Here is a 140641-nt window from a genome sequence, read left to right as displayed (position 1 = left end):
CTCCCGGAGTGGTTTGCCAGCACAGCAGAAACCATTTTGGCCAGGCTGTTGGCACGGCGTGCTGCTGGGGCTGGCTAGCACTGGTGGCACAGGGAGCTGTGCTGGCCGGCCCCGCGTGAGCAGAGAGCTTGGTACATGAGCCAGGGAGTGTCCCACACATGGTTAATGCTCCACTGCTCTTCAGTCTCCTCACATCCTCCATAAAGCCAGTGGCTGCATTTGCCAGCTGCTGTAGCTCTGTTTGGATTTGTAATCAGGATTTGGAAGGAAGTGGACATCATGTCATCACCCACACCTGTGCAGCATTCTTCACAGCCATAGCCTGTGTCCCTTTGTGCCATTCCTGCTTTCCTGTTCTCCTGTCCCTGTGACCTCCCATTTCCAGGTGCAGGCCTCCACAAGGAGGGTTCCAGTTTGCAGAATTGTTTTTGTCCCCTCCTTGTTAAGCTGTGTTTGTACCTGGAAGTCTGTTTGTCTCTGCTGCTGGTTACACCATCCACGGGGAAGGCTGCACACTGTGCTGGGTGTGAGATCTCAGTTGTCTGAATGCAAGTCAAGTTATTGCCGTGCCCAGAAATGGTGAATGTAGCTGCTCAAAGTCTCACACATTTTTTCTGTTGGATCAACTGGTTTTGGGGAATGAGCCAGCTGGCTTTTCTGTTTGTTTTCTGAGTAAACTGCCCTTTAGTTCAAAGGGCCACACGAACCACAGTCTGCACTGCACGTGCCTGCAAGGCTGAGCTATAGGAGCCCAGCAGGCTTTACTTTCCATCTTTCCAACCTGCAGAAATCCTCAGAAAGGGCCACACGAACCACAGTCTGCACTGCAAGTGCCTGCAAGGCTGAGCTATAGGAGCCCAGCAGGCTGGTGCCTTTACTTTCCATCTTTCCAACCTGGAGGAAATCCTCAATATCAGTGATGAAAAGGCACATTTGCCCTCAGACCCTCTCCCTCTCCGTGCTGACGCGTGCAGGGATATTTGTCTTCTTACCTGATGTTTTATTGGTAAATTTGTTGAGAAGGGCCTGTTGCATGCCAGTGAGCAAAGCCAACGACAGCAGCTCTCTCCTGGCCCTAGCAGTGCTTGCATGCCTGGTGCCTGAGCAGCAGTGCCTGACAACCTGCCCTGCTGCAGCTGCCAGGGTGCTGAGCCCCAGGAGGTGTTTATGTTGTACCACTTCCTTCCTCTAACTGCAGCTTTACCACGCTGCCCAGCTGGGCTGCTCTGCACCCCTGCAATGCAAGAGGTGCCTCTGCTGCCTTACCGAGGCTGCCCAGCCTCGCTGCACTCTGCTGTTGGCACCTTTGCACCTCCCGTGACTTTCAGCTTTTCCCTTTCTTGGAGAGAGCAAACTTCTACCAGCATCATAAATATTTCCCACACTTTCTGTTCAAGTATAGGCAGAGCAGAGAAACAATCAAAACCAAGAGTCTATTTTGTGGGGTGCTAATCTTGACAGATCTCAAAATGGACTTAAGAGCAGAGCCTTTTGTGACACACATGTCCCTGCAGAATCTCCAGACAGGGCTGCTCTGCATGCAAACCATTTCACAAGCCAAGGCAAATAAAGTGTCTTTTTAAAACTTTTTTATTTACTATACTTGTAGCACAAAAGCTCCACATAAGAGTCTTGAGCCAATTTTCTGCTTGTTGAAATGAGGCACAAGTTCCTTAAACGTCACCCAGTGTGCACTCCTGCAAGGACAGCTGCCTTCAAATCCAAGCTGGAACTATGTTCAGAGCTGGCTCTCTGGTGCTCCTCCACTGCTGTTTCACAAAGGACAAACACACTTGCCTCACTCCAGGCTGGTCATGATGACAGGAAGGGATTTTGTTTTCCACACAGTTTCTGCCTGGTGTGTATGCAGTGACCAGTGGCATTTTGAGCCCTTCCATTCCCACAGGGCAAAGCACCTCCCTAGAGTAACTCCTTGGATGGCCACAGAGTTATAAAACAGATATATCTGCCTTGTTTTTTGCTCTAAATCATGGAGATAAGGCTGGTCATCCTTGTACTTTGCCTTCTGGTATCCCTCCACCTCTGTGTTTTGTTTCTTTGTGTCATTGGATCTTGTCTGGTTCCAGTTCCTAGATTGAAAGCCCTGGGAGCTGCCTCCCAAAACCCAACAGGTTGTGCAAGAGTTTTGCTTGCCTTGGTACAAGGTCTGTTGAGTGTCTACTCCCCTTTCACCCTGAAAAGGGAGAGGGATTACACCTCCATTGTCAGCTTAATCGATCGTGTTCGATTCAACTTCCTCAGCTCTTGCCAGGGCTATTTGGAAATAAGTGAGAACCTGTGATTTCTGGAATAAAATGAAGCTGTAACACACAAAATAGGAGGAATGTTTAAAAAACAGAAAGACATCCTGAGACTTCTTCTAAATGATGAAGAACCAAACTGCGAAACTTAATGCTTTTTTTTCTGTCTTGTTCCTATTTCCAAAATGCTGGCAAGAAAATAAGGACAGGAAAAATGGTCTTTGAGGTGATTGAGTCAAATGAAAATACGGTGCTAGAATCACTAGCCTGGAGCCAGGAATAATAAATCAAATGCCCTATAACACAACCAGATAAAAATACCTCTTTGGTTACGTGGGCTGTGCAGTGCAGTCAGCAAATTGGAGAAAAACTTAAGGAAGGAACAGTTCCAGGAGGCATATGAAAAGATCTTTGAAGTTCAGATAGGACTAATGGATCAGCTGAACCATGAATAAAGGAGCAAAGTGAACCCACACTGCTAATGTTGCTGCACACTGCTGAGATCAACACTCTTCTCAGTGATCTCTCAGTGTATGGGCATGGGAGCACTTGGAAGCACAAAGACTTCTCTGACTATTACCTGTGCAGAGCCACTTTCATCTCATTTTCCCCAGTCCCTTAACATTTCAGATTCCTTTGCACCGAAGGAGTTTGAACTCAAGCAGCTGGCACAAGACTCTTTGAGCTGTGATCTCCAGCCTGTCAGTGCTGGGTGCAGGTGCTCAAGAGGCTGAGCTGTGCTGCAGGGGAAGTGAAGGGGGTGCACGGCCCCTCTCCCTGGTCTGGCTGAGAAACTGAAAAATTCTTACAGTGCTCTTCTAAATCTGAAAGTTCTGAACCCCTAGAAATGTTCCAGTTTGTAATTTGTCTAGTCCACAAGCTCCCAGCTCAGTACCCAAGCCTTTTCACATGAAAAAGAGCAACTGATCCTCCAGTTTCCCCTCCCTGAGATTCCCATGGCTCTTTCCAAAGATCTGTGTATGACGTACAAGCTCTCTGGCACAGCACTGATAGCGAGGTGTCAGCACAGCTGAGGTGGGTTTGACTGGGGGTGACTTTGCCCCGAGTGGTTCAGCTGCTCTATCTCGCAGGTCCCAGAAGTCCCTGTACCCAGCCAGCAGTCACCTTCCCGAATCACACAGCTGTGAAACGCTCTGGGCTCAGTGCAAGTGACAAATACCAGGGACAGGAAAGTCACTTTGAGGGAGTATGCAGATGTAATGTCCACAGAGAAGTCCTCCACACTTCACTGCCATTCAGATGTCACCTTGCAGCAGAGACTATGTGACCAAAGAATTATGTTCTGAACGGAAAGCCCTACTGAGATCTGGCGGTGTGTGATTAACACTGCCTTAGAGGACACTGTGCAAAGGCCCTGTCTGCAGCGTGGCACAACCCTGCAGAAGTGTGTTACAAAACTCAGCATTTACCTTGTGAACGTCGTAGTGGGATGCTGTGGGTGAGAGCAGCTCCCGAGCCCCTGCGGTGCCAGCCAAAGCTGGGGTGGGGAGTGCCAGTCCCCTCTCTCTTACTGCTTACTACCAACCTTTGAGGGTGGTAATTGACCGCTACTCGTGTCACTACTCACGTTCCCTTCCCTTCCCTTCCCTTCCCTTCCCTTCCCTTCCCTTCCCTTCCCTTCCCGAAGGAAAATTAATGAACACGATGCCAGCCGCAGCGGGCCGGGGCCGCCTGACGCTGTGGGAAGGGAGCTCTGCAAGCCCCGTCCCAGCTCCGGCCGTGCCTCCCGGCCCCGGCTGAGGTGGGCTCTCCTGGGGTCCTCCGGAGGAGAGCGGCGTCCGCGGTGCCCCCAGGGCACAGACCCCGCTCCCGGTGCCCCCAGGGCACAGACCCCGCTCCCGGCGCCCCCGCCCCGCACGGCGGCCGGCGCGGCCCGGGGGAGGGAAGGAGGGAGGGACGGAGGGCACCTCCCGCCCGGCGCGGCTCGGCCCCCGCGGGCCCAGGCGGAGCGGCTCCGGGCGGCCGGCGGCAGAGCCGCGGCAGCTCCCCGCAGGGTCGGGATGGGGCTGGAGCTGTACCTGGACCTGCTCTCGCAGCCCTGCCGCTCCATCTACATCTTCGCCCGGAGCAACAACATCCCCTTCGAGTTCAAGCACGTGGAGCTGTTCAAAGGTGGGACGGGCGCGGCCGCCGCCGCGCTGCCCTGAGGCGTTGGGGCCGGGGCGGGCGCGGCCCCGCGGGCCGCGGGCTCAGCCCCTTTCTTGGCTCTTGGCAGACTCGGTGCTGGGGAAGAAGCCGGCGGCCGGGAGCGGAGCGGAGCAGCCCCTTGCAGGTGAGGCCAGGGCAGGGCAGGGCACGGGAGGGTCCCCAGGGGCCGAGCGGGTCCCCGGGCGGGGAGGGGAGGGACGGACGGGCCGCAGGCGCCCGGCGCTGTAACGCGATCCCCGGCGGGGCCGGGCTGAGCCCGCCGCTGCGGCCCCGGACCGGCCGGGGTTTGCTCTCACGGACCCCGGGGGAGCCCTTTCGCCTCCCGGCACAGGAGCTGCAGCGTGTCCCTCGGCCCGGTGAGAGGGAAGGACGAGCTGCCCGGGTCAGCCGGGTGATGCTGAATCCCTGCGCTCCCAGGCGCCTTGAACGCCGTGGTTTGGCCGTGCGGCTCCAGTGCCCAGGGCAGTCTCGTAGCTCTGCTGCATCTATTTTTGTGGCTCTCCAAGGAATGTTCCTCTAGCCATTTCTTGCAAATTAGTCACACTGACAGCCGAGGAGTGCTCTGGGAATGCTGTAGTTTGCGGCAGCACTGTTCAGGCTCCTCCAGCTGTATGACTGTTGCCCAGTTAAATGTTGAGTTTTCCTGTAAATTGTTACTTTTGTGCCCAAGGCAAAGCACGTTACTTCGAAACCCTTGGTTGAGGATTAAATGATTAGGCAGGTATGTGACTGGCAAATAGAGTGGGATTTCCCCCCTTCTATTTCCATAAAAACTTCTCCACTGCTCTTTTCACCCACCAATAAACCTCCTCCTCTGCACTATGACTTAGGCTTAAGATTTCCTCATGTGTGCAGCCTGCCCTGCTTCTTGACTGTGGATACTCTGCTGTTAAAGTTAGACCTCAAAGCCCAACAATACACACTGTGTGTGTATCTATATATATATCTATATATCTATACCTCCATCCATCCTTGGGAGCCATCAAGAACTGATTACTCCACGTACAACTGATTTTAAAGACCTGCAAGTCAAGCCAACATCACAGGAATGATAAAGATGGACCACCCAATACCACTAAACAAAAAGGCTGCCTCTGCTGGCTGGAAGAGAGGCACAAGCTTAAATTCTGCTAAACTGCAAAACAAATATTGGTCTCTATTTTCATACAATAAGCAGTGGGTCCCAATGAAGCAGCCTGGAGCCAGTGTTCACACCAATGTATGTACCAATTCACAGCTCAGTCAGAGTTCTCAGCACTGGTCTTTTATGTCTATCTGAAAACCAAAGTAACTGATTCCATCCCCAGACTGGTGCAGGCTGTGTCACAGACACTGACCTACTGTCCAACCTGCTGTAATGACAAGGTAGCCCCGTCAGGGAAAAAATATGCTCAGTATTCCTGCTAGAATTGCTGTATGATGAAAGCTCTCTGAAATCTGATTCAGGCTGCCCTCACCCACTGCTTACTTCTCATGTCCTTGTTTCTTAGTTCCCTGCTGCCCTGGATAATAAACACAGACAGCAGGACAACCAAACATCTGGGTCTGACGAGGGACTGCTCGTTAGCTGTAAGCATTACCGACTGGCAACTTTCTACTGCATTTTTCCAAAGACCAGGTGAACACTAGAGATCTCACCAGAGCTGAGTGTGTGGTGACCACTGGCCTTTGGGGCCATCCTAAAAGCACAAAACAAAGCACCTTCCCTGAGCAACTGCTTGCATTACAGTAGATTTACAAATATGTACCTCGCTGTTTCTGTGATACAAATCATGGGGGTGAGACATCCTGTACTTTGCCCACTTTTGGACATTTTTATTTTTATAGTCAATTTTCTCAGTTATTAGGCTTACCTTGCACTTTCTGTCAGACTATTATTTTCAAGAAGCCCTGCCTAGGGTTTCCTACCACTCTTGACAGTGTTGCCTGGTTCTGGTGTGCAGAAGCCATATTCACAGCAGGCAGCCAGAGACTTTTCCTAATGAAAGGGAAAATGTGGATTTGAATCCCTTCAAATAGCAGATGAGTGTAAACCTTAGTCTCTGATGAAGCCACATTGGAATTAAAAAAAACCAAAAGAAACAAGGTAGAGGCTAGTCAGCTGGAGGGGAGAACAAGTGGTAATGTATGCTGTGCTTGATTTAACTCATTATGTGAAATCGATATAAGGGAACACAGTCTGTAATTGTAATGCAGCAACCTGCCTTCTCCCACCCTTCCCAAACCACCTGCAAATAAACTTGTTTGTCCAGAGGCTGGTTTTATTTCCCAGAGACTATTTCCTACTGCACATTTGTCTAGTAATGTAGACACTGACACTGCTTCCTCAATGGGTACAAATAGTTCTTAGAGATGGAGGTCACTATAAGTTAATGATCCTTTTTCTTGTCTTTTTTTGAACAAAGGGAGTTTTGTACACGACCTCCAGCTGGTCACGCTGATTTGATCAGGATTAGCACTTTAATTGTCATGTCTCCTCAGGAGAACTTAAAACAAGCAAAGCAAACAAATTCCTCACAGTTTTTCTTGCTCAGGTGTTCCTGGGCTGTTGTGCAATTCCCTGGCATTTAACTGCAGACTGGCAAGTCTGGTGCCAGCAGTGGGAAACTGAAAGCCTGATTAGATAGTCAGCTGTTAATTCCTCCAAGGGACTGTGGAGTTTAAATTCTTACAGAAAGGTGTCTTCCTCCTGTGTTTTCCTGTTAGAGCCAGGAGTAACACAGTCAGGTGTAGTGCAGGGTTGAGGTGTGTGAGCTTCCCTGCCCCTAGCCAATGTCCACTCTGTCAGTAAGTTCTGCAAGTATCCTGGTACCCTAGTCAAGCAAAAGAACCCCGTTAGAAATATCAGAATATAAACTGCTCCATGCCACGTGGCCAGCCTGAGCCTGCTGCCTCTGCAGACAGCTCTTACGCTGACTCTGCCATTTCAATGCCTTTCACTTGTGAGCTGTGACCCTATTGGGAAAACCTCACACAGTTCACTGATCATCCAGCTGGCTGCAGGTATTTCATTTATCATGCACTGGCAGATACACTTCTAACCTCAGACTTGTCTGTTCTTAGGGCCATCAAACAGTGAAGGTGCAAGCAAAGTCAGCCTCTTGAAGAAAGTACCAGCACTGAAGGACGGAGACTTCACCCTTGCAGAATGGTAAGAACTCAGTCCTTTGACTTCCTTGGGTACCAGCAATCTGTGCTGCATTCAGAAGATGTCATTCCCATGGAATAATTAAGGATCACAGAATATATGATCACGCCGGTTATTTTTAATAGTATAACCTCATTTGATCTCTTTCCACTTTCTGTTTGAATTATCTTTCAGAATGTAAACAACTCAGCTGACTTAGCTTCTTCATCTCACCCTGAATGCACTTACCTCAAAATGGGATTATAAACATTTCTGGGAGATGTTTAAAGCTTATAAAAATCCCTTTCACCCTAGGAAAAGAAATCCCATTTACTCTAGGAAAGAATTCTGTTTATCTGAGTTAGTCATAAAGGCTGAGAGAACATCTACACAGATAAAATTTAGGCTTTACATTAAAAGATTATTATGGAGACTGGTTAATGATGTCATAATACTGAAACAATTGAACTATAGCAGTATCAGCATGGCAGGGGTGTCTGCATTTTCTTCCATTTTGTCAGCACATTTTCTGTGGCTTTTTTTGGTAGTAATAACCTTAGTGTTGTTGCAGATGACTTAAGATATTTTTCCATCTGACTTCTGCCAGTTAGTGAAAGTATGAACATCTGGACACAAAACACAAAAAGATTCTGTAGGGTTTCCTTGCTGAGACTTCCACTGACTTCAGTGGAAGCTGCATGCTGGAGATAGACCTGATGAAAAGGCAGCAATAACCCATCAGAGAGTTTAATTTCATACACAGGCACAGAAACAGCGCAGGTCTCAGAGAGATGGGTCAGAACAGACAGGGAGCAAGTGGAGTCACCATCACTGACAGATGATCAGGAAGGTTTATTGTTTGTTTACCCCAGTGTATTTACCCCCAGTACTGTCCAGCAGCACTACAAAACAGTGCTGTGATTTTCCAGCAGGTTAAAGTTTTCATGGAAGCTGAGGTGATTAAGGACCACTGATGTCAACATTGAATTAGATGATTGAATTGATTAGATGTCAACATGAATTAGATGCCTTTATATGGTCCCTAGACTCCACTGGAAATGCTGATCTGAATGTTTTTTAGTGGAAGCACTAGGTTGAGAAGGAGCAGGAGTGGGAGCTTAGACAAGCGTTCTGCCTGACTCTTTCTTGTCTCCTGCTGGTGCGTGAGCAGCACTGCCATCCTGCTGTACCTGAGCCGCAAGTACAACACTCCTGACCACTGGTACCCCTCGGACATTCAGCAGCGGGCCCGTGTGGATGAGTACCTGTCCTGGCACCACGCCAACATCCGGGCCAATGCCCCTAAGACCATGTGGATCAAGGTAAGGAGACTGAATGTAAAAACACGAGTGAAGTGATGTTGTCCTGGGAGAGTACTGAGCATCTTAACAGCCCCAATTCAGAGACTGTTGTGATGAAACAACAAACCTGGGCTGTTCCTAGCTGAAAACTGTGGGAATCTATAAAATCAGAGGGTTTTGGGAAAGCTGCAAAAGGTAGGCTTCAGAGATAGCAGAACTGTGATTAGACCTAAGCAGTAGCCATAAGATAAGTCAGCAGAAAAATTATGTAAGAAGTAGAAAAGTAAGGACAAATAGAAAAATGGTCTGTGTATTAATGCTTGGCTAGAGTAACTCCCTAAGCTGCAGAAAAATCTATCTAGCAAGATATTAGGAAGTTCTAAGCTTAATAATGGAGCTCTGTGCATTGTGTTTTAAGGCTTACAAACAGGTATTGTATTCGAAATAAGCAAGCATTGTTTAACCGAAGGTACGTGTGCTCATAGTGGTCGGATAGAACTACTGTCAACGTGCTTTTGGGTTGTGTGATTAGTCAAAAAACTTTTAAAGTAAGTTGTAACATTAAGTTCTTGGTCTGCTGCCTGGGATGTGAACTGCTGGCATCTTCCCATTGTCATAACCACGTAATGAGACTGATGCTGGAAAATAAAATAGCTCAAGATGCATTCCTCAGCAGTCCCATCCTGTTCGTGATTTGTACATAGCCCCCAGCCAGTGATAAAAGGAGCTCTTGGGGAGAGAGCTGTTCCAAACTGATCAACATCTGGCAAAAGCAGATTTGGCCATTTCGGTTTTTCCCTTAGAGAAGGTCTGGTACAGAAGGTCTCAAACCCAACAGACTTTCATTGCATGGATTTGTGAGTGAATATGTAACAGACTTAGTATTGCTTCCAAGGGCCTCCCCCGCCCGGCACAGCTGTGCAGAGTGTGCACATAGGCAGAGTTTGGCTTTGGTGAACATGCGTTTTGTTCCTGGAAGCAGAAAGACTTGCATTCTTCATACAAGTTCCTGCAGCCTCCTAAGGGTGGAAATCCAGAGGGAGTCTTCTGCTTCCAGCACACTTCTGTGATTCTCTGAAATAGGCGTAGGGACAGAGAGCAGAGAGACACTGAGAGGCAGATTTTCTTTACTCAGTGTAGTCAGGCCAATTCACCTGATTCATCCTGAGCCAGAAAATCATTTAGTATCAGATGATTTTGCTGGACACCTATTTACAGCTGACTCACCAGACAGTTAATGCAACCATCCCTAGAGAGACCTAGGTGCAAGTATATTTCTGTGAGGTCAGCTGGTATGGAATTTCAAATGAAATCAGGATTGCTAGTAAACAGGTAACTTCACTCCTCTCTTGTAAAGTTGCCCTTGTTTGTGCCTAACAAAGCATATCAGGACTCATTTATCTTCTTGAATGTATTGGTATTTGATTTTTTGGCTATAGAGTACAGAGAAGCAACTCAAATATTAGGCAGATTCATACAAGAAGCAGTTTCTTCCAGTCTGTGCAGGCTGTCACTGCAGTGCTCCAAGGGAAAGAAATCCAACTAATTGCTGCTGATAGTGATTAGATAGCCCAGATACAGAAAGGGTCCTCGAAATAACTGTAAATATGGAAAAAAATAAAGCCACCATGTAAAAGAAGCATATTAGCTAGAAATGGGAGAAGATAGACAGCCCTGAGATAAGGAGAAGGAAGAAGATGCTGTTGCAAGCGATTTTGCCCAAAGAGATCCCATCATGCATAATTGGAACCACTTAGGAAGAGAATTGGCCACAAATTTTCGGATGAAATGGATTCCACATGTATTTGGCCAAAATCCTGGCTTGGATTAAGCAATCTGAATTTGAATTGTTGAATATACTAGCAGTAAGCAGAAATTCAGTTCACTCGCACCGACAGAAATTTGTGTTTATAATTTTGATTCTCTAAACAAACTGCACTTTAGCTGCAGAAGGTGAAGGCAGCACAGCTGTGAAACACTGGGGGCTTCAGTGGTGCATATACCTCTGTGACTGGTGAAAAATATTGTGGAAAGGCAACTACCCCCTGTGTGGTATTCACTTTCTCTGAATAGAGACATAATTCTGTCTCCCAGGATTTTTCCTGGAGAAGGCAGTGAGAAGCTCAGACAAGAGAAAACAATTCTTATCTTTATTTGCTGCTCCTGTTGTTTGGCACACGTGGAATATGTTATGGAGATTGTTTACCGAGAGTGATTTGTTAATTGGACACCTGTGAGGGTTGTTTGATTGATTGGCCAGTTGGGTGGAAGCTGTGTCCTGACTGTCTCCAGACAGGCATGGGTTTTTGTTTAGTATCTTTGTAGTATAGTATCTTTTTAGTATAGTATCTCTTTAGTATGTAATTTAGTATAGTATTAGTGTAATATAGTATAGTTTAATAAAGCAGTTGTTCAGCCTTGCAAATCATGGAGTCAGAGCACATTATTCCCTGGCTGGGGGATCGTCTGTTTCTACTACACCCCCTGTGCCAGCAGGTCTGTGCAGACACAGGGACTGCACTTCCGTGACTGCTCCAGAAAAATTTCTAGTGGTATAAAGAATGATGCTTTAAGCTACTGAAAGGTTTGTGTAAAAATGGTGTTGACCACTTCCAGCCTTGCTAGCTGCTGTCACACAGAGGAAGCCATTTCTGTCTCTTCAGCCGGTGTTGATGAATCCTAGTCCTTCCAATGCTCCTGCCATAGGCACTGCCATTCCCTCCTCTCCATCACCCTGCAGGACAGGCAGCTGCCTCTGCACCCCATTCCACAGCAGGGTGGGTGGCTGCTGGGCAGCTGCTGGTGGCACAGAGCATGTAGCAGGGGTGACTGTGGCAGAGCTTTGTCTTCCCTGGAGCTGTTGTCCATTTTTCTTTTGTAGCCTAGCAGAGTGGAATGGGCGGGCACAGCTGCCAGGCACAAAATGAGGTGAGGATCCTTGATTTTGTTCCTCACATTGCTGCTGGTAAGCTGGAGGTCATTGCCGTGGCAGGTCACACTTAGGACTGCTGGTGTGCTCTCTGTCCAGGAGCTCCGTGGAGCTGCCACAGCCCGTGAAGCTCTGCCATCCCCTCCTGTGGCTTTATTGCAAGGCACTGATGGTCACGGGGTGTAACTTCAATGACTACTACCAGAGAAGATGGTCATGTGTGCTGTTATGTCCCTTCTCTCCTCAGGTGTTGATTCCCCTCTTCACAGGGCAGCCACTGCCCTCGGAGAAGCTCCAGGAGGTTATGGAGGGGCTGTCCACTTCCCTGAAGCAATTTGAGGAGAGGTTTCTGCAGGACAAGGCTTTTATCATTGGGAGTGAGATCTCCCTGGCAGATCTTGTGGCCATTGTGGAACTGATGCAAGTGAGTGCCTGGAGCATGGTGAGGAAGCACAAGGGAAAGCAGATGCTGCTGAGCAGGGAGGGGGCAGCACGTGGTAATTCTTCACTAGCAGGAGAAGTGAGGGCATATTTTGGCAGAACTGGCCTAACACAATGGGGAGAATGTGGGAGTGGGTTCAGAACAGCAATGAAAATTGGAAAAAAAAGCTGGCTGCAACAGATCTCTTTTGTTTCTCATCTGTAGCAATGACCTTTTCTTCATTTTTTTATCACGACTTTCTTTTTAACCTCCAAAGAAGGAGGTAATATATATAAATGAGAAGCAATAACATACAGGTCTGATGCAATGAGACAACCATATAGGAATATTTCTATCACTGAAGAATACTTGCCCATGCTATGCCATGTCTAGAAGATGAAATAATTAATCTCAGAGGCAATCAATTAAGTTTGTTACAAACTGATTTTTCCCTGCCAGGCCACCAGGGCCTAGATCCTGCAGCCCAGCAGTGATTTCCTTCTCCCAGTTCAGTGTCCAAGGGACTGAAAACCAGCACTTCTTCTTCTCTACAATGTGTTCCAGAGAGTGGCACAGGCAGAAAGCAGAAGTGGGGTAGATTATATTAATTAGGACACTGGTTCAGTTAAACACTTCACATTTTGTGCTGGATGTTGCTGTATAATCCAGCACTCTCTACTGCAAACTGGGCAGTGATCCCTGGAACTGCCAGCCCACCACATCTTCAGTGTTGTGGCTGAAAATCACTCACAGAATGTGGTCATCTCTGCTGCCCTAAACAGCTATTCCAGCACCCAGGAACTGATGCCCTTTAAAATACAGGCTAGCTTTTGTGTTCCCCAGACAGGTACACTGACCAGAGATTTCCCTCCTTCCTACTGCTCCTCCATAAGCTCTTCCTTTTTTTCCCCCTTTACCTGCAAGTATCCTTTTAGTGCCTGTTGTCTCAGCTGAGAAGTGACTGCCCCAAGCCTCACTGTTGCTCTCTCCTTTCTGCAGCCTGTTGGAGTTGGCTGTGACATCTTTGAAGACAGACCCAGGCTGAGGGAGTGGCGCAGGCGGGTGGAGGATGCTGTGGGGAAAGAGCTTTTTTTCCAAGCCCATGAGATGATCCTCAATATCAAAGAACTGAGCAATATTCAAATTGATCCACAGCTGAAAGAGCAACTGGCACCTGTGCTGATGAAGATGTTGAAATGAATTAACCTATCTTAGCATTTGTCCTGCCTTTTTTTTTCTTTTTAACTTCTTCTCTGACATCCAGTTCTCCATGTAACTGGAAAGAGCACTGTAATTCTAACACAGAAATTGCAGAGTGGGCCAGATATTTCTTGTATCTTTGGGGGTGGAAGTGGGGAATGTTTATAACCTAAAACATTAAATTTATACAGAAGGCTGAGGCCCTACAGGTCACTTAACATGCATCTGGATTTTATTTCAGTGTCTGTCTTCTCAGAGATGGTAGAGACAAGAATGGTATTTCCTGACAATTCAAGCCAGCCTACAAACTGGGAATGTTAAAGAACTGAGTAGGATGAGGATCACTGTTTCCACTTTTAACATTTGTACTGCAAAGTGTGTCTGATCCTCCTCTTCCCAGCATGTGTCTGCACAGACAAGTAGAGCACAAAGCTACTTCACAAAAGTGAAAAAAAATAATTTAAAGGTTTCTTATTGTTGAGGCATCTTGCTTGACTGTCCATGTACATGCCACACTTCTTTTTCCCTTGAAGTTCCTTTGAGAAATTTTTTTGTATTTCTACAATGGTGAATCTTCATAATTCTTCACTTCAGCTGCTTCTTTGGATTTCTGAAAGCCTGGCTTCTGTTGGTGCTCTGTCTACCAGTACATGTGTGGCAGCAGCTGTTCTTGGAGATTCATGCTGCTGGTGGCCACAGCCTTGGAATAACTGCCTACCTAAAACCCATGTTGATATTATATAGGGAGTACCCTGAAAGAATGCATTCACAGTGTTTTTGTGAAAGAGAACATGACAGTACACAAATTGGGTTTTTTCCATGGTAATACTGTAATAGCACATTTCTCCTAGGAAATGCAGAGAGGGAATAAATGCAGACATGCTCTTCTGAGACTGTTTTGGATGGAAGTTCACCAAGTAAGTCACCCAGTGCAGCTGAAGTAATAAGAGAAATTTTGTGGCATTGAGCAACACATGCATCACAATAAAAGGGCAAAAAGTTGTTTTGGAGCTTTTGGGCTCTTTTTCTTGGCTGTTTGTTTCTGCTCAGTTATAGCTCAAACACAAAATCTTTTTGAATTGCAGCACAATTTATGAGATAAAACTGAGCAAATACAACCATTTCCAGTTTCTTCAGTTGAAAATAACAAATTGTAAAGGATGCAGAAAATGGTGGAATATACATCTGTATATTTCCATTCATAAGTAGTTGTTGTCCTTACCCTAAAATCCTTGCCAAAAAATTCTTCCTGTAAAGACTAAAACAAAATGAGTAATGGAATTCAGGAATTGCCTCTTTCACTAATCAAATAATTGTTTGGGTTTTTTTCCTCTAGTGCTACCATGTCTTGGCTAGTGACATTTTTTGCTGGAAAATTCTAAAAAAAGTGTTGTTTTCTCATGGTGTTTTTTACCAAGGTTTCACTTCTAGATACTACTCTGTCCTAGAAATCTTTGCCCAGCCTTCTTCCTGGCTGTTTTCTGCACATAACTCTTTGTGCCAATATTGTCTTCACTAGCAGCAGTGAAGGCCAAGCAATTCCCTAAGGAAAAAAAAAAAAAAAAAAAAAAAAAAAATTAGCAGTTTCATCAGTTTTCATTAGCGTTGTCTAGAATTGTAGAAAACCAAGATGTCAATTACACAAGGCAAATTTTCCCAACAGTTTTGTGCCTTAAATGACGACCTTTTAGTACAGCTGGTTCATAACCCTTTGTTGTAAACGAGCTCATGGAACCTCACTGGACATAGCTCAGCTTCTGAGAAGCCTCTGATCTCTAGTTTAGACACCTGTGATCTGTAGATTAGACCGTCCCTGTGAGCCAGCATGCCGAGGTCACTTACCAGCCTGAGAGTTCAAAGTCCTGATTGCTCAAAGGCCTTGTAATTAATACACGTTGGATAAAGCAGTAAACCTCTCTACTTGCTTTTTAATTTCTTGTAGTGTTTGTTGTTAAGAGAAATTACTGCACTTCCATTCTCAGCCCTCCCTGCACAGAGGTGTCTGTTGTAGAGACCTGAAATGTTTTTTTCCACTGGCAGTAAGGGCCATCACAAAACTCATTCTACCCATCCATTAATGAGATGTGATAGCTTTGGTTGTAGTAAAGCAAGGCAACCCTGACGCTCAGGGAGAAAGGAGGCATCTGACTCCATCTTATCAGAAGGCTAATTTATTACTTTATTATACTATATTATTCTGTTCTATATTACACTGTATTACATGACATCTAAACTGAATCTGCCAAGCGCTCAACTGCACTCATCTCAGGACTGTCACCGACAGTCCCGACACACACACGCACACACTTGGCCCTGACAAGCCAAGGAAACAAAAAACCATCACTTTGGGTAAACCATCTCCATACTGCATTCTACTTTTGCACAAACACAGGCACAGCAAATGAGGTAAGAATTGTTTTTCCTTTCTCTGAGGCTCAGAGAATGTGAATCCCAGAAATACTCTTGGGAAGTTGTGCCTTGCTTTTCTCTGTGAAGAGAAATGTGGCTACATTTGGTCTCACAGCCTTCAATGCACACGCCAGCAATGCCCACGGAGAGTCCCAAAGGCGCGGCAGCCGGCTGCTGCAGCTGTGCTGAAGCGGAGTAAGGCGGCGGGGCTGGCACGGAGCGAGGGGCAGCGGCAGGCCCGGACGCGCTCCGCTGCTGCGGGCGGTCCCGGCGCTGAGCCCGCCCCCGCCGCGGCTCGGCCGCCGGGGCAGGGCCGGGCCGGGCCGCGGGGCAGCAGCGCCATGCCGTTCGTGGAGCTGGACACCAACCTGCCGGCCGAGCGGCTGCCGCCGGGGCTGGCCCAGACTCTGTGCGCCGCGACCGCCGACATCCTGGGCAAACCGGCGGAGGTGAGCGGGGCTGGGCCGGCGGGGCAGGGACGGGGGGCGGCGGGGCTGCCGCGGGCTGACCGTGGCTAACCGTGGCTGTCCCGGCAGCGCGTGAACGTGACGGTGCGCAGCGGGCTGCCCATGGTGCTGTCGGGCTCGGCCGAGCCCTGCGCCCAGCTGGTGGTCTCGTCCATCGGCGTGGTGGGCACGGCGGAGCAGAACAAGGGGCACAGCGCCCGCTTCTTCGAGGTCCTGACGGCGCAGCTGGGCCTCGGCCCCGATCGGTGAGTGCGGCCTGGCGGGGGCTCAGCCCGGGGCGGGCACCGTGCTCTGCCCAAGGGCAGCGAGAGCGTCCTCCCATCGGGCCTGCAGGTCTGTGTGGTCCGTGGACGTGGAACGCGACAAACAAGTGCCAAGGGGAGGTTCAGAGCAGGGGAAATAGTGGCAGTTCCCGTGTCCTCCGGGAGACTAAGCTGTAATACAGATCCAAACGAGACTGCAAACACTAAGTGCTCGAGGATGCTGAATCCCAGACATGTGGTTTGGAGCCAGATAAAACCGTAGACTGGTATGCACTTGTTGAGCAGTGTGGCATTACTGTTCTCTGAAGATCAGTAGTTAGAGTTGGTGAAACTGGTGTGAAAGCCCACTGGAATTGGTAGAGCTTCGCCCTGACGGGGTGTCACCCTGCCAGATGCTGGAACAAGGCTGTTCCTGAAGGTCAGCCATGCCCATCTCTGCTTGTCTTACCCATCTCCCCAAAGGAGACTGATAATAGTACTTCCCTGGTTCTTGGGTGCTGTCAGGATAAATCCCTGACAAGATTATGTACTATGTGGCTCCTTCTAAAACGGACAAGTATTTCATTTAAAGCGTTGAAATACAGACTGCTTTTGTTTGTGTGGGTGAAGTCTGTTTGTACCCTGACCCATGCACAGTTTACGTTTCTTTCTGTTAAATGAACAACCTGAAGTGTAAGACAGTGAGACCCTAGTGAAGATTTTCTTCTATGTTGCAAACTGGGCAACAATAATGTTTAATTATAAAATAATGTTTCCTGTCCACATTTTTGCTCTTATACCCAAAAGGATTGTCATCCGCTTTTACCCACTGGAGCCCTGGCAGATCGGCAAGAACAGGACAGTCATGACATTCCTGTGATCCTTGGAGCAGCTGCTGGAACCAAGTCATGATGAAGGCAACCCAGAGATGATCAGCTCTGTCTGCTTGTTTCCCCTTGTGATCAAATCTGTGTAGCTCGATTCACTTTTGTCTTTGCGTCCTGTACACACAAAGCTCAACAGTGAGGCAATCAACTGATTTTACTGTAATAGTTCAAAGTCTTTGTCTCAAGCTCAGGCCTAGACAAAGCTGCTTGTAGCAGTAAAAAAATTAATTCTAGCACATTGGCTTTACTGAGGACCAGAGAGGTTCTGAGGTTTATCTAGTTTTTCTCATAGTTTGCAAGGCAGAAAAAAATCCTTTTTTCTGTTTCTCTGTGGCAACAGAAGGGTCTCAGGCCAGCAAAGATGACCTGGAAGTCAAATTCTTTTATTTTTCAGACTCCCCTGAAAGCACTTTCTGGAAAGAGAGGTGATTATTGAGAGAGAAGTTTAGGGATTGAAGGCTCATGTCAGATCTTGTGCTCTGTGCTCTGCCCTTGCCACCTCCTGTGACTGCTCCTGCAAAGTGTTCCTTGTTCACAAGGTTTCCAGGGCTCAGTGTCTGTCTGCTGGTGGCAGTGGCTGGAGGAGAGAGTCACTTCTAAAGACCTGCACTGTGTCACCAGAAAATATTTTGAAGTTTCTCTACTGCCAGCTTTAATTCCTGTTATTCACTGTTTGTTCAGAGTCCTTTTCCTTGTTCTTATGGGGAGTTTTGGGATGATACAGCATCTCACTGTGATCTGTGGCTGATGTTTCTGGCTCAGTGTCCCTGCAGAGAAGTGTTTTGGGTTTTTAGGACCCATATACTCCCTCACTTTATAACTAGAATACACAGGGCATTTTATTAAAACAAAAGGAGGGTACTTTTTAAGTACAATGTTGCCTCTGACTTCTGCTGCTAATAAAATAATTTATCATTTCTCTTTCACTTTTTGACTTGGTCAGGGGGGAGGTCAGAGAGCTCAGCAGAGCTCAGGGCACATCCCTGGGACATGGGGGTCCATGAGAACACAAGGCTGAAGGGGGCTTCTATGCTCCTTCATCATTCTAAATGGAGTTTTCTTTGTTTATGGCTTGAAGTATCTACTAATTACCATTTTAAAATTGTTTGTTCCCTACACGCCATAAATAACTTCTGTGTTTGACAAATCTGACAGGAATACAATACCAAACACAAATTTGTGTATCAGGCTGGGGGGCTACACCTTATCTGGTTATTAAACTGTCACAAAGCTTCTTTTGATAAGTGACAGTTTACTGGCTCACAGCACTGGGGGTTTGTAGGTCTTAGTGCTTGGAGACTGACATTGTGGCTGCCCAGGTCTCTCCACTTTCTCAGGAGGTCTTTTCAATCAAAAGTTGTTGAAACTCAGGCAAAAACCAGGTAGGTGACCCGAGTCTGAGAACACTGACTCAGCAGTACTGTGTTGCAGAGAAGGGGCCCTAGCATTGCACCAGCTTGAGGTGAATATTCCAAAATGCAGAAAATATTCTCACTTTAATTCTGGCCTGCAGATGGTTCATTTCCTGGAGGTCCTTCTGCCTCCTGAAGTAACAACCAGAGACCCTTGCCAAAGCCTTTGTTTCCTTCAGAGAAAACTTGCTCAGCCCTGGGCCCCAGCTCTCTTGGTTTTGGGCCATGTTTGCCACCCTGGGGACTTCTGCAGGCTCTGCTTTCCTCACCCTTGGCTGTTCCCAGTGTTGGCTTGTGCCTGGGAGCAACTTCCCCAGGACTGCAGAGGTGAGCAAGAAGATATAAGAAAGTTCATGATCTGAAGAAATGGCCTATTTTTTACTTCATGAGCTAATGTTGGGGTAGGTTTGACAGTATTTTGGGACTCAAGAAGGATAACCCCCCTGCAAAGGGGTTATGCAGGTCCCTGGAACACCCACCAAGGCACAAACACAACCAACAAAAGCAGGAAACATTTTTCACTCCTCAGGTTGGAGAAAATCAGATACACCACCCTTATCTATGGCTGAGCAAGGACATTATAAAATCCCTTTCCCTTGCATGCAGATGGTCCCTGTTCCTTGGGCTGGAGCCTGCCTGACATCTGGAGTTAGTAGCTCCCAGCTATGGCTGATCTTTTACTGTTGTAACTTCCCAGGCTCAGCCTCCTAAGGTTAACAAATATTGCTGCTCCCCGAAGTGGCCTCTGTTGTTTGAGAACACTGTAGAGGCATATGTTCAAACTGAAAGGCAATGCCCTGATTTTGAACACTGAGTAACCATTTCCTAGCCCCAAACCTTTGGACTTTGGACAATCTTTCTGTGTATTTACACTAGAGAGGATGATGCAGGGCACCACTGGCAGGAAAGTACTGCAGGGTTCTGAGAGCTTTGTAAGCCACTCTCCAAACACAGCAGTGGGATGCTGCTGCTCACAGCAGCCCTGTGCTTGCTGTGTCATGGTGGAAAGATGGGCAGTAACACAGCTGGTACATTTGGGGTGAAGAAGGCTCTTCCTCATAGTGCTCAGGGGTGATTCAGCACAAGCTCACCTTCATCAGTGCGTGTGATACGTTGTAGCAACAGGAGCATTTAAATGTGTGAGGTTCTGTCCCACAGATGGGCCCTGCCAGCCTGTCTGGGCTGTGCTGAGGCCTCTGTGGGGCTGCAGATGGCACATCTGCTCTTTGACACTCGCTGCTGACCACATTACCCTTTATAAATAAAGTCATTTCCACACTCAGTGCTGCTGGGCTCCACTTCCCCAGATCCCAGGGGCAGCAAGTGTGTTGCCATCTCCAGCTGGCTCCATGGCAAGCTTTAGGGAAACTCGGTGGCCTTGGGCTGATTTCCAGCCCCCTGGGCAGGGGATCCACACACATTCAGGGTTTTGCCCACACACCCCACACAAGCTGCATCTGAAGCTCCTGGGGCAGAGTAACATCTGACATTCCTGTCACCTGTTGAGCAGGAGCAGTCTTTAGACCTCTTAACTTCTGAAGCTGGAATCCAAATTTTGCAGATGGGCTGCAAAAAGAGGGTGATAGGGCCGTACTTTGTGTTGGGAAGCAGCTCTGCCCAGCATTGTTTGTGCAGGTGTTAGGGTGATGGAGGGCTGAAAAGGTAATCCTTTCTGCCCTTGAACCATTTTTCTGTGAGAAATCCCCAGAGCTGCAAAAAGAGGGTGATAGGGCCTTACTTTGTGAAGGGAAGCAGCTCTGCCCAGCATTGTGCAGGTGTTAGGGTGATGGAGGGCTGGAAAGGCAATCCTTTCTGCCCTTGCACCATTTTTCTGTGAGAAATCCCATATTCAATTTGGAAGATCAGCTTCACATTTTGGAGTTGGGCTGCTGAAAGACAGTGACAATAAGCATTCCCTGGCAAGGAACCCTTGTGGTCCCAGTGTCAATGGGTCAGACAAGGCTGTCCAGGGGCACAGGAAACACCTTTCTGTCCCAGCAGCTTTTGAGTGGCATCAATCCTTGGACATATTAATTCTTGGAGGTGCTATCCAAATTTCGGTGGTGGATCCCTGAAAGGGAATGGTGATGCTTTTCCATAGGAAAGAGAACAGCTGGACCCCGTGTTTCAGGGGCAGATACCAGGCTGCCCAGGGCAGGTAAAGGCCAGCAGGACTTTGCTGTCCTGGTACTTTTGGTGTTGATGCAATCAGCCTTAAGCTGTGTCAGGGGAGGTTTAGACTGGATATTGGGAGCAATTTCTCCAAAGAAAAATTGACTCAGACATTAGACCGTGCTGCCCGTTAAAAACGGGACCAGACTCCCGGTGCTAAAGCGATTTCAGCATTTATGATAATAAAAAGAAAGGCCTAAAGCTGGGGGCCCGCGGGCCGAGCAGGAGCGCTCCCCGCTGAGGACGCTGCAGTGCTGGCACTGGGGCTGCTTCAGCAGCGATGTCCCCGATGCTCCAGGTGGAGCGGCACAAATTCAGTGGGTCAGAAGCCCCTTTTTATCCTGGTTTTGTCCCTTTGGATTGGTTTCTTTTTGGATCCTTCATTTTCATGAAGGTTTAAGGCGCTTGACTGGCCATTACAGCGCTGTCCGGGCGGGCTCGTTTCGCTGGGGGCGGTGCGCTTTACTCAGGTGTAATACGGTACATTGAGTACCGTATTTCTTATAACTACCCTTTGAACCCCTTTTACAATAACCACACTACAGTACGTGCTTAACAATTACCAACTATTTTACAACACTCTCTAACCTGTTTTTAACACTGCCCAGAGAGGTGGTGGAGTCGCCGTCCCTGGAAGTGTCTAAAGACAGACTGGCTGTGGTGTTGTGTCCCAGCCGGGACCCCGAGCCCGGAGCGCTCCCAGCCGCCGCTCCCGCCCTCCCGCCTCCCAGTGCGCGGCGCTCCCATTGGCTGGCTGCGGCGGGGCGCCTCGGCCAATGAGGCGTTGCGTTGTTGGCGCCGCGGCTCCGGAGGCGGTTGCGGTGGAAACCGCCGGTGCGCGGCTCCCGGGGGAGCGGCGGGAGCCTGAGGGACCCGCGCCGGGAAACCGCGGGAGCGCCCCGGGAACCCCCTGGGGACGCCCCGGGAACCCCCCGGGAGCAGCGCCGGCATGCCGGGGGCGGCCCCGCGAGGTGAGTGTCCCGTCCGCCCGGCCCCGCGGAGGGGCAGCCGGCGTTCGGGCCCTGCCCGGTGAGGGCAGCGAGAGCCCGGCCTGGGCGGCCTCGCCCGCGCCCCTCCCTCCGCGGAGCCGCGGTCGGAGGCGAACATGGGCTCCCGCCCCCTCCCGGCCCTGTGTGCCGCCCTCCGGGCCAGCGGCGTGAGCAGCGTCCCTGCCCTCCGTGCGCAAAGTGAGGCTGTTTCGGGCAGAACGGCTTGTGCTCGAGTGAGGCGGATCTTTGCAATGTTAAAAAAAGAAATCCGGAACAAAAATCAAGTGTATTTGAAATACGTGGATCCCAAGTGAAATAGGAGCAGCAAAAGCTGGGAAAGCCCAAGTCACTCCCTTTGTTTCTTACTTGGAAGTTGAGGACACAAGCGCTGGGAGCAAGAGCTGACATTGGAAATATTTACTTAAATTTTAAACTACTCAGGTTAAAGGAGAGAAAGCTTTGAAGGTAAAAGGCTTGTTGCCTTTCAGTATGTGCACACCTGTGGTAGCTGCAGATTTATAGCCGAGACACTCTTGTATCCGAAAAGATTCAAACTGGTTTGTAGTACTTCGTGTGAAAGAGGAATTACGTTTTGCCTGCTTGTGTAGCTGTGTTCCTCTGGAGTGCCGGTAGTGACACACTCAGTTCCTAAGTGCTGTGGCACTGCTGTAACTCACTCTGGAGTCAGGGTAGTTTTGCAGCCGTGTACAGTGCCTGCATTAAACCAAAATGCAACAACACCCTGCAGAAGCTGTGTGGGGCAACACCTGCCCCTGTTTTCCAGCAGCACCTCAGTCCTGTTCGGTTCTGCTCTTTCAGCCTGTGAACACCAGGCAGGAGAGATGCTAAATGTTTGCTACTAAGTTCCTGTGTGTTACAAGCTTCCAGTATAAATAATAAGTGGAACTGAAATTCTTTTCCCACGTTTTCTGCAGTTGCAGTTTCCCCAAGAGTCCAGCCTGGGATGTAAAGTCTTGGCCATAGTCTCTGCTGTTGATGTCCTCTGCCACCTTGAGCAAGATTATTTGGATTCAGCAAAAGACTTGGACATATTACTGAATATAGGCATTTTTGTAAGTGGATTTAAACCCCATCAACTTAAATATGTAATTGTTTTGGGATCATACATACTGACTTACTTAAATGTCCTAAGCATCTACACCCTGTCCAAATGTGTAGCATTCAGTCTGTCTGAAAGAGGTAACCATTAGTATCTGTGCATGTCTTTTCTTCATGTGAAAAGTAGACAAGGAGTCTGTCCTGATGAAGGTTTGAGGTTTTATTAATGTTTATCTGGTGACTTTAAAGAGGTAAATGCTTTATTGCTGTGCAGTTGTCAGTCTGATTTAACTACAAGCAGGGAGAGCCAGTGGTGCACGGGCCAGCAAATGCTCATTGCTGAATGAGTGAAATTCCTGTCAAGGCATTATTTTCTCTACATGCAGAACTAATCATGATGATGTATGAGTTAATTCAGCTTTTAGTTCAAAACTCCCACTGCTTCCTGCTGTGGTTAATTCTGGATTTACTCTTCTATTAGTGTAGTCTCCCATATTAAAACTGTTTTTAGGCTGTCTTGCATATGTCATCTTGTTTGAGTTGATGGGAAGGTTTTCTCATGCAGCAGTGAAGGTTTTCTATAAAAGCAGCACAGAGCTCTTTCATATATTTTTGCCTTTACTAACACGATGTTTCAAGCAGTTAATTGAATATAAATTATGAGGAAAAATGACTTACAGGTTATAAAGGTGTATTTACTCCTTCAAACTTTTTATCAGTGGTTAAAAGGACTGGAACTATGAGTATCCTTTTTCAGAATGAAGAAATGCTAGTTGGTAAAAGTTCAGTTTCTTTAGTTTGCACCCATCTAGTAGATCTAAGTGTGTCTGCAGTAGCTGTAACTTGTTTTTGCATGGGGGCTGGTCTGTAGAGGTTGGTCAGTAGACTCAGAACAACTGTGGGACAAACACTGGCTCTGTTCTAGCAGGGATGGCAGGAATGAAAATTGTTCCTCAGTGGAATCATTGTTCCTCAGTTGCTGGGCTCTCTATCTCTTGGCATGGTGGTTAATTGCTTATTAAAGTGTGCTTGTAAAGTATTGTCTTTTGTTTCTGAAGGTTTTCTTTGTGAACAGAATTGATATTCTAATCCTGTTTTCTTTCCAGGCCTGTTTGTGATAAACCTTTCCTTCTGTTCCTGGAGAAAGACATTGTGAATAGTTGTGAGCATGGTAAGGGTTTTTTGAGGTGGCTTTTGAGGTGTTTTGCTAGCAATAAAATTGAGAATTTTCCTCTTTCCCTGGAAGTAAGAATAAATTGCCATAATGAGAACATTGTTTTTGAAGTGATTGTAGTTATTGGTAAATTTAAGAATTTGGAAAAAAGTCACTGTAATGCATATGTCTATTTAGGAAAGCTGTTGCTTGCAAGACACTTGAAAATTGGGTTTTTTTCAGCTAATTTTAGATAGGAAATGGTTTTGATATTTATTTATTTGCAATTAGGGATGATTAAATTAATTACAGCTCTTGTAACTTTATGTAGGGATCTCTCAGTATTGTTCATGTACCAGTTGATTACAAACAAGAGAAAAGTGCAGTTTTCTGAGGACACTGGGACGTCTGCAGGTGTCCCAGGTGTTGTCACGTCTCTGTTGCCATTCCAGATTCGCATTGCAGCGCTGAACGCGAGCTCCACGGTGGAGGATGACTACGAAGGCACCTTCAAAAGCCATAAAACACAGACCAAGGAAGCTCAGGTGAGTGATTCTGCAGTTGTCTTAATGAAGTTGTCTTGATGGGAGTTTTGTCCTCTAGTTGCAGGGATTTGTTCAACCATGAGATTTTGTTCCTATAAAAGTTTGGTTTCTCTATCTCTTGAACCCTCCTTTAGCAAACTAAAACTTCACTCAGGTGAGTTATTTTAGGACAGTAACACAAATGTTCTGCTGTGCAGCAGGAAGTACTAAAAGTGTGAAACTACTGAAATACATAATAAATATAAATATATTTAATGAAGTTGTTTAAATAAATACATTCTAATTTAAATCACAGGAAGCAGAAGCTTTTGCTTTGTACCACAAAGCTCTGGACCTTCAGAAACATGACAGATTTGAAGAGTCTGCTAAAGCTTATCATGAGCTACTTGAGATTCGTCTTCTACGTGAGGTCAGTGACCTTGGGAGAATGACACTCTAGAAACTGTTTGCTGTATTTTGTCTTACTTCAGTTCTAACTGGCTAACTAGAAATGTCAGTACTTGTTACTTGTCTGATTCCTAATGCCCACATTGCATTTATTTTATAATTTCTAGGCAGTTCTTTCTGGTGATGAGAAAGAAGGGCTGAAACACCCGGGTTTGATGTTAAAATACTCCACCTATAAAAACCTAGCACAACTGGCAGCACAGCGGGATGACTTAGAGACAGCCATGGAGTTCTATCTGGAGGTACAGTGCAGCTGAAATTAGACACTGTAGCCTTAATGTTTGTCAAAACTTTATAAAACACAGACAGACACACCCAGCATGCATCATGTCAGTGTACAGTTGAATACTAGATTCTTTCTGATGCTATATGGGATAAAATTGGCCCGCCATTCAGCCCCCAAAGCAGTTGTGGTCCTGCTGAAAATTAAAGCAGTGCCAGTCCCTGCAGCAAGGTGGGTTTGCATGTCTGAAATGTGGATGATACTGTTTGTTGTGCTTTCCAGGCTGTAATGCTGGACTCCACTGATGTCAACCTCTGGTATAAAATTGGTCGTGTGGCAATAAAGCTGATCCGCCTGCCCTTGGCTCGTCATGCTTTTGAAGAGGGGCTCAGGTGTAATCCTGATCACTGGCCTTGCTTGGATAACCTCATCACGATTTTGTATACGCTCAGTGACTACACGAGTGAGTACAATGCATGAAAAGCATCTCAGTATGTGTGTCATTTTACATACCAAGAAAAATGGTGACAATGAAATCTATAGGTTGAAGTGTATTTTGCATAAGCAATGCAGCAGGGTTTGATAGAGACTGCTACTTCATGATAGAGATTTTACTGAATCATGAGGCGTGATGGTTTAGATAAGTTTTGGTTACCCTAAAAATAAATGTCTGTGGTCTCACAGATCAGAGCCTCTGCAGGAAGTTTCCCTGTACACTGTTCCTCTGCCTTTCCACGTATGTTGGTTTTGGCTTTCTAGTAATTTCCTGCTGCATATCTAGGATTTGAGTATAATCTACAGTGTCATTCATAGCCTGGAAAGATTAATTGTAGTTACAGCAGTGGATACACTTCTGGCTTCACTAATGGCATCTGCAGTTAAGACATTTGATAACATAAAAATGCTGAATAATTGTGTTTCTGTTTTATGGTTCTAATTTCTTTTGTGCCAGAACAGGCTTGAAAGTAAGTGAAAGATGTACTGCAAAGATTGTTTAAACAAAATTAATTGCATTCTTTTTCTGGATACAGTACCTAGGAGGACACAATAGTCTATTTTAACTGTATGCATGTAATTATTTGACACCTTACAAAGCAATTGGACTAATTAATTTATGTAATTGTCACATTTGGGTGCAATTCAGTGGTGCATGTGAGGCCCAGAAATGGGAGCTTTGAATGAACCAAAGCAGCCATTGACCATTCAATTTCTATTTCTCTGTCAGCATGTTTGTACTTCATCTGCAAAGCTCTGGAAAAAGACTGTCTGTATAGCAAAGGATTGGTTCTGAAGGAGAAGATCTTTGAGGAGCAGCCTTGCCTCCAGAAAGATTCCTTACGGATGTTCCTCAAATGGTGAATATTGTCTTAGAGTATATACTGCCTTTGGAGTTTAAATTTTGGGTGTGGGGTTGCTCAAAAAACCTGCTGAGATCTTGTGCTTTAAGTGGTAGGAATACCTTGCTGACCTTTCTTCTGAATAACAATGTGTTGGTGCTGCTGACAGATTGTTCTTCAGGAATTCCTTTTGGAGAGAGGTAGAAAGAGGAAAAGAATGCATTTGTTGATGCTCATACCTAGATCTCTTGAAGTCATCTGCCTTTGTTTTACTAATTATTTCCTGATCCCTGCAGCATTCACTTTAGTTTTCCTAATTAAAACAAACCAACAACAACCAAAACTAAAACAACTCTCACCCCCCCAAGAAAACCTCACCAAAAACTCCCCACATGTTACTGCTTTTCTTCCTGTATGGATTTTATAGTAGGAGTGGGTAGGAGGAAAATGGGAAAATAGAGGCCCATAAAATTTACAGGATCTGTCTAAGTTAACTGATCATTCAGAACAAAGATTTCTGATGGTTGACACATCTTTATGTGTGCCATAAAGTTGGTAACATGTTATGTGAATGCTTCTTTTAACGCTGTTTTTGTTACATTATATGATGATATTAAATGAATCCCCTCTAGGCTTTAATAAAAATAACACCCAGCAAACAAAAGCTTTCACTTATCTCCATTTTTTATTATTTCTTAGTGACATGTCTATCCATAATGTGAATGTGAGTGCAGCTGAAACAGGAAGGATCCTAAATGAAGCACTGGAGCTACGTAAGAAGAGACAAGCGTTGCTGGTGCGTGACAGAGAGCCAGACCTCAGACTCGTGCAGCCAATTCCCTTTTTCACGTACGTCTTCGTGTTTCCTCCTTTCACAAAGGTCCTCTGAAGCATGTGTTCTGACAACTGGGTTGTGCTTCAGATTTCTTCAAAACACCTTTTTTTTCTTGTAAAAACAAACCAACTCCCCCCGGTGTTTTCTTATTGGCTTATAGGTTGGTTTGGTGTGCTTAAGGCTTTAGCATAAACCCCATAGCTATTAGTTTTCAACTTTTGATTTTAACCCAGTGATGTAAAAAACAAATATGGTATCTGAAAATGATTTGGCAGCTATTCCAATGTACTACTGGATTTTTCATATATTACTAGTTTGTATGTGACTTTCAAGGCAAGATTAGCTTTTTAAAATAGTTTTTACTGTTGGAATAATGAAAACTCAGAAAAAAATTTGCATTTCTTTATTTATTTGTAGTAAGTTGTTATGTGGTAAGTTGTTATATATGTCTTTATTAAGGCATAAAGGATTGGAGTTTGATTTTTGTATTGCACATATTTTTCTGGAATATTAATGGACTCTGCATGTAGTTCATATTGCAGAGAAGTTGTTTTTGCTTGTGAATAGGGATGAGTTCTTTTAGTGTTGCTGATTGAATGCAGAATCTGAAAATTTTCTTTGACGCTACTTTTTTTAGCTTTTGGTATAGAGTAATTTCCTCAGCAACTACTGCATGGGCCTTGTGTTTTTTAGAGACATTTTTTGAGTGATGGGACAGGTTTTTGACACCCAGGTGTGTATTGCTGTCCCACTGAGAAGCTGCTTTTGCTATCTCTAAGCTGTTAGAGAAAACAATGTTGAATGCTGTTAGGTTTGTAAACATAATATAGAAAATAATGTGACAAGAACTGAAGACATTGTGATGCTCTTGTGTTTCCACTTGCAGGTGGAAGTGTTTAGGAGAAGCCTTGCTTGCCATGTATCAGCACCTCACAACATGTGATCCTCCTCGACCCAGTCTGGGAAAGAGAATTGATCTCTCAGAGTACAGAGACCCCGTTCAACATTTGATGCTTTCTCCCACCTCTACTCCTGTCAGTGTTATTCAGCCAACTCCTGTGAGCACTAATCCAGTGGTGACAGTGCCAGATCCTGTATTACCTTACACTCCAACCACACCCAGCTTCCCAAGTCACAGTCAGTGTTCATTGGAACCAGGAGCTACTGTAGGTGAGCAAGGTACTTCATTCTAAGATTCAAGATACCTTTTCTACTTACCTGGGTATAAAAAACACTTCAGAATTCTTTGGGACATGCTGTCTTTCAACTGCATCTTGGTGGAGTCAGAACCTTTTCAGCATACTTGTAACATCTGATAGAGAAAGTGAAGGAGTATCTGACCTTCTCTAGTTTTGTGCTGTTACCCCACAATTGAGTTTTTCAGTTTTAAGATGAGAAAAATTATGACTCCATTCCAGCAGAGATGCATACCAAACTTTTAATGCTGAGAGGGGCCTTGAGCTCCTTAGAATGAATGAGCTGTTTTACGAAAGGATGACTGTGTTATTTTTCTGCTCATGTGTCACTTTAAGAAGCTGAGAAGACCAAGCTGTCAGCTATATTTATTTGAAATCTGTACAAGATTTTTTTGGCATTGTCTTCAGAAGGAAACCTCAAGAATGAATCTCAAGTGTTGCTGTGTAATTATGTTTTTAAAAATAAAAAAGTTACTTTTTATTTGTCAGTTTAACCTGTGTGTCAGGTTTGGTGTCTTTTTCGTTATGTTTTTAGGTGACATATCTGCAGGTGATAAATCTAAGAAAGGAGTGAAGCGAAGAAGAATTACAGAAGATAGTGGTGAAACAGCCAAGAGGAGATCTGCTAGAGTTCGGAACACCAAGTGTAAGAAAGAGGAGAAGGTTGACTTTCAAGAGCTCTTGGTGAAGTTCCTTCCTTCCAGGTACTGTACAACTTCCATTATGAGATGATCACAGAGAGGAAGCTGTTTGGGATTTTGTTGATGCCCCCCAGCCTTAAAACTACCAGTCCCATGGATTTTTTTTGAGGCAGATGTGGTGCATTATCTTCTGATAAATGTAATAAAATTGCTTTTAGTAAAAATTGCTGAATAGAAATTAAAAAATAAAACAGCTTTTACTACAGTTAAAGTGAATTAGTGGACAATGTACATATCAAAATGGATAATATAAAGTAATCTCAATTTGGACAAAAGGAACTGGATGCAAATCTCTGAATTTGTTTCAGTAATATATTCTCACTGTTAAAATTTGCAGTGTTTCATATTTAGATGTCATCTACTAATGAAAGAAAGAATGAGGATTTGTTGATATTGTGATTCTTGCCCCCCTGTCACACAGATTAAGGAAATTAGACCCTGAGGAGGAGGAGGACCCTTTCAATAACTATGAGGTGCAGTCAGAGATCAAAGAGGAGAATTTTCAGCATGTTGGACCACATAGAATGTCATTTGATTCTACAACATTTATGGAGTCTGGTAGGGACTGCATTATAAACCCTTTTCATTCATTGTTGTTTTTGCCACATTGTATGCTTTATTTTCTATATTTTCCTGTCATCCCTAGAAAATATGGAAGTATATGCTTTTTTTAAAAGTATAATTTTATGCTATAGAAGTATCTCAGGTGGTACTAATTTTTTAAGTCTTGGGGAATTGCTCAGTCACTGTGTGCAGGAGCTCTGTTGTGTGGAATTTCCATTTAAACAGATTGGAATACAGTAACTGAATTCTGCACATGTGCAGTGCAGAACTGCTGTGATACCAGTGCACAAAACACTGTTAAAATGTAATTGTTTCAATTTATGATCTCAACCTCAACCTTACACATGTAGGCCTTTGTGTTTATCTGCTTTCTAGAAAAACAGGATGTTCATGAATTCCTGCTGGATAACCTGAACAATGGTGGGATCTTGGAGCTGATGATGAGATATCTGAAAGTCATCAGCCAGAAGTTCCTGGTGAAGTGGCCTCCAGGCTTGTGTGAGGTGGTCCTCAGTATCTATAACAGCTGGAGAAAGCACAGCAGTAGCCTTCCCAACCCACTGCTGAGGGACTCAAGTAACCAACACATCAGGGTAATGCAGCACCTTTCCTTATTCCACATTTGCTGTTGTCCTGGTGTCAGTGTGCCCAATGTACCCGGCTGAAATGCAGCAGACACAGGTTTGGCTCACCTCTGCTAGTCCCAGCTGTGGTAACTGTCCTAAACTTGGGAGCACTGCAGCTCCTGGAGCTGTTCCTGAGCTGAACAGACCTGGGTGATGCTCATGCAGCTCTGACCTGTATAGAATATGTGTTTATGCACACACACACCCATAGAGATGTAATAGACACAGATATATTTCACCCCTTTATTCTGTTGTTGCTCTTTCTTTCCCCCCCCCTCCCTTTTCTTCTGAAATGACACAGTTTTGGTTTGTCATCAGGCCAGTACAGAGGCTCCTCTGTTCTCACTGGCTGATTGAGGGTCAGCATTGCTGCTTTAAATAGAGTAAATACTCTGTAGTTTTAAGATAACCTGAAATTTACAGCAAAAAAAACCAAACAACAACAAAAACAAACCAAAACCACCTCCTCAGCGTCACCATTTTATTACCTTTATAAATCTGTAATTTCCTGAAAGCAAATAGAAAAAATAATAAGTCCTTTACATTACTGTTAAACCAGCTTAATGATAGAAGATGATATTTCTTGAATTATAAAACCAGTTCTGATACTTCTTGGCCACTGAGCCAGCCTGTGTTATCTTTTTAATGTTAGCAGTCTGTATTCATTTGGAAAGTTATTTGCCTTTGGTATGACTTCAGTTGGAAATATTCTTTCAGATCAATGTTTTTACTTCTTTGCAAATGAAATATTAATTATGGAAATTGCTGTGTTCCATTGATGTCATTTGCAAAACAAACAGAAGTGCCTCTATGTAGCAGATGTTAAATTTTTATACATCCTGTGACTTATTTATGTATATATTTCACATATACATGCCCTTTTTTAAACAAATGTAAATATATTTATAAATGTATTCCCTTGGTTCTCATTATTACTGCATAACTGCTTACTTTTCTTAAATTTTGTCTTATTTTTCAAATGTCAGTGCTACTGCTATATTCTGGAATCGTGCTTTTGGCATGATTTGGCAATTTAATGTAGTTTTATTTCAGCCAAATTAAAAAGTAAGGATGACAGTTTTTTCTAACATCAGGCAGTGCTGTTCTGACCTTCTTCCACGAACAGAGATTTTTCTTTTTTAATTGTTCTAAGTATTGTTGGGGTTTGTACCTGTTGATTTGGCATTGGTATTATACACCTTTCAGGCAGAAGAAGTAGTTATAGCTTGGGAATAGAAATCCCAAGAGGACAAGATGAAGGCTTTCTTTGAAGTAAATTGCAAATTTAGTGATTTTTTATTTAAATTTATCCTTCTTTTAATGTATTTCTTTCTGTGAATACTCTTTTGATATCTCCTTACTTTTTCTGAAGGATATGATGTTAATGAGCCTTTCTTGCATGGAGCTGCAATTAGATCAGTGGCTACTGACAAAAGGGAAGAGTTCTACAGGTGAGAACTTCATGTCATTTTCTCCAGACTCTAAACTGGGGGTGTATGAAGAAATGTTTCTAGGAATTCACTGGATTTTTGAGCTGGTTTTCCTTAATATCTTTCAGATCTCTGTTTTATTGCTCTATCACTTGTTTGCCTTCAGGTAGATCAGTACCTTTGAAGTTCTGGTATGTGGGACTCTTTCACATGGGATGCTAATAACTTTATGATAAAATGTAATTTATTGACTTGCAGTTTCTCCACGAAATTGTCCTGCTGCCTCTGTGAATGGCAAGTTTGGTCCTGACTTCCCAGGAACTCATTTTCTGGGAGACCTGCTGCAGCTGTCGTTCGCGTCCTCGCAGCGAGATTTGTTTGAGGAGGGCTGGATGGAGTTTGTCACTCGGGTCTATTGGCTGAAGGCTCGCTTTCTGGCACTGCAGGTTGGGTTCACTTTTGCTTTTACAAACACAGCTTCTCCCAAATTCAAGTCAGAATTGTTCAGATGCAGCTGATTTGGGAATCTCAGCTCTTTTAAGCGTGTGGATAAAATCAGCTTAAAGCATAGTGATTTCATTTTGCTTCTAAATATAATTAACTTCCCCTGAGGGTTGAGGTGGAAATGAAGTGGGAGGGCTCATGCTCAGCAAATATTCAGATATGTTTAATATGTGTCTTTGTTTAAACAAGCTTGTACTCAGCTTAAAAAAAAAAAAGAATATTTGTACTAAAGTTACTTGGAATAGTGTTGTGGAGCTGCAGAACATAAGATTTTTGGGGGCCTGGATTCGTGGACTATCAAAGTCTCAGGAAGTCCAAAATTCAGATTTGAACTGAAGCAGACTCTGTATTATTACTGTTCCCTTTGCCTTTTCAAGGTGGCATGGTTCTGCTTTTGAAGATTTTTAATTTAATATGCAAATTTTGAAGCAGAGGGTTTTAAACCTATCACTAAGGGAGTAATTTGAAAGAAATGTTATTTGATCCCAGTTTTTTTCTTCCCTTCTAAGTGTTGCTTCCCCACGACATCAAAGAAGTTTTCTTAATGCAATAATTATGTTTAAATTAATTGTCAACTAGTTATGTGAGTCAGTTTCATAAGTGTGAACTAACTTGTTCCTTGCCCTTTTTTCCCTGCATCTAAGAATTCCTTTCCAATAAAGTTATTTAGGAAAAATGAGAGCTCCTATACAACTACTGGCATTTTTTCCTTGTGATATGCAGAGTTGTATTTTGCCTGTGCATTCCTTCCTGACATCTCAGTTTCAGTAACTACTTTGCACAGAGCAAGCAGAATTCACTCACTTTGCAGAATACATGAATGTTTCTTTACTCAGTGTTTTAATTTGCACAAATGGAGGAGTTATTTCTGCTGGTTTACTCTTCTGCCTTTTTAAAGGAAAGGGATTTTAGCACTTCAGGCCAATCTTACAAATTTATGCAGGCTGAATTCTATTTTTCTGATTTGTTTTATCTGTTATTGAAATAATTGGTAAGCTATTTTAAAATATTTTTGCTTTAATTTGAGCTATTCCGTTGAATTTGTAATTTTTGAGGACGTGCAGTAATCACACTGGCAATGCCTGCACTAAATGTAAACATTTTCTACAAGTTTTGGAGACCCTTTCTCTAGTGAGAATCATAGGATTTTTTGATTGATTGTTTTCCTCTGTACTGTTTCTGTAGGGAGACATGGAACAGGCACTTGAAAACTATGATATCTGCACTGAGATGCTGCAGAGCTCCAGCAGCACACAGGCCAAAGCTGGCAGTGAGGGTGGCATCGTGATACGCTTGCCTAATCTGCACGTTGATTCTGTAGTCTCTTTAGAAGAGGTAAGAGCTCATTTGCAGGTCTGTGTTCCCTGGTCCATCTCTCACACTCCATCTCTCCCAGTTTCAAATGTCACCTAGGAATTAGTTCTTTTGTGATGGAAGTTTACTGTAATTCAGAGTGAAGATTTTCTAGTTTGAAGATTATGTCAAGACTAACCTCTCTTTTTCAAAAACTGCAGTTTTTGTATCTCTTGGTCCTTTGCATCTTTAGATTGCTTTTATGCAAAATAAAAACATTAAAGCAGCTGCATGCATTAAAGTAGCAGTAGATTATTGAGTCAGTGTTTTTCTTTTCTTAAACATTAAGAGCTGGGAGGAGTGTCAGTAGTCAAATATATGTGAAAACAAAAGTTAAGATTATATCATCTGTGATGTTTGCAGATTGAAAAGAACCTAAAATCTCTGGAGAGATGCCAGTCTTTGGAAGAGATCCAGCGACTGTATGAGGCAGGGGATTATAATGCAGTGGTGCATCTGCTCAGGCCAACCTTGTGCTTCAATGGCTATGGCAGAGCCAAACACCTGGAGTTTGTCACATCCATACCAGAGAGACCAGCTCAGCTGCTTCTCCTCCAGGTTTGCTTTGTTTCTTACAGAATCTGTTTCAGTAAGGAATTAAGACTTATTCCTGAAAACAGGGTGGAAGATTTTTTGGAGTGGGTGTTAACAGTTGTGAGTCTTATTTACAAAGCAAAACGTGGAACCAAATCTGTAAATGCTCTGAAGATCACAGCTTTATTGACATCATCAGCAATGTGCCAGCTTTTGCTGACTGAGAGTGTGGCTAAAGATACAAGATGTTGAGGCCTCCATGGAATGAACAGAAACTTGAATAATTTCCTGAGTTATTTTATGGATGAATTCGTGCTGCTGTTGACTATATGGTCACTTACTTAGAACCATTCTGAAATTGGTTATCTAGCATATGAATGATTTTTATGCTGTCAAGTGTCTCTCGTGCATGAATGAGAAACTGTTGATACATGCAGTATAATTGCTGTAGAGTTAGTCCATTTGACACTGTAAAAATAAGTGTATAGTAAGTGTATTACTGAGCTCAGCTGAGTATGTTAGGTTATTTGGGGGAAAAAAAGTTTGCACAAAAAGAAACTGATGGTTTTTTAACTGGACTTAACCAAGTCCTACATTTTGCATGCTGTCTGGTGACCCAACCTCTTCAGAGTAGAAAGAAGCAGGAGAAGTTGCTATTATACTGGCCTTAGAGTTGCTACTTTTTTATTTATGAAGTAATAAAATGGTAGCACGAGATCATAAAGAGCCAGACCCTGTTTCTTGTAAGGGCTTTATTCAGCTGTAGATTATTAGAATTACAGACCTACAGCCATCCCTTTCCTATTTTCTTTCCTTGCATCTCTTATTAAAGCAGAAAGATGTGATGATTTTTTTGTATTTAGATTCTACTTGTGTATTTGTCATCCAGGATCCATGCACCTCCTGTTGTCCTTTTAATGTTGCATTTAAAGGTGTTGCTTCATTTCATTGAAGTAATCACATTAACTGAGTATAGTGTTTTGCTTTGCCCTGCTGTGCATTCATGTTTAAAATAAACTCTTCATTGTTATGATAGATCTTTTTCATATTTACATTCTCTAGGACTCCCTGCTCAAACTGAAAGACTACAAGCAATGCTTTGAATGCTCAGATGTTGCCTTGAATGAAGCAATTCAGCAGATGATTAATATGACAGCAGCCTCTGCTAAAGAGGAGTGGGTTGCTACGGTAACACAGCTGCTCACAGGAATAGATACTTCATTATCATCAGTTACCAGCATCCTGAAGGACTCCTCTGTCACACCGAGCCTGGTCCGCCTGACCAACAACCTGATCCAGGTAACCCATGGCCTGGCACCAGGGGAGGTGTGCTGTGTGCTACAGAATTCAAGGCATGCTGCAGTTGCTGTGTGATGGCTTTGGTTACATTGCTGTTACATTTTTTGGGAAGATGGGTATTACCATATTGTGTGAGCATTGTCACAGTCTGCAGTGTGATAGACCTGCACACACCTGTGTAGATCCAGTACCAGCAGGTACCTTTAGACACCAAGCTGCCTAAAACAATCAAAATGTGGTGGTAAGATAGCCCAACACTGGAGTTTTAGGCTATTTGAAATGGTGCTAATGTGAAGATTGATTGAGCTACCTGGGTGCAGCTTGTAAGTTTTGGCTCTGATCTTGCCTGTATGTGCTTCAGGCTGGAGGACAAGGTCCCACCAGCCTTACAGGCATGGTAGAATTGCTTGCAAGTGCTGGCCAAATAAGTGTTTTTCTAGTAAAAACAGAGAGGGTGATCTGAACAGGGCAGGGGAAAAGTGAAATGTGAACTGCTACTAGAATTATGAATACAGCTGATTTTAGTCTTTTACAGAAGGTACTTTCAAACCTCAAAACTGAACGAGCATTTTCAGTCCAGATAACAAATGGCAGACTTACAAATGGCAGTTCTGTTAAGAAGTAGGTCTAGCTAATGTCAAAATTCAATGCTTGCAATTCTCAAATCTCCATTTACTTCTGTAAAAGCCAAGGACCCTTCACTACTTACAAAATCATACTCTCATTCTGTAAAGTTGTGTGTTTTATGGAATGTAATGGAATTCTGGAGAGCAGAGTGTTCAGGCATATCATTTATATAGCATCTTTAATGATCTAGCTGGTGTTTAACAGTTGTTGTAACACCTGTTCTAGAATTCAGGAATTTTTAAAGTTCCTCTTCATCTGGGTTGTAGGGAAATTTCTTGTACAATAATGAGGCCTAGTAATGCTAAGAATTGATGCTGTGTATTTGCTTACTATGAATTGCTCATATAGCATATTAACAGAGACACATCCAGGTGGAAAATGGGGGTGCAAGAGGAATGTCAGATTAGGGCAAATAATCTACTACCCTTCCCCTACTGATTGATTTACCTCTAGCGTTTTTACAGCCACTTGTGAGAAACTGAGGCTCAACTTTAGATTGTTTCCTTGGGGTAAAATGTGTTGCCAGCTTTGGGTTGTTTGGAACGATTCACACCCGACCTGTGTTCACATCGCTTTGTCTGTATGATGTCTGTTTCTTTATTAGATCATAGACTGCAGCATGGCTGTCCAGGAAGAACCAAAAGAGCCCTATGTGTCCTCAGTGCTTCCATGGATTATCCTGCACAGGATCATCCAGCATGAGGAAGATGCCTTTCGATCCCTTTGCTGCCAGCAGCAGCAGAACCAGGGAGAAGAAGGTGGATTATTTCTTCACTTTTACCTATTGAGCTCTTTACCATCTAGCTCAGGAATATAAGTAATAAAATACTTGTTTGTTGTCTTACCTTGGTGGCTGAAGGGAGGAGAGGGCTGTGCAAGCATCACTTCCCACCAGAGAGGAAGCTGTTTGCCAGTTGAAGAATTGACTCAGATTTAACTCAGTTCTGTGCCACTTTAATATTTAAAATTTCTCTCTTCCAGTGAGTCCTGATACCCCTATGTTGCCTTCTTCACTTATGCTGTTGAACACAGCTCATGAGTATTTGGGAAGAAGATCCTGGTGTTGCAATTCAGATGGTGCTCTGCTCAAGTTCTATGTGAGTATTGGCATTGTGGAATAACTGAGAGTGATTCTGATTGATCTCTAAAAGTCATCTGGCCAAGCCACCTCCCAAAGCAGGAAACAAAGTTCAAAGTTAGATCGTTTCTTGCCTTATCTTCATGTTAAATATGTACTTTTAAATCCACTTTCCATCTTCTCCCAAACAAACATATGAAAGTTTCAGTCAGTTTAATCTAAATAGTAAAGGCTTGGTTATTCCAGACCCTTTTCTATTGGTCTGCTTCTGTCATACTCCCCATTGTTCTCTGGACTTGCCTCACTGAGAAGAATTCTCTTTTGTCTCCTTTGTTTTGCTTCTTGCACTAGTATTTTATTTTGTTCATGGGATTTAAAAGGGAAGTAGGAATAACCAAGCAGTTGGATAGTACTGTACATCATTCAGAAGCTAAAAAAGCCTGTCGTGTTACGTTTTAAAATTGCTGCTAAAATAACACAGTGGGATTCCATATTCATCTTGTCTCAGTGATTCTAAATACGTTGCTCACTTCACAGAACTGGATTTGTCAAGTGTTAGGTAGGGTTTGCACATTTTCAGTGTACATAAATACTGTTTATCATGTAAAAAGAACGTATTTAAACTTTCAGCCAAGAAAATTCAGTTTTGAACATCTTGGTTGTTTGTTTCTTCCAAATCATAAGAGTAAAGATTTGCAGCCCATCATCTATCCACAGTTACACAACTGGAATGCTCCTGATTGCTCCCACATCCTGTGGTGTTACTCAGATTTGCTCCGAAGCTATGATGCATTTAATTGTTCTGTGATTGATACATTTGTCTTGTTTGATTATACCTACCTTGATTTTATACCACAGTCTGAAAAAATAGCAATTCCATTGTTTTCATGTTATTAACCAAATGTTATTTAAAATATACATCCAGAATTCATCTGTTGAACAAAGATGAGAATGAAGAATTACTTTGGCCCTCCATTTTCCTGTGTCTTAAGGCTGTTCTTTGCTCTGTTGTTCAGATGGGTATGTTACATCTCATCTCGTGCTCCAGGAATGAGTGTCTGGGCACTAATACTGTAGCATTATTAGATGAAAGGACTTAGCCAGTCGTGGTTGACCTTTTTAAGATTATTCCTTGAGGTCTCATTGTTACACCAGAAAAGAAATTTCCCTTGGTTAAGTAGAATATTTCTATGTGTTTGCTCATTTTCTCTTAGCTCAGAAAGCCAAGTGTTTCCCTGAGCAGAGCATTGACAGCCTGGGACAGCCTGGCTGCTGGCAAATCCCAGATAATGTGATGCCATGGCATCCACTGGGCTGTGCTCTTCAGGGACATTTCAGTGGCACTTTGCAGATTCAGCTTGACTTCACTGAGGTTTATTACCTTCAGCCAAGAGAAAATCATGATTAGTTCTGCATAGAGCTACTCAGGAATCTCCTAATTTCTCTTCTCAGCACTCCCTGGAGCTTATTAGCCACAGCTCAGTGCCAGACCCCATCTACCTCTGCATTTGAGCAGTGGCATGTCCAGGACAGTAATTTAGACAGCTGGGAAGGATAGCACAGAGAGCCTGAGGGGTTCTGCAGGAGTCAGCTCACCCTGGCAGGGCTGGAGTGAATGAGCAGTGTTTGAACTGAGGCTGATTCAGGCTAGAACTATCAGATTATGTCCTGCTCTCCTCAGCCTCCCTGGTGTTAGGAGCATAATGCAGATACACCTGAGCTGCCCCTGCAGGGACTCCAGAGGGTTTATTAGCTCAGGCCCTGTGCTTCATGAAAATAGATGGGCTGTTGCCAGGCTCGAGCTTGCCCACAGATGTCATGCCCTGAAGTGATGAGTCTGAATTGTGCCTGAAAAATGTGCCTGTACTCACAGCCTGGGGAGCCACAGAGTATGGGCTGGGAACCTGGGCAAAGTGCAGATGACTGAGAGCTGGCAGTGCATTTGCAGTGAGATCTTTGCAAATGTCATCGGGTACTTTAAACAAAATGTTCCATTTTCACTGACAGAATTGCCAGCTTCTTAAACTAAAATATATTATAGTATTATTAAACACAAGAATTTGGTTTTCAGAGACTAGAGGGTGTTGGAAGGATGGGGAAAGACAAAGGTAAAATGGGATGAATTATTTGAATAGAAGGCAGCTTCAGAAATGTGAACAGTGTGTTTCATAGATTAGTGTTAAATGGTCACCTTCTCTAGGCGAACTCTCTGCTCGAGGACCTTTCATTGCTTGTGGATGAATGTGCTGTGCAAGAGAAGGTGTTAATATTAATTAAGGCCTTTAGCAGTAGTCTGAATTATTAGGAACGATTCTGGATTTCTGCCAAGAACTTGAAAGTTGAGTAATAACACAGGAGACTATTTTGAATGCTGTTAAAGTGAGAATTCTGTTACTGCTGTTAGATGTGCCTTTGTTTGTAGCAGTAGGAATATAAGGCTTTTGTTACAGTATCCTCTGATGCTCACTGTTTTTCTTCAGCTTATTTAGCTACCCTTTCTGTAAATTTCAAATGTTGATCACAAATTCATGCAGGGAAAGTGCTGGCAATAAGGTGTCTGCTGGGACTCAGTATGAATGAGTCTGCTGTGACTCCAGATGTCATTGAAATGCTTTCTAAGAATTGTCTTAGCTTTTCTTTTTCAGGGGTTTGGCTCATAATAAACAGTACCTTGATCTTAGCAGAGATATTTTAATCAGAAGAGAATCAGCATCTTCTACTTAATTCCAGCTCTTTCAAATGAGCATCTTACGTGTAGAAAGTCAGACTTTTGCCTTGTCATGCAGTGTTTGTATTGACAGGAAAGCTCATCATGATGAGAAGCTTTGTGTAGGATCATGCATAAATAATTGAGTTTGCAATCCTAGGCTTTGAAAAATGATAAATGGTCACAAATAAACATTTCTTTTTTTATTGAAATTCTACAGTGGAACACATTGAATTTGAATCTTAAACTACAGTGGATGTGGGGTCTTGATTTGGTTACAAAATAAATATGCAGAATGCCCCTACACAGGTTACTCTTGGTATATATATTTTTATTGACCTTGAAATGTCTTTTTGGAATGTGTTTCTCTTGGGTTTGTTTTTTGTGGAAGCTTAGTGAGAATTTTCAAAGAGTTACCTTTCTTCTTTTGGCATTCAACTGCAGTTTTTATAAAGATGTCTCAAAGTATCAGCATCTTCCAAAATATTCTACTGATGGGTGCTTTCTCTTGTACTGTTGAAGGTAAAGATAGCAACTTGCTACAGTGTTTAGTAATTTGGGACCAATCCAGCCACTTTCCTTGGTGTGTAGCCATCTGTGTAATACTGTTCATACTGTTCAAATCTATCAAGTCCTTTTAGCCAGATTTTCATTAACTCTCTCTCTTCTTTTGCTGCCAAGTCCGCTCCATCCTGCTTTTTTCATGCAGAGGAAATTGCTGGTTGTGAGTTAGGGCAGAAATTCTTCTGTACCTTTTCCTTATTCACAGCATTGATGAACTGTAGTTCACAGTTGTATTCACAAAAGCAGCTTGGTGTATAGGGGGGAAGTTTGAATGCTTTTAAGTCTGAAACATGAAGCGGATATTTAACCTCATTGATTAAAGATAAATGTTTATGAATTAATGCAGGAAGAAAAATAAAAGCACTTCAATGCTGCTGCAGTGCCATTGGAATGACTTGTGTGAGGCCAGTTTACAGAAATACAAGTAATATTTGGTTGTTATTGGGGAAAAATTCATATAAAAATCCCTTAAAATCCCCTAAAGTTGTTTTCATCTTCTGCCTTCAGCCAGCTGGGCAGCTTGCTGTGATCTGCAGGTGACCTTGTCCTTGATGCTTGACTTGTAGGTCCAGGTACTACAGAAAGAACTTGCAGCTTCCACTTCTGAAGATACCCATCCATACAAAGAAGAGCTGGAAACAGCCTTGGAACAATGTTTTTATTGTTTATATGGTTTCCCTAGCAAAAAAAGCAAAGCAAGGTACCTAGAAGAACATTCAGTACAGCAGGTAAGTTATGTGTTATGCAATGTCAGTGGAATATCCTGAGCTGATGAAAGATGCACTCTTGTTCTAATGCACTTTGATATATTTTGGATAAAGACTACTTTTATTTCCTTGTAAATTTTATGTATTTTTACACATTGTAGAGAATAAAATAAAAGTTTTAGTATTTTTAAAAATAATAAATATAACAAGTCAAATAGTTAAATTGCTAGTCTTATCCATAGTAGTCTGCCGTTCTGAAAGTATTGAGACATTGATTTTATTAAACTATCACTTTCCTATTTTCAGCTGAGAAGAAGTTCAAGGTTGAGGAAAATTTAGAGAGGAAAAGTCAGCTTGAGAGAAGAAAGTTTTAGCGGCCAGGCTTGCAGTTTATGAAAGTGAAAAATGTCACAGTTAAAAGTTTGCAAGTACATTATGTTACCACTTATTTTGACATCTCTAATGGTAAATACCTGATAGCTGTTTGTAAGAAATGTGAAATTCAGTTGAATGTGGGAGAAGGGCAACTACAGATTGCCTGTGGAAGAGGGTTGTAATATTAAGGGACAAAGAGAAAAATACAGGGCAGCAATACAATGTCCTGCCTTGAGAAACATCTCTGGTTTTGTTCAAAAACCCCAGACTATTTTGCACTTACTAAATGCAAGTGATCGTAGAATTATCAATCAAAACCATTTTCAGGCAAGCAAAATTACTGTCTGGCTCTGTTGAACAAACCTTTTAAAATACACAAATACTCTTACATTACTGTTTGTTGAACATTTGGAAGTTTTATATATGTACATCTTAGAGAGTGAAGATAATGAGAGAAAGGGGATAAATAAGAAAAAGGGGAGTATAAGGAGATTGCCCTCTGCAACTTCCCTGCTTTTCAATGCAGAGCAAAATTTACTGTAATGGTAAAGTGAGCAATAAAAGGAGAAAAACTTAGTCTAGCAGAAGAGAACTGTCGATGATTTTGGGTATTTTTACTGCTTTCAAGAAAGAAAAGTGAAGAGAAAATGAGTACATTCTGAAGTAACTTTCTGCAGAGAGTTAAAAGATTTTTGGGGCTCAGAATTTTGTCTGATTCCCATTTCATTAACTCTTCTTACTTGGCTCTGAAATGGAAGGGGCAGAGTTGGTCTCCATATCTTACCCATGATCTCAGTGTCACTCAGAATGTTTACAATTGGTCCTTGCATATAAACAACTTTTCTGAGCAAGTCTTCTAAGCAAGTAGAATGAATTTATTTTTACTTTATTTTGACTTTAGTGGCGTACACTAAGTTACAGCAATATCTTTGTCTGTTAAATCAGTGGGCAGTATATTGTATTTGTGAGCAGCATAAATTAATAGCACCTTTAGCTCTGTTCTTGGGAGGTTCAGTTTGGTTCCTGCTAGAGTAATGTGTGCACTCCTATGAACTAGAAAGTCTGTAGAAAACCATCTTTAGTGGACTTGAATTTTAGAATTTGAAGTATTTTTTCCCCTCTCATCTACCTCCCTCTTCAGGTTGATCTGACATGGGAAGATGCTTTGTTCATGTTTGAGTATTTTAAGCCTAAAACTCTTCCAGAATTTGATAGTTACAAAACCAGTACTGTGTCTGCTGATTTGGCCAACCTTCTGAAGAAAACTGCCACAATTGTTCCTCGAACTGACAAGCCTATGCTGAGCCTGGAGACTGTATCTGCCTATATTGAAGGAACAAGCAGCAAGGTATAATTAATTGTTTTTTGTAAAATTAAATTGAAGGGAGTAAAAATCGGTGTTGTCTGTTTTTATGTTGACTTTGAGATTATTAGTGGGATGATTTATTCCGTGATGTTGGGTTTCCTTGGGTAATTGCATTTAAATAAAATAAGGATGATCCCACCAAAGCTTTTAGTCTTTGAATAGTAAAATATAGCCAGGATGAGATGTTCATTAGTGTTTGTAAGTGCTCTATCTGTGAAATGCTTTCAATGTCTTCATATTCAAAACCTTCATATTGTGTGATGAAAAGGCTACTTCCTCTACAAGGAAGAAGCAAATGCTCATTTAATATGAACATTTGCCTTTTTGATTTTCAGGCACCATCTCTCCCTGAGGGTGCAGACTATTCTCCACCAGTGGTGACTGAGCTGTATTACCTTCTGGCAGATTATCATTTCAAGAACAAAGAGCAGTCCAAGGCCATTAAATTTTACATGCATGACATTTGTATTTGTCCAAACAGGTCAGTATTTTGGAATCCTGCTGCATGTCCTTCATTCTTCTCGCTTCTTTCAGCACTGAAAAGCAGACAGCTGGTTTCAGGAATGAAAAAAAAAAACCCAAACAGCCAAAACTCCCACCTGCAATCCATTATCCCACGTCCATTGTATAATTAAGTGCATCTCTAAAACAACCCAACAGAGAAAACAAAACCCAAAATGTAGGGTTAAATATTTGCTTGCTCTGAAATTAAAACCAAAAAATGAAAGGAGGGGGGGAAGCTAAATTGAAATAAAGAGTAACTGTGAAGGATGAACTGTTTGTACCTTTTGTTTTTTGCTTTGGCATGTTCATGCATGATAGGAGTGAAAAATGTCATAATTTGATAGGTAGTTATAGCACAAATGGCATCCTTTAGTGCATTAAGTGCTTAGACTGACCTCCTCCTAAAAGTGTTGATTTTGCTGCTAGAGAACTACACAGAGAATACAAGTGAAGTATTTAAGTGATACTTAAACAAAACCACCTTGTTTCTTGATCATTTACAACTCACTGAAATACCATCAAGATTAAGCTCTCTGATCTTAAAAATAAAGCAAGTTCTGAATATCAGTCTTCTAAATTAAATTAAATAACCTTTAAATTTGCTGATTAAATATAGAGTTTGCATATTAGGTGTTATCATTTTAGTTCTCCTTGAAGTTGATAGATCAGGGTCAGTGACAAAAACCCTAATTTGATAGATTTGAGACAAGAAAATTGTTTCTAAATCCAGTCACGTAACAGAGACAAAAGGGAAGGTGAAGGCACAGAGCAATTTTAGATGTGAAATCTTCAGAGGAAATAGCTGTAGTTTAATGTTATTGCATCTTCTAGTCTGGGACTTGTGACTAGCAAATGGCAAAAACTTTTGTTTAAAGATAGGTAAAGAAATTACCATTACCACCCCCTACCCATTTTTAGGCAGTCTTGATGTTCTAAAACTTAACTTCAAAAATAAATGAATGGAATGCATTTTTACTTTAATGTATGGCTTTTTTTTTTTTTTTTTTTCTCAGAAGATGCCTTATGTGATAGCATAGGTTTTTTGCCCCAGTCAAAATAGCTGGTACTTGTCTGAACTACAGTTGCTGTTCCATTCCCCTCAGGAATCTGACTGTTGAGGTCACTTGACCTAGAAATGGGTTTTCAGTTGGAATCAGAAGAAATTGCAGGCAAAAATATGAGAATATCATGGTGGTTGCTGTGGTGCTAAAATCATGGTAAAATTGAAAAACCCCAGAGCAGAGGAACCCTGGTGTTAAAGTGAGGTTGTGGCCTATGGAAACCACCCTTCAGACGGTGTTGTCAGCAAACACTGGGCTGGACCCTCAACAGTCCTTCCAGCAGAAATTACAGTTTTGGTTCCATCGGGATTTTCCTACTTGAATGTGATTTTGGCTTTATGATTTTTATGCTGGGAAATTATGATTATTCACAGTTGAGTCCAACAGTACACGGTGTCATCATGGCTGCTGGCCTGCAAGGTAACAACATTTTGACAGGGCTGCATGGTTACTGAGAAAAAAAACAGTGGGAGTGCTGCCATTAGAAATGTAGATACACTGGCTTTGCATGGCAAATAAACCTGGAATTTTCATCTGTTTTCCATGTGTGACAGATACTGGGGACGGTGCTTTGTTAGGAAACCACTTTAAGAAAATCAGTATGATTTAGGCTCTACAGCTTGTGTTCCACTCTGAGGAGAGAAGGAAGTGCAGAAATCTCTTTTGTGTGATGAAAGGAGGAAAAAGTTGTAGATACAAGAAGACAAATCTTGTCAATTTGTAGTGTGATATTCGGGGGGAGTTTGTTCATGGGTTGTAAGAGCCTGAGATGAGAGATGTGGGACTCCAGGTGGCTCTTCTAAATGCTGTTCCTTGCAAAGAAGTTGTTACAGCAGTGGTGGGTGACAGCCACACCTACAGCTGCCAGCTACAGCTCTAGGCAAGCCTGAAGCCCCTTTAGTTATGGTTACAATGCATTATGTATTTTTCTTTGCTGAGCATCTTAATACATAACAACCAATCAGCACCATATGCAATACCATTACTATTACCTATAGCCTATCATAACTACTATCATTACCATATTATGGTAATTTCTATCCAATCACATGAGTTAGTATGTTACAGTTTAAGCTTAAAGTTGTTTTTCAGTTTTCTTGCAGTGGAAAATTCTTAGACCTTTTTTCTACTTGCCATATTGGCATATTGGTTTGCCTATGGTATCTTTCTGTTTTTCCTAAGACCTATTTCTGCTTGGTAAAAACATCTTTTTTGTTTGTGGTCAACATATCCTTTGCTGTAGTCATAAAACCCCCTTCCAACTTGATATAACCTTTGCTTTCTTAGTTGTCCAACAATGACTGCTCAGCAATTCTCAATTTAGACATCTATTGTTCTTTTATATCAAAACTTGCTTCATCTCTATTCCATTCTCAGGCTCTACATTCAGAGATCTTTCTGCCAAGCACACATGTCTGTGAAACTTTCTTGTCAAACTTCCATCTTTTCCAATAATGGGTTGTGTTCCTGCCTGTACAGGTTTGACTCCTGGGCTGGGATGGCTCTGGCTCGAGCGAGCCGCATTCAGGACAAGCTGAACTCCAATGAGCTGAAGAGTGATGGCCCCATCTGGAAGCACTCCACCCCTGTCCTGAACTGCTTCAAACGGGCCCTGGAGATCGACAGCTCCAACCTCTCCCTGTGGATCGAGTACGGCACCATTTCCTATGCCCTGCATTCCTTTGCGTCCCGACAGCTCAAGCAGTGGAAAATGGAGCTTCCCCCTGAAGTTGTGAAGCAGGTGGGATCTAACAGAGAGAGTATAACATTTTAAATATTTTAAATTAGGTTTTTGTCTTGGTTTGGAAAGACAGGTATCTGCAGAGGAAGGCAGGAGCCTCCCCTGAAATGGGAAATGTAAGCCCCCTCCCTCTTAATTACAAATTTGAAATTAAGGGGCTCTCAGACAAAAAATACGGGAGCAGGAATAACGGTTCTTTATTAGGGAAAAAAATAAAAAGATAAAATAAACAATGCAGTAAACCTAAACAACACTGACAGAGTCAGAACATGACCTGACACCCTGTTGGTCAGGGTGCTGGTAGCATCCAATTGGAAATGTGACTGCATTCCTCCTGGGGTGTCAGGGGTGGTTCTGCTGGAGCAGGGATCTTGTAGAGTGGTGTAGTCTTCCTTTGAAGATGGAAGAGGCAGCTGTTCCTCTGGGAAATCCAGTGGAGAAGCTGTCTTGCTGTCCCAGGATCTCAGATTCTATCCAGGTAGGAATGCTTGGCTCCTCCCTCTGGGCTCACATCTCCCAGTGAGTGCTGTAGTTCTTATCAGCCATGCAGGGACATTCCATAGCCTGTTATCACCAGATGTCTCCCCAGAGGGAGGAGTGGTTGTGGAAGAGATAAGGAAAACTGCCCAATTAACAGAAGATAAGTGCCACACCTCTTAACAGATGGCAAATAGAATACATCTTGCCTTGCAATCTGGGACAGTTGTCTAATATAGTAAATTTTTAAATTAAGTATTTACATGCTATATTCTACATATGAGACTGTATGGTTACTTAGTAATGTTGGAAATTCCAATATTCATTCCAAATCTGATGGTTTTTTCCTTTTTCCTGTGTGACATCAGTTTGAGCCTAATCTTTGCATTATCTGTTGAAGGTGACACAAAATTATTGTAACCTTCTGGAAAGGGGAATTATATTTACCTTTCCTTTCTGTAAATGTCATGCGATGTTTCCAGGAAAAGGTGAAATGCATACATATTGAAATAGTGAAGAGATCAGAAATTACTCTGATATCTGTGTCCACATGTCATTTCTTATATCTAAAGAATCCTCCCCTTTTTCTGTGGTTTTGGGTCATTTACCTAAACAAAAGATCAAAGTGAGAAGATTGGTAGAATTTCTATTGAAAACATTGTTATGAATTCATTATCTCTTTCTGCTAAGGGAAGTGAAAAACATTATTAAGAAGTTTATTGCTAAACCAAAATGAACAATTCTAAATACACCCTGACAGTGATAAGAGTTGCTTGGGAAAATGTTTGGTCTTTTTGGACCAGTGAACTCCATTTCTCATTTAGCTATTCTGACTTCCACATGTTACCTAGTCTGCAGCTGAAAGCACAGTGAAAAGGAGGAAGTGCTGCTCCTCTGGTGTAATGTGTCAGACTTCCAGTGTTTGAACTACAGAGATCAGTGCTGGGAGCACCTTTGCTTCTGGGAGAAGTATTTGCAGGAGGTGGTGAGTCTCATGTCTGAGCTGCCTCCAGCACTGCTTTAACACTGCACTTGCCACAGGCACTTCCTTGCCTGAGAACAAAGCTGATGTCAGCCTGTATTAAAAGGGAACAAATAGTTTATTAAAGAGAATGTTTGAAATTACAGTTAACAATAGAGTTTTCTTCTGGAGGGTTATTGCATCCAACAGCTCTGAAATTAACTCCTCAGAAAATGAAGTTACTACATTTTATGTCTTTGCCCTGTCAGAAGTTTGGTCTTACGGTTTTACAGCCTCTTGGCAATGAGGGATTTGCTGAAGAATTCCAGGGACAGTGCTGGAATTACTTCATAATATCAGATAAAAGGAGCAATACAGAGCAGCCATCTGAAGTTGAGGATTAAATGAGAATGTTTATTTAGGACTACTTAAATCTTCATTTTTTTCAAGTGAATATATTAAAAATGCATAATTTAGTAAGAAAAGATCTATTATAGTAAAAGATAAATTGAAACAATTTCATTTCACTTCCACAGATATATCTCTTCAGGAATGTGTTTCTCATACATAAAAAACCTTATTATTCTCTTCTTCTTACAGAATGTTTAGGAAAGGAAAGGTTATGTTTTAGTTCTTGGTTATAGCCACACAGCTTAAATTTATAAACTTCATTTTCAAAGAGAGAAAATTACATTAATGCATCTTTTGACCTAGTTTTTTTTACATGAATTTATTGGCATTTAGCTTTAATTTATGCTGCTGGTTTTAATTTTTTTTTTTGACGGGGTGGGGTGGGGAGAGTGTTCATCTCAAAATTAGATACATTGCAATCAAGATGAAATACTTTTCTTCACAAATGAGAGTGGTCCATAGTGGCTTTAGCAGACTTCAGTTGCAGAACAAAGCAAATAATTTTTTTCTTTGAAGAGTTAAGATAATTACAGCTGTGAAAAAGTGGTAGAATTTCTGTAGACATGAATACTGAGTTATTATTTTTCAGATTTATATAAATATAAATATTTCTTCTGTCTTACTGTTTTGTTCTGGTTGTTTGTGCCAGCAGTCACTGGAATGAACAAAAACCTATCCACAACCACATTTTGTGGGCTCTTGGGGTGTGTTTGACCACTTGGGATGTATTTGAGGTGTCTACATCTTTTAAGTTGAAAGTGTTTAAAAGCTGTGCCGTGCTCACGTGCTTTTGCACGGGCAGCAGTGTGTTTTTGGGGCTTGCCAGGTGAGCTGCTGTGCTGTGTTGTGCCCTGTGCAGATGGAGGAGCGCAGGGACAGCATGCTGGAGACAGCCAAGCTGTGCTTCACCTCTGCGGCGCGCTGCGAGGGCGACGGCGACGAGGAGGAGTGGCTCATCCACTACATGCTGGGCAAGATAGCTGAGAAGCAGAAGCAGCCTCCTGTGGTGTACCTGCTGCACTACAAACAGGCAGGGCACTACCTGCACGAGGAGGCTGCTCGCTACCCGAAGAAGATTCACTACCACAACCCACCAGAACTTGCCATGGAAGCGCTGGAGGTAAAGGGATGTTGAATGTGTAGCTGGAAGCCTTGTTCTTGTAGGAATGTGCCCCCTGTTGATGGAGTGACAAAATTATCCTTTGTCTCCTTAAAAAGGAAAAAAGCCCAGTGGTTTCACTCCTCAATTAGGTAAAAAGAACACCTCATAGGACCTTGGGGACTTCACCTCAAACTTAATGGTAGCCAATTGGACAGAAGCCAAAAAGTCCAGCCTAAGCAATTTACTAGAAAAAGAAGAGAACAAAGGAAATCGCTTTTGTGAGGTGCTTTACCAGGAGCCAGAGTCTCTTGCCCCTGGCTCAGGTTTTTCTCTGTGAAGAGATTTGTTATTTTGCCTTTTATTAAAACTTTTCTGTTTCCAGCATTACCACAGAAGCCATCCTGCTGATTTTACGCCATCTAAGGTAGCTGAGCTATCTTGGGTGTGGTACAGATCTCCAAGAGCTCATAAGATCTGGCTCGAGGAGAGCCCTACATCGGATTCTCTGCAGGTTGTTAGGCACATGTAGATGGTGCTCTGCATTGGGGAGTGTTTGCAAGACTAACTTGGAGAGTGAAATGGAGCCTGTTATTCAGGCTGGTTTCATTTCAAAGGCAGTTTGGACAGGTGGGCAGCAATTCCGCTTCTGAATTTTGCTGCACACAGTTCATTGGATTTTATAAAAATCAAACATTGATAGGATTCACGGGCATCTCATACCTATGGAAGCACAGGTTCATGCATGAGGTGGGACCTTTGCTTTCATTGTGTTGTCTGGTAGAAGCTCTAGAACATACCCAGTGGTCACTTGCTCTCAACAAGGCCAGTTCTGCTTTCTTTGTTGTGTTCCATAGGTTATGGTTACAAAAGTTGCAGTGTTCAGATTTTGTAATTTAAGAGCAACGTTCAAAGGCAGGGAAAGTTCAGTCCAGGTAAGTTTAGGTGACAGGTGGCTGTCTTAAGTCCTGCAGATTCTATAGAGAAAAGACTATTTGTAATAGATTACAGAGCTACAGATCCTTTACTGACCAAATGGACTTTGGTGTTTTTTAGGTATATTTTCGACTTCATGCTTCTATTTTGAAACTTGTGGGGAAACCAGACTCTGGAGTAGATGCAGAGGTACTTGTTAGTTTCATGAAAGAAGCTTCTGAGGGACCCTTTGCCAGGGGTGAGGAGAAGAACACCCCAAAAGTTGCAGAAAAGTGAGTGCTACTTTCCAGCAGTATCCTCTGAATGAGTGCTTATAAACTACTGTACGATAAACTGTTACAATTAAGCTGAATAAAATACAAACAAAGTGAATAAAATTTATGCTAATGTTTGCAGTCTTCAGGTACCTTGAATAAGATTAAATGCTGCTGTTAGATCTCAGTAAATGGCTCAGAGGAAATGGGAAGGGAACAAAACAGAACAATTCTGATTTTGTGATCCATTTTGAAGCCACTGTTTTTATTTATTCATAAATTTGTTTTTTAAAACCAACAGTTAAAAAATGCAAACGCAAATTATGTTCACTTGTAGGACAAGGGATTTTAGTCCTTGCAATTTTTCTCATTAACAACTGCAACATAAATAAGAATTTACTATTGACCAGTGATAAGGGAGTGTCATGGTGGAGAAACTTCATAATTACAAATTTCCCTGGGCAGCTGCTAATCATAAAAATTGAGAACTACAAAAAGCTATTTTTTCCTCTTATTAAAAAAATCTCCATAACATTAACAAAAATACCTTCTCTCCCTCAATGAATTAAAAAAACCCCTATTTTAGAAGTCATAAATTAACTAAAAATTTTAAATTTTCTTTACATTGTCAATAAGAAAAAGAAGTCATTAAAAAAAAGTGTTCTAAAAAAAAGCTATTTGAATTCTTAATTTTTTTTTCTTTTAATTACTGTTAATAAAATTCTCTTTATACCCTTTTAAAGTTTGAAACCTGCTTTACCTTTCTCCTAATCCTGTCTTCCTGTCTTACCTCACAACAAGAAATAAATACACAAGTGATTAACCAACACTAAAACCCACCACAATCTTTCATACATTAGTTAAAAAATCTTAAGTTAACAAACCAAAACCACTACAGAGAGGAAAGAAGTTGTAGTAAAAATCCCTTATTTAGGATTTGTCAGTGAGATTGAATTGCTCTATGGGAAATGCTGTAAGAATGTGTACGTAAACACTTGCCCTTTCTTGTCGCCCTCCCAGAGAAAAGCCTTGCTTGATAGATGAAGACTCTCACTCCTCAGCTGGAACAGTGCCAGGCCCTGGGACTTCCCTGCCCTCCTCCTCGGGTCCAGGTCTGACATCCCCACCTTACACAGCCACTCCAGTTGACCACGATTACGTCAAATGTAAAAAACCCCGCCAGCAGGCAACGCCGGACGGTACAGTCCTGTTCTCAATTCTGCAGGGAGGTGCTGAGCTGAGCATGGGGGGCTTGAGCAGTTTGATCTGCTCAAGGAGGGTGAGGGGTCTGTGGTATCACGGGCAATATTGAAGCTCATTATCTTTTTATATATTCAGTACCTTAAATAGAATCAATGTACAGTCAGAGCTTTAAATACAAAAATCAAAGTTGTCACCTGCCACCGCTGGTACCCGTCACTTAGTCAAAACAGTAGTGTTGGTAGGAGGAGTATGAGCTCTCTGAATTTTCAGTGATTTTTTTTCTTCAGAGCTCTTTAGGAAAGATGTGGGTTCAATCTTTAGAAGACTGGACACTGTTTCGGCCTGTGTGAAATGAATGGTGAAAATTCAAACTGGTTCAAACAAGACAAATTGGTAAAAAGACAACACAGGCCTGTATTACAATTTCTTGAAGGAGGCAGGTGGCAACTATTTTGAATATATTGTGATTCAGCACGAAGTGATTTGCATGACAGTCCAGTAGATTTCATCTTTTAATTTTTCTTTATCATTTACAATGATTGGTTAGCAGCTCATCTTTGTAGAATATAAAGTGATAGAATAAATAATTGGCTTATAAATGTAAGAAGAAGGGGGGTGGTGTCATAGTGTTAATGAAGATTTTGCAATTGCATGTATAATAGAAATTAAGTTACAATTTAAGTAACCTGAGTTTATTATTTGGCTAGGAATTTGATTCTGATTCTACTCTTCCAGCCATTTGTTTATCCATCTGGATCTATGAGTATCAGCACTCAAGGAGTAAAATACCTACAGTGTTTAGCTTGGTGATGGTAGAATGTGCCAGGCCCCACAGAAATGCTCTGCTTGATATGAATTTATTTCTGGAGGGTGGGCTGCTTCCTATTGTCATATATCTGAAGAATAGAAATGGTAAATAACTTTGTTGACACAGTTTTGAAACAAATGTTTGTATGCCTGAACTTTTTTCAGGGTGAATTTATTTCTTTTCCTCAACAATTCTTGGTGCAACTGACAGAAGCTCTTTTATTTCTTTCATTATATTGAACAGAGAAATGTTTGTTTTGTTACTGCTTGCATTTCACTTGGGAGTAATTCATTAGACTGTTTTGAGATCATTTGTAGTGTGGAGGTGTCAATGGGTTATGTAGTGATCAGGCGCTTTTATTGGCTTTTTGATGTCTTTTGATACAACAGCATAGAAGGGAGCAAATATTTAAATATTTCTTAAGTAATATTCCCTGTGGGGGAGCATTTCTGCCTAGGACTACATCTGCTTAGGTCCTGAAGAGTGTCTCAGTGCTCCCAGGAGAGCCATAGGCTGGATACATCTTGCAGTGTGTGTGGTTAGCGCCTGCTCTCCAGAGACATCGTGGGCTGCGGCAGCCGATGGCCCGCTGGGAGCGGAGGCGGCTGCTGAGCCAAGCCTGAAGGTGCAAGTGCAGGAACATCTGCCTCTGCCAGGGCTGCAGGAGCAGTGCCTGGAGCTGCAAGCTGAGCCTAGCTGGGACTGAGCTTTGTGCTGTCAAAGCAATTCCAAATGTCAGCTGCTGGAAGAGGCAGAGTTTGGGTGATCTTCAGGAAGGCGGTGTGTAACCGTGACAAGGAGAATTGCAGAGTACTGCATCATTCATAATGTTTTGTAAGTTGCTGGCACAACTAAACCCTGGATACAGCATATTGAAGAACCCCAGGAAACTGAAATATTTGCCTTGGGGCTGTTACAGATGGAAGAGCTAACAGGCTGAGCTAACAGGCTCAGAAGTCTTCCACTTTTATATTATTACATATACTGTGCTCTTCTGCATGCATTTGCATTTTACTTGTATTAAAATACATACTTTTGAAGTAAAATGCTCTTGACACCTTACACATAATCACATCACTGAAGAAAGCTGGCGCCAGCATTTCCATTGTACCATTCCTAAATATAGCAAGAAAATACTCATCATTTGACTACTCTTTAGATTATTCTTTAACCATTCTGACAGAAATGAAGCAGTCTATATTGTTGTTCAGGAACTAATAAATTGACCAAAATTCAGCCTAGGTATTTATTTTTTCTGAAGCTTGACAATACTCTTATTTACTCCTGCATTGATATTGTTGATCATAGATGGCATAAGTAAAGTAAGGGTATTGTACAGATTTACACACTTTTCATATATTACCACAAGCAAGATGCTATTTGAGATCATTACTGACCTCAGAGACCTTTTTTGACCATTTCTGTGTTCTGTGCTTTGAGAAAACATGACCCATGAGGAAAGAGAGAAGGAATTGGGATGGTTTGTCTCCAGAGGAGAAGACTCAGAGGAGATATGACAGCTGAGTAACCTAGATAGTCTTGGAAGCTGTACAAAGAGTTAGAGGCAAAACCCCAGGATTTCTGTGTTCATGGAAGACAGAACAGATGATATTGCACTTAAATTGCATTTTCATTCTGAGCATTAGAAAACTGTGTTAGAGTAGTCTTAGGAAATTCTGTTTCTGTATTACCCTGCAATATTTTAGCACTGGAAGTCATTAAAAAATGGCAATGCAGCTGTCTGCCAGGCATGGTGGAGATATAATTTAGCATGATGGAAAAAGGAATGGACTAGATGAACACTTGCAGTTCCTTCTGAACTCTATTTATTCTGTTAATTTTGTGGGTTTTGTGCATTTGGGTTTTGGTGAGGTTGTTAGTTTGGTGCCTTCTAGAGCAGTGAATTATCATTACAAGCTGGAGAGAATTGCTGTACAGCCAAAGATTTTTTCTGGAAAATCCTGGGGTTCTGATTTTCAAACATTTATCTGTAAACAGGTGGATCTGTGAGAGTAGTCTTATTTTGAATACATTGTATTTAAATGTGTCATTACAGTTCTGTAGCTCTCTAGGATGTTTTGCTTGTGGAAGATGATGATTGGGATGTGCAGAAATCACTGTTAAAGTTGAGAGCATTGAGAGGCTTCAGATCCAGTGAATGCTGGTGATACTAGTTTTAAGTTGTGTATTTAATGAAAACAGGAGAAAGGAACCAGTAAATACAGCTTGTGAAGTAACTAAACTTCTTTTTCCTCGTGGCAGCTGCTAGCACATATCTCCTTCAAGGAGACAAAAGTATTGCTGAGTGGCAGCTGTTATTTGCTGGCTGACTTGCTGCTGTCATGTGTGTAAAATGGGCAGCTTCCTTTCTCTTTTCTTGTCCTTCCATTTGGCAGCATCTTTTCTTTCCTTCTGTTAATCCCATCTTTCCTGTCATCACCCTGCCTATTGCTATTTTATAACCCTCCAAAGTGAAAACTTGCATTTGAAGTCTGAAGCATAGGTTCAGAGTCTTACTTCCTAAGAGCGAGATAGGGAACAGGAAAACCCAGGAACTTGCCAGCCACACAGACTTTCATTACCTGTGTTGTTACTGTGTTTACACAGCTAAATGGTGACATAGCAAAATAGATATGCTTGCTGTCCTCCTCTATAAAGGCTGGATGTATGTAGTCAGTAAAAACCAATTGCAGTAAAAGCAATAGAGTTAGTTCAGAAAGCAGGAAAAGTAAGTAACATTTTTTAAAAAATCTGAATAAGGTATCTGTTTCCCAAAAAGTAGACTGGGAGATTGTTTAGGAGGTCTTTTTTGCTGTAATGTGCCTTTGTTGTGTTGATACTCAATTCCATATTCCTGTGGTGGTATGCAGATGATGTATCCATGGCTATTGCAGTGTGAAAATGTTGTATTGTTTAAGTCTTCATCCATGTCATGTAGTGTGTCATGTGTAGTTAGACTTAATTGTCCTTTTTGTGTTTGTCTTTGCCTGATTGCTTTTGCAACCAATATTGCCCGTGCTGCCTCTAACCTTTACACAAATCTCTGTTCCCCAGGCATTCTCTTCCTGCTTTTACCTGTCACGGCTTGCTTTTAATAATTGGCAGAACCTGCATGATAAACTCACTGGGAAAGGCTCCTTGCTTCCTGCTGGGGGAGAAGTCTCACTCCATAGTTTGTCGGTCTGTAATTCTGCAAATGTGATGAAGATGCACAGTTTTTGTAAATGGGGGTTCTCAACATCCTGATGAGACAAAGGTGATCTCTGAGCAACTTCTTGCACCAGGTTGTCACTCATGCTAAACTAAATCAGCTTCTGGGATGGAGTGGATGTTTCTGTGCATAAAAAGAACATCCACTTTGCATTTTGGAACATTAAAATCTTGCCCTTAAAATTCTCTCTCTTCAGCAGTTAAAAATGAAATCTTTGGGTCTGCAGTGCATGTGCTGTCCTAGCACGTGGTGCTGGATGTCCATGGGGACTGCACACTGGACTCCATGAATAATGAATCACACCCAGTTTATTGCAGTGTGCTCCATTTTTACCTTTCCCCAATTTAACCTCTCTCTGATTAGTACAAGTGTCACACTGAGATGTAGTGTGAGATTATGTAAAAAGCATTTGTCCAAATAGATGGGACATGGGTGAGTTACTCTGGTGCTCTGCTCTTGAAGACAGAACAGCAATATAGGACTGTAAGTTATGGAAACACATTCTGTGTTCGGTACAGCCAGACAAAACATAGACTCTCATCTTTGACTCATGTTAAAAGAGAACTCCCTTTAAATTGCTGTCCTCAAATTAACCTACTCCCATGCAAATCTTTGCAATTCTTTTGTTGTTTAATAATGTGCAAGTGCCTTTTGATGCAGAGCTAAATGTTGTCTTCCGTTATGGGTGGAGTCTGTTTGCAGAATGAGAATTCTGTGATACATCATGTTTCTGACTGCAGACCAGTAAACAGAAATGCTCATATGTTCAAGTGGAGAGGGGAGAGATGGTGCCAGGCAGGACAGAGAGAGTCTGTACCTTCACAGCCTGTGAACAGCCCACCTTTATTGCATGAGACAAGATTTTTTTTTCTCAGTTATATATAGTTGCTTATTCATAAGCTCTGAACTGTGCAGCAGGATGTTTCTTTTCTGCAAATTGAGTTAGCATATGTATAGAGCTCTGTAGAAAAGCTTTCTGGGCCACTCATTTCTGATTTTTTGACCTGTAACTGATTGTTCATCATGATTCAGATACCTTCTTACAGCAACTGAAAGCACATTTTCCATCAGATGTTTAAGACAAAGATATCATTCAGAAGTGAGTTGTACCCTCTTAGCTCTCTGAGCCTTTTACTTACTCCTGTATGCAGATGTTTCAGAGGTCTTCTCCATCTTCCTTTTAACTTCCAGAAAGTTTCAAAAGAGAATTACTGCATAGTAAATAACTGTCAAAGGCAGAACACCTCATTGCCATTGGCACCATGGAGCTGTGCTTCAGTTCCCCTGAGAATAAATTCTGTTAGTCTGTACCTGGTCATCATGCTTAGCAGTGAGAGCTCTGGCACTGTGACACATCTCTCTCCTTGTCTCTCCTCAGTGCTGAGTGGGCTCAGTTTGGGTCACTCACACTGACACATCACTCTCCTTGTCCCTGGCCCAGTGCTGAGGGGGCTCAGTTTGGTCACTCAGCAGTGACCCATCTCCCTCCTTGTCCCTGGCCAGTGCTGAGGGGGCTCAGTTTGGGTCACTCACACTGACACATCACTCTCCTTGTCCCTGGCCAGTGCTGAGGGGGCTCAGTTTGGTCACTCAGTAGTGACCCATCTCCCTCCTTGTCCCTGGCCAGTGCTGAGGGGGCTCAGTCTGGGTCACTCACACTGACCCATCTCCCTCCTTGTCCCTGTGCCAGTGCTGAGGGGGCTCAGTTTGGTCACTCAGTAGTGACCCATCTCCCTCCTTGTCCCTGGCCAGTGCTGAGGGGGCTCAGTTTGATCACTCAGTAGTGACACATCTCCCTCCTTGTCCCTGTGCCAGTGCTGAGGGGGCTCAGTTTGGGTACCAAGGCTCCTGGAGGGTGCACAGGGCTCCTGTGGGAGGGTGCTGACACAGGGTAGTGCCTGCTGCAGTACTGAGCCCTGTTTCCTGCTGCATTTTCAAATGAAACAGTCATCTGTGCTCTCCAGAGTTTGGCACAGCTGTGTCCTGGTGGTGGGCCGGCCTGCAGGGGCTGTGCCCACAGGCTGAGGGAGCAGTGACAGTGACATGCTGATGGCTGAGTCTGCTTGTGGAGCAATAGTGGGGAACAGGCATTTTTGAAGTCAAGCCAGTAAACCTATTTCGTTCAGGATAAGATTAATGTTAAAATGCTCTTAAGCATGGAATTAAGGCAAGTAAACTTCAGATATTTTTTCTAACATCTGTGACAGACGTGTTCCAGTAACGGCAGTGATTTAATCATCCATGTGACTGACAGGACCTCAGTGTGATGCAATAAAGGTCTTGGCAGTACAGATGAATATACAAGTTCTTTATTCCCAGTGACATCTTTCTGATAATAATTAGGGATTTTTTACTAATGTCTTTGAAAGTTAGCAAGATTCTTCTTTTGACCTTTTTAAATCTCCTGTCCAAAGCTGTTCTTTTTCACCTGTTGACAGAGTAGGGGATGTAATCTGACATAGATTTGAAATGAAATGTCACAAGTTGAGGACATTATGAGAAATGAGGTAAAAAAAACCCAACTTGCTTTCACGTGCCATTTTCTGAAATTTTTAGAGATAAACATAAATATTTAACTTTACATCAAATTGAGATTTCAGCTCATCAGGTTGTTTGAAATCTTCCTAAAACTTAGGAATGATGCAATGAAGTACTGAAACAAAATATAACAATACCAAGGAGAGACATGTACTATCAGATCACAATTTTCACAGCAATATAGTTACGGTTACTTACGCACAATTTAGTAGAACTTTCTCCCTAGGCTCTTCATTTCCGCTACAGATAATAATTTTGGGACATTAATACCCAGCTGTATTTTTATCTTAGCTTTTGAAGTAATAGGAAACTTTACAGGGAGGGACCTCAAAAGAATATTTAGTCCTTGATTTACAAATCTCTTACAACAAGGGACCGCCGCAGCTTTTTGGAAGAGCTTGCCTTATTGCTATTGCTGGGTGGGGAAACTAAGAAAATAGGTAAACAAAATATGAAAAGATAAAAAGATAAAATATTTTTGAATTGAAATATTAAAAATATATTAAAATATTAAAAAATAATTTTAAACTCTTAAGTTACACTGGTTTTCATTAAATTGTCTCTAATTATGGCAGAAATTATGAAAAAGCACTGATGTTCTCCATGGATTTGTGTCATTCAGAAGGGCAGGTGTTGAGAGCAGTTGGGAATTTGGAATTCATTCTCTGCCTCACACACTGCAGTCTTTGGCACATAGGTTAAGCAGCACTAATGAGTGTCTCAACTGCACTCAGCTCTTACCAGAGAAAGGAAAAGCTTCATAGCACAGGAAATGTAAAATATCTGCTGTGTGCCCATCTAGCATATTTCTGTTTATAAAAAAAGCTGTATTTGGCGGCTAGGCTAGAAGAGAATAGTACTTCCATGTGTACAAATATGCTTTTTTTTTTTTTTTTTTTTTTACAAAACCAGAGTTAGGATGTGAATTGGTGCAGTTGCCAGAAGTTCTGCATTGCATACTGCAGTATTTAGGTATTGACAGAACTTTTATTATATTAAGGAACATCTTGGGTAACCTAACAAATGAAGGCATTTGTCTGCCTGTCTTTGAAAGCCCACAGTGACTCTGTGCTATTTTCTAACTGTATGTAGCATTTAAGATAGAGATGAGGGCAAAAAAGAGTCAATTTTTTTGCTGCAATTAAAACCTATTGCCTTTTGAACTGTACCTAATGAATATTAACAGCAATTATTGTATTTTTATTTTGGTTAATCATATGTATTTGGAAATTCTCCCTCATCTTTTTTAAGATAAGTCCAATTCTCCTGGTAATTTTCATATGTCATCTCATTAATCTCTCATTTTTATCCTCTCCTGTGAATTAATTTTTCCCTATTTCAGTGTCTTTTTTAAAATGTGGATCCCAAATTCAGACACCGTAATTAAGTTTAATTTTCATTAGTGCTCAGTAGAACAGGAAGACTCTTACATATTTTTTCTGTGAAGTTACTGATTACACATTCCAGAGTGCTGCTTTGCTGAGGTGAGTTTGGAGTAGCCTGACATTTAGGCCAGTTCTGGTTTGAGAACCACAAGTTCTCCACAAATTCACATGTGTGAATGTGTGTGCTGGGATCCACTCACACATTTTCTGCTCCTGATCCTGTTACCTTTTAGCTGCTTAGAGAGGGATTTATTTATTTATGCTCAAAAATTCTGTGGAAGATGAAGGCTGGCTGGCTCACAGCTTTGACCTTTCATGCTTTGTAAAGATAAGTACTACACTTTGTTTTACATTCCCTGGGACTTTACCCATCCTCTGTGATTTCTGAGAAATTAATACTAATAATTGGTGGCTGCTGCTAATTTCTGGAACACTCCAGGGTTTTCCATCTGGCTCACTTAGTTTGAAAGTATCTGCTGCATTCAAGGAATATCTAACATAATAGAAAGTTGTCTCAATAGTCATCTTCCTCTGGTTTCCAGTGATTAAGGAGCCCAGTGTTAATATAATTTTTTAAACAGGGTTAATGTATTGAAAGAAAAGGAGAATAAATATCCCTGCCTAGACCCACACTTGTTTAAGCAGAAATTTAAAATTAAATTAGCTAGCTAATTGTAAGGAGGTGTTTACATTTGTTCCCATAAGGAAAAGCTCATGCATACATTTGAAATTTAATGTGCTGAATCATTGTCTGTCTTTGCATGATGAAAAACTATTGTAATTTCCCAGTGATCTGCTCTCAGCCAGGCATATTGGTCTGGCACTTCTAGATTTACATTCTAATGCTTCATGTGTCATAACCCACGCATCAGAACTGACCTGCAGGCTTGTGTCAACATCTGGAAATTTGCAATTTTTTTTTCCTAGATGAGTAATTCAGCCTCTTTGCCACAGATATAGAAACTTCTTTTAAAAAATACCAAGGGAGCTACTGTAAATGATTTTCCTGATGTCAACTGGGAGTTCAATAGTATTGATTTGTACCACAGAAAGTTATTAAAGCTTTATAAATGAGTCATTTAAGGCCTGACTGACCTCTCTTCAGAATCCTTCTCTTCCCATTCTTTGTAATTATATTCTTTCTGTATAAAACTTGTCATCATTTACCAGCTTATATAGCTTCCAATTAGGAAGCAAATACTGTTCCCCCATTCTTTTCCAAGATAGAGTTTTGTTAAGATCTGCTCACTGAAAGGGAAGGTTTCCTTTGTGTGGTAGTGAAAAACCTACAGAGTGCATCAAATTTGGTTTAAATTCATTGGAATACTAATAAGCAGAACCTGATCTGCAAGCTGAAGGTTTGCAGAGGGATTTGTCTTGATAAAATAAATTCATGGGAGGCTCTTACCTCTCTCCTGAACAAGTGCAATTCAGATGGAACAGAAGAAATTTAATTAAATTATCCGCTCATCTCAAAGCAAGGGCTTTTGCTTTGTTAATTTTCTTTCTTGATCTTATCAATAAAATTAATGAATCAGAATGCAGTGGAACTACCTCGTCAATGTATGTAACCCCCTCCTGGTTATGCCATTTCCTTACAGACATAAAATGGTTTGGGTTGGAATGGATCTTTAAAGCTCATCTAGTCCCACACCCCTGCAATGAGCAGGGACACCTTTAACTAGATCACAAATCAAGTATCAGTATCTTAAGAAGAAACTGGAAATCATTCTTGTGGACTCCAGATTTAAAGGGAACTGCCTGTATTGGAATGTTACATTAAACACTGAATTGTGTTGGCACAGTATGGAAAAATGCCAGTTTCCCATCTCAGTGGGAATGTGCAGGTCTCTTTGTGTCAGAAAGACTGAGCTGTGTTCTTTAGTCATGCAGGGTTGCCTCTGATAACCCTTGATGTAAAGAACTTGGGTTATATCTGGCAGGTTTCAGACATGAGTGGGAGGTTTTCACTTGCCTGTTCTGAGGTGTTTTATCCCCCCTGATAAAGTCACTGTGCCTGTTCCTGTGCAGATTAACAGCTTAGTTGTGACTGTACTGTAGTCAGCAGCCACTGCTCCACTCTGTCAAGGTAAAGTCTCTTCTCCTTTCCTTCTGCGGCTGCCTTGAAGTCCAGTTTCCCTGTCTGTGTTAGGCCTAGTTCTTTGATGTGTTGTTTATTTGCCATACCAAATCACCTTTCAGAACGTTTGTTGAATAGCATCTTACACCTGCAGGATAGTTGGCATCAGAGACCACTCCTGTAAGTCTTTGCCTTCTAATTGTACCTGTTTTTCTTTCTTTAATGAGTAATTTTTGCCAATATTGTTCTTCATGGTTTTCTCTTGTCAATTGAACTTTGCTTGTGTCAGGTTCAAAATTATACTGGGTGCTTTTCAAGGCAAATGGTCCAGTAAACCTGGGAGATTTTACAGGGCCATTCTACCTGAAATATTGTGTCCCCAGTCTTAACTGCTCTTGAAAGTTGAGCTTTATGGCTTTTGAATCAAATTCCAGGACTATATTTTAGGAAGAAATGTGAGAATGAAATACCTTTTCTTGGTGGTGGTAAGGGATCCTAAGTGGCAGTTGTAAGAGTTTGCAGAGTTTGTGTTGCTGTTACCAAGAGACAAGTAACAGCTTGAGGAGTATGAAGTGGTGCATTCCTTCTTTATCTCTTTTGCAGAGAGGAGTCAGGATAGCACTGGAGCAGTGCTGTCTGACTCCAGTTCCACACAGGATATGTTTAATGAGCCTGCCAGTTCTCAGGACAGCCTGAAGAAGACTTACACAGAGAAGAGGATTTCTGCTACCTGTGCTGATACACTGATGCTCAGCAAAGAGGCCCTGGGACCTGCAGAGGAAAAGGGTATGCCTGATTTAATAGATCTTGTCAGCTGCAGTAGTCTCATGAAATTGTTTCTTCTGGCTTGCAGATGCACTGAAATAAGCTGCACTGTGACTAAGGATTTTAACTAGGTATCATTGCTGCCTGTATGTGTGTAGCTTAAATTTGGAAGTGTGCCTCACTTATGTGGCCACCAACACAATTTGTTCTATCTATTAAATCTTACAAAGGAAAGCTAAACTGCTGTCTGCTGGCCCTTTGACTGACTTGCCTTCTTTTAGGTTATTATTTGTTTTTTCTTCAGTGTTTCATATTTTTAAATAATTTAAAGAGTAGTTATATGAATATAGTCTCAAACAAGACTTTTTTACTTTTCCCAGGAATAGATGCCCTTTTTGTTCTGTCTCAGTAGCAGCTTAATATTCAGTACAGAGAAGAGCTTAAGTAGTAGAATTTAGATGCTTTATTCCATTGTATACTTCATTCCAGTGGAGAACTAGAATTGCTTTCTACCAGATTTTTCCATATATAATAGTACTAAGTGTTCTGTATTCCACTGGAAAAATGGTTTCAAAATCCATTAGCTGGAATTTCCCTTTGTCTGATGTTTGTACAGTTGGATGTGGCAGTAGATAAAGAGGCTGGACTTCAACAGGGAAAGACAAACAAAACCAATGTGTAAATTTTGTCCACCTTTCCAGGCTGTGGCTTTTTGTGGGATGTTAAGTCTTCTTTGCCAGCTCACACTTTCCCAGTTCCAGAGATCCAGAGATCATGCTGTGTGGAGAGTCCTGAATCACTTCCCTGATCTCACTAGGAACAAGTGCCAAGCAGTTATCTCGTTGTTTGCAGGCTTAGATTACCTTGGTTTCTTGTTTTTAAAAATATTTTACTACAGTCTTGCCCAAGCTAGGGAAGCCTGTGGTGGTGCTTGCATTAACATGCTGAAATAGATGCCACTTCCTAGTTTTGTGAAATACTACTTCCATTATCACTAAATCCAGTAGTCTTTTGGCTACTAGACTAAAATTATGGCTCTTTTCAGGCTTGCAGTGAGTTGTGTTATTGTCATCATTTGTCTTTCAACCATCAAAAGCATTCTTAAATTACTGGTGTTTATTAGAACAGATGTTGTATCCCATAAAGCTACCTGTACAGCAAAATTATAATGGTATAGACATCAGGCAAGCAAATTTTGAAAAATGTGTGTTCTGTAAAACATGTTTGACTCAAAAGTTCAACCTTATGAGAGAAAAGGTTATGGAACAGCTTTGTATTGAGGATAAAGTACATTTTAGTTATCTCTACACTCTCTGCTGGGAGATAAGATCTAATGTAAGAGGCTCTTTCTCCTAGCAAAGACAAAGCCATGGTAAACTTCCATGACTAAAGATCAAAGTTAAAGAAATTAATCTGCATGTAGCATGTGTGTTTCCAGCAGCAATGGTTAGCTAACAGGAAATGTGGAAGCTGCCACTGTAACAAGATGATTTCTGAAGTAAGATTTGGTATCCTTCAACAAAAGATGAGTCAATTGAATTATAAACTGCCAAGTTAATCACAAAAATATTTACATGGAATTGTGAGTCCTACATTATGCAGAAGACCAGGTGAGCTGCTGCTGATCCTTCTGTCTGAGTCCATTTTGTATTCTGGGATTGTGTTCTAGGCAGACTATTAAGAATAATACATTCCACTTGGGAGGATGGCATTAATTTTCTGTTCTTTCTTCTTTTCTTTGCAATACAATGTTCCTGAATTTACTCTTTTATTTTGGCTTTTTTCCCTCCTCCTCCTCAATCTTCCAAGGTGTAAAACCCTGCATTGTGTAAGGTGTGCTGAATTCATACTATTGTTCAGGATAAAACCCACATGAAGACAATGGAGATAGCAGGATAAAACCCAAATGAAGACAATGGAGATAGCAGGATAAAACCCAAATGAAGGCAATGGAGATAGCAGGATAAAACCCAAATGAAGGCAATGGAGATAGCACTGTGTGGCTCTGTCAGTGAGTTGCAGATCACTTATTCGATGAACATCACAAATAGTCATAAGCTTTTTCCATATTTCTGTCTATGCTTTAATGAAGAAAAGGATTACCTTTTGTCACACTGAATTTTTGTCATTTTCTCTATGTCATTTGCCATTTGGAAATGGCAATTTCACTGTCACTTTCCTTGTACTGTTCCAGCTGCAGGGAAGTCAGAAGAGCTGCTGGAGATCTCAGTATCTTACGATCCTACTGAACCTACTGCCCAGAAACTGCTGGTGGATGCTCAGTGTGCTTCTGGCAATGCCCTGAAAGCTGCCATGCCCCCAGGCTCGCAGTGGGACTGCAGGAAGAAGGCTGAGCCTTGTGGAGAGGATGCCTGCGAGTTTCCTCAGGGCCTCCCCGCAGACCTGGAGGAGCAGCACAAGTTCCTGACGGAGCAGTGCATCTCCTCCTTCTGCCTGTGCCTCAGCCGCTTCCCCCAGCACTACAAGAGCCTCTACAGGCTGGCCTACCTGTACACCTACAGCAAAACCCACAAGGTGAGCTCTGAGCCCCAGGGGGGATTTGGATCTGGAGAGAGTTCTCAGTGTGCATCTGTATGCAAACCTTGAGTAAGAAATGCTGAGTTAGAAGTGCCGTGGAATAGGACAGACTCTATCAACTCTATTAACTTTCTGTCTCAACTCTTGTTGAGAGAGAAATTGAACTAGTAAAAGGTTTCAAAGGATGGCCTTGCAAATAAGTCTGGATACTTTGGAGAAACAGAACTATGAAAGATGTAGTGGGAGCCACGAGGGGTAGTTTTAGATGATTGGTTTTAAGGCATCTACAGCCTGGTGTGGCAAAAAGCTGATAGGCCAAGAAACTCTTAGAGTGTATTGTAATTAGAAAATAATCAGCTTCTGATTGTGGTGGTGTGAATGATAACATCTGTATTGTCTTACCCTCCTCATGAGACTGAAAATGGAATAAAAGTTCTTCAAACACCTCTCAGTTGCCCCATCTCTGGGTTAGGAAAAGAGTATTGTCCAACACCCCAGCAAAGCAACTGTGCTGCCACTGGCACTGGTGCAGAAGTCTCAGTGCTAAAAAACAGCTTGTTCAGTGCAGTTTGGAATGAAGCTACACTTGGGGAGGTCTTCAGCTCCTAGATTGTCTGACTTGTGTGTGAGGTCAGTTAAGGAGAAAATGTCTTTTTTTATTACTGAACTAAGTAATTTTCTGTCATTCAGCAGAGAATTACATTTTAGATATGTCACATAAATTAAGATGTTCTCATGAAAATGACAGTAATTATTTATTTTACTGAATAAGTGGACTGAAAAGTGACTTGGAAGCAGAAATTAATCAATATTGTGTAAACAGATAAACTTTCTGGGTATCCTGGGTCTTTGCTGGCAAAATGTGTAGGAATAGTACATTGAAATGATCAGAGGTATTTTACTATTTGTCATAATCAAGGTCTGAATTCACAGATTTTATATTTGGAAGTCTTGTATTAGCTCATATGCTACTTTGCATGGCTTCCTGAGTTTTCTTCCCCACCAGCACTAAAGCTTATGTAAACAACAGGGAGGGGAAACAAATTGTACCCCTGGCCTGGGAGCAGCAAACGTCACCAGTGTCACTGCAAAGTGAGCACAGGCAAGTCTTGCCAACCTGCTGGAAGGTGATGAATATTCCATTTGTCTGTAGAGTGATTATCCAGAAAAATATCACCCTTTTTTGTAGAGAGCTTGTTTTGAAAACATTCTTATGCTGTTTGTATGTAACAGTTGTTAATTTTTCCATGGAGCTAATCATGAATAGGAGCCATAGATTCCTGCAATCTGTCATTACTGTTGCTGACATGATTTTGTATCAACATTCAACAAAAAAAGCTGCCTGTTTTCAATTTATTGGTTCAAATAGCATGGCATTGCCTGAGGAACTACTTGAAAAATGTTTTCTTCCGTTATTTTTCCCTGATGAAGCTTTCTCTTTTGCTTTTTGTATCTCTCTCCTTATATAAATATCAACTCAGTGATGGATTTCCATGTGAAATACACATTGTTGTCTAAATCTGTTTCCTCTTGCAACTCAGAAAAACTGAATCCTGCCTGTTTGAGCCTAGTAGTTACCAGGCTGGCTTCAATGAGCATTTTTGTGTTTTACTGTCCTTTCTGTTATTTCTGCAGAATGCATAATGAACAGCCACTTCACACAGCAAAACCCAAAAAATCTTCATATTCACATATGTCCACTACATATTTTCACATGGGTTTTACATTTTCTTTCTTCAGTGACTCATTCAGTTCTTTTGTAGAGCAATGTCCAGTGTTTGTGTTTTAATGGCACATTACTGGGTCTTTAGTGGAAGTTACACTCCTGCAGAAAATTAAAGCACAAAATGGATCTATGCATTGTCTGCAGTAACTGCAGTAACAATTATGCTTACATTTATTCATGATCAGCCTGATTTAAAAAATGAGATAAATCACATCAGGTTGTGTTGTTGGGGGCCAGAATGGTAATTTTTAGAAAACTGAGATTAATTTTTAAATGTGTATAGCCATCTTGGAAAATTCAGCATTTACATTCCAATGCCAGGAATTTGCATGAAGAATTTAGACTGATGGCCAAAATTCATGGTTGGCTGGGAAGAGGAGAGGATTGGCAGGTCTCCATAGTGCTCAGAAAAACAAGTTTTCCATATGCAATCTGTTTTCTCCCATTTCACAGCTTTCCTGGATTTGCTGTTGTGAGATTAGTGAAGATATTTTTTAAATATCTTTTCAAACTCTTTGAATATTTTGTTTGGCTACATGTTCTGTTGGGTGTTTTTGTCCCTGCAAAATCCAGCTTAATATTTGGAGTCTATTTTTCTTTGTTTTAGTCTGTTATCAGAAGAAATTTATATATAGCTGTCTTTAGTTGGAGTAAACGTGCAGGCAAATACAAATGAATTTTCAGAAGTTGCTTCACTGCCAGTTTGGGCAGTAGTTTCAGTTTCCCATTAATACTGTCTTGAAGTAAAGTCTTCATCCTTTGTGACTTTTACCTCCAAAATGAATGTTGGCACAGTTTGGAAGGAGAAGTTAGGACTTGTTAGGACACTGTTTGTCAGTGTAACTTTGTGAAAAGTATTCACCTTATGGAGCAGTATGTGGAGCTGGTCTGATAATCTGTAACCAGCAGGTTGTCAGGAAGGAAAAATATTTACTTACATGCTTTTTTAAAATCTCAAAATAAAAGGCGCTCTGTAAATCCTGGAAGAATCTGCTTTTAAAGACTGGGTCAGTTTTTCAGTTTGTATGTTCTATAATGTCTGTTATTAGCAGAGCCCTTAACGGGGAAATAAATGTTGGGTGTGGCATGAGGTCAGTGATGTGACAGGTTGGTCAAACCAGGCATAATACATGCATGTAAAAATTACCAGGTTATATGTTTGTAGGCTTAATATGTACTGAGAGACAGACATAATCTGGAAGAATAATAGATGTAACCACTTCAAGCAGAAACAGTTTGATAATAACAGTTCATTTGAAAGGCCACCCTTCAGATCAGTAGTCTTTTTATTTTGCTTTAATTTGATGGAGGAGGAGGAGAAGGTTTTTGAGACAAAGCTTCTAATGGACTGTAAATGCAATCAGAGGGAAGGATTAAAGTATAGTGGATTGTTTTGTTCACCTCTCAGAAACACTTCGTGGAGTTTCCAGTTTAGGTAAAGGTGCTTCTGACACCACTGAGTTAAGGGGTGTCCATCCCAGGTGGCTCAGTTCCACTTGGTTGACCCTAAGAGATTTTCTTTTTCTACTTCAGCTTTTTTGCAAGTTACTGTAGCCTGTCAGTCATCTTGTCTTTGAATCTTGGGGTGATAAAGATGTGGGAGGCAACAGCTGAACTGGAAAGAGTATTTCATAATTGCCCTGAGTCAGACAGCCAAATCCAGCATTTGAGGCTGGCAAGCAGTGTGCCAAGAAGAATAAATCCTTTTTGCTGTGTCCTGGATCCCTTCACCCACTCCTAATAACTTCATCAGCTGAAAACCAAGCAGAGCAGACTCTGTGAAATCTAATGAGTTGAGACCTGCTCAGGCATATTTACTGGGAATAAGTGATCATGCTGATTTAAGGAGAAGGGTAGTGGAAAATCTGTAACTATGTCTTTTATTCCTATTAGCTTTGATTGTGTGAAGTTACCGTGTAATTGTCCCATTTGTCTGAATGATCTTTTCTCCTCCTGGCTGGGTTGCTGCCATCATCTTGTTCAATAAAAGCCTGTGAATTATGTGTACCAAACACATGCCTGTGGATGGTCAGTGTAATGTGCATAGCACATCCCAGCACCAGAGCATGATGCTACAATTAATGATACAATTAATGATCTCTTAACCTTCCCCTAGTACCATTTCCATTTGAGAATATATCCACAGCTAACATTTCTTTAGACTGGGATTTTAGATTTAAGCTTTGTGGTGGGATGACAACTTTCTTAAGGATTTTGTTTTCCTTGAATTTTTATGTGATAGTTTTAACTGTAAGATTCAGATTACCACACATTAGGCAAGTCTTACTTCATTTTCACACTTGGAATTAACTTACACTTCTGATGACTATGATTAGCACAAAAATAAAGCACTTTCTCTGCCTGGCTCTTGGATGTTCCAATAGGATTATTTTTGTTGGATTCTGATTTTATTCAAAACAAGATGGCTTTCATGGAAGACCAGATTTTTGTAGGATCTCTTGTGTTGTATTTTCTTCTGTATGTATTTCCAAGCATTTTCCAGGATTAGGTTAACAGGATTACAGAAATACATATTACAAAAGAAGTTATGTAGAAGAAAGTTAGTATGCAGTTGAGTTTACACCTTCTGCTTTCTTCAGTCTTAATTAAATTTGACACTCAGTGATAATAATTAAATTTACTGATATCCATGACCAGCCAGAAAGTACCTTGTGATGTTTATGAGTGAATATGTATTTGTTCCATACCAAAACAAAGCTGTCCAAATCCCCTTGATTATGCTGCACTATAACCATGAATGTCCTGTGTAAGTCCCTCTATGAGCTCTTGGAATGAGGGATTTTTGACACCCATAAATATCTGGTTATTATTGCCAGTGTTCAGCTCTCCTGCACATGAATCCATAATCAGCATTTTGCTAGAGGGGATGCTGCAGTTCTGGTGAGACACTGGAGATTTCTGAATGATTACTGTCATTAGCACAAAGGCACTGATGATTGAGCAGAGCTTTTACTGTTTCACCAGGGTCTTAGAAATAAAAATACTCTGGAACACAGGAAAAGAACTTTTCTTACAACCCCCCCACCCCAACACAAACATACACACAAAAGAAAGGATATTACAGCTGGAATATGCTTCTTGGATGGACATGATTTAATCATATTTATGACTCACAGAAGTGTATTTCCAGTCCACAGAACACAAGCCAGAGTGCAACATTCTTATTTGTTTCTATGCACAAAACATCTTCCTCTTTCTTTCATGTCCTCTCTTGTGAAGTTCTCTGTACAAAAGCTGGTCAAATGCAACTCAAATGCCACTTTTGAACCCTGAAATAAAACATGAAGTAAAGCAAAGCTTCCATCAGTGAAATCTCACAATTAATAATTGTCCCATCTGTTGGTAACATTCTGCCTGGAGCCAACAGCTGTCCCTAGTTCTCAGCTACAAAAGAGAGCTTCATGCATTGAACTCTTAGAGGGATAATGCTTTTATCAATTTTTGGTTGTCATCTGTCATTTGGTCCCCTACTGATAATTTCTTGTTAATTCACTGAGCACTATTATCCAAGTTTGATGGCAGTTGTGGAATTTCCAGGGAGGTGAAGTGAACTTACATGGAGGGCAGTGGCTGGGTAGGGCCAAAAGCTCTGAATTCAACTCCCCACTAAAAGAAAGCTGCAGTTTAAGCCTGAGGGTTGAGGCCTCAGCTCTGGCAGGTTATTCCCTGCAGGTGCTTGGCCTGAGGGAAGAGCTGGGAATGCTTCCAGAGGGCGTGTGGTGAGAATGGAACAGCAAGTGTGACAAAAACGAGAAAAGACACTGCAGGTTAATGAAATGTAAAATATAATATAATAAATGTAATAGAAATATACTTTGTTTTGTACTTTTTTTTTACCTGTGGTGGCTTTGGCATCCCCTGCCTCCATCTGACCTGGCTGTTGTTGTCCACAGAACCTGCAGTGGGCCCGGGACGTGCTGCTGGGCAGCGGGGTGCCCTGGCAGCAGCTGAAGCACATGCCTGCTCAGGGCCTCTTCTGCGAGAGGAACAAGACCAACTTCTTCAATGTAAGTTTACACAGCTGATAAACACAGTGCACTTGTGTTCTCAGCCAGCCCTGAGACACCTGTTTCTCATTGGAAAGGTCTGCAGAGGGATGGGGATGTGAAATTCCACACAGGCACGTTAAACAAGCCATGAGCAAGTAAAGGAAAGGAGAATTACAGAGATATTTACTGGGTGAATATCTCTCTTGAAGGGTTATTTCTGGTGAACTTGAAAACATGGGGAGAGAAGCACCGACATTTTTCAGTTATGCATCATTTATCATACACTTGATGGCTGAGCCCTCTTTAAAAATTCTAATTTTGTTCATCTTAATTATCCTCTTGTTTATTGTTTCTTGACTCAACCTGCACTTCTCATGATGAAAAATAGTGCCATTTTCTCTAAGAACTCTGCTGAGTTGGAAGGAGTGTTCTTGTGCTCTGCTCTGTGTAGCCTGGCTCAGCAGAAGGAGTCTCCCAGCCCACAGAGAGGCAGCAGCACTGTCACAGGGACTGTCCCTGTGCTGTGATCACTTCCACAGGGTGCCTGTGCCCCTCACTGGCATGGGACACAGAATGCTCCTGAGACTCACGTGGGCATTTACCTCTCCCTCAGTTCCCTGCTGGGATTGCCACTTACACTTTGCTGTTGTCTCTGGTATCTTTGGCTTTTCTGTGGTATGTCCCAGGATTTTTGCCTTTTGTTCTTTTGTGGTAGGGTTCTTTAGCAGTTCTGGTTTGCAGTGTGTGGTGAGAGCCTGGAGGTGCTCTGCTTGTCATTCTGGGCTGAGTACAGTCCAGATATGTTATGTGGTTGCCTGTGATGGCAGTGACAGAATTTTGTGTCTCTGCTTTCCCATCCAGTGCTTCTGTTTTAATATTGGAATTGTGAAATTTATTTCAGCTTTATATCTGTTAACACCTATCTTAATTTTTGCTGTATGTTGTGTTAATTAGCACCTCTCTGCAAACCTCTTTTAAGTACAAGGTAAGTGCTCATCTCTGATTATAATCCCTCAGATGGGTTAAACAACTAAGGAATATTGACAATGGTTCAACATTGATTCATGGATCAGTCTGCAAAAAGGGTTTCTATATCATTGCATCTTTCTGGAGAGAAGTTTTGATTAACAAGTGCTGCTAAATACCATGCACACATCTGATCACTCCCCTGCCATACCCTCCATGGGATGGGGAGGAGAATCAGAGAAAAGGTAAAGCCCATGGACTAAGATCAGTTAAAAAACTGAAATAAAAAATATTGTAATAAAATGGATAAAGGAAATAGAGAGGAATAAAACCCACAAAAAGCAAGTGATGCACATTCCAGCTGCTCAGGACCTGCTGACTGATGTAGCAGCTCCCCAGCAGCAATCAGCTCCCCCCAGTTTCTGTACTGGTTTATGTACATACCTCTGTTCCACGCTCTGGCCAGTTGCAGTCAGCCTTCCTGGCCATGCTCCCTCCCAGCTTCTTGTGCACTTCCTCACTGGCAGAGCCTGGGAAAGTGCTTTAGAGTAAGCACTGCTTAGCAACAACTACAACATCAGTGTGTTATCAACATTATTCTCACACTGAATCCAAACCAGTGCTGTACCAGCTGCTAGGAACAGAATTAACTCTATCCCAGCTGAACCCAGGGCACAGCTGATGGGGCACACTAAACACTGGCACCTGATTGATGGCTACACAGCTGATTTCACTGCACTGGCTGCCAGTTTTCCCTACAAAAATCCTGCTGTCATTGCCCCTGACATGGCTGAATTCTTGGACTCAGAGTCACATAGTGCAGAGTATTCTTGTGGAAATTAATGGAATTATTTAACATACTTCAAGCCACGTGTGAACTTTGCATGATCAAGGCTGACTTCTTCATCACTGCAGAGTTAAGTGTCAGAAGTATTCTGTTTTAATGTATGAGGAAGATGAGCAGTAGGGGACTGAGAGGTGTGTATAAGGGAGTGTTTCTACTTGAAAATGTGAATTACCACATTAAGAGAGATCAGTGGTTGACCTAAATAGTTTCTAGTTTTTGAATGCTAATGCCAGCTAATTTAATTTGAAGAGATTCCACTATATTCCTAGGTGGAATTCTCTAGTATTATTTCAGAAAGTAATTATTTCTTACTCTGCATACTGATACTTTTATACTCTGAAGGATGAAAAGTACTAGTATAGATACTTGACAGCAGTATAATAATGTTATTTTGTAAATCAACAAAAAATTCCCATAATTGATTTCTTTAATCAGAAATTAGATACACTATGAAAAACCAGACAACCTTCAACAAAAGGTATATGCTGGCCCAGTGCATATATTGGGAATACTGGTAGAAAAGATAGAAGGCATTTTTAAATCATATCCTCAGTTTGGACTTGGGTCTGTCACCATACAAAATTAGTGTTAGTCTGGAGTCCTCCGTGCAGATCACTGTCTCCAGGCTTTCAGAGTTTTGGTGTAGGGATGAACTCCAGTGTCTCAGCTTTGGGGACATCTTGACTTATTCTGCATGCATGTAGGTTAGTCTTCCTGGTAACAGGCACGAGTTTAGCATGATGAAATATTTTGGTGGTCTCATTTTCTACCCAGCAATATTTTCAAAATCCTCTTCAAGTAACATTGTGTGAAGCATGTGGCATTAATCCAGAACAGATGACACAGACATAGCACAGTGAGAAAATCCAGATCTGAGAGGGAAAGGGCCACAAGTGCCCATGACAAAAAGCTGGTGGTGTCAGCTGACATTCCAGAATTGGACAAACCTAAATCTGTGAACAACTTGGAAAACAACCTCTCAGCTCTGCATTGACCTTGCCTGGGTTAAGCCACAACTATTCAGTTCCCATGCAAGGCTCCCAGGCAGGCAGTGGGGAAGAGGCTGAGCTGCACCATCTGGGTCAGAGCTCTGGTGTGTCATCCCCTGTGCAGATGGTGCTGCAGCCCACTGTCCCAGCTCCTGTCTTCACATACAGACTTGGGTGATAAAACACAAGTTCTAGCACTCTACAAAACTAATCTCATCTAATCTTGGAAATTAAATGGCCAGCTTTAAGATTTTCTAAACCTATTAATGTCCCCCAGGATTATTTCCAATAGAAACCTTTTACCCAAAGTGTTTATTTGCTTCTGTAAAATGTCTTTGGTTTTCCGTTTAGAGAACTCTTCAGCCTTCGTGATACAAAATAGTTAAATGAATGTCTCAGTGGCTTTCTGTAGATACTTTACTACTGGAATACCTTTTTCTTCTGCAGCAAGTAGCACTGGTGTTTTTAATCTCTTGTAGAGAAGATTTAAGGTTGTTGAAATTACAGCTGACTCAATTTTACAAGTACAAACAAGAGAGTGCAAGAGAGAAAGCTAGCAGCTCCTCCCAGACATTTTATAAATCATGCATACTCCTAGTAGAATTATTTATGAAATGTTTATGACAGCACTGTATGAAAAGAAATAAACCTGGGTAAAGCTGTCTCTTGTTAAATTTTACTGCAGAACTGCTGGTCTGGATCTGTGTGTCACGGGCTGTTGTATAATTTGTTAGCTGTCACTTATCTGCAACTTAAATGAGCAAAAAATACATGTTCAGTTAGCCCTCACTTCTTCTCATGTGACATATTAGAATAATGTCAGGATGCTCAGAACTTCCTTGTCTCAGTTCTCAGAAGAAATAGTGTTACTGCATTATTGTACCTATTTGTTTCCTGAGCAGTAAAGAAAGGCCCTGGTTTTCTGTAAAAAGAGGTTTTTGCATGTTCATGGCTTTGTTAGTGATGGCAATCATATGAATGAATATTGCTCTTAGATTTTAAGGAGTTTCAGCTGTGTTCCTATAAATTACTGTCAAATCTGGTTTTTTTGGCCATTTGTCTCTTGCATGTACAGGTACATTCCAGCTTTTTTCCTCTTCTTCTCAGTGTGAGTGTAAATATATACAGAGATTTTTTTTTAGGATGGCTGCAGGATGGTTTCTATAGTAACTAAATTAGAAATTATTTCAGCAGGAGAAAAAAAATCTCAATATATTGCTTTATATAGTAGGGAACCTTCTTAGATATCCAGATTTTGTGGTACTATTAATAAAACAAAGTTCAACTTTGTGCACAGATGATGGGCATTGATCAGCTGTGGGTAGGTGGGGATTGTGGAAGAAGCACTTTGGTGGTTGAGCTCCATGTACCAGCAAGTTCTCCATATGGTTTAATATACACTGTTTGTATTTTCCTGGCACATCTGCTGTGGTAATAATAATCTGTTGGAATAAAGATCTTCATGTCCATCTTTGGTAACTGTTCCCCACAGACAAAAGCTGTTCATGCACACCCTATACTACAGTGTTGACACTGGTGTGCATGAAGCCTTGCTGCAGACTGTTATGGATAATTGTTCTATTTTTAATTCCAAAAGCAATGCAGTGTGTTTATTCTCTGCTGTGTGTGTAAAGCCCTTCATTCTGTGGTCTGGTCAAATCAAGGTGGGGGCATCCACTGAGTGCCTGAAGCTGCAGGCAGCGGCTGGTTCCTTTATTTTGCCTTTTTCATGCCAAGTGTGACTGGGCACTGGCAGGAGGCTCTGCTAAGCAGAAGTTGAAGTCTAAAGCTGGTACTGCAAGTTTCTAAAGGTAGTTCTTATTACACAGCATGGTGTTACCCAGTGGGAGCTTTCTCTGGTACTCTCTGTGTAGCAGCTTCTTCCCTTAGTTGTGTTCCAGGCTGAGAGTTACATCTGCCTGTCTTAAGAGCAAAATTGGTTGTGAAAAGGAAAGCAGGGTGCTGTTTTAGGATTCTGTGTGACCAGAGCCATAGAGGTGAATTTGAGATGCAGAAAAGAAGTCCCCAGTGTAGGGGACAAACAGGCAACATGCCTCAGCTCTCCTGGAAGTTGGGTGGTTCTGTCAAGGAGATTTCATTTTGTGCCTCAATTGTTTTTCTGCATTCCCATAGATAAACATTACTGGTCACTTGCAAAAACGTGGCATTGAGTGAATATATAGGATTTTCTTTTGATCCAATCCAGCTGTTGTTTGTTTCTCTCCCATTTCCTGAAGTGCAATCTCAGCATTAGTGAATCTCATGCCTTTGATTAAAATGAAAGATTTGTTACAGAATTTAATGTCTCTGTTAGAGACAGCTGGCTATCTGACATGCAAGGGAGGAGGGAAATGTGTTAGTGGTGCTCTGAACCTGTTTTAGGTGTGTGTTCTGCCCAGTCTGAGTTTGCTACCATTGTTGGCTTGAAGAACCCCCAAGCAGCACACAGTGCCAAGGGGCAGCTCTTCAAGGCTGCTTGAAACAGCCTCACTGAAACCTAAGGCTCAGTACTTCCTGCCATGTACTCAAAAACTTGAAACTGGAGGAACAGCAGACTAAAACCACTTTTGTAGAAATCTTACCACTCTGCTTTCCTTCCTGTCCTTGGCTGGTGAGAGATCTGAGTTACTCTCCTGCTGCTCATAGTTGATGTGTCTCTTTTTGGTTGGCAAATCTGCCTCCAGCACCTAGACATCTGCTGTGGGAACATGAGCCTTCCAACCAAACTACTGCCATTTAAATCAGACTGGGGGGAAGTGGAAAGAACTTGAAGAAACTTACTGTGCATCCATTGAGTTGAGATTGTGCCCTCAGCATGGTGAGAGATGCAGTTTAACCATCTATGGAGGCTCTGAGAAAATTTGTGATTGTGTTTTAGTTTGATCGTTATTGGTTCTGAAAAAATCTTGGTCTTTTTAGTGGTTCTAATGCCTTATTTGAAAATGAGTACAAGGGGTTGCCAGCTCAAAAAAAAAAAAAAAAAAGAAATCCCAAGGGACATCCCAGTACTCGCAAGGGTTTAGTTATTCCGTTTTGCTGTTCTTACTTCTGAGGGTTTTGGATGCATTTTTATGCAGCCACAAGGGAACAGAAACCATAAAGGAATCATTAAAAAAAACCCCAAAAAACACTTTGATTCCAGCAACTAGATAATGCTTGAAGCAAGTTATTAGACTTAGTACCATTTAATATGCTAAAACAAGTGTCTGGAAAAGGTGACCTCCACCATTCACACTGTGTAGTTGCACTAAACAAAATAGTAACAATACAATAGTAACAATACAATAATGACAACATATAATAATAATCTATTTTTTTTTCTACTAATTTTTCTTTTCTGTGCTTAGGCTAGGTAGATAGGGACATCTGGTTACGAGATGGTTAAATTCATACCTACTTCAGAGGATAGAATTGTCTTTAATCTCTCCAGGACATGGCCATGTTCTAGCCATGAAATGTCAGGGTTTTCCCTGGGCAGGAACAGGCCCAGTGCTCTGCTTTGTGCAAGGGCTGTTCAGTAATGCAGCTCCTCCTGCCAGCTGCCACCAACTGGGAATTGTTCAGATGTTCAGGACGAGACCTCTCTCTGCTGCAGCTTTTGTCCCTGTGCTGGAAGAGGAAGCTGCTCGGTGCAGTGATGTGGCAGTTTGGGAGCTGCTGCTGGCAGCAGGGCTGTGCTCACAGGCTCCTGCAGTGCTGCAGAGGGGCTGGGGGAGCTGAGCCTCTCCCGGGGCACACACAGCACAGACCTTGCTGCTCTGCTCACTGGGCTGGAGCTGCCACACTGCCTGCCTGGCCTGCTGCCCCAGAATTTTAACAAGGATTTCATTGCTTTCCCTGCGTTCCCCAGTAATGACATTGTAGAGCTATTGTTCCTCGTCTGTGTGAGGAAACCATTTCTGGTGTGTTGAAGACATATTTGTGTGGAAAACTGCTGGGAATAAATGAAAAACCCTCCAGGAGTCCCTCCTGAGCCAAATGATTCTATGATCATATGCCTTAATTTGTAAATACAGTCAGCTGTATAAATGGCAGATATTTTATAGTTACAGTACAAGCTAAAGTTTGGAAGACTGAAAAATGCAAACAAATCAGTGTTTTCCCATTCTCTTTTCCTTTTTTCCTTCCTTTTTGGTCTTTGTTAATTTTCTCCATTACCCTTCACTGTATCTTCTGCAGAGCAAAATAATGTTACAGGTGTGATGCTTCCAGCACTCATCCTTGAATGTTCCTTGAACCACAGGATAAAGGAACTCCTACTGAAAAAAATCATTGTCATACCTGCCTGCAGATTCAGGAAAGCATATTTGCATTGGTTACATGTAATTCTTATTTACAGGATTATTTTTTCATCAAATATAGAAACTAGGGATCGGGTTTTTTTTAGTTTTTAATGAGTACTTAAATTTTGGACAAGCTGATTCATTAAAATGCATAATAAGGTGATAGGCCAGCCCTTTTCTCAAACCATGACTGAAAGCCAAGTTTATAAAACTAAATATATGAAGGATGACTGACTCTGACTCTGTTGAATTTACTGAGGGTGACTGTTTCTATGTGGAAAAAGGTAGCTTTTCAGAAATCCACATATTTTAGTGGATTTTTATTAATATGATTGTTATATGTCCATTGTTTTTCTCATCTAGCATGGTAAATGGCCTCCAATGGGGAAAGGGGAAGCAGGAAAGTATGATACAAGTTGTCCCTACAGTCAGAGTTAAAATTAAATGATTTCTCTTCTGACTTTACCCTTGATAGTTGTTCTTTTGTCAGTAAAAAGCCATTTTCCATCTTTGTCCCTTGTTTTTCCATTTGTAAAGTTAATTTCATTCTATTCATCCATTCCCTGCCCACTGATTTTCTAACATTTTAGGTGACAGAATGCTTTTAGCAGGTACAGAGGAGTTGTACCTCTCATTCTCTGTCACTTGCTCTCATGTTTGCTCACTCTCTTCTGCAGCCTTAATACAGCTCTGGGACAAGGTAAGCAAGGAGTTAACTGTGCAAGTGAAACTTTCATAGTGATTGGCTTGAGCCCAGAAACCCAGCAAGCAATGAAGTCTTAAAGTTGCCTATAAAAAGCTAGATAACTTTTTCAACCTCTGCCCAACATGTTATTTACAGTTCTTCACTCCATCCTCTTGGAAAAACAGAACTCATCAGTGAAAAATGTCCGTCGTTCACAGAGTTTTCTGTCTCAGTATATACACACTGTTCTTCCTGGCCAACTTTGCAGGCTTCCAAGACCCAGCTAGTAAAGATGCCAATAAATCTAAATCCCTGGAGATACAAGCATGGGGTTTGGAACTGTCGTTTGTGCCAGTGGATATTAAACAGCTTTTTTTTTTTTTCCATTCTGTTTCCCTAGGAAAAGTTTCTTCTTTTGTTGAGTAGATGAATTTCTAGGCAAAGGTAAGCAAGGGAGCAAATGACCCTGAAATAAATGAAGCTATTGCTTTGTGGAAAAGAGATTGTCATGGAGATTGTAGTGTGTTAGAGGACATAAAACACTTTGTTTTAAACCTGGATCTTAAAAGTCTAACAGCAACCATTCCACCCACTCTAAACAGTATTTGAAAGGTGGAGGCTTGCTGGAATACTGTGTGATCAGTGTCCTTTTACAAATGTGTAATGAATAAATCCATTATTTGATTTTTCCATCTGCTAGCTGTGTATCAGATACAGGTGGGAGAGCTACCTTTAGGCACTTAATGGGATTACTTTTACACTTGGATTGGCTTCTTTCCTCTTAAAAAAATTCAAATAGGATTTTTAAACTAATTTAAGATTTTTACATACAGTAGGAGAACAGAGTTTTAAAGGTGGTGATCCATGAAAGGTCTTTAAAATACCTGTTTTTATATTCTATGTGTATTATTTGTCTGTTTATCAGACTAGTTTTTGCAGGTTCTTACTATGAGTTGTTTCTCCTAGTTTTATCATGGAAATAAATGGCAAGAACAGTTACATCAGTGTAGACTGCTGCATAAACAAAACAAAGCAAACAAACCCAGAAAAGACTAAATCTGGAATCTCTGAAGAAAATCTAAGACATAAAATTGAATCTTTATTAGCTGCCATTAGCTTTCCTTTCTCCTACAAATTCCTACAGTCTCTCTCTGAAAGCTTTGGCATAGAATTCCTATTAATATTCCTGTGCAGAGTTCACACAGGGGAGTTGAGCAGGCCACTAATATCCACGTGTCTGAAGTGGTGAAGTTGTACCTTTTGTCTTTAAATACCCCCTTCTTTTGTTCTAAAGCTGGTGGCATCACTCTGAGGAACATTTATGTAATGAATGTCGAGCCAGAATCAAGCCATACTCAGGAGTTTTCTTCAATGCTTCCTTCTTAGGTGAAGCTGTGTGTGCTAAAGCCAGGGTGAACAGTGTTTTTGATTAGCTGTTTCCTCCAGCTGTATGTTCAGAGGATTCTGTGATGTTAACCAAGGCAGTTTCCTCTTCTGTACGTTCAATTTTGTAGATATTTCCACAACTGCTTTTGGGGGAGATATCAGCCTGTATGTGTTGCTCAGCTCTTGTCTGTTCCATATTGCAGGTATGGCAGATAGGCAGATTTTTTTTCATTCCTGTATCTTGTCTTTGTGAAAATACCAATCTCACTCTGAAAAACCCCAAATGGCAGTAAGGGAACACAAAACCACTTCCATCAGACAAACTGCTCATTCTGCCTTTCTGGAACCCTGTGAGAATTTTCTTCTACACCAATAATGGTTTTACTTTACCTGGAATTATGGTAATTTATAATAACTTTCATCCATGTAGAAAGAAGAGCATTATTAGTGAACTTAACTTTATTTTATTAAAGAAGCATATTTAATGAGAAATATTCCAGGAATTTCAGTTCTCTGGAAAAGGATGTAAGTATTTGTCATGGATAAACACTGCCTTAGTGCAGAAATGAAAACAGAAGAATGTGGGATGAGAGCAGCATGATGCAAGTCTGTGTGTACCTGTGCAAGCAAGTAGCATTTATAGATAAATATTTTTAACTTAATGGCTACAGCACGATATAATTGGCCAAGTTGAAAAGGTTAGGATGGAGAAGATAAGATGGCAGATGATGGTAGGTAAGAGCATGTTTGTTGCTGTGTAGGCTGACCAGTTTTCTGGCCGACTGCAATGTCACTGTGTGGAGCTGAAATGTGGACATTGAAGTGGGAGTTCTCTGAGTAATAGTACTCCATCTTTTGGCAAAATTCCTAAAGTTAGAGGAGTAAAAATGTTGAATATTGTATAGTATGTTATTGTTGCAGACTCTTTGGCTCCTGTGGAGGAGGTAGGATTTCCTGGCATAATACGAACACTTTTGGAGTTTGCGTGGTGGCTGCCGTGGAAACAGCAGGGGGTGACCACTCAGACAAGGTGACTTTCTCAGCCTCCTGAGAAGAATTAAAGCAAAATAGGATTGAGTGGGTGAGTGGAAGTAATGAAGCCCACAGTGGTCAGTATTTCAGCGTGCTCCTCTGAACACTCAGATGTATTACTCTGATCCGACAGGGGAATTTCTGTACGAGCTTGAGTGACAAATGGCTTTTTTCCAGGAGCTTTTTGGCCTTTGTTCATTTCAGTTGCCTCCACTCCATCTCCTCCAGTTTGCTTACTCACCTCCTGTCAATAAAGTTTCACAAATTCGGCTTTTTTGAAGTTAATTTTTCTGTAGGTTAGAGGATGGAAAATCAGGAAAAAAGCCACCACAAGCTTTTCTCTTGAAACACTTCCTAACAGTAACTCCAAATGAATTATGAATTTTGCTGGCTATTTGGTTTGCTGACACAGTAAAAATCAGAACTGGAAACTCCTACCAGAAGTCATTTTCTATTTAAATCTTTATCTCTTCAGCTGCTCCCTGTGTGTATATTCAAAGTGAATTAGCACTTAGACTATGATCTCCTGCTTAGCAGACTGAAACTAGTGGGAGTCATTAATGCAATGGCATTTTCTTAAGTATTCAGATGTTTGAGATAATTTAATGTGCTTGGTGTAACAGCTAAAATGATTTCTATTTACATATACCTGGTTTATTCCTCCTGACACACTGCACTACAGGTTTAAAAGTATGTGTTGGGGTTTGTTGCTCATTTTTTTCTTAATTAATAGTACAACTATCAACTACAGCATTTCAGAATCACCAGGCTCCATTTATTCCAGTGATACTGAAGTGACTAAAGTATTTCCAGAAATCTGGACAAACCTACAGATAGGCCAGGCTTTTATGTGCATGTAGCTCATGCATGGAGAAGTTTGTGTGCAGCCATCCCAAACTCAGTGACACTTCAGCACTGCCTTCTGTCATGGGTGATCTGCTTAGTGTGGAGTACATATTTTATGTTTGTAATCCACGTGTGTCACAGCTCATGGCAGATTCAGTGTTAAAAAAAGCTGAAATAGAATCATAAATCAGATTTTAAAGAGAGGAAGGGCTTGTAGGCCTGTGTTGTATAATGGAGATGGGATTTCTGAGGTGAATGCAGTGCAGTGATTTCAAAGGTATTTTCTTGGTAGCATAAGTGAAAATACTGGTAAAGGCAATGAAGTGTTGAAATGAAATGCACATTCCAAATACTTCATAAGCTGAAATACCAACAATGGAATAAACTTAATCCTTAAAAATTGTATTTAGTGACACATAAAGGTGCTGTTTTCATGCCTGTAGCACAGTAGCTTTTTCAACAGGCTTGAAAGAAAAACATATGGCTTTGTTTGCCCTTAGACTGACAGCTCTGTACTAAAGGTCTTACTGAAAATTACTGACTTCCCAGCAGGTTTCAGGTCAGGGTATTTTCATTGTAATTTTTTTCCCAATTAATAAGAAAGCAAACGTATTTTTCTGAATTATTTATACTAAAGAGAACATTACTTTTAGGACCAACAAAAATAATACTTCACATTTTCTAGTGTTTCAAATAAAACATGCAGCTATGTACACAGACATTTTCTGAAAGTTAAGCTTATTTCAAACAAAGAGATTTTGGGAGCTTAGGCTTTTACTAAATGTTTTTTCTAAACCTTCTTTTCAATATTTAAATTGCACAAGTAAATAAGCAATATTCTATACAGTTTGTAAACAGAACACTAAGCTATAAAAGTATTAGAAACTGACTGAAATTTAAATTAACAACAGTGAGTGTGTTCCAGTTGGAAGGAGTTTTAGTCAGGAAACAGACTTGAGTTCTCAGCATTGCTAGGTTGTGTTGCAGAATTTCAAGTGAAGAATTTTACCAAAAAACCCAGTGTTGATTGCTTTGGAGATGATCAGTGTCTTGATGTGAAATTCCAGAACAGTCAGTTGCCCTTGCTGACATGCAGAAATATCCACTCCTGTGCCACAGACGTTATTATTCCAAGTTGTGCCCCTTGTCACCCAGGCACTTAAAAAGCAAAAGGATTTGAATTAGGGAAGAAAAGAGAAGACCCATAGACAGGACTGAAGTGCCTTACACATTTCCTGCCCAGGGAGTTCTCAGCCCAGAATTTACACAATCAGTCAACGTGACCCTGTGACAAAGTGTGGGAGAAATCATTTTAAGCAGAGGTGGCTCTCCACTTGGTGAATTAGTAGTCAGTGAGTATTGCTCTCTCTCTGAAATCACTGCTAGAAGTCACAGCCGCTGGTTTTGGCCGAGCATCAGGGTGGGCAGGTAAACCATGCCCACGTAGGCCCATTTCCTGCCTTGTTTTGTCACTGTCTTCTCAATATGTCACTTCTCTCCCTTCAAAAGCTGACAAGTCTCTGCATGCTTTTTGTGAATAATTGAGCCAGAGTAAGATCTCCTGCCTCTGTATGTTCTCAAATCGATAAGGTAAAGCAAAGCAAAGTGTCTTTCTTCCTGCAAACTTCTGGCTGAGAGCTGTCTGCAGCAGCAGACTGGGGCTGACAAAATGAAAGGCCCACCAGGAGATGAATCTGAAGCTGAAGTCTTTTAAGTATGTGGGCAGCAAGGTGAAGACAGCAAGACAATGAACTGCAGATTTCTATCCCAAGTCTCCTTTCAGCTTCATTTATTCCTGTTGCTGCCTTTTGACATCCTTCTCTCCCATTTTTCCGTTTGCACTTTTTCTTTCTTCTTCCATTTGCCCTTTTGAGAACAACAGTTCGAATGTCGCGTGTAGGCAAATCATTTGAGTTTGTCTCTAGACAGACAGCATATGGCCCATCTGAAACTCCCAAAATAATAGCTTTATCTGTAGAAATTGCTGTTCTTAAGTTTTTGAGGTAAAAAATTACATGAAATTCAGTTCTAGCACTGATGGAAAAGAGAAATTTTCCTGGAAAATACTTATATAAAACCACAAAATTTGACAGTCTGGATTAGACAGGGGTTTCTAGGCAAATATTTCAATTTGGTAGCTATTGTTATCTTACTCTTTGCAAGAAAGCAACAAGAAAGAACTCAAGAAAATACTTGAGTTAAAGGAGGCAAATACTGCTGCTGGAGGAGTGATACTTCGTAGTTCCTGTAGCACTTGCACTGAACTGGAAACTTCAGATTGCTCTTATCTCTACAAGGAAAATGAAGTCATCTATAAGTGAAAACAATGTCCTACTTCCTTAAAAACAAGAGGTGAAATCTACCTCTGCTAAGTGGAAATAGAGTTCATGCTAGGATTTACAGTGCATATCCTTCAAACTGAAAAAAAAAAACCATTTGAAAATGGAACAGAATTTCAAATGACCTTAACAAACTCATATGCTGTGTTTGCAAGGAAAGCTGGCACCCTTATCTCAACAGTGCAGAGAGGCCTGCAATCTTTGTGAACATTGATTATTCACCCTAGAACATTTCATGGAGAAATCCCAGAGTGCTGAAGTGTAAAATCATTTCCATCTGGCTCCTGGCATTGTGGCACTGGAGAGCACATGCTGGAGCTCACACACTGTAGGTGATTCTGGCTGAGGTGTTCATCAGAATTCTTCTGATTGTTACTGATTTGAAGAACCAAAAATTTTTAAACAAAACCTGAATGAGGCTCAAAGTAGGAAACATGGAGTGCAGTACAAACTTGTCAGTTTTAATGGTCTGTAATGGTTTTAATGGTCTTTCCCATAATTGAAGGACAAGTAAAGGACATGGTCTTTGAGGATTACCAGTTGCACCTAGGATGATTGTTTTCCTTTCTCAGAGATAGTTTGCTGAGCTGAAACTATTCATTCTGAGTATTTATTTTTAAAAGGACAAATGTTAGGTCATCTTGTTGACTCTGGGAATGTTTCAAGTTCCCTGTAATTGCTCTGTCAGTCTTTTTCCCATCCATCCTTCCCTGCCAAAATGCATAAAGCCACATTGTTTTGTTCCTATATCACCTAAATTAAACTTAAAAAGCAGTAGATGTTAGCTGTTTCTATAGCCCTCATTTGCACAGTGCCTCCAGCTAATAAAACAAGAAAACAGTGTATCATCTTTTACCCTTAACCAACCAGAAAGCTTAACTATTGTGTCCCAAATACTGCTCTGTATAAAAGTGGTGAGCGAAGGGGCCTTTGATTTTAGGTGGTGTTGAGTCTGACCCAAGAACTGACCCAAGAACACCAGCATGGTGCCAGCCACCCTCTGCAGGAGCCTGGAGCAGCAGTGCCTGCACCAGGGCTGCAGCTTACAGCGGTGTGGGTGGGTGCCTGTGAACAGCTCAGGGACATTTCTGACACGAGCACCAAAGGTTTAGTCCCTTTCTATGAGTTCCAGGTGGCTTTATCCACTTGTTCTTCACAAGTCTCCTGAATTTGGAGCATCTCTGTTACATGTCCCATACGCAGAATGTGCAAGTCCTGTGGTGTGGTGTTGGTTCCCACAGGTACAGGGGATTGCACTTACCCTTCATTGGGCAGATGTATTTTTTACCTTAGGTAACTAATTTGGAATTATTCTGCTCAGTAGCACTGTAAGTTATGTACACCTGCACATGCAAATATTGCAAAATTCCTTCTGCTTGTGAGGGTTCAGACAGCTGACTAATGTATGCTGTAGGAGTCTGCAATGCAAACATGGGAAATACCATGGTGATTAATGAAAATGCCAGTCAGAGAGACAAAAAGTTGATAAGAAACCTTTGGAATTGGACAGAATCGGAGACAATACATGGTGAAAAACATATTCTTTTAAACTTTAAAGATAAAGAGACAATTTCAAATGAGTGAACACCAACAGTGTATTTAATTCCAGGTACAGCAACTACTTAATTTGCATTAAAAATGACAATACACAGGAAAAAGCCCCAGTGTAATTGAGGAGATAGGAGCTCTACTGTGACTAAAGGAGCAGATGAAAAAGGGCAGGTCAGAAAGAAGCCTATTTGCATGAATACATGGAAAGTAAGTATTCATTTCAGTTCTGTATTTAAAATGTAAATCTGTGCTATGCAGTCAAAAGAGTAAAGGTTAATGGATTTTTGAAGTGGTAGTGTCAAAACTGTGTTGTTAATCAATATGGAATTTGTTATTGCCTTTGGTGGAAAGATGTGAGAGGCAATGAAGACATGGGTTATTTTAGAGAGTGGCGATGCCCATAGTGAAATCTTTAAAACAAAAGACTTAAAGCCTCTTACAGTTTAAGTGGAGACACAGGGTATTGATGATTAATATAATTTCATAGAAGGTAAATAGGGTAGCTGAATTATTCTTTAGCTATTTTTTCAAGATGCTGTTAAGCATAGAAGCGTGTGTATGATTTATGCAAATAAGTAGGAAGCGGCAAGGTGTATAAGGCTTTCAAGTGTGAGAACCCTTGAATTGCTGTGCTAAGAAAGTAGGAACATGAAACAAGGATGGGTAAAAGTGGTTAAAATGATGAGAAAGGAAGATAATGTTAGCACCCGATTTTTACCTAGAGTGGGAACTGTCGTGGTTGAGAAGCAAGGTATTAAACCTGAGGTGTTAGTAAACAGGATGGATTTTGAGCACTTCAGAATAATCCTAGTTAAGTGGAAGAGGGAAAAAACCAAACTGAACTAAGTCCCTGCAATGCTTGGAAAGGCAAGGAAAGAAGAGGTCAAAGCAATTGCCCTGCCTGCAGAAGTGAGAGAAAGGAGCAAGTAAAGATAAAATGTTTAAACTTCTGAGACGAAGGTAATCTGGAGCAGAGCCTGGATCAGTGGCTGGGAAAAGAGGACGAGTTTAGCTGTGCTGAGCTGAGATGCAGAAAGATGTATCAGTGAGTTTGTGAGGCAGGATTACAGGGACTGAGGTTGGCAGCGGGCTGGCACACATTTTGGGTCTCTTAATGGGGGATTGACCGAAATCACCAAAAGTAGGGGAGAGAGAAGTCCGGGGGAAAGGACAAGGGGAGATCTTTTGTTTTTTTTCCCCTCAAACAGCATGAGAAAGGCAGAAGGATGTAACGAAAGAAGTGACAAAGGGCTGGAGCGAGAGCGCTGCCAGCAGCACCCCCGGTACCGCAGGAGCCGGGGAGGGGACGGTGTGACAGCGCCAGCCCGGGGATGGTGTCCGAGGCCGCGGCGCCGCGTGTCGGTGCCGTGCGGGGGAGCTGCGGGTGGCCCCGCGGGGGCGAGCGCACAGCGGTGCGGGCTGTGCCGCTGCGGGGGCCCCGCCGCCTCGGCGCTGCGGGCGCAGCAGCGAGCCGGCCGCGCCGGGGAAAAATAGGTCACGGACGGGCCTTCGGTGGCGGCGAGGTGAAAGGCGGTGAAGCGGCACCCGCGGGGTTAAACTGGGTCAGGGAATATTTCGGGAAGGTTTGGCGGACAGGTGGGAGCAGATAACTGGTTTTTATTAATGCTCGCGAACCGACAGCGGCAGCTGTTCGCTCCGTCGCCCTAAGCGGGATGGCTGCGAGCCGGGCTCGGCGGTAACGGGCACCGACATCCTCTTGTCAGGCACGGCCGGCCCCGGCCCGCAGCCTCCCGGCGGCGAAGGCAGAGGGAGAAATAAAATAAATAACTATCCGCGGCGGCAGGAAATCCGAGGTATGCGGCTTCCAGGGCTCGGGCAACTCCGGTGCGAGAGGAAGTCGCTCCGGCTCCGCGGCCGCCGGGGAACTCCGGCGGAGCCAGCCCGCGCCTCGGTGATGGTGAGTGCGGGGGGCGGCCCGGGGAACTTCCCCCGCGCACACGCGGGGAGCCCGGGGCCGGCGGGCGGGCTGCGGGTGATGCCCCGCGGGGAGGCCGGGGGCTCCGGCGGGGACAGATGCGCTATGGAGGAAGTTCGGTCTCTGTGCCCGCAGCAGCACAAGCAGCTGCCGGCTCCCCTGCGCTGTAGGGCGTTCCTCGGCGTGCCCTGCCTTTGCCCTTTCCCGTTCCGCTTGCCCGCGGGCTCTCGAAGCCTCCCGGGCAGCTGGCCGTGACCTGCGGGGAATCCCTTCTCCCGTGCTGGGCGGGCTCAGGGCGCCGCTGGGCTCATCCGAGCTGGAGGGAGGGAGATGAGATCTGATGACATTTGCCGTCGTGGTTGGGAAATACTTATTTCATTAGTTCGGTTCGCCTGCGGTGAGAGGCTGAACAGAGCTGCTTTGCTGCACGGGAAAATCCTGAGGGCGATGGGAAACGGAGGAGTCGAGAGAAGTTTGGAAGGGGGGACGAAAGGGTGAGGGATTTTTGTTTGATTCGGTCTGTATTGTTTGGGATTTCTCCTTCCTCCGCTCTCTGGGTGGGATGAATTACTTAGCACCCTCGTTCTCAATCCAGCCCTAAAGCTTGCGAGGGGCGGCTTTCGGTCGGTCTCCAGGAGCCCGGAGTGGCTCGGAGCAGCCCCGCGGTGCTCTCTGCCGTGCGCTCCCCGCGCTGCTGCGAGAGCCGGGCGCACACGGGAGATTCCCCTGCTCGGCGGTGACCTAACAGGAAAGCCTGTTGTTCGGTGTCTGTTTTGCGTGAGCCACGATGCTGTAACAGTTGCTGCTTCACTGAGCTAAAGAGAGAGAGGATTAGAGGATTCCAATTTAATTAGCAGTTTGTTAAAACCAGTCAGCTTTGTCTGGTCACATGTTTATAATTTTAGAACGTATGTCTTAATTGCAGTAAATTCTGGTGTTGTGCATAAAGCAAGTGCCACATGCTGTTTGCGGCATTGGCTGTAGCAGCTCCACGTTTCTGGTTTTTTAATTTACTGCAGCCTCTGTTTATTTGTGCATTGGCAGATTTTTGAGTGTGCAGGGGGCATTTTGCATGAAGCAGATCTAAGAATTAAAACATATGCTGTAGAGGTTTTTATTACCCAGGGAGCTGCAAGTTGTGTCCCCTTCTATTGGAGCATATTCAGGTTGACATCTTGAATACCCAGATACTGTTTTCTTTTATAGCACTGTTGTGTGTTTTTAGCATCTTTATTGGAGTCTGAAATACTCTACATGTTGAGGCCTTCCTAACTCCTCCTCCCCCTCAATAATTACTCTGGTTGTTCTCAAATAATTTCTCTCGCACAGTATCACTGAAATCAAACACTGTACCCTGTCTTCTGAGCTGAGACACTGCCGTGCCTTGTGTCAGACTGAGCTCTTGTAGTATTGCTGCTGGTTAAGCATTGAAGCTCCCCTGTGTATACTGTGATTTATGTTACTGTAAATAGGGTAATTAAATTATTGCTTCCCTGCAATGTCTTGTTCCTCTGGTGTTACCAAAGATCAGTCAACTTTAGTTGGGGTGCTAGACAGGCTGCTGCCTAAATGTTTACTTGAATTAGGCATTTCCACTAACTCTTACAACTGGATAAAGAGCTGCTTTTGTTTTTCTGAGGAAGTCCTGGCAGTGTCTGAAAGCAAGACAGCATGAGGTGTTAGCGCATGTATATGTCCTCCCCCACAAAAAAAAAAAAGGTAAAGTGCATGAGAAACACAGTTACTGAAATTCTTTTTTGTTGCATGAATTCCTGTATCAGAGGAGAAAAGATAACTTGAGATTAGCTGTGGGGTGAGTAATAGAAAGAGATTTTTTTACCTTTTATAGCCGTCAGGATTCCTTCAGGGCCTCCACTTGCTGGACAGAGAAGGGAAGTGTTCTGTGGATGCTGCTGTAGTGGAGGAAAATGAGATAATTAAATTAATTACTTGTCAGCTCCTAATGGCTTAATTCGAGGCTCTTAATTGTTGAGGATGAAATGTGCAAACTCATGTAGAGCAGTAGTTTTTGGAGAGGAGTATGTCTTCCCCACTGCCTCTGTCTTTTTCTGGTTCATAACCTCTATTATGGGGTATTTGTTTCTTACTACCTATTTCAAATAAGCTGCTTCCTGCCCTCAACTTCGGCTGACAAACTGTTTGAAATCCAGGATGTGTATTTCTGTCATTCCTAAGCCAGTAGGAAACCTCAGGCAGAGCTGGGACCTTCAAATATGAATTAAGTCATGTGTTTACAAACACAAGTCTTTCTAGAACTGCCCTTAGAAAAAGGAGCAGGGAACCCTAGTCAGATCTTAGAGGAGCCTGGTTTGAAAGGCTTTTCTGCTAGCTCCTGCTGTCACTTTACCTCTGTCAGAACACTAGAGGAGTTTAAATTTTTGTTCCCTTCAGCTTTCCATTGCTATTTTTCTTCTCAACATTGACAAAAGATTCAAGTATTTCTGCGTGCTTCCAGATTGTGTGCACATACCAAAATACCAGCCTGTCATGGAACATGCCATTCTTGTCACTTTCCAATAGTGAACAGTTGAGTATATTTTTTCAGTACTATTCCTGATATGTATTGCATTTTATATTTCACCGTGGTTGGTAGTACTTGTTTATATTAGTGCTGTTAAAAGTACTGACAGTTCTTCATTAAGTTCCAATATGCAGCTCCCTTAATTTTTATAAATAACTTCACAATCTATTCAGTGAGGTTTACTAGCTTCTTTCATTATCTTGGTTTGTTCCTAAACAAACTGCAAAACCCCCTACCTATGTGTGTTTTGAAGTCTGTGGCTTATAAACTAAAAACTAAACTTACAAACTATGAATGTAAGGTCATAGTAGCTTCAAAGGAAATTGCCAGTACCCAGCCAGAACAGTTGTCACATACGGATTTGTCACTTCTGAGCAATGACATGGCCCTTTCCTAACCAAGTTTCAGTATGTACACTACACAAACCTGATTTTCTCTTGTGTCACCTTGAACCTACTTTTTCTTACTTGCCAGGGTCAGTTGAGAAAAGCTACCCAACAGTCACTGAGGAAAAATGTACTCTTTTGCAAAGTCCCTGGGTGACCCCCAAAGTCAGGTCACGTGGCTGTGTGGTCACTCACAGCACTCTGAGGTGAAAGTGTTGTCTGAAAGATGCATCTTAGCCAGCAGGCATTTTAAGGAGGGTGTTTCTGGGTAATTTTTATGAACATGTAATTTTGATAAAATTAAAGTGAATTATCTTCTCTACCAGGATCATCACTTGATTGTATTTTATGAGCTGTCATCTGATGCTGCTATAGAGGGTTTTCTGTTTTCAAAAATCATGGTGGAAATTAGTAGCAAGCATTTTCTGGACTTTTTGATTTATGTTTCTTCAGGCTCAAAGATCTCAGCAGGATCGCCTAATGCCATGTATTCCAGTGATTTGGTACTGACAAGAAAGAGCACTGACTGCTTGATCAGTATTGTTTTCTGAAATGATAGCCTTTTCCTCTGTGCTGCTGATCTAATCCTGTAGCTTTTGATATTTTCTGAGACTTGGAGTCCAACACGGTGATAGAGATGTAAAGTGTAAAGGTGCATATGTCACTTTTTTAAGCATTTTATGAACATGCTGAAATATTTTGCAAACACTGGGATTTTATGGACTCTCATCTTGATATTTTACTCTGTGTTTCATTATGTAGAGGAGAGTAAAAGCTGAAAGTCTGTGCTGTCAGTGCAGGGATGCTGGATGTCAGCTGTTGGGTGGGAGTGGGCAGTTAAGCATTTTGTTTGTTGAAAAGCAAGGGATGTAGGATGGAAGACGAGTTTGTGTTGGCATAAAAACTGGAGTATTTTGGTAAAATTACTTTTTAGCACTCTGACAGCCTAGTTTAAAATACTCAAAACCAGTGAGTCTTTATGTATTGGATAATCAGTAATTTACGTCTAAAACATGGTATTTAAGTAGGTGAAAATGCATTCCTTCAAATCCTTCAAGCCTGAGGAGTTTCAGGCTGAAACAGCAGAAGTGACATCCTGTAAAAGCAGGAGACCCTTACTGCAGTGTTACAGCCCAAGGAATCTCTGAACAGCTCTTCATGTTAATTCAGAATGTTAATGCTACATTAACAGTGTGCTGAATCTCAACAATTAGCACAGCACTGAATGTTACAAAGTTCTTGTCCTCCTTTCCTTTCTAGAACTGTATATACTGCACTAGATGCTGGAGGCTTTGTTATGCTGTAGTGCCCAAGAGTTTTTAAGACAGGAGTGTTGTCAGAATAACCTCAGCAGTGCTCTGTGCCAGGCTCACTATTTTTGGGTGCTACAAGTCATAGTCAGAAATGATAGCTGATAGTTCTGTGTTCTGAAGCAATTTTCAATTTTCTTTAAATTAGGCTGAGGTACAATCATAGAATTGTAGAATCACAGAATAGTTTGGGTTGTAAGAGACCTTTAAATGTCACCCAGTCCAAATCTCCTGCAAAGAACAGGGACTTCTTCAACCAGATGAGGATGTTCCAAGCCCTGTACAATCTGACCATGAATGTTTCCAGAGATGGGGCATCCACCACTGCTCTGGGCAGTCTGTGCCAGTGTTTTGCCACCCTCATTGTGAAATAATTTTTTCATTATATCCTGTCTAGATATAATTCTTCTTTAATTTAACACCATTGCCCCTGGTCCTGTCATGACAGGCCCTGCTAAAATGTGTGTCCCCATTTTTCTCAGGCCCCCTTTAAGTGTTGAAAGGCCACTCTGAGGCCTTCCCAGAGTCTGTGTTCTGCAGGCTGAGCAGCCCCAGCTCGCTCAGCCATTCCTCCCAGCAGAGCTGCTCCAGCCCTTTGATCATCTGTGTGGCCTCCTCTGCACCCCTGCAGTGGGTCCAGGTCCTTGCTGTGCTGAGGACCTCGGGGCTGGACACAGTATTGCAGCTGGGATCCCCAGGTAACCTTCCTTCCCCCAAATAATGCCACTTACAGTGCCTGACACTGCTGGCTGGCTGCTTTGTAACCCCTGGGGGGACTGGGACAGTCACTGTGCAGACAGAAGTGTTGGGGTCTGGGTGAAAACAAAAAACATCTCATGATCCTTAACTTGCCCTTCTCTGGGAGCTAACAGCTGCTCCCAGCTCTTTGTTAACCCCAATTCTCTGGTTCTGCAGCACCTCCTTTAGGAGTAAGACTGAATGCTGGGGCTCGACCTTGGTTTGCCACTGACAGAGACCAAAACCACCTTGCAAAGTTTCTGGTTGTCATTTTTGTCCCCTAACATTTGTCATCTTTCATGACTTAGCCATCATCCTTTGTGTTGAAAGGAAATAGTTATTTCTAGCTTGTAATTCCTTTCATCCTGACATGGAGCCTCTAATAGCTCAGGTGAGCCACATCTCCTAAATGCCTTTTTCCCTCTGTAAAATGTTTCTGGGTGGTACCATGGTGGTACCATTAAATGTATGTGTCTGTATCAGAGATGTGTGGAGTTAGATTAAATTAATGCCATGTTGTCAAAAAAATGAAAGTTTACTTATGTCTCTGGGGGGCTGATGCAGAAGCTTGTCCATGGACTGTACCAAGCTTGTTTCTTTACCTTTTAGTACCATTTGCATCTGATGCCAGACAGTCTGCTTGTAGCAGATACTCAGAAAAGTTCTTAGCAGGAAAATCCTCCTGATACAAGGAAAAACTGTCTGTTAGGTGAAACCAGAACCCTGTCACTGTCTAGATGTGCCCTGCTCTCCATTTATTTTGGTGGTATAAAAGTCTTCCTGCATCTGGTCCCAAAAATTGACTAAAGAAATTCAACATTCTGGTAAAGGATTTTCCCATCAAAGTTTTCATATTCTTTCATTAGATTTCTGCATCAAGTTGTTTGTGTGTTAGAAGATTTAAAACCAGTCTGTGTTCTCTGCATTTCTGTGCTTTATATCCTCCCAAAGAAAAAAAATCCAGACTTTCAGTCAGGGATATGACCTGAAACCAAAATGTACCTCAAAAAAGGGTACTGAAATACCAGAGGCAGAATCTGAAATTCCAACATGGGTGAGGAGAAACTCCTCAGTGTTTTCTTTTGAGTAGATGGAAGAGCCTGATGAAGTCTCTGGATGACTTTTGCTCTTCTCCATCCCTTTGGCAACCTTGAATTGTCTGTAGGACATGGTGAATGAAACTTAACTGTTGGTAATTTAATTCCTAACCAATCCCTTTTTTTCCCTCTCCTAAAATACAGTTAGTAAAAGGGAGCAACTTATAGAGGAAAGATCATAAATGTACTTAAGTAATTTGTTCCGAAGTCTTTTTATCAGTAACTGACCTTCCAGCTTGAGAAGTTGTCCAGCTGTCCAAAAGGGAACCTTTGTTTATGTTGGCAACAGAAAAGAGGGAGAAAAAAAAGCCAGTGTTCCACAGCTTTATCTTCAAATCCACTTTTGCTTTAGCACCCCAGATTTGCAGGTTAGAGGAATGAGGGACTAAACAAGAGGGAATTCTTGGAGTACCCTGGAGAGGGATACTGCCCTGGCACTGTTGGTGTTAACCTGGAGAAGCAGTGCAGGGAGCAGCCCCCATCACCCAGAGGATGGTGCATTGTGCACGCACCTCCAGTGTTTGCTGGATTTCCCTGTGGGTGCTGTCTGCTGCAGAGCTCTGGAGGAAATGCAGCTGTGTTATTGTTTGGGCACAATTGCACCTTCAAACCAGGTTTCAAGAGACTGGTCTGTTGCTTCTCCTTTCTTTCTTTGTCTTTCTGTCATAGCCATGCAGTAGAATAGTTTCTTTATTTCCTTTTCTTACAGTCTAGTTAGCTGTTTCCCTTTAAAAAAAAAAAAAAAGGGATGTGACTTTCTGTTGACATGGTTGTGAAATCACATGGTACATGGGAACCATCAGAGTGAAAACTCCTCAAGCCTCCTGACTGGGTGAACATAAACCTCCAGATACTGCCTGGCAAGTGGCCAGACCCAAAGATCTGCAAAGGCCATCTCTAGGCTTCAATTTCTGTTTCATTAATTCCACCTGAACTTGTAACTCAGCTTAACAAGACATTTCTGGTTTTATTTAACTCTTATGCAGCAAGGAAATCATTCCCTTTCCCTGCCTCCTGTGTGGATGTCCCTGCCTCGTGCTCACAGTCTCCCAACGTGGCTGTGGCCTGGGTGTTCTTTTCATAGGGTTAAAACCAATTTAAAGTCAAGTCAACTGTAAAATGATTGTTCTGGAAATTGAGAAGTCTGAAATTTAAGACCCTGCAAATACACTGTATATTCAAGAGAGAAATAAAAGGTGAAAATGGTCCATTATGTTTCTTTATCAGCATATGATGATTGGAGCATGTGGAGCACTTCCATTTGTCAGTATTTTTTCATGCTGCTGTCTTGCTAAAATAAAGTTACAGAATTCCACAGTTCTTCCAAAATGCATGCATGCTGTTTATTCATTTCCAAGTGTGTGTGTATTTAAAAGATAAGAAAATGACAATATTTGCCTTATAGACTAGGAATTGTAATCCTGCTTGTTCTTGACTTACTGAAAGGAGGTTGCTGCAGTTTTGCCTTTATTTCTGTTTCCTTTTCCAGGCTGATAAAAACTAATTTATGTATTATACTTTTTTAATACATTCTATTACTGTTCTATGTAATAACTATAGTCTGGAAGAGTTGGTAAGATTTTCCTGAAATCAGCTCAGTTACAGTGAGCCAGGGTTGCTCGATGAGCAGGCCCTGCAGATGACCGTTTTCATACTCTGAATGTAGCTGCTTTCCTTTCTTAATACTTCTTGCCCACTTGCATTCCTCTTCACAGAGGCAGAATTGTTCCATTACAGACCGGATAGCAGTGGGGATGAAGTGAGGAATTGAGGAAGAAAAATAATAGAATTATCTGCAAAAAAAGAAGAAAAAGTCAAAATCAGGCGACAGAGTAAAATAATAAGAGATATGGGAGCATGTTATGGTTGGATGAGGAAAGGTGGTTCAGAAATTTGCTGTGTGGGGGCGGGGGCAGTGGTTTTAATGGTTGTGCTCAGGGGTAGCAGGAAGTTGTTAGTGGAGCACTAAATAAAGCCATGCTGACAGAGGAGAGTGGGGATGTTCAGGGGTCTGTGCTGGACCTTTCTGACTTCAAACAGAGAGATCTCAAAGCCTGTGTGTTGAATCTGTTCAGCTTGAACCACATTCCTTTCCTCTGCAGGCACCCAGAGCAAGACAGTAAAATTATGTAAGTAACTAAGAAGACAGGACATGAGTAAAACTGGTAGTATTTCAGTATGTTGTGCTTAACCCTGTATAAAAGCAGGGATTTAGGAAAGTGGGAGCTTTCCAGGGATTATACAGCTGTGCTTAGTTCAACTTCATTATTTTGAAATACCATGTAGGTTGTTACATTATTAATTGGTGCCTTCCCTGAACCACTTAATTAGTTAGTTTGCTAGTTTGGTCATATTTTCTAGCAATCCTAAAATAATATTTAAATTATTTTTACTAAAGGCTCTTAGCAGGACATTTCTGAGACTGACAAGAAATGTTTGGTTTTGGTTTGGGCACTTGGAATCCAGTTTCTTGTTTGTAGTGCAACTTGAACTTCCAGGACCCCTTAAAAAAAAAAAAAAGGGATTAAAAAGAGGGATTAAGTAATGGGAAGTCTTTATTTGTATTAGTGTGGAGTTTATGTGTTTGCTTGTTATATGTGAATTGGATCATGTGAAGCATGACTTGCATTTCTCCATTTCCATGGAGCAGGGAGAGAGTAAAGTTTGATCTGTGCTTAGAAAATGGCTTACCCTGGAGCTGTGCCGTGGCAGCAGCAGCCATCCCCAGGGAACTTCGGGGTTTGCTGGGATCTGTCAGCCTCTCCTCCTCAGAGAGGCATTCCTAAACCCCAGGGAATCCCCTCCCCTAAAGTTCTGGAGTAAGCAGCATGGAGGAATAATAAGCACTTCCTTCCTTTCTATTTTCAGTGCCTGAACTAGAAAGTACCAGAGTGCTGCAGCTCTGCTCGCAGCACCGTCCTCTCCTGCTCCCCCTCCTCCCGAGCCTGCAGCTCTGCAGGGGGAGGCACAGCAGCAACCCCGGCTGAAAAAGAATTGTACAAGTGGCACCAGGATTATGGTAGACTGGTTTCATTATTCAGTTTTATATGTAATGTCATGTTCAGTATTAAGTTCTCTGCAGGGCTTTCACTACTCCCAAATTTATTTTTTCCTAGCAGTGTGTGTCAGGCTTCCCCCACCCCCACTCTTGCAGCGGGTTTGTTTTGCCAGGAAGGCATGGAGAGCAGCCTGATGTTTTGGATCCTGAGAGGCATTTTGGAGTTGTTGGAAGTGTCTCACTCCTTCCTCTGGTTCGGTGTAAACAGCTCTGCTGGCTGTGGCAGCAGGGAGGAGGACCTTTCAGCAGTGGCAACGGTGGCCAGCAAACACGAGCAGGCGTTGGATGTAAAATCTTTGCAGCTGGAGACATTTTGTGAGGTACCCTGAGTGGCCATAACCAGCAACAAAACCTTTGAGAGAACTGGGAATTGTTGTCACAAGGATCTGCACTCTTCTGTGAGTGTACTTTCAAGAGAGGTACTTTGCCAACAAATCTCAATTTTCAAGTGGTGATATAAAAACTTCAGTTAAACTGAATAATAGTTCCTGGTCTTCTCCCCCTTTACAGACTTTGCATTGGTATATTTCTTAAGCTTTGTTAAAAGTAATAAAAGCCTAACATTGAGCTTCTTAAAATAAGTTGTAGTGTGTGATCTGAATTTGGAAGTATTCTTCCTGAAGTTTATTGATATTTAGGAAGGAAAAATTAATACCTGATGGGTTTTATTAAACTTCTCTTTGGAAGAGATTTAAACAAGACATTCTGTAGTTTCTGACTGAAATCACATTCTTAAAAGTTCCATATGACTCATGAAATGAGCTCTGATAAACTCACTTTACCATCAGTGTTTTACATATTGCTTAACACAATCTCAGTGATGGAATGAAGATTGCTCTGGTGGCAGGTTTCTTTCTGCTTTTGCCTCCAGGCTGCCTCTGGAAGAACAGGCAGCTGTGGAACATTGGACCCCTATCTATTGCTGTTTGGCATTTATGAAGCTGCAAGTCAACACATGAAAAGTGGGTGACTTTGCTTTTAAAATCAGTCCTACTTTTGTAATTGCAGTGGGAAACTTGGATGCCCCTAATGTGGGTTTTAATCTAACCTCTTCTAATGTGCCCTGTTGTGGAAGACAGCAGCATTCTCCAAGATACAAAACTTCGTTTCTATCTGAGGGGCTTTTTTGGGTTTCTGGATGCAGTTTGTATATTCTGTCATTAAAAATGGTTCTGATACTAAATTGTTGTCATTTCCAGGGTAGCATTAAAATGGATACATGGGATATGTGAGAAGGAGCTGCAAAATTATTTCCAACTAATTCCAGATCCAGTATCTGATCCAAGTGATCCTCCTGATTCAAATGAAGGATGAGATAATGCTGAAAAAGACCAGGAACCTACCTACACATTGGCAGTGTTCCACTCCTACAGTGTGCTGTAGTTGACCATAAATTGTTTTGTGTAGTTAAATTGGCTAAGTAGGTTGTTGCAATGTGGTGCCATTATGAGGCATTCACTTGTTTTGGGATTTGGCAGGAACCCAGTTTACATACGTGCAGAGAAGCAAAAAATAGCAGCTCCAGAATGTGTGTTTCATCTGTAGGCTGAAAGGAGAGCCATTGTATGGTTTGGAGGAAGAAAAGCATCTCTGTTTAAATAGAAGTATGTGCTGGTTTACAGAGCTGTCACCTGCAGGATCTGGATGTGCCTGTGGGCTGCTGAGCTCCCTGAGCTGGTGAGCTCTTGGCCACCAGGCCGTGGGAGCTGTTTGTGGACATTGTTGGGAATGGGAGGAGGCAAAGCTGTGCCTGGGGCTGGGTCATGGTGCTGGTTTAGGTACATTCTGGAAAAGGGAAGCTATAAAAAGGAGCTTGAAAGAAAGCTTCAGGGAGCAAAGAGGAAGAACAGCTTTATTGTGATCACTAGGGAGTGAGAGTAGAGAGCATGAGGAAAAGCAAGAGCAAGAAAATTTGGCAGATTAGTCTGTGCATTATATCCAGTTGAAGTCACTGTTTTCCATTTAAAAAACACTGATTAAGCCTCTGATCTTTCTGTGTTGTTTTTTCCTAAGTTCCTATGCATCCTATAGAGTGGAACTAGGGATTTTCTGCAAACATGCAAGGGAAGGGTCCATTTTACACAAGGGATTATGGATCTGCTTTTCTGGTCAAATGTCATTTATGATTGCAGTAATCATTTTCTTTTGCTTCCACTTTGTATTAAGTTCTGAAGAGTTTTGATCACACTGCAAGTAAAGGTAAACAAATCAAAGCAAGACCTTTAAACAAAGGAGTAAATATTTGTATATCCTGCTCTCTGAACAGATTTGGAAAGCCAAACTCTTTTTCGATCAGGTACTCCTATCAATGAGATTATTCTTTCCTGCCTTGTCACAAAACTGTTTACATGATCAGAGGATTTTCATCTTAGAAAGCTACTACAGGAAAAGCTTCAGAACCAAATAAAGCATGAGGAAAGGGTTTGCAGTGATGCAGCAGCAGTTTTTGTGAATGATCATAATATAAGTCCCATCCTAACATGCAAACATGGTGTTATGTGCAGTTCATTTTTTCGGGTGTGGTTGACTAGGGTGCTGACAGCATCCACAATAAACACCTGAAAACAATATCATTAGATGTATTAGACATGGCAAAATCTGAGCTAACTAACCCTAATTAAATTATATTTGCTGTCAGCCTCCAGCCTTGTTCCCCAAAGATTCCCTTGTCCCAGAAATTTAATTAGGAGGATCAGGATGTATGGCCAAGTGTTTGAATCTGCCACTAGAAAATGGATTCTGCTGAGGAATCTAATTCTGCCTATTGGACTGGTTAGTCCACAGTGAACACTGATGATATGAAGGCTCTAACCAAGTTCCTAAGACATCTAATAGCAGATTATTTGAAGATAGAAACTTGCTGCATATTAACAGCTTTCAGGCCAGGAAAACTTACTTTGAGTTACTCCTTATTTTTCATGGTTAGTTGAGCTTTGACTTAGTAAGGTGTGTTCATTGACACTGAAGAAAAATGCACAGTATAATTTGGGCTTTGCTTGCTTTTTCTTGGAACAGTTCAGAAGCACGTTTAGAAGGTGTGCTGTGGCTACTGGCAGGAATCAGTTGACTTCAAATCCATATCTCACTGTCTGGGGGAGCACAGCTTTTCTCTGTCCCTTATTCCCCTGTCCCTCTGTGAAATTCCACATACTGCAGAAACTGCCCCTTATTTTCTCAGTTGTATCCCTTTGTGAAGGTTTCCTTGTCCCTTCTGCAGGGAATCTGGTTGTGCCCGTGTTGGATCCCTGTGTGGTTTCCTTTTCCCCTCTGCAGGGAATCTGGTTGTGTCCTTTTCAGTTGGATCCTGTTTGAAGGTTTCCTTTCCCCCTGCAGGGAATCTGGTTGTGTCCTTGTTGGATCCCTGTGGAAGATTTCCCTTTTCCCCTCTGTAGGGAATCTTTTGTGTCCTTTTCACTTGGATCCTGTTGGAAGGTTTCCCTTTCCCCTCTGGTTGTGTCCTTTTCCCTTGGATCCTGTTGGAAGGTTTCCTTTCCTCCTGCAGGGAATCTGGTTGTGTCCTTTTCCCTTGGATCCTGTTGGAAGGTTTCCTTTCCCCCGCAGGAAATCTGGTTGTGTCCTTTTCCCTTGGATCCTGTTGGAAGGTTTCCTTTCCCCCGCAGGGAATCTGGTTGTGTCCTTTTCCCTTGGATCCTGTTTGAAGGTTTCCTTTCCCCCGCAGGGAATCTGGCGCATCCCCGTGGATGAGATCGACCGGCCGGGCAGTTTCGCGTCGCATATGAACCGCTCCATCGTGCTGCTGCTGAACGTGCTCTCGCAGCTGAGGGATTACAACACCCTGCTCAAAGTGTCATCCATGCTGCAGAGGACCCCTGATCAGGGAAAGTACGAGAGATTGATTTAAAACCTTTTTTTGTAAAGCTTTTGAGTGTGTTTTGTTCGCTGTATGACTGTTTTATTTAAAGCTGTTCTTTGTTTAGGGAAAAAAGTCTTTAGATTCCCTTGGGAATATAGTGGAATTGTTGGTTTTCTTGGGTTTTACAGAGACAGGGTAACTGAGAGGCGTTTTAAAAGATTTTATTCTATTATCTGTCTCAATGAATAGTGAGGCACAAAAGATACACAACTCAAGCTATTTTATCAAAAACTTAATTTATTTCTTAGTTACAATACCTTATAAATGTTTTTCACCTTATTAACTTTTACTACACAGTACTACTATTATTTCTGTTACTATTATTAGTTCTAATACTAATTACCTGTATTTTTTCCCTACGTAGTTCTGCTACAATGTATCTTTCACAATTCTAATTCTCTAAAATATCTAGTCTTTTTACAAAACCATATTTTGAAACTTACTAAAACTTGTCTTTTAGTTCAATCTCTCTCTTAACAATGTCATCCCTATTCCATAATAAGTCAACCCACATTATCTCACTGTTTACATACAGATCTGTAAGACTGTGTGAGCTTTCTATCATCAAATCCATTTCCCACATGGAACGATGGCTAATTCTTCTCAGGATTACGATTCTATACCGTAGCCTGGAGTTTCTGTGCACTTCTGCTGGAACTCGGAGCAGCCATGGGGGTGCCTTAGCAGGCTTACAGAGGTGGTGTGTCACGTGGAGGGATTCTCTGGAGGAGCAGAGCGTGACTTGGGCACCCTGTGCTGGCTCTTGCGTAAGAGCTGAGCGCAGCGCGGAGGTCACGGCCCAGCATCCTGCCTTCCTGTAATCCTGCATGGCCTGAACAATGGTTATGTGCCTCTTGGCAGCTGATGCTATTTAAAAAGCTTATCCTGTTCAGGGGTGATCTAATTTTAATTGCATTAACCTTATTTAAGAAAAAAGAAGCTATTAGTGTGAGCTATATATGGACTTGTATCAATGGGAAGACCAAAATAAACATCCAAGGAAAACACTGAAGCAGCTGAGGTAAAATTCTAGTAGGTTGTCCTGTGGGAAATGTTGAAATTGGTCTCTGGCAAATGTTTAAGAAATGAAACTTGAATGATTGATGGTAATAAGTTGGAGGCATTGGGGGTTTCTTCATGTGTTTTTGAGTGTGAGTGCATGTGAATTTGCATGGATTGTAGTGTGTCTGGGAATATGCCACCACTTGTTCAGCAGACTTGTAGCCAAAAATACTTTGACTTTTAACATATCAGAAGAACTGGACCATAGAAGGTTTCAATTTCTGTCCTAAGCAAACCCATAGCTGTACTAAAAATATTCTGTTATTTGTAAGTCTAGACTGAATTAAAAAAGCAAGTAATTTGACATGTTAGATCAGCCAGTGCCAGCTATGGTGAGGTGCAGTTGTTAGAGGAACTTAGAAATACAGATAATTCTGGGTGTGTCTGGTATATGCCTGGAACAACCCTATTTTTAAAAATAGGGTGGTTTTAGTTATTGCTGAATTAATGAGGAGTCAGATGTTTATGGTTTGCTTTTCAGAGAAAAGAGAGCAAAATTACCAATTTAACCTAAAATCACAGAGAGGAAATAGGTGTATTTAAAATGTTGGCCTTTTGACTGAAATAGTACCCTTCAGAGTTATTTACTTGATTTCTAGCTCTCTCATTCAAACCAGCTAATTCTGAAATAGAAATTAAGTTTTCCATTAAACATGATTAGGTGGGATTGACAGCTGGAAGTGTTTTGCTTGAACGCAGACTAAAACATTGTGTCCAAATACACTGAAATTACAGTGCTCTAGTAAATTAAATGAAGCTACAGAGTGAATGTTTTACACATGCAATATTATTTTTTTGTAATATTAACTAGGAAAAAAGGTAGTAGCACACCCATGAACCCAGGATTTTTAGCTCTTAAAAATCCTGGGTTCAAAGGCAACTGATATGATCTAAGAGAGAGGATTTGCTGATGTCCTTAATCTCCCATGCACGCTTTATCCAGAACATGAAAATCACCTGAGAGTTCAACACAGCTCTGTGTAACTGTAAGACTCTTTTTCAAAAAAAGGTTTGAATAAAAAGCTGGTATTTGAGGTGCACAGAAGTCTTGATATAAGAAAACTGTAAATCTGGTTGTCTGGTTTGCTCTGGGTTTGGTTGCTTGGTGTTTTTCCATTTCTCCCGTTCCCTCTGGTTGTAGGCAGAGCTGTCTTCTGCTTCGTTTGTGTCATCTCTGATCTTGGGGGGGTGGGGGGAAAAGTGGAGGGAAACAAAGCTGAAGTGTTAAATCCCAGTATTGTTATATTTCAGTATGTCCTTTAGATTTTGGGTTGTTTGTTTTAACGTTGTTGTGTTGGCTTTTTCTTGTTTTTCTTGTTTTTCTTTCAATGTTCTGTGTCTTGGTTTGAAAGGACAGGTGTCTGTTAAGGAAGGCAGGAGCTTCCACTGAAATGGAAAATGTAAATCCCCTCCCTCTGAATTATTATAATTTTGAAATTAGGGGCTCTCAGGCAAAGATATGGGAGTAGGAATTATAGTTCTTTATTAGGAAAATTAAAAATACAAATGCAATAGTACAATAAAAGGAAAAACAAACCACTGCCAGAGTCAGAATCTGACCTGACCCCCTGTGTGTCAGGGTGGTGGCACAGTCCCATCCCATGGGGGCTCAGCCCTCCTGCAGTGCCAGCTGTGGTTCTGCTGGAGCAGGGATCCTGCACAAGGCTGGAGTTTTCCTCTGGAGCTCCAGGGCTGCTGGAGATGGGCCTGCTCTCCCTCTGGGAATGCAGGGCAGGAGAAAGCTGCTCCTCTGGGAATGCAGTGGGCAAAGGCTGCTGGGGTGTTCCAGGCTCAGATTGTATCCAGGTAGGAATGCTTGGCTCCTCCCCTGGGCGGAGCATCTCCCAGTGGGATGCTGGAATTTGATCAGCCCTGCAGGGACACTCAGTGGCCATGGACAGCAGAGATCTCCTGGAGGGAGGATTGCGAGAGATAAAACTGCCCCATGAACAGCAGAGAACGGCCCCACCTCTGACTGATGGCAGTAGAACACACAGCCCAACTAAATCTTTCAACCTGAGACAGTCCTGGTTCTTGTTTTTAGGGTGCTGTGAGCTTTTGGCAGCTAACATTTCTCTCTCTTGCTGTGGACAGGAAGTACTTGCGTGATGCAGATCGCCAGGTCCTGGCCCAGCAAGCCTTTGTGCTCACAGTGAAGGTGCTGGAGGACACTCTCAACGATCTCACGCAGGTGGGGCAGCAGTGCACTTCGTGGCTCTCATTTAGCAATTGGCTTTTGCAGGGTTCACTCATTCCTTACATCTCCTGAGACTGAAGGACTGCATTTCTAAGCATTTATGTCTTTATGCTTTTAAAAATGCTTTTGTTTATATGCCACTATACAGAAAACTTTCTTCCAGCATTGTTGTTTTTTGGTTTTAAAATTCAGTAACAAATACAGTTTGCAGTAAGTAAGAATTGCAAGATTGCAGTAAATTTGATTGGACTATCCCTTAAACATCTAATAATGGTAGATACATGTAGGGTTCGAGATCTCCATTTTCACGTGGGGTCTGTAGGAAATTTCCTTTTAAAATGAACTAAGATTGCAAAACAAACCCAGACAGCTTGGTGTTACATGCCTAGACACTTTTCACTGCTAGTCCTTGACAGCACCACACTCATTATTACATATAATTATAATCTAGATTTAGTCTTTAAGAGTCATACAGAAGCTAATCAGTTCCCAGGTTAAGGGGTCTGGATATTGGAACTTTATTTGGTAAATACATTCAAGGAAGGACTTGTTCTTAAGGGCTTTCTAAGTTAACAGACTATAGGTTTAACCAACTAAATGAAAACATTGTCAAGAACACTGGAACTCTGTATATAAAATAGTTTGTTCAGAAATCTGGATGTAAGAGTTGTATCATTATCAATTTTTGAAAGAAAAGACGATGTACTGAGGTTTTCTACCTTCGGAACATCCCCAAAGTAAAGGTAGAAAAAGTAAAATACTATAGCCTAATTCTTGATCTATTAACAAGAAGGTTATGTAAGAACAACGAAAGGAGAGATTCTTAAACTTGAGCTTGATCTGCAGCTGCCAAAAGAAACAGGTTTGGTTTTGATTTTAATATGTTAGAAGAAAAATTTATGTGGATTTCATTTAGTTGGATCCCTTAGCATGGACTGAAGTAGTGAGGGAAAATAAACATTGTGGCTTCGGTTCAGCCTGAGCTGTTGACACTTCTTTGTGGTTGTTTTCACTTATTAAAATACTTCTAATTGTAAGATTTGTGGTCTGGATTAATTAATATTGAGGATCAAAAAAGAATGAACACAGAATAAATGCATTTTCTTCAGCAAAAGCAGTAATGAAAGGTACTGGTCAATATTCATGGTAGTCACAGTTGTGCTCAAACGCTTTTTGATTTCAATGATAACAGAGAAGAGTGATTTCTTTTATTAAGGTTTCAGAAGATCAGGGTTCCAAGTCTTCTAGCCTTGCTTCAGGAAGGATGACAACAGACGTGTCCAATAAAGCTAGTGCTGAAGAGGGGAAAGATGTGCTTCCCAAAAAGGCAGTTTTGTCAGATGGAGCAGTACATGGTACTGAAAATGGAGTGAAGGAAGTGACCCAGGGACAAATCCCCAATGCTATGGACATATTGGAACAAGAGGACAGGAGTGACAAGGAGATTAAAGAGCTTCCTGGCCCTGGTTCAGCTGAGCCTATGGATCTTGATGGCTATTCCAATGACCCTGAGAAAATTGATTCTTGTAAACGCAGCGAGCCGGAGCGGCTGCAGCCCGGCAGGAGCTCCAAGGACAGGGCTCCCGAGAGCAGGACTCCAGAACTTTCCTTGGAGGAGCTCAGTATCAGCTCAAAACACCAGCAGCAGGCAGCTAAAGGAACAGTTCAAGCAGTACCTACGGAAGAACCTGTCCAGAGGTCAAGCAGGAAGAGGAAATTACTTGAGGATGTGGAGTCTGGAAAAACACTTCTGCTCGATGCTTACCGAGTCTGGCAGCAAGGCCAGAAAGTTATGGCCTATGACCTGGGCAAAATTGAGAAGATCATGTCTGAAACATACATGCTGATCAAACAGGTATTGCATGATTACTTGTCATTTCTCTATGCGGCCTCAGACATGGTTTTAGGATCTAATAGGAATTGCTAAACCTAGCCCTATATTTGTTTAAAACCTGGGGAGATAATCACCTCCCAAAGAACCATTCTCTTGACGAGGCCATTGCTGGGAATAGGGAGTAGGAATTTCTATGTTTTGAAGCTAAATTTCTGAAATTAGTTAAGAGCTGTAGTACCATTTATGTGGTGTTTGTTCAGCTAAATGTTAGTTTGAATTGAGAGAGCTGAGTATTTATCTTTGGGGATGTGCTCCTGAATAACTTAAGGTCAGCATTTTGCTGTAGAACTGCTGCTTCCATGCTCTACGTCCCCATTTCATCTCAATTTAATTAGATTTATAGATGAGCTAAGTAATTATGACTTCATTAGTTGTGGTTCTGTGTTCAGGTGGATGAAGAAGCAGCACTTGAACAGGCAGTCAAGTTTTGCCAGGTGCACATGGGAGCATCAGCACAGAAACAGGTAAGCTCTGAAGCCTCTGAGTGCTGCTTTTGTGAGTCTGTACAGGCAGATATGTTGCTGAGTGTCTGCAGCACCCAGAAACGCCTACCTTCCTTGTATTGGTGCCATCCCAGATAAGTTGGGCTACATCAGTAGGAAGATCACCCCCTTTATTAGTGTCAGTGCTCCTGTTTATGGCAGGCTTGCAGGATAGTTTTCGTGCTCAGAAGCTTTTGGGGAAACCCCAAACAATCTTCAAATTGGAATATTTATGGCATGCTACAATTTCCCTAATGTCCACATCATAGCCCAGCGTTTCACGGATGGTAATTACTTCTCTGTGCTCCCTGAGGGCTCCAAGCTCATCAGCTCTTGCCTTGCTGGCATTGCACTCTGCTCCAGAGATACCAGATTGTTTTCAACAGAGTTAAAGAAAATCTAACTGTTACTCAATTTGCTTTTAGCTTGTAGTTTCTGGGTTTACCCAGCAAGCAGTTATAAGAGCTTTAAATGGATCATTACTTATCAGTCCTTAATGTGATATCAAGGCCAAGAAGAAAACTGGATGAATGACATATTTATTGGTGTTCATTTTGCAGCCCCTAAGTATTTGCTAGATTTGTATTTTCCATAATTTTTGTTCACTTAAAGTGTGCTTTTGTGTAGTGCATCTCTTAGCAGAGTAATAGGAGAGGATGTAAGAGGAAAGGTAGATTTTTTTCTTTATTAGGTTTTCATGGAAGTAACTTTCTCCAATTTATGCCCCTCAGGAAGTCAGTAACATTGTTCCATTGAACTATAGAAATGAACAGAAATGTCAAGAGGAAGTGTTGGCTTGCTTGTAGTCTGGTATTTCAGGTTTTAATTCTTTTTAATAAATAAATGTTAGCTCAGCATGGTAAGGCTTTTTTCAGTTTATTTTGGGGAAAAAATAGACATTATCACACTGTGATTTATGACTTCAAAATAAAAGAATTTGCTAGAAAGCTTCTTTAAAAAGTAATGTTGCTGTTCCTTTTTTGGATGTGTTCTCCTTTTTAAAAAACACTCACCAGATTCCCCTTTATCAACCCAATTCCTGTTGGGCTTTCCTGAAGGTTCTGGGAATGTCACTGCTATTCCAGTTCCTGCAGCAGAGTCACCAGGTACTCAAGCATGTGGCAAAACCTGCACACAAACTGATCTTGAGAATAGACACAATAGGTGAGCTAGTATTTAACAGCACTGGAAGCAATAAGATTTCCTGTTAAATCACTTGAAATAAAACATGCCCCTTCACATGCTGCACTTGGAAGCTTTCCCTTTTAGGAAGCAGTCCCAGCTAACGAGGTTATTACATCCTGCACTCTCATTTTGGTCTGCTTCTAGCAGGATCTTGCAAGCTGTGTGAAGCTGCTCCTACAGCACTGTGAATTAGCGTGGAGACACAGGAATAGCCACTCTTGTAGACATCTGTCTGTTTTCAGCAGCCTGAATCCTGTTTTATTTAAAATTGGCAAGTATTTGCCTTCTGTAAGCAAATGATGTCATGTACAGAGCTGCTGCAGCCGGGGGAAATGCTTTGTTCCTGGATGGTTTGAGTGGGTTTGCAGGGCCTGTGGTTCTTCAGTCACTTAGCCCAAGAAATTGACAGTTAAAAAAAAAAAAAGGCACAAAATCCACCTTGATGTATGTCTTTCTCAGCTGGCTGTTGTATTTTAAAGTTGCAGGCGTTATATGGTTTCTTTATGAAAGTTTTCACTTGCTACTAAAATTAGGCATTACTTAAAATCTGGCTTTTTAACTTTCTTCCAGACCAGTCAGAGTTTGTAACCTAAATATTTACCAGCCATGTTAAAACCTCCTTGTCTGCCTCTCCAGGCACAAGCAGGAAACAGCAGAGCAGTCAGTGAGAGGAACTGGCAGAGTGGGTCCTTACACTTCTGTGAGCACATCTAATCTGATTAATGGCTTGGCAGGGCTGTGACCCTTTGACTTGGTTTCAGAAATCCTCTCGAGTTCTTATGAGTGTTTTGAGCCAGTGGGAGGCACATCACCTACAAAGTCAGCTAAAAACATGGCAAGTGGCTGACAAAGGTTGGCTTCCAGTTTTGCAAAGGCAGAAAAAGTCAGAGCTACAAAACCTTGCCATGATAAGTCCCAGTGCTCCTGGAGGCATGGAGAAATGGGAGTGTTTTCCATTGGGAGATTCCAGAAATTGATATAAAATTGTGTTCTATGTAAGTTGCTGGCACATTTCTTACAGTATTCAGTATTAATATTTTTTTAGTGATAGATTAATCAACTTCAGCACATTTTGGTTCACAATTTATAGAGTGGTGCTGCAACATTTTTAAGTGCTGATATTAATGTTGTTGTGGAGAAAGGTGTGGCCAAAAGGAATTCCTCCAGTTTTTGTCCTTTTCCCTTTAAATTCTTAAGTGTGAATAAGACTTTTGATACACTCCTATCAAATGCCCTGAAATCCAGTGGTGGTGGCTGGGTCTTTAGCAGTCAAGTAACTAAAGTTACGCTGGAGATTAATTGACCTTCTGATCAAGCAGCATTTTGAAGGTTTCTTGTTCTTTTCTTTGATTTTTCTGTCTGAGAATGTTATCTAAAAGATTTGCAGAGATCCTGAAAGCAGTCATCTCAGTTGATCAGAGTTATATTTTTAGTCTTGCCAACTGTGATTTTCATATGAAATTAATGGTCCCTGGAAATGGAGTCCTTGTTGAGGGAGGATGAAAGATTGAGGCAGACTGGTTTGATTTTGAAGTAGCATTGTACTTAAATATCTGTTCCTGAGGACCAGGGAGGGGACATGTTGGCAGAAAGCAGTGCTGAGGATTCTAGATAATTAGAGAATTCCTAATAAGTCTTTCCATTGACTGCCTAAAATTGCTGTTAGGAAATTCTTCATTTTATGCTGTTAAGGGCATATTGACATGGGAAAGTTATTGCAGTACAAGCTAGGGTGAAACTTTGTATTGCACAGAATATTCTATAAATGCATGTGGAGATACTTTAGTTTAACAACCCATCTGTCTTCTGTTTTCCTGCAATCTGAAAAGGTATTTTTATTACTGTGGACTTCATATTAAATTCCTTAATACTAAAAGTACACCTTTCACCAGTGCTGAAAGTTAAGTCAGTTAAAACTCTGTGGTTGTGTGTTGGGATCTAATGTATCACTAATCCTGAGAACTGAATTTATATAAAACAAATACTTTAGAACATTGTATAAATCAACATTGCACACAGGGCTGGATTTAACATCTCTAAAAATACAAGAGTGTTCAGAGGCAAAGTTCCAAAATGCCACTGAGTCTCTGGTCCTGGGTTGTGACCCCTGAGAATTTGGGACTCTGTGTAGAAAGCCCTGGTAACGGGTAGTGTTGTAGGAGCTGAAATTTCTATTGGCTCTTCAAGGTATAGTATATCATCCAAATGTCATGAGAAGGGGCTATTTCAACATTGCTGAGTTATTTAAGACTCACTGCTGCCTTAGCCAAAAAATCCTTGCTCTGGGACCAACTCCATCCCTGAAGTGTCAGGGAGAGAAAGGAAATTTTCAACTGCTCTTTCCTGCTCCATCTGCCAGGCCTTGAGCTCTCCCTGCTTGGTTCTGGCTGCCCAAATCCTGCCTTTCACCTTTTGCTTCACTCACCTCCTCCTCAGGAGCACAGCCCTGGCCACCTTCTCCCCCTGGCTGATGCAAACTCCAGGTGCTTTCCCCATCTCCCTCTCTCAACCTGCAGTCAAAACACATCACAGATTTCAGTGTCAGCTCTAATTAGAAGTGATGCTTCATGAAGCTACCACCAGAATCAAAACAATGACTTTTATTACAAACACAATCAGGTTATGCAAATGAGTCTTTCAGGCTCCTGGCAGGCTGCCAGGGTGATCCCTGATTTTAGAAAGTTTTGCTGCTGCTGTCATAGAAAAGTGTTGTTTTATATAGAAATGCTGTAATATAAAGGTGGTGGTTTAGTGTTCTCCCTGCCCTTCTCTAGTTCCAGAACAGGTAACTGGGGTCTTGTTTTCTTCTTGCTCCAGTGTTTTACCTTCTCCCAGGGCTGGTGATCAGTAGTCTGAATCCACAGCCTCATACTGAAGAATTTTCTGGGGTCGTTGGTGGGTTTGATCTGTGAGGGCTGTGCTGAAATCACACAAGCAAGAAGCTCAGATGGACTCTGGAGCATGGGACCTTACAGTGAGTGTGATATTTCATTTGGAACAGGAAAGCATTTCCTTCTGTGAGTGAAGCTAGAGGGCACTCCCATGGATTTTTCCCCTTCTGCTGTGGAATGCAGTCAGCACTGCAGTGACATGGGCTCTCAGGCATTTTTCTTCAAGGAGAAAACTTGAGAGTGACTTGTTTGAACTGCCTTGTGTGTCTAGAGCGTTTTCTTCTCAAATTCTCACATTAAAAAAAAAACACAAAGCAACAAAACCACCAAGCTGTTCTCTTCAGGAAACAGCTAAAAGCCTTCTGTAAAGGCACTTTGCTGGGAATGGGAGGAGATTAGGAGAATATTAAATAATTAGAAAATAATCATCTTCTACCTCATGTGTTTTCTCCCCCTTTTTGTTCCACCCACATGCTGCTAATTTTCATCTTTTCTTCCTGCACATCAAGACGTCAGAGACTGCTTACAGAAAAAGTTGTTTTTCCTGAGTTGTCTGTATGCTTTATTAATGCAGCAAAGATGACAAGAAAGGAGGGGGAAGGAGGAGGTGGGGATAGGGGGGACAAAAGGACGAGCTCTTTCATGGTCTCCTACCAAAGGGTGACCATTTTGCTCACTGTTGCATTTGCCAGTTGCCATGGCATCCCCCTCTCACTCTATCCTGGAGGTGTATTCTTGATATAATTAACAGCTCTCCTCCTTCTGTCTCCTGCAGAAAGCAATCATTAAGTGAACATGAAGGAAAGAAAAGACACTTTTTATCTTTTACTTTGTATATTAATGTTTTTCATCCTGCTACCTGGTCTCTCTTGGCCCAATAATGATGTTTTTGTGTATGGAAGTGTTGCTGTGATATGGCTGCCTGTGTAGAGCAGGACATTTGAGCCCCAGCTTGCATTTGTGTTTAATGGGGGGTTTAATTCGGCTGGAGTTCAATCTTATGTATGTAAACCTTTGTTATTTTATATATATATAAGTGGTCTTGGGAAATACAAGGTTCTTCAGAATCTTGATCATGGATATTGCTGGTGTTTGTGATGCACCTAGAAGAAAATTCCAAATGAGATTTCTTTCAAATGCTGCTGTAGAGAGATTGAGGGGAGAAAAAAAAAAGAATGGACAGGCATAATTTAATTAAAACACAATACTGAGCAGGAGTTGGAGTGGTAATATTGTGGAATGTGGCCAGCATATTGTTCAGGCAGTTTGTGTGACAGGGGATGTTCTGATGTCCTTTTAAAAAGAAACACCTTTGTGTGAGCTGGGTTCTGACTTCAGTCCCACTAGAGTGCTCAGGCATGGGAGTAATTGAAAAAAAAAAAGGAATCACAAGAAAATGTTATGTAACAGTTGCAGTTCCAGCATCTTTCATTAGGAAACTTTTGTTGGGAAAGCTGTCACTTTCCCTTTCTGGAACATTTGGTTGTTAATTTTTCCCACAGCCACAGAGCAGTGAGCCCTCCCAAAAGCAGGAGTGGGAAGGTTGCTGGAGGATTTCTTTGTTTTTCAAAATGTGTTTTTTAAGAACAGTAAGTATGGTAAAAACAGGCCCTTGGTCAGGTTCTCTGGTTTATGACTACACAGGCTACAAAGTAAAATTTTTCTCATGTTTTATCTAATGCTGGATTTCTTTTAGCTGCTGCTGAAGTGCCTCTCTGGGAAACTGTAGGGAGCTATTTTTTCCAGTAACATCTGTGAAAAAATTCTGCACTTTTGCTGATAATTTTATTGGTGGAAGGCTGTCCCAGTGTTGGATTTCCAGCATTTTCCTTACTTGTTTTTACATCATGGGAAGGGTTTGTCCATCACCTCTGTGAAGCTGAATGAACTCTTTGAGGAGTATGCTGAAATAGTCAAGGTTCTAACAAATAAAGGGACTGATTTTGTAACCTAAGTCAGAAATAGTCACAATTCACACAGGCATCCATCCTAGTTATTCATTTCAATTTCAGCTTTTTGCATTCTTTAAAATGAAAAAGAATTTTTGCTATTTTTTTTTTTAAGAGAATTAAGATATTGGGCTCTTTATGGAAGCAGTGGCTCATCCATGGCACCTCATTTGAGTATTAATAATAAGCCTTAACTGTTTCTTCAGTCCACTTTGATACAAAAGTAGTACTGCGTACCCTTCAGTACCTCATGGGTTTTTTTTTTTAAATCTAGAAGGAAGTCCAGTCTTGACTAGAGGAACCTGTAATTACAATGAAAGACAGCAAGAAACCAGATAAGAATTTTTATCTTAATTCAGTTATATTCACATGTTCTGTAAGTAACATTAAATGATAGAAAATATTCATTTCTTCTTGGTGGCCAAAGGCACTCTGTAATAGTGGTAACAGAGGCACTGAACTGGTGAGATAAACTGGAGAGAGGAAAAGGAGAAGTTCTGAGTCACAACTGACTGAGTTTGGCTTAGTACCACAGCAAAGTAAAATCTAAAAAATAATCTTCTGATGAGAAACCACATAAAACACTGGTGAAGGTTTGTCACTGCCTCTCCATTTCCCACTGTCTGTCTGTGGAAAACAGTCTTTATTGTGCCTTACTGGCGGTTCAGCAGTAGAGCTAGATGAACAAAAGGCTTCTGGTAAATCCCAGGCTGCTGTGGTGAGTTTTTCTGGGTTTGTCTCTCAGCTGGGTGTTAGGAGGTCCTGTGTTTTCCTGGAGATCTGCAGGATGATGAAATGTGAGCAGTGGAGTTAGTGACATTCCCTGAGCTGCCTTTTGTGAGCAGCATCACTTACTGATCTGAGGTGCTGGGATTCTTGTCCCTACACTAAACCCAAAATCTTTGAAAGAACATGTGCCTCACTGTGGTGCTCATTTGGGCTTTGTGCTTACAGCTTTTGGATGGTCTTTAGTTCCTGAGTACAGTAAAAACACACAAAGCAGGTTTAAATCCCTTTTCTTGAGGCTCTGTGAGTTGCAGAGTGCACAGTAACCAACAATGGTTTTTTTAGTGCTTGACTCTGATTTTAAAGAGGGCTTTCTCCTTTTTCTTCCCCTCCCATCCCCTTTTTTGAAAAAACAAAATCAGTGTGAGACTTTTTTGGTTTTCCTCCCAAAGTCTTTGTTTCATTGGGTTGAAAAGAACCTGTCTGTTTACAGCAGTTTGAGACAATTCTTCACCAGGTCACATCTGGAAAATTCCCTTTAAAGTATAAACACAATAATCTTGGTGTTGCTTTCTTTTGTGTAAGGCTGTACTTTTTGACTACACATTAGAATTTTTGGTCATGCTTTTCCTGAATCAGAAGCATCATGTTTGTTTCAGCTTTATTATTTTTTTGTAAATAAAATATTTCAGTTCTCTGGAAAAAGAGCTGGGATGCTTTATCCTGGTGAGGAGAAGAATAATGGAGGATAAAGTTATAGAATTGTGATTTTCAGCAGAAAGGAAGGAACCAGACAAGAGCTACCATTCAAAGTTGCGGCAAGAGAAATTTGGATGAAATGATTGGAAACAAATGTTCACTGGGAAGGTGGTAAAACACTAGAAAGGGGCCTGGAGAGGCTGTTGTGTCTCCTTCCTTGGCAGAATTTGGACTGGGCTGGCCCTGGGCCCCAGTGAGCTGATGGAACTGGGAAGTCAGAGAGACCTCCAGAGGTCCCTTCCAGCAGCAATTATTCCATGGGGTTGCACTCTCTCTAATAATTTTTCATCTGAATACCATCCAGTACTGCTGAGTTACTTTCCAAATGTCCTTTTTTCTGGCTCTGCAAATAGCTGTGCATTTTTTAGAAATCTGAGGTGCAGATCCATTTTTAACATCTATGTACCTAAGCAGTACCTTCGTGTGTTTCTCCAGAAAAAAATACAAGCACAGAAATGTCAGGTTCTACATCACCCATTATGCAAGTTAATGAAGTGCATGGGTGTGAAGGGCTTTCCCTTTAAATCACAGCTGAAAACATTTCCTCAAGTGATCTCACTTTTAGCTGGAGGCTTGCTTCTGCAGTTTCATTTCCCTCAGGTTTGTATGATCCCATTTGTTTTAGTTTTGGAACTGATGCTTTAAGCACCAGAAACTTGCTGCTTTCAGAGGCAGAATAGACCTTTTGTTGATCCAGTGTGGCAGTTGTGACTGTAGCTGTTGGTGGGGTTTTTTTTGGTTTGTTTGGTTGGTTTTTTGTTTTTGGTTTTTTTTTTGTGTACACATAGACTCTGGCAGGTTTTAATTGTATGCTTTTTAGAGATTGATTAATCAAGTTCAGGAACTTCAAAAATACATTCTGCCAATTATTTTTTTTAAGTGTACTTGTGTGCTCTCTACCTTTGAATTTTAAGTATGCATTTTCTCCACCTGAAAGTTCCTCTCTTCTCTCAGTGAAATTCTACTGACTTTTCTGGCTTTGTAATAAATCTTTGGTCTCTAGGACATTAGGGTCCAATTTGATTTGACATTTGACAGCTGAACCCTGTTTCTGTTTCAGACATTCTTACTGTTATCACTATGGTTAAAATGAGGGGGTTTTTCTTGGTAGAGGTATGAGGCAAACAATTAAACATCTGAGAATTCTATCTAACTGCATCTTTTATGGTCCAGTAAATCTCCATTAAATGAAGACTGTAAGGAGTGTAAAATAAATGCTTTCTGTGGCCTCACAAGCAAGAATACTTTATTTGAGTACTGATAAAATTTACAGAGAAGATATTCATTTTATGGGTACTTCTGTGAAGACTGTAAGGAGTGTAAAATAAATGCTTTCTGTGGCCTCACAAGCAATAATACTTTATTTGAGTACTGATAAATTTACAAAGATATTCATTTTATGGGTACTTCTATTCCCTTCTTTGGTGAATTTATGTCCCACTTCTACCTTCTGTCTATGTAATAAATGACACTGCATTCAGTTTTTAGCACTGGCTTTGGAGAAGAGCCCTGCTCTTGGTGCCTCTCTTACCTGTGCACAGGCAGCAGATCTTCCTGAGCCTGGTTCAGCTGGACCTCAGTGTTACCAGTTCTGCACTTGGCAGGAGTTTATGATTTGGAGTTATGCTCATCTCTTATTTCACAAGCGAATACATTTTTCTATTTTCTCCATTTCTTCTCACATCATTCACTAAGAATTATTTCTTGTGATAATTTGCAAAGTCTCTTAAAGCAGTGCAGATCTGTTTTTTCAGGTCAAGCACTTGTCAATGTATTTTTAAATGAAAGAAATATGTTTCTGTTTACAGGAGATTGTAACTCATGCCTAATTACAGAGTTCAGGGAAGTATGTTATGTTGTGAGGGATGTGTTAAATTAAACTTTGTAAATGTGAATAAGTGTTCAAGTGCTGGTTTGATAAACAGACCGTAAAGAACAGAAAAATAATCCATAAAGGAGAAAAGGTTTCTTTAGAATAGTGATTGAGTCATTGTTCTATTATATTCACTTTAAAGAGAGTGTTTTCTGTCCATAAAATGTGCTCTTGCAGTAGTCACTGAAGCAGGCAGCACAGAGGCAGTGCCTTGCAGACTTTTCCTCACTGCTGCCCCTTTTCTGTGCAGGCCACAGGAGAAGCACCCACGACCCCAAAGCACCCGAAGGACAGCCGAGAGAGCTTCTTCCCAGTAGCACCAGCCACACTGCATCCCACCCCAGTGAATCCAGACACTGTGACTCCTGAAAACCTCCTGAGACTGAACGACCTGCATTCCAAATCCAAACCAGCCTCTTCCTCTTCGTCCTCCTCCTCCTCGGCGTGCTCGGTGCCGCCCGCGCAGGAGCCGCAGCGGGAGCCGGAGCAGCCCCGGGGCCAGGGCACTGAGGCTGCCCCCAGCATGGGGGATGCTGCTCGGGGTAAGTCCCGGCCAGGCACATCCTTCTGGCCCCCTCTGATCACTTGCCACGTGCTGAGGTAGTGCCTGAGCTCTGACTCTGTCCCGTTTTCTCATCACCACCCCACGTTCAAAAGGCTACACAGATTTTTGTCTTGGTCCTGAAGTGGAGCTGTGTAATCCATACTTTAATTTATGGGATAGATAAAAGAGTGACCACTCCATGTAACTTGTATGCGAAATCATGAAATAGCAGCCTGAAAATAGTCATCTCTTTTAGAGAATTGAAGTGTCCAGCAGCATTAAAATGAAAATTGTTTTGTTTTCTTCAATGAGTTGAGGTTCCATTTCTTTTAACATTTAAAAATTTTTGAGGTATTTTAAAGTGATTACAATTAAAATAAACTGGTGAGCAGCCTACATCTGTCTTAGAAGAGCTTGATTAACATAATTAGCTGTGCAGATCTCACTGCCCAGCATATATGAGTGTGGAGACACATAACACTGATGAACAAGATTCTGCATGGTCTAGAAAGTTAGCTTATCATCACTATTATGTTTCACATTTCAGAAAAGAAGCATCTGACAGGACCAGAATGTTGAAATGTGTTATTTATAGCCCTGGTGTGGTTATGTGCCAGGTTAGAGCACAGGAAAGAATTGAAGAAGCCAAAGAAATGTTATTTATTCTATAGCATGATTGTGTGATTTGTTGATGACTGTATTATTAATTGGTCCTATACAGTTTTCTAGATGAGGAAAGAATAAATGAGAATGCTGTCATTTGCTTTTTTGCTGTCATGGCAGGCTGGCTCATTAGCAGACAGAAAATCTATATATTGCTGGGCAATACTGATCCACTTTGGGGAGTGAAGTAAGATTAGACCAAATTTCAGACTTGCCTTGGGTGCCCAAAGAGGTGGTTGGCAATATCTGTGGGACACTGAGCATGTTAAGGTGGCACAGCACCTGCCATAGACTGTACTTCTTGCAACTTCAGCAGAAGCACTGTCTGAAAAAGCACCTGCTGCTGCCTGTGCTCACTCCATCTGTTTACAAGCCTGGGCCCAGCACTACTCATGCTTAGACAAGTCATGGGAGCCCAGATAAAGTTATGAATGAGCCACATATAGAACAGGTGTTGTGGAAAATGATGCATGAAGATACAGTGGAGGCTGTGTCCAGGTCTGTGAGACAGGGTGTTCCCTTAGTTTGGAATTGTGACTTTGTAAAGTTTTTGTCTTCATACTTCTTGTATGTCATTTCTTCCTTATGTAATCAGCCTTGTTACTTGAATGCACAGTCTGAATTCATCAGCAGTGAAGAGCAAGTTAGGGAGAAATAGGTTTTCCCAATTTGCTAATCTCTGAGTACAGAACAAAACTGAAATTTAACATCTAGCATCAGCAGTTGTATTGTCTAATTTTCCTTTTTCACAATTCCAGGGAGAGATTGTCTTGGGAAGGGAAAAGAGGAAAGGGGAGTGATGAGGAAGGAATGGCTTAGTCTGTGTGTAAATTACATTTGTTACTGTCCTTGGGAAGCAAAAGCATGGAGTTGCCTGGTGTCATAAGATGTCTTGTCTGGCTTGCTCAGCAGGGAGTGATTTGGGTTTGTGCCTAGACATCAGGGGAGGAAAAACTGAATCCTCTGTGAAGCTGTTATGGACTTACTAAGGAGACTGGTGCAGGAATGACAATGCTGATAAGAGCTCGTGCATTCTTCTGGTTTTCAAACAGAACTCAGGAGCATTTCTGATGTGCTTTCCTCTCTGCAACTCCCCAGGCCACGTCGCAGTGATTGGAACATTTATTTTAATCTTTTGACTTTCTGGGCTTTGTTAAGGTTGTAGAGTTAGATATTGTTCATTTTTCTTTGATGTTTTCTATACATCATTTTGGTTGAGGGAGATGGAAGGGTTAGCTGCCAGAATTACACCCCTGAAACTGAACATCAAGAGGCTCTCTCTCCAAAGCTCAGTGCTGAATGCATGAGTTGTATCTGGCTCTCAGCCCTACCTGACAGGTCATTTCTCTGCCTGAGAGAGACACCAATTACTGCTGTGTCCTTTCTTCCTCTTTTCTTTTTAGTTCTCCTACCTTTGTATCCACCTTCTCTTAAAATGAATTAGTTATAATTCTGTTACAACCTTTTTTCATTTGCCTTCCTTTAGTGCTGTTTGGGTAAAAACTCCTCCCATTTTTGAGTGAACTGTTCCCAACTTTTTTGTCTCATAACCTGTACCTGTACCTACTTATTCGTGTGGAAGTATTACACATCAGAGAGTATTAGCTGCTCTCATTTTCTTTGATTTCACCCAGGAAAATGATTTGTTTTTCCTAGCATTGTTGATGCTATGCCACTCATTTCTGATGTAAATGTTTTCTTGAGATTTTGTCTGGTGCATGACTAATGTTACAGGGCACAGGGTGATGGAGTCCAGCAGCAGAGGGGTGATGGTGGCAGTTTCAGCAAGACACCTTCCTACATTTGGGTGAAAATGTGCTTGGGACTCTTAGCCTTCCTAGCTCAGCCTAACATTTCTCTGGGGAAGCTAAAATAGGACAATTAAGGTAAACTCCCTCCAGCCTGTCACACTGCTGCAGTATTACATGGCTCTAAATTGCTGAAAAATCTTGACATTTTCCTCTTGGCTGTCCTTACTGCAATAATGATTTTTATGAGGAATGAACAGGAAAACATTCACATTTGAGTTCTGATACCAAGAGAAGGTTTTTATACCTGGAATTATTTAAAGTTCTGTGTTTTGCTTAAAGCCAGGTATTTACCATGTTGGAATTAAAATCCAAGTAGAAGACTCCCCACTATTAATTTTTTGTCCATTTAAGGCCTAAGCAGTTCACTGTGAAAGCAAGGTCATGACAAAGCTGTCCAAACTTAAAAATTCAAAGCTAGGGAAGACTGTTCTTTGTGTTGTGCAGAAAAGTGGCACTCCATAAGCCATGGGAATATCCTGCTGTAATTTCAGATGTTTGTGAAATGGGCACAAGAGGGGAAGTAGAGGTGTAAATATAGTTCAGCCTGTAGAACTTTGAGAGTTTCAGAAGCACAAGAAATAAATACAGGAGAGGACAGTTGCATGGAAAGATGAGCAGACTATTGCACAGAGAGCAATGAAGTTAAATTGTTTGAGTGTGTGCAGGCAGCTGCAGAATCCTTGAAAGGCAAATGTTCCAAGTAAAGAGGGTTTTGAAGTGGGAAATCCTAAGAATTCAATAACACTCAGTAGTGTTGGAATGTGACATTTCACTCTGTAGGATAGCTGGGTGCTGGAGTCATAGGAGAGCTTTGAGGTGTAAGGAGCATCTTTTCCCAGAAGTCTGCAACTGACTTTATTTTAGCAGCTGATGCATGACTTTAGGTTCTCAGAAGACTGAGGAGACTGAATGTTTTCCTTAGGCATCACTACAGAGAATGTAAACCATCATTTTGCACTGACAGCATCTCTTGTATTAAAACAGTGCATGGCACAAGGGCCCACCTGGATTCCTTGCAGTTCCTGGATAGCCAGATGTCAGTGGACATCCACAATTCCTGTTCCTGGGTGAAATAATGATGAAATAATTCCTGTTCCTGGTGAAATAATGATGAAATAATTCCTGTCCCTGGGTGAAATGATGAAGCTTGTACTTTGCCATCAGAAGTTGAGCTTAACCTCATACTGGTCTCAGTGGCTCCTGAGTTTGCTTGTCATGGATTTCCAAAGACAAACACAGATATTAACAGCCTGTAGTTCAGTATTTTGACAACTTTCTTCTTACACAGAAGTGTTTGGCCCTGTTGTCCACACCTTATTTTAACTGTGCATTTCAATTCAAATTTTCAGGTACTTTTTAAATGACTATAAATAGTAACAGTCAACTCTCTTAATTGCAGTCAGTGTTTTACCTTGTTTTTTCTGTTGAATTCAAAATTGTGCTGTAGAGCACAGAATTTTCTCAACGGATGACTCAAAAAAAGATGAAACAGAAAAGTTGGGCAGGCCAAGAGCCTGTGGCCTCAAGGTAACTACCTCCAGATTGCAGTTACCTGGCATGAAGCTTCTCTCTTAAATCATGTCTTGTCCTACTCTGTTTTCTTGTGGCACTTGTGTGCATCTTACTTTCACTACGTTCTCCTCAATTTCTAGAGGAGAATGTTCTGGTTTTTGACAGTTGTCTTCCTCATTTCCCAAGGCTTAAAAATTTTACCTAGGATTTCTCCTAGGCTTTAAAAGCTCTTCTGTAACTGCTGGGGTAGAAGCTCCTGCCTGTGAGTGACTGAAGAGTCATCAGTGGGAATCAGCCAGGCTTTCCCCAGTGAGCTCTGCATCACTCTCTGATCTCTTGCTGCTTCAGCCTCCTTGGCTCTGGTGTTCTCACTTCCCCTTGTCTCATCCATGCTTTTTGTGCAGCTTTTTATTTTTCACAATGGGTGCACTCTGAAAACAACTTGGCTGCTGAATGTCAGCAGGGGTTTCCTGTCTGTGAATGATTCCTTAATTCGTTTTTGCAGTGCTCAGACAGTAGCAGTCAGTCATGGCTCTTCCTCTTCCCTTTGTAGAAGTGTGCTGATTTACCTCCTGTCGAAACAAACTCATTCCACAAGATTTTTCAGTACACTTAATGTCTATTTCTGATATCTACACTTCACGTTCCTGAGGTTCTATTTACTCAATCCAGTGTAGTGCAGAAAATCCTTTGACATTAAAACTGTCATAATTCTTATGTTCCTGTGTTGAATCAGTAAGAACAAATAGGGCAGGGGCAGCAGCTGCCCAGCAGAGGCAGGTGAGGTGATGGTTTGAAGCCAGGGTTTAGTGCACCCAGGGCAGGTCTGTGCTCTAGGAGCCTCTCTAACCCTGTGCACTCTTAAATCTCCCTGAAAATCCTGGAGAGCCATTGCCCTGTGGATGTCTTGCACTACTGAAACACATGTTTTGGAGATTTTTGTAAAGGAGCATGGCAGCAATGCTTTACAGTTGCAATATGGTTCAGTTTCACTAGTTTTAGATTGCTGTCAGCAGCATAAAATTTACATATATTCCTGCACAAAGGCAGACTGAAGAGAGATGTAGTTATAAGTCCTCTGCACAGGTATTGTGTTGCTTACAAAGTACTTAGAAAATTGTGGGGTGTCATTACATTCACTTGAGAGATTTTTCTGCCAGCTGCTTTTGCTAATTTCCTTGTGCTTAGCTGGCTGTCAGGGCAAAGGAGGGTGAGATCCTGATGGTAAGGGGAAGCTCTCACAGCTTTTGTTAGGCAGCTCACAGAGGAAATTTCAGAAGCAGGAGACTGCAAGTGACTGTTCCTGTGCACAGGTGCTCTCCAGGTGAAATGTCCTTGCTGAGTCAGATATTAAACAAATATCAGTTAGCTGTGTTTTGATAAAGCCGTTTGAAAGTTGATGTTGTTGAATATCAAACCTGTTGTCTTTTTGATCTAGGCCCATTATTTGTTCTTTTAAAATGAAGTTTTGTTTGAAAAAAAAAAAAAAAAGAGGAGGTTAGGACTGAACTTCAGGGTTTTTCTTTACCCACCTGCATGCCAGGTTTCTGCACCTCTAGGACAGCTGGTGGGGACAGAAAATGGTTTGGACACAGGAATTCTGCTGTCAAACTGGCCCCAGCATGGCTCTTGGAGGGATCTGGGAGTTAGTATGGGCCAGGGACTGTTTCCAGGAAGCATTTTCAAAGCAGCCACCCATTTTAAATTTTAGTCTCATTAATGTTCTGTGGCAGCTGACCTCAGCATTAGGAAGAGTTTTGGGGTATGTCTCATTTGATTGTACAGTACACTCTCCCTGCTCAGGACCTAGTGATAAATATAGCACTGTGCTGTGCTATTGCACTGCAAACTTCTGTTCACCAGGCTGCTTGAATTTCTTTTCCTTCAGGGCCAGTAGAACTTGTGTTCTGCAGCTTTTTGCCTCCAAAATTACTCCGATGCTTAATTTTTAACATACGATTTTGTGTGTCAGCTCTGAATGTAATTTCCTGCATTTGGCATTTCAAGTCAAATACTTCTTTCTACAGCTATATGCACTAAAGGCACTTGGCAGTGCTTTTTTAGAAGTAAATTTAATAGCAGGATATTTGGAATGAATTTAGAGAAAGCAAGGCTACCAAGTGTACCTGCCACATGCTGTGATGAGCTAGGTGAGCACCGCCTCGCTGTCTGCTGTGCTGTGGTACCTCATGGCTGAAGGCTCTGTTGTTTCTGTGTTTCTGCATCTTAACTCTGTTCAGCTGAGCCAACCCCTGTTCCAGTGCTGTCTTTCTGCTGACTTAGTAGCACAGCTCATAAGGAAACTCTGAGCTCCTTCAAATTCAGGCTTTCCATGGCCTTTGCAACTGCCGTGTGGGGAAAAAAGCTGTATTATTTCCCAGCACACTGGAGAGCAGGGCAGATGGAATAGAGAAAGTGAATTGTTTTCACATTAGTATTATTCCTTGGAAATGTGGTAAGATACTTCCTCCACTATGTCAGGGAGCAGAGGATCAGACGCGTTTCCATTGGGTGGAAAAAAAATCAAATATTGCCTGCCTTGTGCAGTAAATGAGTTGTGAACAGCTGTGTGTGCTGTGGGTGGCCACCAGTGCAGAGCAAACCAGTTGTTACTGGGACTAGGAAGAGAAGTGTTTCCTGGAGTCTGGAGGCACACAGAATTCAATCCTTACTCTTTTGCAGCAGTTGGAGGGCAAGGTAGTACAAACCAGCTAAATCCTACTGACGTGTTTTTAGGTTTTTTGTCTTGACACAGGGAGCTGCTGGGGAGGGGGTTTTGCAGAGGGATGAAGGCAAGTGGTGCAAGTGCTTTATTTAAGCACTTGAGGTTGTTGTCTGTTCACTTCTCCTTGTATTTTCTTTTGAAATAATGTTAATATTTTGTCCTGGAGTTCAAAGCTCAGCTCCTTCTTCTTTCCCATGATGAAATGGTGCCTTGTGCATGCACTGTGTGTTGCCTGTATTCTGTAACGTATCTATGCTGTAATACTTCAAACCGCTTCTGTTAGAAACTGGAAAATGTTTTTTCCAGGTGCTAGTCACATTTTCTGGGCTTGTCCTCCAGTTGTAATGTAAGAGATTTAGTGCATGACTGAAGAGTTTTTTCAAACTCCGTGCAAGATGTTTTATAACACTGATGTTAATGCCTCGTACCTGACAGCACGATGAAACCAAATCAGTGAGTGTTCGGTGCAGGGGGACCAGAGCAGCTGCTTACTGCTTACACCAGTACTGCTTTTAAACTTTCCCCACATCTTCCAATTGCCAAGGGATTATTTTTGCCGGCGTTATTTTTGATTTTTATGTACAGCAGAATAGCGGAGCGAGCGGTGTCGGTATAAAAGCGGTTGCAGGGTTGTGTAATCAGCGTGTTGATAGTGAGTGGATGAATGTGTGTGTGCATTCTGTGGCTGAGGAGCTGGGGAGAGGATATTAACTGTGATGAAGTCATGAACCCAGGCGCCCGCTATAGGCATCTGCAAACACTGGTTACCCTGGCAACAAGTGGGAAGAGGTTGGAGAGGAAAGCTGGAGTAGGTTGTTGCATTGAATTGTTTCTTCCTCACTAAAGCAGGGAGATGTTGAAAGGTATGATGTCCCTCTTTCTGTGTCGTGTACTATTTTATATGTATTTAGGCAGCTGTTGGGAAAGGGAAGGCTAAAAAAAATTTCTTGTAATGCAGCTCGATTGGAGAGGAACTTTTCAGTATCAATAGTGACGTGCATTGCAAATCTGTGCTTTTCTCTGTGTGCTTAATTTCTGTGTGGTGTGTTGTGAGAGTGCTAAATGGGTCTCCAGAGCACAGCACCTGCCCCATCCTCAGCCTGGGGACAAGTGTCTCTTGCAAATTGTATCTTCAGGAACTGGTTTGATTTTAAACTGGGTTTGTAGAGCTAATGTTTGAAAACCTGCCAAGACAGTACAAGTACAGGGTAATTCTAAAAGATTTATTAACTGATATTAAATCTGAGCTTCTGAATACCTTCAGAATGTGCTGCACTTATATTCTGGTGTTCTCACACTTGTGCAGAATATTGTGGCTCACGAGTTAGTGGAGTCTTTACCTCCCTGGGGAAAGTTTTTATTAGAAGAACTAGGACATTATGTTCAGGGCTTTAACAGCATCTTCCTCAAAACAAATGTTAAAATATTCTCTTCAGAAATCTGTTTTAGACAAATAACGAGGAGATCCAGCTGTATATTCTTGATTGTCCTTCCTTGTTTTGATCTTTTTGTCTGTAATGAAAAAAGACCAAATATCTATGCAATATATTAAAGTATAAATTATGACATATACACCGAAACAACCAATTCTTGCTATTTTCAAGAAGTCTAAGAAATACTTTGTTTATTAACTTTATTTTTAACTTGGTCACATTGTTTCTATTTAAATTTTTTAAAAATTAAAATTACACAGTCCTGAAGGAATAAAATGTATGATCCAGCCAGGGAATAGAATTCTGTGACTGTATTGAACATCTCTGACAGCAAGGGATTGATTAGCAGTGGTTCTTGATTTCTCTTGTACTGAAAGGCACATTCTAATAGAATGTTATCAAATGTTGTTTCCAGAAGTGCAGTGATAGAAATGCACAGTGTGCTGGACTCCTGCCCTTTCATTTCCATTCACTTCTACATTAAAAATCGCTGTCAGATATTTTATTCAAATATAAATCTAATTTTACTGCACTGTAAAACTGCATCTTCAGAACTTGAAAAAATATATTCTGGAAGTGGAGATGTGTATGACAATGCTGATAGCTCTTGAGAGAGCACAGACTGATACCAGTCTAGTAGCATCTTCCTAGAATTAGACTACTTAAAAGAGCTTTTGTCAGTGGGCCATAATTTAGTTAAAATAAAGTACAGCAAATCACTTTAAGCAATGATACATTTTATAATCAAACAAATATTGTAATCAGCATAAGAAGTAGAGTTTTGTCATTAAATAATAATGCAAATCAGAGCTCTTACTCTGCATTGTGAACTAATAAGTCCCTAATGTAGTTAAGTAGTAGAGTAGATACAAAACTGCTCTCAGTTAGCAATATAGTTGGGGCTGTAGGATTTGCAGTTTGTTTGTATATAGTTCTGTACCTGCTAAGTTAATTACTGGTTTGTATTCTGGGTTAATAAGCGGATAAGAATGATTCTGTTAGTACTTACCCTACTTAAGATGGTGATTCTGGAGGGATGGAGTAAGTTAAGAATGAGTTGACTCTGTCTTGTGGAGTAATCTGAAATCATCATCATCATTTTCATCCTGCTTTTCTTCAGATGTTGTTGTAATGTTTGGTCGAGTGTCTTGTAGCCATGCCAGTGTGGGAGTGCTCTGGGTTCAGCCTGCAGCCTGTGGTCAGCACCAGCAGTGGGGTGGGATCCATGGGGTGGGATCCATGGGGTGGGATGTGGATGTGCTGCCCTGGGGCTGCTCCAGGCACTGTGGGGTTAAATCCCTGTGTGCTGCTGGAAAGGGCAGGCAAGACCCAGGGATCCTTCAGCTGTCCTCGGCTTCTTCAGAAGGGAAACAATGCTTTGGGATTTTCCTACTTGAGATTCCTGCAGTTAAGCCCTTCCTTCTGTGTTGTTCTCAGCTGATTTGGTCTGTTAATACTTGAACAGATGCAAGTATTATTTTCCTACTTCCAGGGCTGTATTTTTAAGTATCCAGAGAGAAATATGCAGGAGAGTGCTGAGAATGAGAAGCACATTCATCTGCATTAGGCTGTTCCATTTTGTGCTGGATAGTGAGTGGAGCAGCTCAGAACAGGAGCTGCCTGTGAACTGTGCTCTAGTGGGTGACCTTTCCTTTTTGAGAGCTATTGGACACTTCTCTGCAAGCAATCTCATTTATCCTAAGGCTTATGTGAGCCTTCAGCTACAAGTCTAGATGATGGGGCTTTTTCTTTACCTATGAAAATTAGTGGATGAAAGAACAGCCTGCTATCCTGAGCTTTTTTCATACAAGTTATTCAAGAACCATAGAAATTATAACTCTTTTAAGAAGTTGCATCTTTCAAACCGCGTAGATCAGACTGTTAAGCTGTGATGTTTTCTGAAGCAGTTTCTGCAAGGGGAACTCTTGTACAGGAGAATATTACCATGGTAAATTCCAAGATCTTCTCTATATTGGTGGAGATGGAGAAGTGTTTTCAACACTTGAGGGGGTGGGAGCAGTTTTCCAATGAAGAAAAGTTAAAATATGTATTCCTTTTTAAGACGTTGCATGGTCAAAATCCCAAATTAATTTAGAGCATTGCCATACAAAGAATTTTAGAGCAAGTGAGACTGTGACTATCCACTGCATGTGCTGGTCCATGATAGCTGCCTGAGCAGCCTTAGCCTGTGGAAATAGGAGGTGACTCAAATTAGACTAGGCAGCCCTTTGTTTTTTTTGAAGAATGTCTTCATTTTTAAGAGAGAATAAGAGCTTGTTTGTGTGTCAATAGCCTTGAAAGGGTCACTGCCCTGCCCCACAAGGGCACTGGCAGCTCTCAGCAGGTCGGTGAAGATGACTCCTCCTGTGTACAACATGCAGCTCAGTGTGTAAGGAAGCTGGTTTTACACTGCACTCGTTTAAAAGCAGGTACAGCTGCTATGTAATAACAAGGCTGTAGACACACATGGATTCTGAGTTGCAGGCATCCCAGGTTCTAGAATAGCAGAAGGTGGGAATTTTAGGCTGATGTATTTACAGTGGATGTATCAGTGAGGAGTGGGCATTCAGTATCACTTGATGTTGGTTTCATGAAAAGTGGATTTGGCCCTGGTATTGGATGTTCACAGTAACGAGTGCTCAGTGCAGCAGGTACCTGTGGCTGGAGATCAGAGAGGGCCCACTGATCACAGCTGCTCCTTCATTAAGGGTGATGGATTTTGTTCTGCACGTGGCAGCTCTTCTCCCAGCCCTCACAGCTCCAAAGGAAATGCTCAGCTCTCTGTTTCTGCAGATGTGCAGAGATGACAAAATGTCAACCTCAATTTTTTTTTCCTCGCTTTTTAAATGACATTTACCTTTTTTTAAGAGTTTGAATTGATGGCACTAAGAAAAAGTTGTTTTTGTCATCTTAACTTGCCAGTATTTAATTTCACTCCATCGTGTTTTGGTTTAGACACAGAGCAAGGGTTCAAAGGACTTTTCTACCTGTTGGTTAGACAGCAAAAAGATTGAGGCTTAGGAGAGAGATCAGGATGTCTCTTAATCTGTGAATTATATTTCATTACTAAAGAGGAAGAAGAGCTTGAAGTGCCTTTGGAGGGGCTTGGATTTCAGCAGCAGGAGTCCCGGCTTTGTCAGCAGATGAAAATGGCTACAGTCGCAGCACCGCCAGAGCCTGTGTGCTGGCACGTGGAGCCCGTGCCCAGCACAAATTCAGGACATGTGTGCACCCCAGGTAGGAGCTTCCTGTGCTTCAGGGCATTCTGAAATGGGGTGGTGAGCTGTGCATCGTCCGTAGGCACTGAGTGGTTGGACACTTGGGGTCGGCGTGCCTCAGTTTCTCTGCCTGCCTTGCAGTCAAGTTTTGCAGAGTTTAGATGCGTTCCTGGCAATGCCTGAGCTTCCTGTCATCCCTCAGTGGGCATTCTGGTTGCTGCATGTCTGGCATGCTAAATAGCGTGGCAGTAAAGGCAAATAAAAAACCTCCAGTACCAGCTTTCGTGCAGTATAGTTCGTGCATCCTTTAAAGCAGAATTTCTCTTTTAATTGAAGTCTTATATGGGGCAGTATGATAACAGTTTGAATTACACTGTTGGGATATTTAGCAGAAGGAAATGGTTTTTCACAAAACTGACTCAGTCTAAGTAAACATAAAAACCAGCATTACAGCAGTTAATGTGTTCTATCTCTCCTCTGCCCTCTTCCCAAGAGAAGAAGTTGGTGTTTTAATTGAAAAAAAATGTAAAACCTGGTATTTCAGGCAAGCATAATCTAGATTTTCATGTTTGGGCTATCTTGTTTTTCCCTATTTGTGAGAGCAGATTATCCTGTGTCTGATTACTGTCTGGAAGGATTGGCTGCCCATGGAGATGGGTCACTGACCTTGATGCAAAGCCATGCCTCATCTGTTGTGGCAGCTCTTACATTCCTGTGTGCTGTTGAGAACATGCAATTCAATTTTACATCCCTTAGTAGTTTGCTCTGCTGCTGCCTGTTTCTAGGCTAGCCTTAGAAAACTGGCATTTTATTTTGCTGTGTGTAAGTGGCCATGTCCATTCCCAATATCTGCCAGAGATGGATTTGACAATACTGAATCTGAAAAAATGTATATGAACTCCTGTCATTATTACCAGACGGAGAAAGGCTCTGGTGTTTCCATTTATATAGTTTCTAAAAAATAATTTGGACTTCATGTGAAGCAGCATTATTAGTAAGAAATCTCTTCTAACAAATACTCAGTTTTTAACATTGCAGAATTGTCACCTATTGGTTATTGTTGTGTATACATAATTTTGTAATGTGATAGTGCCTGGGGAAGGGCTGGATCCTTCTTGTGAGATGTACTCAATAAACACTGTGAGAAAGCTTGCACTGTGGAGGCCCCAAGTGAGACACTGGGGAGGGATGTGGAAATGATGCTGAGCAGTGTGGGAGCCAGGGGCATGAGCACTCCAAGGAGGCAGCATTATGGCAGGGTTTGTAATGGGGAAACTTGACAAGTGTTACCATCTATTTTTCTCTAATTGTTGAGGAGTTGCTCTCTCGGTAGTTGAAGAGACAATGCTGTGGTGGAGGATATGAAGACTCACAAGTAAAGCTGAAGAGCTTTGTTTGTTGCAGTGCAGAGTGCAGAGATGGGAGATGACTGCATCTGACCCAAGTGGGAAGATGGAGTTTGTAGTGGATGTAGATGGCCAGTGCTGCACTACCATTTGTTGTGCTTGGTCAGGTTGAGTTTCTGACATCTAGTAAGATATTTTTTAATTACTACTGGTTTACAGTTGTCATTTTACAATCTTTTTTCTGGTTCTAAGCTTTGGTTATTGCAAGGCTTGAAGAAAGGCCTTTTGAGCCAGCCTTCCATCTAACAATGAACTCCTCCCTCTTCTTTGACATCTGAAATCCTAGATAACTTCCTAACATATTTTTTCCTTGCTGTTTTCTGTTTAGCCTCCAGTTCCAAGCCTGAACTCAGCTCCAGTTCACAGACTTTGGGAAGTCAGCAGAACAAGACAGATGGCACCCGAGTAAAAACTCGCATTCTGCCCAACATGCCAAAGCTTTTCATACCTTCATCTGTCACCAAATTTCCACCTGAGATCACTGTCACTCCACCCACTCCCACCCTCCTTTCTCCAAAGGGCAGCATTTCAGAAGAGACCAAGCAAAAATTAAAGGTAATAAAAGGGAAACAGTAATTTTTAGATTATTGTTTTTATCTTAATTCTCCCCTCAATAAAGTACTTGTATGAAAGAAGCAGCAGTTCATGTTCCCAGTTCATAACCAGAGGTAGATAAGTAGTGGAAGGAGGTGCTAGCTGTTACCAGCAGAGGCCAGTTTTTAAAGGACTGGTAAAGTACTGGCTGTGGGTGAAATGAGAGCTATTCTAGTCCCTATCCCTTTTCTGAGGGATTTGGAAAAAATCACAGAAATGGCTGAGTGACCTAGTGCAGCCATTGCAGCTCTTAGATGAGGGGAAGCTGCCAGAACATTAACTGTGGGGAAGCCTACTGCTAAATGTTATGTGGTTTTACATTAGGGTGACATCTTTTATCAACACAAGGCAGTTATTGAATGTGAAGGAATAGCAACCAGTGGGCTTTTGTCCCTGTGATCATGGGTTTATCCTGACTATTTAGCAATATATTCTCTCTCTCTCTTTTTGGGATCAGTCTGCTATTTTGTCTGCTCAGTCTGCAGCGAATGTAAAGAAGGAGAGCCTTTGTCAGCCAGCTTTGGAAATCTTAGAGACCTCAAGCCAGGAGTCCTCACTGGAAAGTGATACTGATGAAGATGATGACTACATGGACATATGAATGAATTCTGGCCATCATCAACACCAACCACATAACCATTCTTCTTGTTGCCAGCATCTCTGGAAGTTGAAACATCTTCATTGGCATTACTCTCCATTTAATTGGCATCATTGTGTTCTTCACTTTCATTCCCTTTGTTATCACCACAGCCACTTGTATTGCCTTCAGACTCTTCACCATTCTCCCCATCATGGTGCTTGACAGAAAGAATGATTGGTTGTTTACCAGGCAGTTGGTAACTCTGGATCACGCTGTCACCAGGAACTTCAGTAAACACAAGGATGTTTTGAGCTGCAGTTCTTATCTCTCTACTGTTCCTGCTTCTCCAAACCAGAGCCTTGGGAGTTGCTCCAGTAGCTCTTTTCTATGGTGTTTTCCTCCTTTTAGTTGTCTTGTATTTTCCCCCTCTAGCTAAGTTTTTCTCCCAGTAACTCAGCAACCTGATGTCTGTCTAACCATGCCATGGTTAATCCAACAGCTCCTTCTAAGGTGAATGAAGTAGGAAAAATTTGCTGAGCTGGTAGAGATTTTAATTGCATCGAGAAAATCTGTGGCTTTGTCATAGGGCAAGGAGGGTGAGCTGAGGGTCTGTCAGCTCCTTCACACTGCTGAGGGCTTGGTTGGAATTTGACTCTTTCAAATAGACAAAAGAACCAGCTTTTCCAGGCAGACAGAGAGGGTGGTCTCCTGTTTGTGCTCATTTCACACCAATGTATGAGGTCCAGCAAAATTTATCTACCTGAATGTTGGCTTAAAGAACTGATCTTTCCAGAATTGTCTTACAGTCCTTTCTCTTCTAATGCCTTGGACAAGCATTTTGAATTGGGGGCTAGATGATATTTTTATGGTGGTATTGAAAAAAAAAAAAAAAAAACTTGAAAGATTTCAGTACCATTTCAGTAATGTCTGTTTTTTACAGAATGACACGAAAAGGTGTTTTTTATCTATCTGCAGAGGGACTGCTCACAGTTATTTATATGAGAAAATAATGGTAACAAAAATCCTTTTTTTTTTTTTTTTCTACTGAATGTTAACTTTGTAAAATAATGAATGCAAACCATGCAAAAAAACCGACGTCACACACTATATATACACCCGCGTGCGCCCACACACATATATATATGTGTATGTACATATATATATGTCTGTATATGAAAACACAAAATGCATACAGCTTGCAATGTCGGATTTCTTTGTGTTTGGGGGGTTGGTTTTCTGTTAAATGCAGAGCTTTGTATAAACTTTTGGGTTTCTTTTCTAATAAAGTTGAAATGCACTGTTGTCTGTGTTTGTTTGAGGGGGCACGAGGTGCCGTGGTTCTGAAAGAGCACTGCTCCTCTTTCCTTTTATTTTTAGGTAACAAAAAAGGGGTGGGGGACTTGATGGAAACCCCCTTATTTTCTGAGGACTGCCAGAGCTCTTGGGGTGGGTTTGGTGTGTGTGTGACCCAGAACCCAGAGTTGCCAAGGTTGCTGCAGTGGGTTCAGTTCCCCACTGAGATGTGAATTCTTTTTCACCCATCTTGGTGTCTTTGAAAGCTGATGAGCAGCATAAGGGGGGAGACACCACATGGGGAACAGAATCACAGAATGTTTGGCTGGACAAATTTGCATTTGATCCATTATTACAGTGATTGATCTCATTGATAAGAATGATAAATGGACTGTGGATAAAAAGAAGCTGCAGCAAACTTTGTATTGCAAGGTTGTTCTCAAATTCTGGGGGGTTTTGTTTTGGAGAAAACGTGGTTTACAAGGAAGTGAGCATGTCCATTTTGGATGTGTTTGCAACTATTGTATGTTTGTAACTTGTTCACCTACTGTAAGTGATAGGTGAGTGCAATTGATACAGAAAAGATGAGGCAGCTGATGGTAAAAGCAAACAAATGTTTTCAGTAAAATGTTTTCAGTGTTTACTCTGATTTGCTGTAGATTATTATAAAAGCAGTATATACATACTGTGTAGTCACTGCCAGGTAAAAGGCTGAGGAAGTTTCAGATAAGCATGATGTTTAGGTCTTTTAGAAGAAAGCACAGAATGAAATAAATCAGCTGCTTATGAGAAATGGGAAGGGGAGGGTTTAGTTCTCAATAGGGCTTTTTCACCCAAATGGAATAGATTACACAGACTGGCTAATGTGTATTCTTAAATGTATTGCTAACTTAAAGATCACATTTCAATTTTTAGGTCCACACTTTAGCTTGGGTTTGATGTATAAAGCATGTGATTTTCTAATTGAATGTGACTGCTGAAAATTGTTGGTTTTCCTTTATTATTCTTAGGGATTCCTTGGCATTAGGCTTTCTGGGGTTTTTTTCTCCAGACTTCCTAAAATGCTGGTCTTGATCTTTGTTTTGAATTCTAGTTCTGCTTTTTGAGAAGGATTTAAAATTTTTATTGGTTTGGGAAAGCTAGAACAGTAAGTGTAACTGTTCTTGCCAGCAGCAAGGGCTGCATTTGCTGGACTGCTCTAAACTCATTTTAACCTTCAATCTTCTCAACTGTGCAGCTTGTTTTATCCTGTACTAAATTCTCTTACCTGGTTTTCCTTTTTTTTTTTTTTTAATAAATTTATGATTTTTTTTGTTCCCATTATGCTCTTGAGTAGCTCAAGGACTTTTTCTCAAGCTCAAGAAATTACTGAGGTTGAACTATACAGGCCACTTCCATCCAATCCTGCCCTTCTGCTGTTGACTAAATGTTTCTCAGCTGTGGCCCTTCTTCTACCAGGGTGTTCCTGCTGCACTGAAGGAGCCTTTCCTCTTCTGCATGTGTGAAACCTCCTCTCTGTAAGTACAGCTGGTGTAGTTCTTCAGTTCAAGGAAGGAGCCACACTTGGGGGTGAAGGTGCCAAGGTCCCTGGATGCACTGAGATAAGGATGTTGGTCTGAAGAACCATCCCTAAAGGTACTCAGAGCAACAACTTCAAATCCTCACAAACAGAGGTATTCACTGAGTAATGAGTGCACCTTGTGAAGCTTGGCCGTGTCACCTTGTGGAATTACCAGGAAAAGGTATTGCAGTAAAACTGCAGTTAGCCATGGCTTGGAGTAGATTCCTTTATTTTGGTCTAATCCTGGTGGTAAGAGCTTGAAATTAAAGCCTAGGCAAGATCCAGCTTACCAAGTCACAGATCAAGTGTAAACACTGCATCTGCCTTCAGGATTTACTGGGACCCGTTGGGTACCCATTGCTTCTGAAATCTCTGTTCCCAGGTGCCTTTCTGATGTGCCAGACAAAGAAATGGCAGCTGCTGAAGTACAGTGCTCTGGGATGGTTTTGGTTTGGGTTTTCCCTGGGAAGCCGTAGGGACAGGAATGTCTGGTGCCTAAAGCAGACTTCAAGGTGAGGTCTGGGACCAAGTGGTGTGAGGCTTTCTCTCTCTCTCTCTCTATTTATTTTTTTTTTTTTTCCTTGACAGTAATTGTTTAAAAAGCAAATCCTTTCTGGCTACTGAAAAGCCAGACTCTTAAGACTTTCAGGCAAATAGCAAAACCGTTTTTGGTCCAAAGGAGATGGGAAAAGGAATTACTTTGAATTGGCTGTGGAGAGTAGTTTGTGGAGAGTTGATATCCTTTCTGTGCTGCTACTGGACACTTGCACACAGATGTCTTTCACTGTTAAGGTGAAAGTGTTGTTAAGATATGCAGTACTGGGGTTTGGCTGCTTGCAATTTCGCTTCCTGGCACAGGGATTATATAATCCATGTGCAGTTAAGACCATTGAGAATTTCTCTCTCTAGAGAAGGACTAGTGTTTTACTAAGAATTAATTTTGTGGAGCACAGCTGTCATTAGTGGCTTCTGCCCACTGTCTGACAAATGCTGTAGCATTTTTTTCAAAAGCTAATAATGTTCCCTTCCACAACCAAAATAGCATATCAAGGAAGATACCAAGTACCTCCTTAATTTTATTATGTGCTAGGCTTTCTCAGTTGTTGTCTCTTGGTTTGGTGGGGTTTTTTTTGGTTTTTTTTTTTTTTTCTTAATTGGAGTGATATTTCTCATGAATAATGAAATTAATGTCTTTTGCAGCCAAAATAAACACCATGTGGTCAGGGAGAAAGGGACCAGGAAAAGATGAGGAAGGCACAGCAGCAGCTGAAGCTGATAGGAGACAAAATGGGCTGAAGGAAGCAGAGGGGCCAGGTGAGAACAGACCAAGTCCTGCCATTGAGGGTGGCATCACAGCACTGTTAACAGCACTGTGAAAAGCACAGTATTGAACTGGAAATTCCAGTGAGGGTGAAGCATCTGTGGAGTAGCTGTGTGTGCAGTTACACACTGAGCTCAGTTCATTTCTGCTCCTGCAGGTGCTTGCATATTTTAGGGGAGTGGGTGGCAGGTAGATGAGTTGAGATGCACATAACAAAAAAGCACAGCAGACATCAGTTTTGTGGCCTCTTAGTCATGGAAAGCTGGGATGAAGAAGCTTTGTGCTTGCATTTGAAGATGATGGTAAGAGGTTCACCGCAGGCTGAGTGTTAATTGCCATCTTTCTCTTCCAGTTAATGACCAGGGATTCAAGTTGTGATGTTATTTATGGTTTTAGGAGTAACCTCAGGGTGCTGTACCACAGGCTGTGCTGGCCTTGTGGGACTCCAGCTGTCCTTGCAGGGCATGGTGGAACAGGTAGGATTGCAGAGGACAACACCAGCATCTGGGTTTGTTGGCTTCTGGAGGAAGACTTACCTTCACTGAAATGGCTCTTTCACATTAACACCCACAGAATCCCAGGCAAATCTCAGCAGAGATTGAAAGGTGCATCTCCCTGCGTAGACATTTGTGTTCCTGCTGCTGTTTAACCAACCCCAGAGCCTCTGGTGCAGCCCTCAAAGCTGCCTTGGAGCTGCCGGGCCTCAGGAACAGCCTTGTGCAGGTGTCTGCAGGCTGTGCTGCACTCCAGCCTGCCCAGGGCTGCCCCGTGTCACCTGGGAGTGTCACTGCCTGCTCCGGGAGCACTAGAGGGGGCCCTAGGACAGAGCAGGGGAGGGGGACCAACCCCCACCCCAAATGGATGTCCAAGATCTATCTTAAAGCTACTGAGACTACAGTGCATTGCTGGTTTTGCCCATTGAGTTCTAAGGGCTTTCTGCTACTGTGCCATATGTCCTTTGCATAATGTATGGTCTGATTGAAGGCAGAGGGGATGAGGATCCTCACAGGCTGCTCACAGGATTGTGTCCCTGGCCATGGCAACAAAATCAAGAGCTTGCTTTGTCACCATTAATATTGACACAGGCAGGAAAACAGATCACCATATACTTGCTTTTCATACAAAATCTGCCCCGTGACTGTTTTTCCCTTTTTTCTCAATTCCCCCATAAGAAGCCCCCTGGGTGTTTCGATTTTCATCACGTGCAGTATGTTACACTGGGGTGTCATGGGAATCTCCTGCCAGTCAGTCTTGTGTGAAACGGCTCAAATAATGTGTTCAGCCTTGTCAGGGGGAATCCTGATTAGTTCAACCTGGTTAGTTCAACCCTGGTTCATGGCAATGGTGTGGGGCTTGTGCCAGCAAAACTGAGCCCAAGAGTCAGTGACAAACATGCAACTTGTGGATCTGAGAAGTGCTTTGAGGCAGTTCTGTTCAAGTCAAATTCTAATCAGGGATGAAAATGTGTTTGAGAATGATGGAAGTAGTGTTTAAACTTGGATAAAATCTTGTCAGGCAGTCTGTGTTATGTGGAGCAGCCCGAGGTGAGAGCAGGTCCTGCAGCCATCTGGCAGCTCAGGAAGGGGAGCAGGGATGTGGAGCTGAGGCCACTGACTGCAGAATCGAAAACCAAATCACTTCTACCAAGGGGAAGAGTGAAATCACACTTCTGCCTGCGTGTAAGATTCATCTGCACAACTAAATGGTTGTGTCTGTAGCTGGTAGAAAAACATGCCATTATATAATCCCAGTGGGAGGAACACTCTGCAAAGTCTCTCTAAGTGCATTGTCTTACTGAGGGAAACTGCCTATCTAAAGCCAAGTCAACATATATGGTAAAAAGTAGTTTTTGCTCTCAGATTAGACATAGATATCCCCCTCTCAAGTTTTATTTCACAGCCTGTTTTTTTTCTCTCCCATCTCTTTCAGAGACCTTGCAAACAGTAAATTCCAGTATAAATGGAATATAAACAAAGTTCATATATGGTATAAGCATATGAGAGCCACACTGGAATGGTATTCATTTAATTTTAGTTGAGTGATATATTAACTACAAGTGAAAGGCCATCTAACAGGGCAAAGGTATTTCAGAAACAGTGCTTCCTGTGAGAATGCTGAATTATTACATTTATTACAGATATCCACAGTTAGCCTCTATATTCACATTCCTTTCATTTTGCTCCTCTGAGGTGCCTGACAGATACAGAGGGCTCTTCACAAGGAATAATATGCAACTGAGTTTTATCTGCAATATGCATTGCATGAACTATGATCTAATATAACACTGAACACATACTGTTCAGTAATAATTAGTGAAGGATGTTGTATGAGCAGAAGAGCTTCATACTCAGAAGTCTTCTTTGATTCCTTGTAATTTAAGTCACACCAGAGATTTCATTTCCTTAAATTACACCCTAATGTGTATGAACAGTCACATTTTCTCTTCTAAATGCATGTATATATATAAAATGCAACTCTTTCAGTAAGATTGCAGTGATAATTTTCCCTTTAAGAGATGGCACTAGATGCTCAAAGAATTGCTTAACTTGTTAATTGAGCCAACATACACTCACCAAGAAGCTCACCATGCTGTGTGGATGTCAGAAAGCAGTTTGAATATAAAAAATTGTCACTTAGCAATGTGTTGGCTGTAATTTAGATCTCCATTAGGTTAGAGTGGGTTAGGGGAAAAAAATTAAACTTTAGAAATCTGTAGTGGAAGTTCTGAGCTTACAACATCAATTTGCAATGCTGTGCCCTCGAGTCAGCGGCACAAGTCCCAGCAAATAACTTCTGTCATGGCTCTCCCAATAGACACCCTGCTGGAAGTGCTTCCTACACTTAATAAGTAAATGGGCTTTCCTGGGAGCAGAACAAAGAGCCTGAGTGTTTCCTCACAGCAAGCAGCAGTGCTACAAGGTGATTTTTCAGTTTGGCTTGCTTGGAATGCAATAACAGCTTGGGATTGCACATTGTAAAGTATTTCTGCACAGAGAAAATTCCAGGAGGATTCCTGGTCTGTGATCCCATTGCTCTGCAAGCCGAGGAAGCCTTTGGGAGCAGCCAGAAGCAGCTGCTGGTGGCCAGGCAGAGCTGTCAGCTCCTGTTTCAGAGTGAAGGGCAGACAGTGGTGATCTGCAGGAGCCAAACAAGCCAGGTGCATTTCCTGCTGCATGCCTGCATGCACGGGAGGCTTTGCCCTCCCTCAAAATGCACATTCCAGTGAACTGCCCAAGGAGTCTCCTGTGAACTCCCACAATGGCACATTTTACCAGGCCTGTACTTTCCCCTGGAAGTTGTTAACAGAGCCGTTTTTCTCAGTGTAAGGAAGTGAGAAAGCAGTGCAGGATTGCTGGGAAGCCTGGGAGCTGTTAGGAAGTCCTGCACTGCCTCCCCCTTGGCCCGGAGGGTCCCCTGCAGCTGCCTGGCCTGGCTGGGCCCCTGGATGTGTGTTGGCAGCTGCTGAGAGCCAGACACAGCAGCCTCAGCCCTGGGCACAACTCAGCTGCTGCTCTGCAGGGGTCACCCTCCAGCTGGGGAGATCACCTTCAGGTAACTGAGAGTTCCATCAAAGTGTAGGAGTAAAGAGTCTGTGCTTAAATGCACTCCTGCAGCATTTTATTTTTGAATAAGGTGAACTTGTTGCAATGTCAGCGAAGCTCAGAAATCCCCAGAGTGTGGTAATGGCCAGGCTGGGTGTGTGGTCATGTTTCAGTTACAGCTCGGGCACAGACACAACAGTGTCTCTTACCTGGTACTATCCATATGTGTGGAAAAGTATCTGGAAAGAATATGAAAATATGGAAATGTTATTTCCAAGTGCAGTGTCCCCTGGGAAGAGAGAGAGGAGGACAATATTTCTTCTTAAAGATGTGCCTGATTCAACAAGGTACCAAAACATAAATAGCTGCTCTTGACTTCAGTGAAGACAGCAAAGGGCAGCCTCAGGTTGTGTCACCTCGGGCCTGTGCTGTTACAGTTTCTTCAGTGACATAAAGTATTTCTACAACTAAAATTTCCATGGAAAACAGCTGCTTTAAAATAAACAGACTTAACTTCCTTAATTCGTGCAAACTCAAAAGTTCACAGTTAACCACTGAAAAATGCAAAAGGCCAAGGAAAGGTGGAAATATCTCTGCTGGTAAAAAATTCAGCCCTAATTACTTCTCCCTGAAATTAGGGTGGCTGTGGCACATAGAGGAGCTCTGCAGAACAACCAGTGTAAGTTCTGTTCAGTGACACCTGTCTCCATGTGATCCCTGAGGCAGTGTTTATTAGGAATATAATTCTCTTTAACAGCTTTTCTCCCCCATCATCCCCCAGTGGTTGCTACTGCTCCAGCAAGGAAATCCTGGTGGCTTTCAGAACAGCAGCAGCAGAACTGGAGGTAGGTTTGGAATGAATGGTTCATTCTTCCTGAGTTCTGTATCTGCCCTTTTTCAGTATTCACTTTCTGCATCTATTTCATGGTAACACCATTGATTTATTGGTTAAATCATAAGTCAAAAGAACCCAGTTTTGCCTCAGAGCTTTCCCACTGGCTGGTGAGATTTTCAGTTTATCTTCTATTTTCTGTCTCCATCAAATAGAAGCTACTTGTCCAAAACTGTCCCCCCCTCCCCTAAATGGCCACTGAATTTGCAGCTAGGTCATTTTTATATGTCACAAATTGTTTATAATTTTATCTTCTAGCCAATTTAGGGTAAAACTCTGGGGTTTTTCATCTTGAGTGATTGAATATGAGTATCCACTGGGAACCACTCCCATAATTAAGTTAAATGAGAGCAACAGAAAAACTTGCCTTGGTTTTTGTGGTGGTGAGTGACTCCAAATAACTCAGAGCTTCCTATGAGCAGAGTTCTGGAGAGGACTAAAAAGTGTCTGCTCATGGAAGAGTAGAACATGGTCAGTTTTTTGGAGAATTCTTAGCTCTGAAAGCTGAGGACTTGGCACAGTGCAGTGTAGCAAAACCAAGGCTCTGCTCTAATTAAGACTTACTTGGATTTTTGAGTTATTCCCATTCCCTGGCTGAAATTTCCTGTGTCTTGTAACCATTTAACAATATGTTACTAACCATCCATTATGTCCTGCTTTATTCTCTTTTAGATGAAAGAGCCATGTAAAAAAAAGAATTCGCCAGCCCCTGTGACTGAATTTGAGCGATAATGTCAATGGAATTAACACATTGCCATTGTTGAATGGGCTCCTGTGGCTGTATAAACATCAAGGTAACACATTTCCAAAGCAGAAGACATTACTGCTGTGATACTGTTGTTTTGAGAATATTTCCTCACTGCCAAAACACTGATGTAGATTCAGCATTTTGCCTGCTATGATGAGACTGATGCTGGAGTGGGGAGGGGTGATTCTGTTGCTTTTATTTTTGCTGAATTCTGGTTTATTTGCTGAAGAAAAATCTCTTAGAGTGTTTGGCTAAACATGGAATGAGAGCATAAGTACATTGAGGTGTATTTAAGATGACCTCTGATTGGCAAATGCGTTTAAATTAAGAGAGCATTTAGGCTCTATTAAGGGCCTAACTCCATTTCTGAAGGAAACCTTCTGGAAGAGCTGGGGCAGAATGCTGTCAGGAAACTCAGGATCCTTTGGCTTGGCCAGAGTTTGCTCAAGAATAACTGTCTCCCACACTATCTCCATCCATTAACATAATTCTTATGTCTGCAATCAGGAACAGACTGAGGCTTGAATGCCCTTGGCATGTTGCTGAATAAGACAGAGGCTTCAGTTTTAACTTCAGGGATGGCAAACAAGTTGTAAGGCCAGGCTTGTCAGGAAACCTGTTAATGGTGCTAATCCCACCGCAGATTTCTTAGCACTGTCTCACCTAATGCAAGACAGGACTAACTGTGAGGATGTGGCACAGAAGCAGTTTGGGACTTCCTGGGTCACAAATCAGTGAAGATGGCTGCGCTGAAGAAGGCAAAGCTGGACACACAGGTAACAGTGGTGATTTCCTTTATTCTGGTCCTGCTGCAAATTGAACAAAACCTGAGTTTCTGCAGGAATGTTTTCATTTGTCTTCAGGCAAGATAAAATTCAAGCAGTAAGTGCTAAACCAGAACCTGACAAGTTCTGTTTCTAATTAACTGTTGTCATGTGAGTTTTACTTCTGTGCAAGGTTAAAGCCATCTTTAAACAATGAGTTGGGTTTG

General features: G+C 41.9%; 3 protein-coding genes across 5 annotated transcripts; all 3 read left to right on the top strand.

Moving 5' to 3' along the window:
- Positions 1 to 4207: 4207 nt before the first annotated feature.
- On the top strand, positions 4208 to 13621 carry LOC121344430 (glutathione S-transferase theta-1). Its single transcript, XM_041420374.1, has 6 exons — positions 4208 to 4394; positions 4498 to 4554; positions 7494 to 7581; positions 8729 to 8879; positions 12035 to 12211; positions 13208 to 13621. The coding sequence occupies exons 1-6, from the start codon at positions 4283 to 4285 to the stop codon at positions 13406 to 13408; spliced, it is 786 nt and encodes a 261-aa protein (XP_041276308.1). The 5' UTR covers positions 4208 to 4282; the 3' UTR covers positions 13409 to 13621.
- Positions 13622 to 16100: 2479 nt separating this feature from the next.
- Positions 16101 to 18330, top strand: LOC121344501 (D-dopachrome decarboxylase). Its single transcript, XM_041420517.1, has 3 exons — positions 16101 to 16266; positions 16354 to 16529; positions 17334 to 18330. The coding sequence occupies exons 1-3, from the start codon at positions 16159 to 16161 to the stop codon at positions 17404 to 17406; spliced, it is 357 nt and encodes a 118-aa protein (XP_041276451.1). The 5' UTR covers positions 16101 to 16158; the 3' UTR covers positions 17407 to 18330.
- Positions 18331 to 21803: 3473 nt separating this feature from the next.
- CABIN1 (calcineurin binding protein 1) lies at positions 21804 to 131590 on the top strand. 3 transcript variants are annotated; one of them, XM_041420353.1, is made up of 38 exons: positions 21804 to 21968; positions 22922 to 23059; positions 24152 to 24216; positions 24651 to 24743; positions 25039 to 25152; positions 25298 to 25432; positions 25696 to 25876; positions 26639 to 26768; positions 27450 to 27599; positions 28472 to 28755; positions 29317 to 29485; positions 29904 to 30040; positions 30422 to 30639; positions 32045 to 32123; positions 32361 to 32548; positions 33792 to 33941; positions 34323 to 34517; positions 35556 to 35792; positions 37024 to 37177; positions 37401 to 37516; positions 41335 to 41496; positions 42992 to 43198; positions 43552 to 43697; positions 46261 to 46522; positions 49231 to 49491; positions 50527 to 50678; positions 51681 to 51859; positions 62489 to 62671; positions 64845 to 65185; positions 70829 to 70942; positions 100595 to 100758; positions 103946 to 104042; positions 105265 to 105903; positions 106332 to 106406; positions 116058 to 116349; positions 127568 to 127732; positions 129448 to 129674; positions 130171 to 131590. In XM_041420353.1, the coding sequence occupies exons 3-38, from the start codon at positions 24214 to 24216 to the stop codon at positions 130312 to 130314; spliced, it is 6543 nt and encodes a 2180-aa protein (XP_041276287.1). In that variant the 5' UTR covers positions 21804 to 21968; positions 22922 to 23059; positions 24152 to 24213; the 3' UTR covers positions 130315 to 131590. The 3 variants fall into 3 exon arrangements, with proteins under 3 accessions (XP_041276287.1, XP_041276286.1, XP_041276288.1); XM_041420352.1 differs by having other exon boundaries at positions 28472 to 28764; XM_041420354.1 differs by lacking the exon at positions 127568 to 127732 and having other exon boundaries at positions 28472 to 28764.
- Positions 131591 to 140641: the final 9051 nt, after the last annotated feature.

This window comes from Onychostruthus taczanowskii, unplaced genomic scaffold, assembly GCF_017590055.1.
Source record: "Onychostruthus taczanowskii isolate IOZ18803 unplaced genomic scaffold, ASM1759005v1 scaffold64, whole genome shotgun sequence".
NCBI lineage: Eukaryota > Metazoa > Chordata > Aves > Passeriformes > Passeridae > Onychostruthus > Onychostruthus taczanowskii.
Note: the sequence above shows the minus strand (reverse complement) of the source record. Positions and strands in the feature narration are given on the sequence as shown.

Excerpts from the sequence above, each read along its gene's own strand:
- LOC121344430 (XM_041420374.1), top strand. The coding sequence starts at position 4,283 with ATGGGGCTGGAGCTGTACCTGGACCTGCTCTCGCAGCCCTGCCGCTCC. Across the intron at positions 4,555-7,493 it reads AGCGGAGCAGCCCCTTGCAG|GGCCATCAAACAGTGAAGGT; the intron begins GTGAGGCCAGGG and ends GTCTGTTCTTAG. Across the intron at positions 12,212-13,207 it reads CCATTGTGGAACTGATGCAA|CCTGTTGGAGTTGGCTGTGA; the intron begins GTGAGTGCCTGG and ends TCCTTTCTGCAG.
- LOC121344501 (XM_041420517.1), top strand. The coding sequence starts at position 16,159 with ATGCCGTTCGTGGAGCTGGACACCAACCTGCCGGCCGAGCGGCTGCCG. Across the intron at positions 16,267-16,353 it reads TCCTGGGCAAACCGGCGGAG|CGCGTGAACGTGACGGTGCG; the intron begins GTGAGCGGGGCT and ends CTGTCCCGGCAG. Across the intron at positions 16,530-17,333 it reads CTGGGCCTCGGCCCCGATCG|GATTGTCATCCGCTTTTACC; the intron begins GTGAGTGCGGCC and ends TATACCCAAAAG.
- CABIN1 (XM_041420352.1), top strand. Across the intron at positions 30,041-30,421 it reads TACAACATTTATGGAGTCTG|AAAAACAGGATGTTCATGAA; the intron begins GTAGGGACTGCA and ends TCTGCTTTCTAG. Across the intron at positions 41,497-42,991 it reads AAGAACATTCAGTACAGCAG|GTTGATCTGACATGGGAAGA; the intron begins GTAAGTTATGTG and ends CTCCCTCTTCAG.